Raw genomic sequence first — 114,719 nt, forward strand, 5'->3', positions numbered from 1 at the left:
CTGTCTTAATATTGGGGACATGCAGAAATAACGCTTAATTAGGAACCTAAGATTGGAAGGGAGCTGCTGGCTAAAATCGTATTGATACTAACATGACTTTGCAGCAAGTGCCTTTCCTAATACATTCTAGAATCACATTTCTTTTCTCTCGGCTTTGTCATAGTGATGACTCATTATTCTTCTGCTTAAAAGTATGCTGCAGTATTTCCTCTAAGGTGCTGTTTGTTACTAATGAGCTCCTGTATTACAGCAAAAACTATTATTAGTGCTGAAATGAATGAATTTGAGAATTTGTGTTTCTGAAAACTAACAGGAATACTTTCTTCAATATATTATTTCATCGGTATCACTGTTAGAGGATCTACACAAAAAGTACAAAAAGTAGTAGGAGCAGACTTGAAAATTCAAGTAGTTCATGCCCTACTTTGTGCAAGATGTTATATTTAAAAATGCCACAAAACCAGCTAAACTTTTTGCTTCTAAAACCAAAAAAACCCAACCTTCTGTTTAAAAAAATCCGTGTATACACACACACACTCATAGGTAGCACACTCATTATGTATCAACTCATTACAAAATATCTATAAAGGTAAGAACATGAGGATTGAGCAAATTAAGAAGTACCCTGGATGCATTTTAGAATGTAAGAATTTAAGTTTTTTATTGGACAGAAGATACCATAATCTAAAAACATTAAGTTGAAAGAAATTCTCATTCTTCAAACTTGAAGGGAAAAAAGTTAAGCTTTACAAAGATACCTTCACCTTCATTTCAGCCTCTAGCAGAGAAGAAAAGGAAACTTACTGTTTAATTTCCAGGAAACTAAACCATTAGTGTGTTTATTACAAATCAGTTTGTTTATTAAGAATTCAGCCAGGTTCATCCAGGTGTCATCAAATTACTGCTCTTAAAGTCAAATATTTGAACTTTCTTACTGTTCAATGTACTGGTAAATATTACTGAAATAGTTTTGTTTACTGACTTTTACCATTAATTTTCTCATGTATATATATTCTTTCATCCTTCTCTGCATTCATCCTTATAGACTTACTAATATGAATAATAATTCATTAAAAAATATCATTTTTACAATAGTTGAAGTTACTTGCTTAAACTGAACAAAAACCGTTTAAAAATGTTGTAACAACACATTCTTAAAAGGGTCATAGGTCTTATGGCTCAGTTTCATTCTGTAGTGGATGTACCTTTGATCTCCTTTATAGCTCTGTAACTTTTATATGGCTTTCTGACTCCAGTTTTGTCACTGGAAAATAAACACACAGCAGTGATGAGAACAAAAGGATGAAATTTCCTTTACAGTTATCAAGTAATCGTCATACAGCCTTTCCGTGTTAGAAGCCGTGTTCGTGGTGATCTGTTAGCCAGAGTGTGGTGTAGGTGTACATGTACTGCCCTCGTTTGCCTGTGTAACAGTCTCTATGCAGCATATTCACGCTGTTAGTAAAAGTGGACGGTATTAAAGAGCAGTATTTAATGTAAAGGAGCAGTGGTTACTATCAGCCAGAACACAGGGTTACCTCGATGCTAAAATTCAAAGGAAAAAACGGAAACATTATTAATATGAGTAAAGTAATGAAAGCTTCATTAAGTCAGGATATGAAATCACACACGTACGTAGTAATTTTTCAAATCAAGAATGAATTGTTCCTCAGTGGACTGACCAATCAAAAAAAATGACCGATGAAGTGTTACCTATTCTATCAGATTTTCTTGCCTGGAATTTGATTTTTATCAGTCACTGTATCAACATTTTAGTTACAAACCCAAGTGTTGTGTACCTAAGTGAGACCTTGCAGCCAAGAAGCAGCTAGTGGCTCTCTTATGCAAAGCCCACCACTAACCTCAGCAGCAGTCCTGCAAACAGGTACGTTGCTCTGCAGCATAGTATCTGAATAAGAAGGACTTCTGATACCTACAATTTTGAATTCTTAATCTGTGTAGTGTGTAGGTTAATAAATATTTTAAAGCATGTTTTCTAGATGAGGAATATCAAGTGGATTTGCCAAAATGGATGATGTAAGACCACAGAAGAAATAATTGTCAGGAAGGAGTTAGTAATCAGGAAGTTGTTAAGCTACGCTGCATTATCAACTACCTTGCTATTATTATTAAAGGCCAAATCATATTTTTTTCACTTGAGGAAAAATCTTACAAAAAGCTAAATTGAAATTTTCCTTATCCCAAAATAGCTTGCTTTATCACCGTACGCTCTATTAAGCAAGAATCAAACATCAACAAGATGTATCCATTCCTCTAAATAAGAGTTCAAATAATACGAAATCAACTTCATTATCAGTGCTCTTGTTTCAAGATAATGATTTACAGTTTAGTACTTTTAATTGCATATTGTGAACTCATTTTCTCCGATTACAAGAAATTATTTTGCATAATGTCTCCTACCTTTCTCCTTCCATTTAAAAGTCAGCAATAGCTTAGGAGAGTCCTGGTTAATTCTTATCAGAGTAGTGAATAAGCGTAGTTCCTTTAAAATACATATATATTACACAGAGATACAGAGATTTTGATTTAAAATATGCATGCATATAGAATAAAAGGCTTTCATAAGCACTTGCAAGCAAACAGGCACATGACTTTCTCTAAATTGTCAGAAAACAGGCTCCAGATTCTCCTCTGATGGATTCTGTAAACTCTGCACAGCCTTCAGGGGCTCCAAGGTGAGATCAGTCACAGAACAGCCACAACCAGAGCCAATTTAAAATGATTAAGAAAACGTCCTCAAAGAAACTGAAGACAGGTGTGGTGAAACCAGCAACAAATCATTTGGGGAGATGTGGAAAAGGAGAAGTGGTTCTGGGAGCAGGTGGGGAGCCTCCTCATAAACAGAAGGCTGAAAAATGGTGTAGAGATGCAGGCAAGCCGTGACAGCCTAGCTATCTCCATCTTGTTACACAGCTGCGGTCCTGTGCTGTAAAATCTTGAAAGAACTCGTGGCATGTATGGACCCAGCCATAGAGAACGCTCTGCAAACCCGATCAGGCCACAGCACGGGACGGCAGGTGAGGCCCAGCTCCAGCAGGAGTTCCGAGAGGGGCTGTTGGGAAGGAGGCCTTGCTGCGCTGACCAGCCCAGCCTCCATCCCCTGTGCTGTGGGTCGAGGTCTTGCACAGATGCAGGGTCTCGCCGCTGTAGGAAAGGGGGCTGTTTTGTGGGCTGGCCCACCCAGGATGTTCCATGTCTTTAATTCTTTTCCATATGTAATCAAGCTATGACTTTTTAATGCTAAATATTGGGTGTTATCACACCTCCTGTGTACATCCTTCCAGTGCTCCTGCTGAAGTTAATATAGCTCTGAAAGCTTAGATTGTGCCTCTTGAAATACTTAAAGCTTTTGGCGTTAAAGATAAATGCATGTGTTTGGCACTTGCTTTCTTTGAAGCACAGTCTTCTGGAGATTAAAATGTTTTATCTTATGATATAATGACGGGTATTTCCATCTCAATTGATGTATACTGCCAGGGGTAGTAAGGTTGGTTGTTAGTAAAATCTCTTACATTAACATGTTACACAAATTAGTTAGAGGCTTTCCCTGAGAGAGCCTCTTTTTTTTTTTTTCTCTTTTTTTTTTCTTTTCCCTTTTACACAGACATCTAGAGTTACTCCTCATTCAAATCACAAGTCTGAACAGACGAGTTGTACCTTTGTAAGAATGAGGAGGGATGGAAGGAGGAAGAATATTAATATATCTCTGCTCTGAATTTCTGAATAGCTGCAGGCTTAAATTTCTGCATAATTTCTACATTAAGGTTAAGCATTTTCACTACAAAGAAGATTCCAGGAACATCATACTATTGAAAAGCAAAAAATATTTCCCAGAACAAAGTGAGGAATCGTGAAGCAGATAGTAATATGAAACACCCACTGAGACAACCGTTTAAATTTGGAAATACTTGCTGCATGTCTTTTACTGCAGATCTTTTGAAGTGCTTGAGTTGCAGCTTTTGCAAATTCCCCCAATAGGTCTCTTCCTTGCTCTAGCACACCTGGATTTCTAGGGGTATAGAATATGTACTTTCACTAGGAATCATACATCAGTTCTATGTGCAAGGTTAGTACAAATATCGTTTGCTGCGTAGAAGGGAAAGATGTAGTTTAGAAAGAAGGAAGAGTAGATGAGGGAGAATGGGAAAGTGAGACGAGTTCTTTACCCGCTGCCAGGAAGAAGCTGCGCTGGCCTCTGTGGGGGCCAGGTGCGGAGAGGGAGTGGAACTGGGAAATCTCTGTGACATAGGCATGTGCTTAAATGTATAGCTAATACTCGTCTAATAGGAATGGACTCGGTGCTCTCTTCTGAAGTACTAGGAACCTGCTGAAGTTGTTCAGTGAATCTGCCCCTGAATGTTAGAAACTACTCAGTGGTTGATGGTATTTAGATACTCACGGTTACTTATCTTTAATCTGTATAAGCGTTGGCCGCACCCTTAAAGTTGAGGCAATAGAATTACAGCTATTCTGAATTAGTCACAGTAATTCAGAAACAGCTAAACATGATTAAAGAAAGTGACATAATTAAGAAAGTGAAAGCAAATAAATGTATTTAAAATCTATTTCCTTTTACAAGTGATTATATTTATCTGGATTTATTATTTAGAAGACTGTTTAGAATGTGTGCAAAACCTGTTGTCTCTCAGACATTATTAATATGGCGAATTAAAAAAGAAGGAACTTAAAAGAACACACAAGGTACAGTCACTCAACTACAGAATTTGTGCTTCATTTCCCCAACTCATCGTGGTGACTATTAGCAGCTGCACAAATGCCAGTGGCAAATTGTTAAGTGTAATGGCGGCAGTGCCCAGAGCCAGTCAGTTTTCTTCCAGCTGGAGTAAGTAAGTGAAAAGCTTTCAAGGATGTGCAAAGACAAATCCGAGGTCCAGTTGTCTTACATGGTTCCGGTGATAGAAAGCAGCAATAAAACTGTCAAAGTTAGAATCACTAAAAACAACCCTAAGAATTGTGTGGTGTAAATTTCCATATCAGATGCAGTTACACCCTGTACTGATGGCTCGTGGGTTCAGTAGGTGCCACTTATGAATGCATCGCATCATGCTCTGGGGAAAAATAATGGCTGTAAAACCCCCACGTAGCAGCACCGTGCTCTGGAAGGGCAGAGCCGAAGCTTTATTTTTGTCCTGAGACTTTTGAAACGGTATCAGGAGATGTCTCGTTGCAAGGGAAGGCACGATGGGAGATGGGAGAATCTCCTTTCTCTTGTTGTGGAGTGACCTCGTCTGGCAGGTGTCTGGAATGGTGGTGGGCTGCTGGGTCCTGACTGGCCCCTGCGGCCTGGACTGGGAAGCAGGCAGCAGCACCCGGGCTGCTGACCCACATCCTTCTTTTTGTGGTTTTGCTGTTCTTACATGTATATATTTTCCTGTTAATATGTGCACGCGCAGCACGCTGCAGGCCACGATGGAATGGGGCTCTGGGGCCACTCATAGAGGCACCTAGATGTGATTGCAATACTGTTATTATTTTCTCATTTGCCACTCAGTGCCATTCGCTGAGTCAGAGGAAAGAGAAGGGAAAGTTGTTTAAAAAATAAAATAATTACAGTTCCATGAAAAGCTCCTGACGGTTATTCTTTAACCATGTATTGCCGATTCTTCCAGTACCCCTTTAGGGGCCTAACAGAAAGGTGGAGAAGGACTTTTTACAAGGGCTTGTAAGGATAGGAGAAGGGGAATGGCTTTAAACTGAGAGAGAGCAGATTTGTATTAGATATCGGGAAGAAATCCTTCCCTGTGAGGGCGGCGAGGCGCTGGCACAGGCTGCCCAGAGCAGCTGTGGGTGCCCCAGCCCTGGCAGTGCTCAAGGTCAGTTTGGACGGGGCTGGGGGCACCCTGGGCTGGCAGAAGGTGTCCCTGTCCGTGGCGGGGGGCGGAACTGGGTGGGCTTTAAGGTCCCTCCCAACCCAACCCATTCCATGATACTGTGATTCTGCTTGGGGACGTCATGGGCTCCGGGCAGCGGGGGCAGGGTCTGGCTCCTGGTTTAGGAGGAAGGAGCACTAGAGGGCACCATCTACACGACAGTGCGACCGGTAACCAGCTTGGGGTTTGGTAGGGGAGGCAATCGCAGACTAGTTACCTCTGAGCTCCCTTCTGACTGTGAAGGAGTCAAAGTAACTCTTCAAAATGGCATAATTTGGAAGGTTCTGGACTCATCAGCTGCATTGATGTCATTAAACTTGGTATTATAAGGATGCAAATGCAGCAAAATAAGTAGCATGTGCTTTTTTTTGTCTGTAACAATGCTTCAAGAACTCATGGTGATCTAAGAAATTATTTGGTTTCACATGGTAAAATATATACAGTTTCCAGAATGCTTCATCTATAACCTCTGTCTTTGCATCATTCAGGAGTTACAAATAACAGGTAATCATTTTCCTCTTCATTCAGGAACTATGACAGAAGGCTGCGTTCTAAAAATATGAATTGCTTCCTGGTTCACTTCAGGAGTATTGGTTTGGGATGAAAAGTTACAGACGATTTTCAGAGTGCGCAAGCTAGGTGTGATAGATTCTGAAAACTCTGAGCCGGTTAGGGTTGACTTTCAGCAGGATTCAGACAGCTGAGCTCATCAGACTCACGGGGGTTTAATTCCAAAGAATATTGTGTGTCCATCTAGGGTGTCAGACACGATGGAAGTGTGTATGGGAAGTGCAGAATGGAACAGCTGTAAGGGTGGCTTTGCTTTTTGAAAGCTGGCAGACAAATGGCACTTGGTGCAGTGTCCTCTGTTCTTGCCAGCTGAGAGGTTAGCTACCAGAAAGGGCTACTTTAGGGAACAAGTGGCGCAGTGTGCAGTGCCTGAAAGACCTTATTCATCTAACAGCCTGGAGGAGCTTGTACTACATTGTCTGGTATGCATTAGCTTTGTGAAATTAGTACTCCAAATTTCTTACCAAAAAAAAAAAAAAAAAAAAAAAAAGTAAGTTTGCCTTCTTTTCTACATTCACTCTTCTAAATGACCTGTCCAAAGATTTAGTTGCTGGTCTGTCATGTTTAGGACCTGCACACCAGTGAGGCCACTGGCACAGTATTTTGGGAAATATATTCCTGATAATTTAGTAAAAACTTAATGTTACATCGGAATTTGCTCTTAGGTAATGAAAATTCAGCCTGCCTGAAAGGGAGAAGGAAGAATCTACTGTAAACAATATTGCTTTTTCTGTTCTCTCATAAAACATTTATGGTGACCATATTAGATATCATTCAACCTCTGTACTTCATAGCCTAAGAAGAAAACCCCTCACCCAACAAAATACTGTAATTATTGCACTGCTTTTTAATTTAACTTGCCCTTGAAAGGACAGAAGCTCTTCTTGGCATCGTGCAGGTCATTACTCATCTGCTGGTGGTTTGGGGATGCTTTCTTTGTAGCACAGTATTAAAGGGGCCCCCATAAAATTCCCAGGTACACTTGCTGATAAAAATCCCCTCTTGGATTAGCACAAGGCTGACCCTGGGTGGTTGTCCTGCTCATAAATGCTTAGGTAACCTGCCTGCTGATGCTCACTGATGTGACAGTAAATGCAGCAAAATCTGACACGTTTTCCACAGATATCTTTCAAGTTCTTAGTAAACCCTCTGCAAACAGAATTTTCTTTTACTAGTCCAAAACCTTCACAGCAGCACTTTTATTTCCAAGGCCTTCACTTGTTTTCATTTCCTTTGCCCCCCACCCCATTTTGTTGCTTGGTCTTACGTACCCATAGAAAAATAGACCTGGTGGTGTGGGCATTGCTCTAGTACCTAGGATTCGTGGGTTTGGGGGGTTATTTTAATTTTTCTTTTCCAAGCCAAAATATTCTGGCCTTATCACAGTTTGTTTAAAGTTTGTTTATTATGATATATCTTAGCATCGCCCATGAAGGACAGTTGTCCTCACCGTGTTTTCTGGCCAACACTCTTGTTATCCTATTACATTTACTAAATATAGAGGATTATTTCCTAACTATACAAGTCATAATAGTAATTAATTACATCCTTTGGGCCAGAGTAACCTCTGTAGGTTGCAATGGAGGATCTGGTCCTATAGCTAACTGCTTTATGCTTCCCTAATTACATAAAGGAGCTGTACCCTCAATCGATTCAGTCACTGGTGTATTTCTACCTGCCATGGAGTCTCTGCAGGAGATGTATAGCCACTTCCCTATCATCTTCTTTCTCAGCTTTCTGGTGCAGGGGCTAATTATTGGGAAAAGGGAACTGTGGCTGGAGTAACATTGTACCATGGTAATTGTAGCAATTCCTAATCTGCCAGTGCTCTAAATTAGACAGGAGCAAGTCCCCACAGCACAACACAGCTGCAGCTCAAAATCTGGGCCATAACGCGCATGCTAACATAAGATAATCAAATCTTATGCTTAGGGACTGCTGGTTTCTGGGAGGTATTTCTCCTCTCCCACATCTGTGAACAGCATTACAAAAAATAATGCATCTAGTGAGCTGTGCGTTACTTTAGAGCATTAAGCAGTAACTGACTCTGGAAGCAGGATGCTAGACTAGATGCTGAACAATAAGTGAACACAATAATGAGGATTTTTCTCTTTATCAAAAGGGATAGCACGTACTGATCTCTAACACAACTGAAGTAATAAAGTTAATAATTACTGGCCTATGTTGACAAGTGCCACATGCTGAGTTATCTATCTGTCTTTCTAGGTAGCTGGGGTTTTGAGTTTCTTGGCATTCCCTCCCAGTCAGGACATACGATGCTCTACTGAAATCCCAGTTTGGAGTTGTATGGCTGCAGGCCATAACTAGTTTGTTCTCTTTTCTCTTGTATTGTCTTTGAATTTACTTGCTTTCTCACGTAGTCCTGACCCTGGGACAGTGGCAATTGTACAAGAATACCAAAGTGTTTGTGTAACAAAGGAGCAGGCAAACAGAATCCAAACAACTGGGTCAAAAAGGGTTTGGTTCCGTGGATGTGATGAACTTCTTGTAGAATCCTCTACAAGTGCTCCATTTCTCAAACCATCTGTCACCCCCTCTCCTCCTCCTCCCCTCTTCCTTCACAGCTTTTGCATTTACTGGTGATGCACAAACAGGGGTGCGTAAACAACCAGAAGTGGTTGCAGTGTAGCCAACAGCAGCAAAACTTCTGGTAGTGTAAAGCTGAGGTTCACAAATACACCAATTCCTTCAAGTTCAGGGCTGTATTTAGCACAAACCCAGCAGTGCCAATGGTTCTCTCAGCAGCCTGTGACTGTAAACAAACACATTTTCATTTGCTATATCTTTAAGAGCAGCACATGTACTCTGGAGCTGTTCAGTCACTTGGTGCGGCCTGTGCATCCCCCGCCCTGCGTCCACTGCGAACAGGAAGAAACATTTTCCAGGAGGTGTCCTTGAATCTGGCTCTTCCTTTCTCCTTTGTCCACTAGCGTCCAGGTTTAATTAATTTTCCAGGCATGTCGCAAAGTCCATCTGTTTTCTCTGGGCTTTTGGGAAAGTGGCGTATCAAAATGAGTGTTGCCAGCTTTCACAACTGTGTTATGAATATCGTACTAATAGATCTTAAAATCGCAGCACCTGGAGTCATGTGAATATAGAATGATTATCACTATCATTTAAGAAACACATCCATCAAACCCCTTTAAGCTTTAAAGGAAAGCGTATTCTAGGGCATTCTTAAATGTACAAGAGGCAAAAAGCATTCTGACAAAATCCTAAAGACTTCTTTTTAAGCGCCATATTTTTGTTGGAACCTGACTTATAATTTTTGAACTTTTAAGGCTGGCTATACTGCTAGAAATTTGGAATCCTAAAGTCTTCGTATGTTTGGGTTTACTTTCTGTGGAATAGTTTTGATAATTAAAGTTAGATGCGTTTTTAATTGTGCAAGGCCTTTCAAGCTCATCATAGCACTGGACAAATGTCAAAGATGGTAACTCTGGCAGTAACTGAGAACTGCCATATTATTAACAACGCCTCTGCTTTCCACTGACCCTAAACGCTGTTATTTCGCTCTGCTGCATATCTTCCTTCTGTCCAAGTGTGACAGCCCTAGCTGGACCTAGGAAATGCAAAAGACACAATGCAAAATAGAAAGGAGAGAGGAAAGTCGCTAAGCGTGATTTTTTGGTTGCCTGTGAGTTACTTCATTTTGGGAATAATGGATAAATGGTTCAGTGCAGCCCAATGAGTAAACTGCAGGCATTTTAAATGGGCACCTCAGCATCCCCGAAGTTTTTCAACGCATCTGACCAGGGAGCCTTAGAAAACATGTGGAAATGCTGGAGTGTGGTTCAGATATTTACAGTCTGCTAAGTGGAGTTAAATAGAAAAATTGCAGGTTAAAAACAGTGAGTGGAAGCGACAGTTGCAACACAAGTGTTGCCACATGGGTTCACATACACCCTTTGGTGTCTTCTCTGAATAGGCTTTCCATTTCAGTTAATATAGTTAGGCATTTTCATAATAAGATTCCAGTCCTGAAGTCATGCTGCCACCATTTCCTTTGTCTCCCGTGTTTTTACACAACCGATTGCCTGCAAGTATTCCTGTTTTTGTGGGAAAGGACAATGAAAAATGGACCACCTTGGAATGTTAGCACAGCGCTGCAATATCATCGCTGTCCTCTGTAATCTCTCCGATGAGTGTATGAACTCTGACTAACATCACAGGCTACCCTTTTTTATACCAGCTTTTGGAACTGAGGAATGGATGTAGTGGACATGACATTTAGTTCTGCACGTGCTCTTTAAAAATGATGAATAAGGGGATACCAGAAGCTGCAAAGTTTCTCTTTATTATTTTAGTATTTTCTAGTATTTTTAGCCTCTGCTTGTTCTTCAAAGGCAAACATTATTCTATTTTGTTTGTAAGACCAATACATACAATTTATTTTATCTGAGCCCAGATTGTTTGCAAATACAGACTTGGTGCATGCCCTGCAGGTGGACAGGGCTGGCTTGGGCTGTGCTAAGATCAGCGCTGACCAGGACAGAACAGGATAGAAACCCTCGGAGCGAAGCATTTAGTGCCAGCTGGACGTGACTGCTGCTGTACTCTGCTGTGTGGACTTAGCTTGTGCAGGTGTCATTTGCAATACTTCCGTTTTTACAGTGTAGACACACCGTTGTAAGACATTCAAATACATCATTAAATAGAAAATTTGGAAAAGGAGAATAAAAAACTGAGCAATAAAAAAAAAAATGTATCTCAATACTTAAAAGTCAGTACTGTTAGATCTAGTCTATTAGACCTTAGAATCTGTATAGCTATCATATATTTTAACTTAAAAGCCTGTCTCAGAGCTGCAGACAGGACATACTTAATAAAATAACAGCTGGAAATATGATACCATCATAAGAGGGCAGAGCAAGACAACTTTTCATTCACCTTCCAATAAACTTCATGCAGGAAGGGCAAAGAGTTGAAGTCAGATTGGTGGCGAAGTTTTCCACCCTAAAATACACGCACCCCACTGCTCCAGAAGGCAAAGGATGGCCTTCAGACTGAGCAAAGTTTTAGCTCAAAATAAGTTTGCCTGCACTCGAACAAGCAGCTGGACCGCAGCAACATTGCTCTGCGCTCGGTCACTTCATCCAGAGCCCTGCAAGCGTCACAAGAGGGAAGCGTGTCATCAGGGCCGCTTGGGCTTGGTGCTGCGTGACACCTGCTTCTGCTGGGGCCAGGGGGGTGAGTAGTGACACTGGAGAGCCGGCTCTGTCTCATACCCTTAGCAGTGACATGGGAAAGTTTACGATGCGCTGGACCTGACCTGGCTGAGCTGTGGCTGCCAGCCTTGCCTCCGAGCAGCTGCAGGCTAGAAGGCATGGCATGCATTCCAGGCGCTGCAGGGCTGGGAGCACTCCATACTTAGTAATGATACAGGATAGAAATGACAGCGAGCCCGGTTCATTTTCAGCCTCCTTTATCTCACCAAACATTCTTCAAGTGTCTTGTTCCTGCATCTGTGCTGCTTTTAGAAGGGCTCTTCCGACTTTTCTTAGACATCTCCCAGCTTTTGTTCATATCTGATCCATTTGTTCTGGAGGCACGTTCAGCTTTTAATGGACTGAAGGGGATAGTTTAGTGATTTAGGTGTGAGCCTCTGTGTGGACAGATTTCAGTTTCCACAAATTCTCTTCCTCTGTAACAGAGTGCATGCAGGACTGAGCGCAGGACGCACCAGATTATCCCTCCTAGGTGAGATACCTTTAACTCGAGGCTCTAATGCCAGTGGAGGGAGACTGACCCTTCTGACTGAGCCATAATCAGTCGCTACGACAAATTCTTATTTGCTCTGTTACTGCAGTGCTTGGGAACGATGGCTGTAAACCAGATCCTCTTTGGGCAGCATTGTACAGAATGAAAAGTCTTGATGTAAGCATAACAGAAGAGGCAACACAGAGGCAGACATATCATTGTCAGGGAACCAAAAAGAAATACTGAGATTAGCTTGTTAACCAGAAATATTGGTACATTATCAGTTTAACGATAACGATTTTCTTTGGAGGCAACATAGCCGAAAATATAACTGTGATACGATCCATCTGATTTTTGTTTGAAAGATGATACCAAACCCTACCAATTGGACACGAAGACTGAATGAACGAAGGATTAATCAAGTGAATGAAAAATGAAAATTATTTTTATTTTTTAAAAAGGACTAAAAAAGATCAAGTCAAAATTGAGGAAATGGAAATGCTTTGGCTCAGCGTTTCTGGCAGCATCCCATAAAAATGGCCAAAAAAAGAGAAGGCAAACTTGCCAGAAAGCAAGAAAGGAACTGTAACAGAAAAGGGAGGAAACAAAACAGCATACCTACATTGCAACACTGAAGAACTTATTCAAACTATGAAAATGTATTTAAAAACGAGAAATACAGCACAAAAGGAAATAATGACGAGTATGCTGTGAGACATAAAAATGCTCTATAGAAGTTATGGCTCACTAGGAATATTAAGAGCACGTAGGTAGGAAAGTGAAAAGCAATTTTGTTAAGTATAGGAAGAAATCAAAAGACAGAAAATGCAAGAAATCAGTGGTCTGACTCTGACGGAACACGGTGTTTTTATGTCTATTCTTACCCTAGGTACCATGCAAAGTTTCGTGATCGTGAGTGCAGTGAAGCCTTGGTTTGACGTCTCATTCAAAACATTTGACCACAATGATCTCTTGTTTTCTTGCCAAAGTAAATGGCTTTCTTCCCTAACTGTAATGTGCCGTCCTCAGACCTGTTCTTCCCTATTAGAGTTGCTGAGCACTATTTAGCTAATGATCACCTTTTATTTCTGTGCTGGATATTGAATTCTGAAGAAATTCTTGTTTCTGCAGCGCTTGTTTACATATGGCTAACATCACAGTCTTGTTCATTTCAGCGAGTCTTATTTCAGGGAGCAGAAGCTGAAGCCTTTTGTGATCAGGTTCCAGGACAATAAACCACTGTTGACAGGGAAACCACTGTGCTGGGTTAATGTCACTTCCACTGTGCTCTAGGTAAGGCACACTTGTTGCACTATCAAGAAAGCAAGCTCCAGATTGTTTAGAGGGCATGGCTTCTACTTTGCTATCTGCTGTGATACGTGAGCAACAGCGAATGTCAAATTTTAAGTCCAGCACCTCGCTTTTTACCATGCTAAGGCAAATAATTTGTCACTGAAGTCTAGTTTCCGCTTGAATGAGGCTATGAGTCCAGTCAGCGTAGTACTGTTTAGCTCCTGATAGAAGAATAAAATACAATTTTGACACTTGCTGTGATCGGTTAATACCCTGAAGCATGAAATTTGATTACCCTTCTCTTAAAAGGCCTAACAGCAGATGTTATTAGTGGTCATAAAATTATCCAACCTTTAAAAATACCACACCACCGTATATGATGCTATGATATCTCCCAGATCAGAAAGAAGAGAAAAACATACCCAAGATTTCACATTAAACGGTTTGCTTTTTGTTGTTAAGTCCTGTCAGTGGAGGGATGTACACATACTGTAATTGCAATGCAAGAGTTACACTGCTGCTTGCATTTCTGTGGAGTGCTAACATTATAACTCTGAACAGGTAGGACAGAAAGGTTAGTACCATTCTAAAGGAGGACTTGAACGGAAAGCTCTTATTATGTCCTCACAGCTGGACAGTAATAAAACCAAGAAACCAAGTCAAAACTCCTGATTCACAGAACTAAAGCACAACAAAGTAAAGTGATTTTAAGATAACACAGCTTTAATGTTGGTGAACCCAGACATTACAAAATCATTACTAAGGCCAATGAAAGCATAACACTGGTGCTTAGAACCATAAACTTTTAACTTTCCTTCTTAGTTTTTGAGTAAGCACCATGAGCTTGTTTTAAAATGTTTACACTGTAGTTCTAGAACCTGGGATTTTTTTCCTAAATAACATCATTCCAGCTGTTGCAGAGTTCTGACTAAAAACTGCAGGACTTGAGGTAATACTAACAACGTATCAGTGCTGTAGATGAGGAGGAATCCAGCTTTCCTGGCTCGTTCCCGTCCCTGATGCTGCCTCCAAGAAACTGTATCTTTTCTTTCCTATGACTTGATTTTTAGAAACCTGGAAGGAAAACTCCAGAAGGAGTAGCCCTTCCATTTCCTTCTGGTATCATTTTCCTACATCTCCAGTAATATAAATAATCTTGTAAGTGATATAAAACATTTCCAAAAAACATACGTTGAAAGCATGAAGCACTCAAGATCCTCTGCCCAAACAAACTCCTTCCTTCCCTCACTCTCCACATTTTGGTGAGCACTCAGGCAGCCTCGTCATTTGGATAATTAGAGGGTGCCAGATGGCTGTAAATATGTTCACAATCCTTCTTATCCAGTTCCCTTCTATCTGGCACCCTCATTGCTCTACCCTGTAGCAAGCACCTGGTCTGTTCCAATTTGAAGAGTCTCCCTTCTACCCTCTTGATCTAAATTGGCACCTCTAGTTTTTATTTTCCCGTTAAATGAAACAGGAAGTTCTTTGGGATTGTTTTGTGCCAGATAATACTTCCCTACAATCACTTTCACCACCAGTTAATTAATAATGGGCTCCCTCCTGTCCCGTAGCCATTCCTGTATATAAGCATCAACTTCCTTTACACAGGAATTACTGTCATTGAGCATATGAAGATCCAGATCACCTGCAGGGAATCACAAGGGTGTAGCAGCTTCTTCCTATTTTGAGAGCAGAGATCTCATGCTCGCCCTTTGCACAGGGGTAAATGGCACACAGGACGAGGTGATTCATTCCAAGTCATGCACCGAGGAACTGCCAGAGTCAGCATTTGAACAACAGTTCTGGCTTAAACGCACGGGTCCCTCTCTTCCCTGCCTCTGCTCTTCATGGTCACCAAATTGCACTTTTGTATCGGACGGTAACTCTGATCCTGGCATTCCGTAGCTCAGGACTGCCCAAGTCTTGGGGCCTAAGCCCATGGTACGACTTCCCACTGATTCTTCCCACACAGTCTGGCTGGGATCATTCACACCCGCCCTGCACTGGTGCTTCTCTTCCGTTCTGTAGCTTTGTAACAGCAGGCCAGTGGATACTGGGGTCTCTTCCCTAGGGATGGAAAGTGTCTGAGAGGCCTGCATTATCCCTGTGTTATCGCAAGGAGCCAGACTCGCCATTCTGACAGGTCAGCTGTCCTAGTGTCCCTTTCTGCGATTGTCATCCCATCGCGTCGCAGGATGTTTCACAGACTGCCTAGAACCAACTTCCAGTGCCTGCTGCTCTGCCGTTGAAGGGGCCCCAGGGCTCCGGGCAGCCGTGTGGGAGCAGGATCAGGAGCAAGCCCACCCATGGGCTTTGGTCACAAGAGCCACCTCGATCAACCAAAGCAGAGGAGGTTTGGACCAGCGGAACGGAGCCAGCACCAGGCAGAGGAGAGGCCGGTGCTGCGCAGCTGCCTGCCCTACAGCTTGGGAGGCCAGAGCCTGGCTTACATCTGGAAACCAGTTCTGGGTGGGCTTCTGAGGAAGGAGAACTGGTAGCCATGAAGCATGGGGGCCTGCTGCCTGCGCAAGGTGCTGCATTTCCTAGAGCTAGCCTTGATGCTGCAGGCCTGTTGCGAAAGCCTAAACCTGTTCATGTGCTATTTCACATGCTTCATTGAACAGGAACTTCACCAGGCAGATCTTCATGAAGGTTCAGCTGAAATGACAAAAATTTCTGTATGACCACAGTTTCATATGACCAAATATCTTCTTTTTTTGTCTCTTAAACAATTACATTGTGATTTAAGGCAGGCATTTTTTTCTTTGTAATGGAAACATTTCTAAACTGCTAAGCAGTAAGAAAAGGATGGAAAACTGTATTGAAAGCCCTGTAAAAGAGGAAGTTGTTTTTAAGGCGTCTTAAAATACAGACAGTGACATTTCTAAAACTAAAGAATAAACAAGGTCACAAGCTGTCTGAGAGGCTGAGGAAAGCTATAACAGCAAAAAATTTTGGGTCGTTAGAAGGATGACTGAATTATCAGAGGAAAATCGTTGAGATGATACATAGCTTTGTTAGATTTTTAAATGCATCCACTTGAGCTATCACCCACATTTTTTATAACAAGGCATTATCAGCTTGGCTCCATGCAGCAGATGCTCCGGTTTGCTGAAGTGTGGGAGACTCTGACCCTTGCTTTCCAATCTGTTTGGTCCCACCTCTAGTGTGCTGGAGTTCCTTTGGTTGTTTTGAAGAGTTCAGGTCTAATCCTTTCGGTAGGAGCTTGTGACCACACTTATAAACGGGTACTCCTTCTGCCCTAGCTTTGCTAAGGGTTCCAAGAAAGACACTCCCCAGCTCTACAACTCAGTTTTCCCCCTAATAAAAGGCAATCTTTTCTACTTTTTTACTCATAATTCATATTAAATATAAATATAAACATAAATCCTCGATAGATACAACATCTTGCGCTGTAATTGTACTATGAATTGTACTGGTTTTTCTACATTTTCCCATTCTCTGCCATTTTTTTCAGTAGTAGCGCTCTCTAGTAGTGGTACTAGTAGTGCTCAGGTGACAGCTATGTGGATCTTCTGTGATGGGTTCTTCAGTTCTGTGAAGCAGATTCTAGTTGGCAAACATTGTAAAATTACCCATACTCATCAGAGGAGAATCCTGTCCTCGATTAAAAATATGGATTATAAGAAAATAAGGCTTCCATATGAAAAGTGCAAAGGGTCAGATACAGTGTAGTGCAGGCCAAGAAAACTTGATGGACAGGTCAATAGATGCAGGTGAGGGTAACTCTAGAGGTATGCCCATGAAGAAATAAGAAAGCAGGAATCATACACCCATAACAGCTGAGAGCACACTAGAAGCTGTTTGTAATTAATCTGGGTGTCCACAAAATTCAGTGTGATGCCAGGATGCCCACAGAAGCATTGTGTCATGCAGCAAGCTGTCCTGTTCCTGTTCCAGCTGATTATGTCTTTCTTTCTTGTTCCTGTCCTGGGAAGCAGAGGATCGGTGTTCCTGGTTTGGCCTAGGAAATAGGACAAATCAACTAGCTGATCAGGTTCCCTGAATCCCAGTCGCACATCAGCTTGCTAAAGAGAGGCAGCAGCTGTCCTTCACTGGGGTGTGGTGTGCTGTGTGGTATTGCAAAGCTGCCCCGTTTCATTCCAGAAGTGGCTGCAATCCCTGCAGTGATCAATAAGCAGAGTTTATAGCTGATGACAGATCTCTGTTCAAGACTAAATTTCTAGAGGAATTAACTTTACTATTACATAATAGATGAGGAAGCTGCTGCTACAAACCATTATTTTCCTGATAGCATGCAGTTAGATTTGTCTGTGATTTTGCCTCTTGTTGACTAGCTCGTAGGTTAACTCTTTACTGAAAGTAGGGAGGAAGCAGATGGCAGAAGGCAAATTTACTTAGTTTACTTGAACAAGGAGACAGATAAACTGATTTTCCTAATGATGTATTTGACATACAGAGGCCAAATGTGACTTTTATGAGCCAGGGTTCTTGTTTATAGAACTACCATTTTGCTTTCCTGCCAACAGGCATTTAAAAAAAGTGACCCAGTGACCTGTAAAGGATCAGAAAGCAAGCAGCCAAGAGTAGGCATTCAAGCCATGCTTTTCCAAGAACCTGCATGATTTTGACTGCCATCTCATAATTTCTGGGAAGCATGACTCCCAGATTGGACTGCAAAAAAGGTAGACAGCGCTGAGGTTATATATAGCAGCAAGTGGGTTGGAAGGAAGAACACTTGGCTTGCAGGAAGTGGGAGGCAGTTCTGAAGAAATCAAGTGACTTGCTTATGTTGCAGCATCAACAGTAATGAAAGCAGGCCTGCCTCTCAGCTGCAGGCGCTAACCTTTAGGCAATGCTGCTTCTCCATCTCACACATTCAGGCTCACTCCACACTGGGCATCGTCAGTATCTTTCTCCCTGCTGGGGCTTGTTTGGGTATTACAGCAGCAAGCACTAAGAAGATACTGGTGAGAGCTTGACAGAGATGAAGGACAACTACTGGCCTGCCAGGGGGAGGTTTGCTGCACTCCGCTTGATTCCTTGCTCTCTGCTCTGTCTTCTTCCTTACTCATGTGCAAAGATCTCTCCCTTGGGGAGCAAGCTAACTCACCAAACACACCAAGGCATGCAGGGTCCCACGTGTTCCAGAGGGCTGAGGCCAACCTGGAGCAGGGGCAGCTGTAGGGCTACTCTGTGTCCATGAGTATCTGATTTTAAAGAGGGAAACCAATGATCCACACTAAAAGTTATGAAACTAGGCAACTAGATGCAACCAAAATGATGTATGTGCTTAAGCATCAGCAGCTTAATGAGGAAAGGAAGATCCTCTTGGTTATAAAAGCTGTCCTTCTTTTTTATTGTTAGCCACGGGACTTCAGCTGGTGATGAAAAGCTTTTGAGTTGAAACTGTGATTTCCTCAGCCCATTTATGAATACTGAGAGCACAGAGGGATCTAGCAGAGCCATCAGCTCATGAACTGGAACTCCTGGCTGGGAAAAGGTGAAGTGCCATCTTTCCTTGAAGCGCCTCTCAGCTGAGAGATTGTCTAGCTGTCTCTGCTGTTCCTCTCCCTCCCTGGCAAGTTCCCCATCCCACTGATCTAACATGTCTGATCTGATGGCCAAGGGGAGTATCTTTAGGGTGACACCATATGATCATGTGGCTGTCAAGAACAGGAGGACCATGATGCAAATTCCCAAGTTCTCAGTTGTGTGCGCCTCACCACCGATCTCAGAGGTGTGCTTATTGTGTCCCTCATGCCACTCTGTCGCAGCGCTCCACAAGCTGCCTCACCTTCCCTTGGAAGTCACCGTCCTATGGCTTGTCACAGCACCCATCGTCACCATCATGCTGATTTTCCTTCAGTTAGTGAAGACCCCTTGCTGGTTCTCTCAGGCTTGTGAGGTTGGCAGGCACAGAGCACGAGGTGAGCAGATTTTCGAAGAAAAATGATGGTACTCTTTAGGCTCTCTGAGGATGGAAAGAATCATTCTGCCACCTAATAGACAAAGGCTGCCTGCATCCTTCGAAATAATAATTCCTTTCTAGGGCATTTGTATTTTTCCTCTTTAGATAGCTACACTATGTGTTGGCCGTGACTAAGTCCATCTGTTGAGAGTTACTCCTTTAAATAATTATGTCCGCATCTCTGCTGTGTCTGACCAATTAATGCCAGTCCTTTGCATCCTGTTCAATATCAGACTATAAGCCACTAATTCTTACAGCTCTGAATAATGCCCTCTGTCTGCCTATTGTGCATGTATGAACTCTTTATTCTAACCACAGAGCTATGAACCGTCTCCTTTCTGTCAGCCTGAAGGGAAGGGTTTTGGAAGAAGCGACCATCATTTATATGCATAATTCCCAAGCTGCTAGTGTCAGGAGGGTCTGATCTCCAGCACTTTGAACTCTGGCTTGTCTGACCTCTCCCAAACATTCAGAAATGTTATAAAGATTTTTTTTAAAAAGCTGTCTTCCCTCTGAGCAGGGAAGAGTTGTTTTAAAACGGAGCAAACCAGAGCAAAAGAGTTGTTTGAAACATTAAAAATTAATGAAGTGGAAGGCTTACTATAGTTTTCAGTCCCTCTGGGACATTTTATAAAGTCAAACAAAATAGATATGTCTGAAAATACAGCAGCTGATTTGCTGTTCTTGTGCCATGCTGAGCTGATAGAAACATTTCCAAAAAGTATAACTCACAGCTCCGGTTTTCAACCTTTTTGTATACCAGATGTCATGTTAAACAGCAGCAGTGTCAAAACACCACCTCTGACCTCACACGAAGGGAAGGATTACTCGTGCTAGTGAGAAGGGATGCTCTGAGACTTATTAGTAACTCCCGTGAACAGCTCTTCTAGGTAGCAGGCTGTGCCCTGAAAATGAACGTGTCATGCATTGATGGCTTCTTAATCAATCCCAATGCATCCTTTTATAGGTGGACAAGGGATTATTCTCTTCATGCAGGCAGGGGAAACTGGGACACGGAGATCAAGTTTCTTGGGCAAAGTTGCCAAGGAATTAATAACTGAGGAGCTGCCGGCTCTGAGCTGTGTTCCTGGAGCTTGGTTGCACCGCAGTGGACCGGAAGCATTTTTGAAATGCCGACTGCTTCATGCTGAATGCTCGCAGCACAATTCACACCATGCGTTCTAGTTCCTGAAAACAAACACTTGATGGCAGGAGCCAGGCTTTCAGGCTTGTCAGTACATCTCTTATTGCAGTTTCCACTAGCCCTTTTAGTGCCCTCTATTCCTGAATCACTTGGGGATATATAGATCTAAAAGGGTACGCATACAATATATGTATACATGTATGTGTGTATATATCTGCTTTTCCATCAGTTTGCTTTCCTCAATATCATCTTTTATTCCAGCTGCCATTTCCTGGCAGTCAGAGGAGAACTACTTTGGCCTGTACTCCAAAACAAATTTGGAAAGGACGTGCAAAAACCCCAGGATTCTCCCAGATGCCCTCCAGGGAATAAAGGAAGAGAAGGAAACCAAGGGAGGAAACAGGGGAGTCTTTCTGGCATGTGACCTGGATATCAAGCATCCAGAAGTCAAAAGCAAAGTCTCGGAGCTGCCCACAGCTGGCTTCAGCTTCCCGTGATCCTCCGCTTCCATCGAGACTCAAACAGGACAGGTATCTCCCACACTTTGGCAATGTCAGCACTGTGAGGGACTCGGTGCTGAGTGGTCTTGCCCCTGCAGTTTAGATGCCTCTTTGCCTTTGCCTGGGGGTTCCCCTCCACTCACCCCACACTCCTGCAACACAGAAGCGAAGTTCAAAACCAACAAAACCTCTAGGCAGGACCCAGGCAGCCAGAGGGAATGGGAACGAGAACAGAGATGGGGACATGGGCTGGAAGTCTCTGCTCGCTGAGGAGAGAGGAAAGATTAACATCTGCTTGGAGGATTTGGGGAGAAATATGGTTACGTGTTTGTTCAGCCCTCATTTGGTGGACAACAGCCATGAGGCAATGTGAACAGAGGGATTTACATGTTGCATGATGATGGCAGGAGTGCTGCATGCTGCTTATGCAGATCGGGGAACATGGCCAACCTGAGAGGTGCTACCTGAAGGGCCTGGAGGTGACAGGATGGTGGCAAGGCCACTGCCGGTGGCACAGCCAGCCCGAGCAGGCAGTTTGGCCTGGGATGCTCAGTGGTTGTGACCTGGTGGTATTCAATACAGGCAAACAGAGGACTGTCCCAGCCAGTAACCCCGCACGGTGCGATGGACCGCTACAGCCCCAAATTCCCAAAGATGAAGGGAACTGTGAGTCAAAACTGACAGCTAAAGATTTCACATGGAAAGACATAAATTAACGTGGAGGAGTCTGTAAAAAGACTGCATTAAGTTGCCAAAGAGCCATAATTCCTCCTTCAAGAGAGTCCATCTGGCACAGACTCAGTGCAAAGACAGCAATTAGAACAAAAAAGCAGTATCTAACAAATAGATATGAGGAGATGGAGGGACTGAGAGCAATTAATATGAATTAGTTTTATAAAGTGCATGAAATACAGAAGGAAAAAAGGCAACTTAAGACAGAAGTCAGACAGAAGAAAACTGGCTGTCAGTTTTAAGGGCAAAATAAACTTGTATTTAGAGAAAAGAAATCCTAGTAACAGTCTGGGGCTTTTAATAGATGGAGGCACTAACGCTGTTCACAATTATGCAGAAAAAGCCAGAAATTTTTAATAAATACTTCTCACTGGAGTTCAGAAAGAATCAAGAATTATGTGCCAGACTCATACAGTGATGATGCACTATTTTCCAGTTCATTAGTAATAGATAACAGCAACTGGGAAAATTTGCTTAAAACCTTCAGTCTACAAAGCATACACAAAGTGTCCTCAAAGAGCTAACTGAGGAGACCTTTGTCCAGCTAATATAAACAGTGAAATATGTGGATTTATGGAAATTTTTAGAATGAAAAATACCTGGTGCGGTTATTTGGTCACCCCCACGGCTGGCTCCCCATCTCTGGGAGGACCCTGCCAACCTTAATGAGTGGAGAGTCCCTGCAGTAGTGACAAAGTCTTGAGGCAGCAGAAACTCCTAAACATGGAGACCAAGGCTGTGGTAAGATTTGATGATCCCTAACAGCAATTCCACAAGTGATAGGAATCTTCCTGCTCAGGGTTCAAAGCTGGTCTCTCAAGGTGGCTAAATTCGGGGGCAGAGTCTCACGCTTTGCTCTAAAGCATCTAGTTCTGGTCTGTTTTGGATATAAGACACTAAACTAATGGGCTTTGGGTCTCATCCAGCCTAGCAATTCCTTCATTCCCACTAATTAGCTCTATAACTTGCTGTCTCAAGTGAGGGCTGCTCTTTCTGAGGAGAGCTGAGGCTGCATAATGACTTCTGCCTGCAGAATTAATTCAGCCCAGGGCCGTTATAGCGCAAAAAGGGATTAAACGTCTTGTGGATGGTCAGGCCGAGCGGTGGCTCATTCGGAAGATGTAGAGAGGCTGCAGGAAGGGGAGGTATGTCAGTAACACCATCACATTACAGTGTCCAGAACCTTCAGCCCACAGCCCACCCCACCCCAACTATGCGCAATACACCCAAGAACTTAAGGATAGCAACTCAATCAGGTCTGGTTTTAGCTCCCACGGCAGTGTTGAGATCAAAAATTAATAAAAATGGGTTGTGAACGAGGTTTGGTTTGCCATTGCTTATACAGGAGGTTGTCTTTCATGTCTTCAGAATGATTCCACGGTGTGGTCACTTGCCCAAAGGTAAGGTTTGAGCCCTTTCTTTGCCGTTAATTTTAGTGACATTACGTAAGTCATCCTCACTTCATACCCCAGAAGTGTTACAGTAAAATCTTGGAGTAAATTCTCATTATCATTCCAAAGCCTTTTCTGAGGGCTGGACTATTTTTTTAGAGACTGGATTTAAAATGATCAGCGGTTCTCTTAGCTTTTGTGTCATTGCTTTCCCAGACACTCAGTAATAGCGGTGTATAATAGTTGTTCCGTATGGACATGCATTATCTTGGCTGTGAGCTGCTGTATTGAGGTCTGTCTCTGCTCTCTTTCTTTTGCATGGCAGACACTGTATAAAAATAAATAGGGCTGTGCAGCATTTTTCCTACATGGAGAAATGAACTTGCCTGCGTTTGCATATTAAAATATTAGTAAAAACGTGGATCCTAACCCAATCACTGCCACTTTCAATCACCTGAGACATAGTGAAACACCCAAGCTCACTACTAAAAACTGAGCCCAGTAATGGCAAAATAATCAAGAGATTATTTAGTTCTGCTTTGTGTATGAAACTGTTTCCTTCTTGGTAGCCCTAATTCAGGAAAGCACTTAAGCCCATGATGAATTAAGCATCCGTTAACATATTGTGTTGAACAGGGAAGTTTCCCTGAATCAGTATCTGTAAGTATGGTATCTTTTTCTTGAGGTGAAAGATTAGGGATACAAACACCTGTCCAAGGTGGGTTGGTTTGTTTTCGTTTTTTTGTTTAGAAACAAAGGCCCTCTATATATTGATTACTTGGGATTATTATTAAAAATCAGTTACAATTAATTCAATACTGAATCAAAACTAGGAATTGGCCATAATATATAATCCAATCCATCTGCCTCGCCTAAGGCAGGGTCAGATCTATGATTAATAAGATTTTATATCGTAGCTCCATGTCTTAGTTTGGGATCAAGTAGAATCATGGAAGTCAGAAAGAAGTCTTAAAGAGAAAGTACCTTCAAAACAGTAAATTTCTGTGGACTCGGGACACAAATGGAGATGTTGATGTCATTGGGACTTTCAAGTAGGATACTGGAAAGAGTTCCCAGAGCACAAATGCTAATCATTACTTTTTTTAGCTTTTCCTTGCGACTTTCATTTTAACTCCAGCCTCAAGTATTGATATTTGAAGGCTTTCTTTCTCAAACATTAATCCCAGGGGCAAAAAGTGTCTCTGATGCCGATTGTAGGTGTAGCCCTGAAACACTTGAAGCCACAGCTGCTGGATTTCTGGTTTCCATTAGTCCATACTGTCACAAGAGGGAAGAGCTAAATGAGCCCTTCTCGGGCAGTTGTTGTTAGTGCTTCACAGATGTGTTCCCAGCACAGCTCACATAGGTTCCAAGGAAGGACTACAGCCAGTATGGATCCTGCTGTACATATTCGTATTCCTGGCGTGCAGAAATCGCCAGTCAAAGATCAGAGACCCACGCCGCAAGGCACTGTACAACCCATCACAAGAAAGAAATTCTTCCTAAAGAGATACAAGCACAGACAAATATTCATACATGCATATCCCAGGGATACATTTACATACGGTCACTGCGCACATGTACATCTGACATACAATAAGACTGAGTTTTTTCCTTTTTTTTCCTTTTTTTTTTTTTTTTTTTTTTTAGGGAAGTGGGTCTGTTCTTGCTGAGCTTTAATTTGAAAAGCTGGTTGGAACTTGTTAAGTCAATAATTATTCCTGTGAATGTAGGTCAAACTATTTTCTATTTTTTCCTCTCTCTCTCTTGGGACTTGGAAGAGGATTTCAGTACTCCAGTACTCCAAGGGTAGAAGCACCGTGCTTTCCATTAGTAAGAGACAACTCTTGATAACAAAGCAGAAAGACTTGAGGGATTCAAGATGAATGTACTCCTGTATGCTTAAGTAGGTTTTCCTACAGGGCAACTTCCCTCAAAGGAGGAAATCTGCAGAAATCAAAACTGTCTTCTCAATACACCACGATTTTCAAAACAGTCTAAAATTTCCCCAAAATTTACTGAAAAACTGAGTGTTGTAAGTGAGTGCAGTGTAAGTGCATTCTGTTCTGATGAGAGCTTTTCTCTGCCGCAGATAGTTGCCTGTTTGCATGCACCTAAACAGGCAGTAAATCCCCGGCACTTCTCTGAGCAAGCCATTTACAGGATCTTGACATTAGTAACCTGGTTGTAAACGCGCCCTTTATGATCAATGGACAGATGGGCATCTCCAGAGGAATGTTTTATTTCCAGAGTTCAGTGGTCAACAGCAAACTAATTGCCCCATGGGAGTAAAATTGGTGAGGCACAGAGCAGTGCAAGCAAACTCCACTGTAGCTCCAGGCCACCCTCTGCTCCCCAGCCTAAATGACTGGGTATTCATCTACAACTGCTGATACAAATGTCCAGAAAAATGTTCACCCAGTTCTGACAACATAGCGGAGTGCATTTGAATCTCATTCATTTTATTCTAAGTGTATGCTGAACATATTATTCAACCCTATTTTACCGTCGCAGTCAGGCTCTCAGAGGGCCTATAGCTTTCTGCCTTCTGCAGACCTCCAGAAATAGATCTCACCTTATCTTTTTAAGGCATTTGCCTTATTAAAGAAAAAAAGAAAAGCAACAACAGTTTCTGCAGTTTCCTTCATCAGTAACTCCAAGAAATACTTCTGTGCAGCAGGAGCTATCAGCTGTATCAGAAAACTGTATTTATCCACCCACCTCACCAGGCTGAGAACCCTCTGGCATGAGTCACGACTGTTTATGCTCTGTTCTGGGGTTTGGGGGCTTTTCTTTTTTTTTTTTTTCTCCCCTTAACGCAGTGGAAGGCTGCAAGACTGGAAACTGCTAGAGAAATGTGACTTGATCCACCATAATTTTATTACTGTGAGCTGCTTTTGGTAAGATACCATTCCAGGATGTGGACCACTGCTATTTAAACACCACAGGCCTATTTCTTCTTTATACCAAAGCCCTTTGCCTCACTCCAGCAGTGTAAAAGTTGCCTCCAAGTGTGTGTAAATTCTATTTATAGCTTCCAAAAGCCTCTTAATAGTCATCTTCTGCTTTGAAGAGGCTTTGCAGTAATTCAGAAATTTTGCAGCTGCTCTCTTTATCTGGCCTGTTATGCTTGCTCTGAGTTATTGATTCTGAAGGACGTTAGCAACCTATGGAGGTATGACATGGGACAGTATTAATTCCACCGTGGGTACGGGTCTGTTACAGCACTGGTGATGCAGTACCGGCTTCAGCAGTAACTGTTTTATGTGGAGATTATGTGTTTGATCATCAGTGTCAAACAAGTTGACAGCCACCAGAGAGATGTCACCAAAATAGTGGCCACACATTCCCAACATCCGTAGCACAAGCAAGGTTGTCACATTCCTAATTTTTCCCTCCCACTTAAAATTCTTGGGGCAAGGCTAGTAGGAGCCTTATCTACCTGATGCAGTGACAGGCACAGCAGCTCCTGCTCCCGGTGCTGGAAGTCCAGGTGGCATGTGCCACACAGTTGGCAATGTGTACGTAACCAGGATTCGTCGTGGTTGATTCATCCTCAGGTGAAAGAGCCGAGATGTAAGGTTGCAGGGGCGATTCCTTCGATGCTCTGAGACCAACAGGTTGTCAACAGCTCCTGCCATAACCCTCATGAGCTCTTACCTTGGCAGGCCACATCTTCTGTCCCTCCAGTCTTGCTAAGTGGAAAGAGAAGGCCATGCACGTGCTGGAAGAGAATCCTGATAGAAAAGCCGCCACAAGACTTTCAGATATGCCATTTTGTTTTGTTTTGTTTTCTCAATAAAAATTAGGACAGTGTGAAAATGATCTACGGGCCACAGCTACGAGGCTGTCCTCCCAGCTGCAGAAAAGGCCCACCACAGTGCAGGTGGGAGATGGAGACCCATGGGAATCCCAGCCCAAGAGAGGAGTGCGAAGCAAATTAACTACAGCTCCCTTGAGGCACTGCAGCAGAATTTAAAAACCTTGAAATATTCTGGGTTTGCTTCATTTGACAAAAGGCCCAACTTCTTCTGTGGAAAAATAAACTGAAAATATACATTTTGTCATTGTTATCATCAAAAGTGTCTGTGGAAAATCTTCAATTCATATCCCCCATGCTCCCTGGCTTTCTTGACAGCTGAGCAAGTCATGAGATGAAGACAGTTTCCATTTGATGCTGATCTAAGCACCGTGAGGCTGAAAATCCAACTTCCTACCTTGCTGTTCTCCCCCATTCTGCCCGGGTCTCTGCTTTAAAATGAATTTTTAAAAGCTAGAAGGCCGTCATCTGATGCTGAGCAGCACATCCCTGCACAGCACTCCTCGCCAGCAGACAGGCCCTGCTTGCTCCAGACCTGCTGTGGGACCAGAGTAGATGGTTGCTGCTAAAATTAAATTGCTTTGCAGCTTTAAATGCAACAGATTTCCGCAAGTAGGGCAAGGCTGGGAGGGGCGGCAGACTGACTCTGTGTGATGGAGGGCTGGTTAGCAAAATGTCTTAAAGGATTCATAGACAAGAGCTACTGGTTTTTGAGATTAAAATTTTGTTTCCCTCAAAACACTTCAGGACGCTGTCCAAGCCCCCCTTGCCTGCTGATGCAGCAGCCCCTGTGCTGATCCGCCGAGCAAGTCACCCTTTGCACCCTGAACCATGCTTGTGCGGGCAGGTTCGCTGTGCGCTGGGACAACTTCCCTTGGTGCCTGTTTTGCAAATCGGTTCAGCTACAGGCTGATGCATGGCTCTCTGTTGGTGCTTTTTGTTTTTCAAACCGCTTTTCCCAGGCTGTTGTGCACTGATAATACCCCCAGCCTTTCCCAGGTATCTCTCCGTTATTTCTCCAAAATAGAAGAGGGAGGAGGGGGGCTGGTCTTTGAGCCGGGGAGGGGGAAATAACCACAAAAAGCCGCTTTGGCTCAGCCGCTGGGCTGGGTGGGTGCATGGGTGCCTGCAGCACCCCGGGGTTCCTTGCGCTGCTTCTCCTTATTTAGCTGGGAGCTGGAGCATGCCAAGGATTGGCTGTGGAGAGGGAGAGGGAGCAGACAGCAGAGATGGAGAAGGAGAAGCAGGCAGAGAGGGTGAAGGGAAGAGAGCTCGCTGCCTGCGGAGTGGCAGCTGACAAGCAAAGCAAAACAACACTCACGCTCATTGGCATTTGTCAAGCAAATTGCAGCTATTTTTATAGGAGACACTTTGCCTACATCTTAACTAAGAAGCCGGGACCCAATCTGATCTCCCTGAAGTGTAATGAGAAATACCACTTCTGAACTCCCCTTCTCCCCGCCTTGCATGTGTTTTCAAGGCGCAGTTGTGCAGAGTTGTGCATAAGCAAGATTTCTTGGCCATTAGTAGGCTTCAAAATTGTTCTTTTCTGTGCTGCTCTGCCAGGGTGCTCTTTATTCTTCTAATGATACAATTTTTTTGTCTCCAGAGCTGAAATAATTGACACACTGGACAATACAGCCAGCCCTTTCCGGGAATGGCAGACTTGTTGCTCCTCTGTTGGCCAAGCATGCCCTCTTTGTGCAGCGTTATTCCCGCATGGATACACCCACAAAACGGGTGTGTGTGTGATACACAAAGCAATGTCTGTGCTCTCTTGGCTTTGAAGCTCCATTAGGGTTCGTTGCAACATGCCAGTGCCTTTGGAAATGCCATCGAAGGCAGGGGACTGTCTAAGGGGCTGGCAGGGAGGAAAAAGAGAAACAGAGGTGGAAAAAACTAGCCAGGGGTAAGAAGAGGTGATCGGTGCGAGAATGAGGACAGGAAGGGAAGCTGAGACTGACACTGGAATGGTGAGGTTATCTTGGAGGTGAAGACCACAGTAAATGTCCAGAAACAGGCACCTTGGGAAGCTAAACAATTTGTATAGCAAGAAGAAGGAAGCCAGAGGTGAGATTCCTGAAAACCTAGAGACAGCAGCAAGCAAAAAGAATTCCACACTGACTCTTGAAAGCTGTTCTCAGAGGATTTGTAATTTCTATTGCTTCACTAGGCCAGCAGAGACAGCTGTCAGTTATTTTTCAAGTTACTGCTTCTGCTTTTCTAGGTTCTGCATGAAACTCAACACAGAGCCTTGGAAATCGAGAGAGCTGTTTCTTCAGGTCTTTCCAGCTATCTCAATGCAGGAAGCACTGGGACATCTGTCCAGCCTGTTTTTCAGACTTCTGAAATATCTTGGAACAACATTTGAATTTCTGAGGGCTTATCCAAACGAGTCCTGAACACAGCACTTTTGAAGTTTTTTCCTGTCACAAAGCATCAGGCAGCTTTTTTGTTGCAGCTGGCAACTGAATGGCAACGGTCTTATTGCAGACGTGTTTGTTCTGTGGTTAGTTTTGGCCCACAGATTATGTGTGTTGAAAAAGGGCCTGGCAGTTTGTGTCATGGACCATGGTTCCAGCTGCCAACCCCTGTAACAAACTCATTGCTCAGGCTGACCGGGTGTATCAGGTACATGAAGTCCTGGAGTAGAGAGAGGCCGTGGTGTGACACTGAGAGTAGTGAATAGATCTACGTATGCATGGATGCATGTATCTGTCTATCTACCAAATATTTTTGCAGTATCTGGACTACTCTGGTGAGAAAAATTCCCTGTGGAGACCTCCCTCTTCATCAGACTGCATCATCACAACAGGCAGTTCAGACTGGGGAAAAAAAACCCAAGTTTATACAGCTGGCTATCTATGGTGACATGGCCTTGCTGCCTAAGCAGAACATGTGGGTTTATAAACCAGGATTTTTCCTTTAGGGTAGATTGGTGTGATTTGTAAATCTCTAATAGGATTTGTCAATCTGCAGCAGGGTTAATAAAACCAGGCTCAGATTTATAAATTGAGAGTAAGGTTTTGCAAATCCATCAGTGGGGGTGGAAATCCTATAGGCCAACACCTACAGCTGTTGAATGTTTTTATTCTCTATCTGATTTTTAAGAGTGTGATTTTTTGAAACCAGTCCGTATGACTGGACATAGGCAGGTGAGGTTATTGAAATATGAACCAAGGAACAGGACAATTCTTAGGCTTGAAGAGCAAGTCTAGAAATTCTGGAAACCATGATAGAGTTTAATGCATTTTGGTGTATTTTAAATATTTTTTCCAACCTGTTTTGCCTATCTCTGCTTGGCTCACTGTTGTAACAACAGCCTGTATGCTTGCTTTCTGCAAACTACCAGTTGAAGAGGTCACAGAGAACAAACCTTGTCCCGTGTTACCAACAGATGGAGTGATTTTACTGACATGAGAAATACCCTTCCATAGAATTACACTAAGGTGCAAAGTTCAGCTTCAAGCCCAGGTTATTAAATCTGATACCAGAGTTGATGAGTGAAAATACCTGGCAAATACAGGCAGAGCCTTCAGCTCGGAGCTGTACAGTGCGTGACACCTGGGTCTGAGCTGTGCTCTGGATGCGTTTGCACTGGTGCCTGCCTCCCCTCCTGCCTGCTCCTGCGTTGCTGCCCTCCCTGCTTCCAGCTAGCCTGGCCAGGCAATGTCTGAGTGGTGTTTAAACCCTCCGGGAGGCTGCAGAAGGATTTTTCTGACAGCATTAGGTACCTCTGTGACACTAATCTGGTGAGAGCAGACACTGAGGTAGGTCATAGTAGTAAAAGAAACAAAAAATTGCCTTGATTCTCATCCTGCTGAGTGTGGCATGTTATCGCATATTTTAAGGAAACCTGTAGGAGGGAACTGTAATTTTAAGATCTGTAAAATGTCCAAGGCTTGAGCTTGTGTTGTAAAAGATGCAGGCAAGGGTACTGTAGCATCTGATGACTCTCTGGCAGCCTGTGTGAGGTAAACAGGCTGCAGAGAGTTCACGCGTGAGTGAACTGATGTGCCTAGTGCCCTGTCCCCGTGGGGCTGAGCCGCTGCAGCAGGTGCTGGATAAACCAGCAGCGACATCTTCTCTGCTGAAGAGACAGCGAGGGCCTGGGGGAAGGCAGCCCATGCGCTGCAGGCTGGACTGTGCCACGGCAGAGGGCTCTGGTTCTGTGGCTGTCCTCCCCTCAACTGCAGCGAGTCCTAAATTTACCCAGGTTAAGTCCTCGCCCTCCTCACTCCTCATTAGAGGCGGCTTTGACAGTAACCTGGAAGTGACAGGAGCTTGCTCCCTTCTTCCAGCCTAACCCAGCTTTCAGTTAATGACAAAGGGAGGAAATACTCACAAGTCCTGAGCTGTTAGCTGCCATCTGCCCTCTGGCAACCTCCCCTGTCATCTGCCTCTCTTCTCCCCAGCCCCCAAACACCGCCCTTCTTAGAAACTGCAGGGTCTTACTGAATCCTGGCTGAAAAGCTGGGCAGCGTAGCTTGGGCGTACCAGGTACCGCAGCATTGCCAGTGCATGACCTTTCAGCTGTTCTGCTGGTTTGCGGCATGAAACAGAGCTTGTGCTGACTTTTTTAAAAGCTTCAGCCCAGAGCAGCACTGCAGCAGGCTTCCTGAAACATGAGGAGAGTCACGGGGGAGGCCAGCGTCTTGTTGGCACTACCTGGGTTGCAAGAGGTCATGCGTGATTCTCAAGTGGTTCAGTACTTTTGAAATTGCAACTGAATTCCTTTCCCACCTTAACTGCTGCTTTCATAAAACCACGAGGAGGTGACTTGCTTGAGTTTGCTGGCAATGCAAAAGCAGCATGAACAGGGAAAGTCTATCACTGCCCTTACCTTGTGTAAACAGTGACACACGCTGGTTTGTACTACTGCCATCCCTCTCGCTGGGGCAAGAACATAGCTCTTCCATTGCAAAAGACATTTTGTGGAACAGTCTAGTTCATCAGCATGAAAAACTGCTTGTTCTAGTTATGCAAAGCCCATTAAGAAAGATTTTTTTTTAAAAAAAAAATCCTTTATTTAAAAAATTCTTTTCATCACAGCCTTAAAATCAATCAAAATAAACAAAGCTGCAGCAGACTGGAATAATGTCCCAGAGTCTGTACATATGGAAGTTTAATTTACATAAAAATCAGTGCGGTATTTGTTTCCAAAAGCAACAACCCATTGCATTCCCCCCCTCCCAAATCCCCTTTTTAAGAAGAGGAAAGGAGAACCTGAAATACAAGTCAAAGACAAAAAGTATTGATAGATCAAGCAACAATAAAATCAGTATCATGTTTGTAAATGAAATGTTCTTTTGAGCAGTTGCAGCAAAAAATAGCACCTTCAGAGCCCCTTTGTACAATATATGCAGAAACCAAGGTTTTCCAAGGGGTTTAAATGAGTTAGGGACGTGACATAATGTTTTGCTTATGGACAAGAATCATCTCCTCCAACTTTTTGCCGTTTGGGTTTGCGTACAGTTAATGGAAAGGAATTGATACCTGTTGAAGGTGATTTATTCATTCCAAGATAAGCACTGAAAGTAGTTTAGATCTGCTGGAGATGCCATTTCTGTGGAAGTGACTACAGTTAGGCGAAATTAATCTTCCTAACTCACCTGACTGTCCGTGGCTTTTGCACTTCTAAACCATTTAGGCATTCTCAGAGGAGGGAGGGACTCAAGCCCTTATGTTCCCTTCCAGCTTTTTTGAAAACTCTTGTTTTGCTCTGACCTGTGGCTTTTTAGGGGATAAACGCCATGTGGCTCGTTAGACATGAGTATTCATGAAGTTCAGGGTCAGATCTCCATTCACTGCCTTGGTTTGCAAATGATTTAATTCCTTCGATTACTGGATACGGAAAAGTGAAAGAGGAGAATGTTCCTTTCTCAAACAGCAAAGTAGACATAAAGGTTAATCTTGGGGATTTCTGATTAAATGGGTTTTGAACCAGTCTCGTACCTATGCTTCCTTGTGCTTTGAAGTTCTCATCGGTCACTCCTGGAGCTGGTCTTTGCTGGGTGATGAATCAAAGCTTAAGTGTAGATGATCTTTGGATTTCCAAGTAAAATGGGAGACAGGACACTGGGGTCAGTGAGCAGGGATTTCCAAGCAGGCGGGCAGGGCTGCTGCAGCCTAGCAAGCCACTCAGCATGGATTGCAAGCGTCGTAGCATCCTTCAGATGACTCCTGAATACAACTGCCTGGTCCCAGCATCAGTCTTTGTCAGTTGTGTGGATCAGGTCCTCGTGCATGTATTCCTACAAGTTTCGCGGTTGATGTAAGTTAGTGCGGCTCCGTGGAAGTTGGCACAACTGAGGGTCATTCGTGGCTGTTAATTATCTGGCCTGGACCAGCTGTTTCTTACAGGGCTGGAGCTTTTGGTGATTTGAGGAGGACTGGGTTGGCAGATCAGCACGTCCCTAATCTGCCTGCACTGCTGTACTTCAAGACTAAGCAAACCTTCCAGCAAATAACTAAAAATCTTGAGTCCCTGAGATCCTTTGCTTTTGCCAGAAGGTCAGGAATTGGCCTGGGTTATTGGATGGGCTGGGCTGCACTGCCGCAGATCACACCCACCCTGTTGCAGCATGGAGAACCGATCTGTGGGCTCTGCTACAGGAGCCAGGTTCAGCCAGATGCTTCAGCACACGCTCGGAGCTATCGTATCAGTGAAGGAGGTAAGAGCCTGGAAGCTACATGGAGCAGGAGCACCCTGAACTTAACTGGTCCATGCATGGGCCCTGGGTTGCTTGGAGGGGCCTTTCAGCCCACAGCTGTTTTTTCTGCTCCTCTTGCACTCCACTCACTTTCTTTAACAGAAAAGAGATGCCATGGTGGTGGGAAGAGCATTCCTTCCTTCCCTGTCCCATCCTTCCTTCCACCAGTACATGCACTCCTTGAACAAGCTCAGCACAGTCTCCTAGAGCACACTTCCCCAGGGCGTTGCCTGCTGGTTTTTTTAAGACGTGTGTAATTGTCTCTAAATCCTCTCTTTTCCCACTCCATCGCCCCCAGCTTTGCTCCATTTCCATCAGTCACTGCTCAGCTCTTCCCAGTGCCTTTTGTTCACTATGGGTTCTTGCAGCTCAGATACAAACAGCTGGGGTCCTCTGGCAACCATTCCGTATTTCATCTGGGTGGAGCACGGGGGCCCTAGGATTCTTCCCAGCTTTGCCAATTGAAACTCCATGCCCGTTTGGTGGGTGGGGAGAAGCAGGTGGTTGATGTCTTCTGCTCTTGGGGCCCAGATGTGGAGGTGAGGTGAAATTCCCAAAGATACGTAGCTTCCAAACCTTCTAGGAGTATGTGGCTGAAAGAATCCCCTGGCCCTGAGGAGAGGGGGAGCAAGGCTGATGCCTTGTTGACTGCCTGCCTGGCCTGGCACACTCCTCCCCGCAGGGCTGGACGGTGTGTAAGCGGGCAGGGGGAGCTTGTGATGCAGACCCCCGTGAGCAGAGCTCTGCTGAGGGTCTCTACTTAGGAGCTGTGGTCCCCTGTCCTCCAGTGAATCTCTGCCACTTACAAATTGGGAGGAAGTTTTCTTTAAAGGGTCTTTCTGACATTTTTTTGGAGAGTCAGGGGAGCTGTGAACTGTTTCCCTACAATGGAAAGTTGTTTCCTTTTGAAAAGACAGGCAAGCAAGTACAAGCATTTAAATTTTAAATTTAAAAACATTCCACGGCCAGATCAAGGGCAGCTTCCTTCATGCATTACAGCTATGCAGAAAGAAGAATTTGGGGAGGGGGACTTAGCCAAAGTCTTAAATAATGCTCAAAGTTTTAACACCTGAGAACCAAGCACGTGGTTGCGGCACTTCAGGAAACAGCCTCTGTGAACCCCTCAGGCGCAGAACCATAACAAAGTTATTGCTCAGCTAAGGAATCCCCTGCTTTTTCTCTGGACCCTGAACATATGAACACTGGGCACCATGACAGCGTTGATGCAAGGGATGGCCAGCTTTGTCACCTAGGTGTGCTCTGACCTGGCAGATAGTGAGGGCCCTGTGGCTCCGTCCCAGCTGGCATGTCTAGTGTTCCAGTTGTTTCCCTAAACCAGCCTCCTGTTTCTCGAAACCGCATGGGCCTGGGAGCCACCCAATGCTGCAGTGTTGGGCTGCGGAGCCTGTGGGACCAGGCGGTCTCTCCGCATGGCATCACCTTGCTCTGTCTGCTCGTGTGATGCCAGACAGCTACCTCAGCGATGAGACCAGGTACGTGTGTGTGTAGGGGCCGTCAGGGGTGTTCAGCCAAACCTGACCTTAACAAGCATCTTGCAGTTAGGTGAAGTGAGAGCCCCTGGTTAATCACCCAGTTCCTGCTCTCCCATCATCCTTCCGAGGAAGGAAGGAGACCGGAGGAGCTTTGGAAGCCAGGAGCTGCTGAATTGCAAATGTAAACTGAGATAGAAATGACGGAGAGTGTGAAGGAGGGGAGCAAACAGGCAGTCATCTTCCTTCTCGTTGAAGCCCCTGAGAGGTGGTTCAGGGGACCAGTTCCATGAGAATCCAGGGTTCCTCCAAGACCCAGATGTGCTGCTCAGCTGGTGGATTTCACAGCGGAAGAGGAAGGAGGAGGAGGAAGGGAGCAGGTCTGAGACTGCTGAAGTGTTCGGGGCTCCAAGTGGATTTGCCATTTCATTGTTAATGTTTTTCATTGTAAACATTTGCATAATACTGCAGATGACAGCTGAAAGGGAAGCAAGTCAGAAATCAAAATGAAAGACTTTTGGAAATGCCCCTGAAGGAGAAGTTGGGAATGATTTTCTGGAATAAAAGCAGTCTGGAAATTTCCTTTGTCAAAGAGAGTTTCAATCCTCTATACAGCTCAACACCTTAATCCGAGTTCTGTTTTAGGCAGCCAGCGCGGCCCCCGCCTCCCCCAGGCACACACAGAAGTCAAACCTCAGTCAGCACTTCTACGATACCAATTCCTATTTCACATTTATAGCTGTTCCTGCACCAACTACTTCAGGCATTCAGCTCACTCTGATTTATGTGTCAGCTCTTCAATATCCAGAGAACTGAGACTTTTTCATCCTCATCCTTTCAATGATACCAAACATGGGTGCTGCAAATAGACTCGGTCGGTAAAGCGCTGCCCCCCCTCCCTATGGCAGATGCTCGTTCCCTCGAGAGCCAGCCTGACAGCTCCCGTGGCTGCCGCAGTGCTGTGCTCAGCATGGCGAGGGCCATCTGCCTGCCCTTCGTGGGGTCATGTCGAGCGCAGCCCTTGGAGGACAGGCTTTCTTCCGCTTGGAGATCCCCTCCAGGCTCAGGCATGCGGTGCACAAAGCAGAAAGAGATCTTGCTCTTCAAATTCTTGAACTGCTTTTATAAAAATGATTTGCTTGTGTTTGACACTGCTTGTTCCCCTTGCAAACTTTTCCTTGCTCTGCTGTGAAGCATCCCGGGCGCACGCTCGCATGGGGTGTCCCCGCTGAGCCACCATGCCTGCCAATTTATTCTCGGCGTAGCCACCAGCCGAGTGCCGTGGTACAGCCAGGTGAAGGGTGCCCGTGGGCACAGGCAGACCATCTGTGGGGACGCTTCCTCTATGGAGAGGCCAGGGCAGGTGCAGCAAGAGGAAAGGAGACCAGAGGGAAAGATTTAAGCACCACATAGGCATGAAAGCAAAATACAAAACCTCTCAGCCTCCAGGTGGACTCTGCCCTTCATCCTGTTGTGTAGAGACCAGGCATAAAGAAACTTCATTTTCAACTTTGTTTTATTCAGATGTTAACATCTGCTCTTCCTGAAAAATTGCTGCCCAGCGCCCAGGGCAATTCTGAGGGGCTTTTTGACAAGCACAGCCATGCTCCCAGAGAGTTCAGAAGCTGAGATTACCCCTACAGCACTTGAGCTTAATGTCTTGGAGGTGACTGGGAGCTTATCACAGGTTGCAAAGTGCAGTCTTCCTGACTTCCTTAGAGCTTGAATTTTCTGTCCTTGATTTTCTAAGCTGTGCTGGTCCATCTGAGTTGTCTGAGGCACTGGGGAGGAGGCCATGGGCCAGGCCTCAGAGAACAGCAAACCCTCGTTCTTGGCTGTTGTGAAGCACCTCGGTGTTCAGGTATGTTTTCTGTTCAAGTGCCTTGCACGTTAAAACTCCCACAGGCTCCTGAACCCTCACTATGCTCCAAAAAACCTGCTGGAATCAAAGGTTCCAGTGGCAATTCAAGGACAATTCCCTTCCTTCGATGACTTACGGGTGTTACAGGAAACAAACTGCAAATCCATTCACAAAGAAGATCCCTTTTTATCGCAGCGTCACCAATTCCTCCCCATCCCCTGATGCAAGGACCCCTGTGGGCAGTAGTGAGCTGGGCTGGAAGGAGCTTCCCCCTGCAGCCCACCCTCCTTGGTGTGAACGGCTTCCTGGGCATAGGGGTGCTGAGAAGAGACTACAGAGAATCATTACAATTGCGGCTGAATCATTTTTATTATTGCGGTTTGTAGGGTTTTCGGGGGAAAAAAGCAAAATTTCTACTTAGTCCTTTTGAGTGTGGTTCTGTTAGAGAAAATAATGGTGTGAACTGCTGTGTGTTCCGTGTCTTCCTTAGCCATTTAGGTGATTAAATAGAGAGCAAACTGTCTCTAACTGTGATCTGTCAATGAACTGCAGGAGGAAACAGGCTCAACCCATTCTCCCTGCCCTTGGGAAGGATCCCCTCCGGCAGTCCCAGCCACAGCTTCCCCATCGGTTCTCCACTCGGGAAGCTGTGCTCAGGAAGGGAAGAAACAGCAGCACTAACGTGACTGGCATGTTTTCCATACACATGCCATTCTTGCTCATAATTGGCTTTTTGTCTCTAATCCCAGAAGCGGGATTGACAGAGGGGAGAACTTTGCAAAATTTCAAATAAATAACAAAAGGCTAAAAAGGGGGCAGAATTACAGCCCATGTGGGAGAAGGGGGAGAGAGAGATTGCGATCCTTTCAATTTGTGCAGTGTCTAGAATTAGACATTCCTAATTTAGGAATGAGTTTATAGATATTCTTGTCAAGCAGCTAATAATACACAGAACCCTCTGCTCTGGCTGTGGTGTATGACTGGGTCTCTTAGCCACAACCCAGGAACACACAGTGCTCGGCAGCGTGGAGCCGGAGCCCAGGGCTGAAGTTTTCACAGCTTGGGAAGCAGAGCCGCTTGGAGCCTAGCATTTCTGCCTTGTGAAGGATTCCACAGCTCGAGTTTAATTTTGTTTTGAATGAAAACAGTGTAAAAATTGCCTGTGGAAAAAATTGTCAGGCTTCTTGAAGGGGAGCGGTTGGTAAAACAAAATGTTTTATTTTGACTTGGTGAGTTTTTTAAGGAAAAATTCACGTTTTGTATAATACAAAAATATTCCCAAGTGAAAAATACACGTTTTCTACTCTGAAAACTCATGGGGTTTTTCCTTCCTAAGTTATTCCTTTTCCCTGGGCCCCATCAGAAATTATGCTTTATAACAGGGAACATGTTCTGAAAGAAAGTTTCCAATCAGTTTTGGAAATAGTAAACCTTCACAGGGTTCTACTCAGCCGTGATGAGCTGAGGTGGAGAGAAAGGAGGGAGAAGCCGATGTGTGGCTCAGATCTGGGTACTCATGTTGTACAGTTTGAAAAACCGCCCTAAATCACGTGTCGTACATGTGCTAGCCTGATGTGCTCTGCTCCCCCGCGGAGTGGAGGAGAAGAGCCTGGGCTAAGACGGGGTTGCGCTGTGGCTCAGTCCCCAGGCAGCATTCTGCTGTCCGCATGGAAATGCGGCACCCAGAGCTGCATCAAACTTGGCCCCTTAAGTTTTCAGAGTAGAACTAGGAAAAACCTCCTGGGGTTTGGCAGGATGAGAACCGCAGTTCATCTTAGGTTGGAAGTAGTTTCTTCCTGACTTCCTAAGTCAGCTCCATCATTTCCGCCGGATCTTGCTCTAGTTACAAATAAAAAGGCTTCCACAGGTCGGTCTGGAGAGCAGAAACGGTCCTGTATTTCTGCCCAGCTCTGGCAAGTGCGCAGCGCATCCCTTTTCTCAGGGCAGCAGAGACCTAAAGGTGGCAACGCTGTGTCCAGGCATCCGGGTCTCATCGGATGTGATTCAGCTCCGTAATCTTGGGGAGGCGGCAGTGAAACAAAGATGCCCTTGGCTACCTGTCCAACAAAAAGTCACCTGTTTTGGGTGACTGCTCAGGGTTTCATCCCTGCCTCTAGCACTGTTTTGACCCTGTTAATCAGCCAATTTTTATATTGCCTTGTTGCTTCAGAAAGACCGGAGAGTGTTTAACGACCCCTGTGCAGTCAGGATCAGGTGTGTTTTCGTGCTTACGTTTTGACATCAGTCCAGTAAGCCTGTCACAACACACATCCATCCCAACTGAGTGCAATTCAAACCTCCAGGTTTTTAGACTAGCTTTCTTATTTTGAAAACAGGGCTAATTTTAATGCTGAATGTCACATCTGGAAAATATTTGCATATTTTTCTTGTTCTCTCAATCAAAAAGCTGAATGGGAAGGGTTTTATCACAGTGGCTTACATGCATTCTTTTAAAATTTCTTTTAGGGATTATGTTTTTTCCTCTGATGCATCCAAACAGATCCTCCAAGTGATAGAAAAGGTAAGGAAAAACCTGAAAAGAACAAAGAATCTGAAAGGGTGACATGCATACCCCTGGATGGTTGTAACATGCAGCTCTGTGACAGGAGCTTAGGCGTGCGAGCGATGCCTTTTCATAACTGTCTTTGAAGAGTGGGCAAAAAGCCGTGCTGGAGTCAGGAACAAGGAAAAGATCGTTGCAAGGGCCAGATCTGAAGTTTGCAAATAATAAAATCTTCAGGAACCTAATGCCAACAGTAATAATTCTACCAGTAATTCTAACAGGAAGGTGGGAGTAGGACTAATTAAAAAAAAACATAAATGCTTTCTTTGCAGTGCTGGCAACTATACATCAGCAACATGAGCCTGAATAGTAAAGCTGACCAGACAGAAGTGGAAGTAACCATTCTCCTTTCCAAGGGAGGTCAATCATTAAAAGAAAATAGACAACACCAACTGCGACCAGCAAATAACTCTGTTGGTTTTAATATTTTCATGGATCATTTGCAATGTAGGAAAGGGAATTAGGTTTCCTTTTTTAAAAAAAAGTAACAGTTGGATGTTACCACATCGGTGTACTTTAAGCCCTGTGAGACATCTTAACACCCTCCTTTCTTGTCTTTCTGCTTAAAGGCGTGAAAACTGAGCCACCTATTTAGCAAAGTGCTTGGCAGCACCAAGAGGAGGGTATTTGAGCTCTCTTACAGGCTCAGCTTTCGTTTCAGTAGGCCTGATTCTGATCTTAGGGGGGGCAGCGAGGACTATCTGTTGCAGTCCAACTGGCAGAAACCGAGACTGCATGCATGAGAGAACAGAATCAAACCTACCAAAATGGCTCTTGGTTTCCGGCTGCCGCCTGTACACAACCCTGATTTTTCCATTTTCCCCTCAGCTCAAAGAAAAGGAAAACACAAAAAAAGGAAATGAAAATGGAAAAGCCAGAAAACAACCCCTCCAAACAACCCACGTGGGCTGTCTGTTAGATTCAAGGCTTTGATCCTCTATTTGCACAGAAAGGAAGACATATAGCTGCTAACTCCCATTGCACAGGGCCAAGGGGGTTCTGTAAAGCATCAACGGACAGACAGGATTAGTTTGAACACAGATTGCATACCTGTTGCCCTCTCTCTGGAGGGCTGTATATGTACCACAAGAATAACAGCTGCCGACCCCAGGAGTTCACAAAAGGGACCTGTGCCAGGACAGAACCCCGCTAGCTGCAGTCCAGCGAGTGCCTCTGACGACTCGCCTAAAACTTGAGGTCAGCCTGAACATCCAAGCGTCTTCGAGACAGTTCCTGGATAATGGGGACTTCCAAGGATTGGCTGGGACGGACAACTTTATTTAGCATTTATTTCCAAGAGGACGGTGAGGGAACAAGACGAGACTCTTGGTCAAGGAGCTGTAACTCAGGATACAGCTCAGACGTTAGAGCAGCAAAGCCAGGGCTTATTACAGCGCAAGAGCATCTGTCCCCATTGTTATGCACGTGCTGCTCCAGGCATGCAGGGCCATTTTCTAGGAACTGGTGCTTTCTTCCGTCCTCCAAGCATGACAGAAGTTGGGGGCCTGCGGTGCAAAGGGTGCTCTTTAAAAAAGGAGGTATAAACTGTAACTGAATTTATTGGAACACAGGGTTTTTTCATCAGGGGATGTGATGGAGGAAAGGAAGGGTTCAAGCTTTGAGAAGCAAATTTGGGTAAGAACAGGCACCTTTTCACTCTTTTGAACACTGTAAATAATAATAATTAAAAAAAAAAAGACCAAATGGCCGCCCTCCCTGTCCCTCCCTCCCGATCCCAAGGCTTGCCTTCACATCATGCTCTTCCTGTACTGAGACTGTGAGCTCTGTTTGGGTTTTGAGTCTGATTGCTGCAGTTCAAACTGTTTGTACAGGTCCCTCAACTCTTTGATCTCCTGCAGCACCCTCTTGGCTTGGCTCCAGGTGGAGGAAGCCTCCCCCAGCAACCTCTCAGATTCCTGCAGGATCCTTTCAGAGTCCGACTTGGAAGATGAGGAGGAGGAAGAGGTGGTGGTGGTGGTGGTGCTGGTGGTGGAATCCTTGGTCTTTCTCTTGCCTTCTCCGTAGCCCTTCACCTCTGTCAGCAGTTCCTGAGTTTTTTCCAGTTTCAGTGCAACCAGTTCTTGTATCCGGGACAGCTGCTCTGGTTCTGCTGAGGCAAAATGAGCCTCCAGCCCCCTCCTCAGCACCGCCCGGTGCGTGGAAGAGTCCCGTCGAGACAGAATTTCTTCCATGGAGGCACATTTATTCTTTTCTGAGTGCGAGAGCTTTTTGGGGACCTGTGGTGTGTACATGGTCCCTTTGTCAAAGGAGTCATTGTGCTGCCCGGCTCTGTCCCATGAGGTCACCTCCCGTCTTGGGAGGCTCCCTGTCCGGCCTTTCTCTGATGACTTGACGTTCTCTGAATCTGACCGGCGCCGTCCAGCAGTAAGATGTGCCACTGACTTATCCAGATCCACCCGGAAACTCTCTTCACAGGTGCTGTGATCTTCTGGAGAGGCGTCTTCCTCCTGGATCAGGTCGAGTGTCAGCATGCCATCAGAGGTTGAGGTAGATGCCTGAAGAAACAAAGAAGAGCTGTGTTGCCACAGAGAAAGGCATGGCTGCATGCTACTTCTGAGTGGCTCTTACACCAAAGATACGCATCACCTGTGCGGGGATGCAGAAGTGGACCAGGAATACTAGCAAGTGTGACCTAGTGACAGAGCCCCAGCTATGCTGGGTCTGTGGCTCTAGCTGAGATGTGGATGAGCTGAGCAGCCGTGGACCAGCTGTCTGTGCTAACCCATGACGGAGCTCCCCAGCTGGATAGCTATTCTCCACCAGGAGCCTGAAGGAGCATTTCGTTTTCAGCATCAGGAAAATGGGTGTGAGTGATGGCAAGCAACCACTTTGCAAAAGGGTTTGCACAACGCAATGGTCTACAAGAACAGAGGACTAGATCTGATGACTCAGGACAGCCCTGGGTCTTAATGACAATTTTCTGTTCAGGTCAGAGCTCAAACATCAAGTCTTCTTGCATTTACTTATAAAAGAAATAGTTACAAGGGAATTTTACCTAAACAGGTGCCCGGAATTTGTTATACGTACCACAGCCATCAAATGTCCCCGTGTTGGAGGGCGTCGGGAATGCTGTATTTTTGCTCTGTCACGCGTTGGGTGGGCGAGGTAGCTGTCCTCTTCGACAGTAACCTACAGTGGTGACAAAGGCCAGTGAACACCTGGGAGCATAGGACGTATGAGCCATTCCTAGTTTCCGTAGCTGTGATCAGCCAGATGCACTGTGGCAGATCATTTGTCCCTCCAGGATTCCCTTTATCTTGTGACCCGGCCGTATGCTGAGGGTGAACTTCTCCCACATACCCCTGGGCTGGGATCCTTCGCTAAAGGCTGTCAGGCAGCAGCTTGGGCTGCGAACGGTGAACCCTGAACTCAAACACAGAGTTTGCAGTTCTGTAGTGCAAATGTTTGCTGAACAGGAGGTGAGCTGTGCTCACCACCTGAACCAGACCTAGCGCTGAGCTGGAACGAGGAAGGTGATGCATTCCCCACGTGCTACCTTGCTGGACTGCTGCAGCTGCGAGCGGGGCCAGGGTTGCTGTCCAGGAGCACAGTCTGGCTACCTGGGGTGCCTGGATGGCTACAGCTTGTAACGCCCTCCCTAGGGAGTGTGCCCAGGCACACACAGACCGATAGCTTTTTTAAACCTGCCTGCACCATGTCGACAACATGCTGGTCCCGAGGGCCATCACTGGTCCTGGGCGTGCTGGTGGGAGTCACTGATCTACATGCTTACAGGAGATCTGCAGGGAGCGTGCTGTGGGAATCCAGCGTTCGAGGAGTCCGCGAGCGTTTCCCTGGTCTCTCCCCTCTGTGCCTTGATGGGATCCAATCTACTTAGGTCATTCCTGATAATTATCTGTTGAATCTGTTTGTCAAGATTGCAGTGGCAGACTCTCCTTGAAGCAATCCATACTATTGTTTGCTATGCTGCTTTCTGCTCTAAAGCTTTTCCTATGGTCTGACCTTCGTTTTCTTTCACTACAGGGTTTTTGTGCTGCCATCCAAGAGAACAAACAGCATCACAGCAGTGGGCCGCCTGTATTGCGGTAAGTTGAATGTGGATGAGATAGATCTGAGACAGATCTAAGCCGAAGAATAGTTGTCATGAAGCATTAATGTGAGGCAGTGTTGAAACGCTCGTTCAAATCGCAGCCCTGGTAGCGAAGGGCACAGCCTGCTCAAGGTGATTATCATTCACACTGGAATGAACTATGTGGGAATGCTTGTTCTGATCTAAACCTGGCCTCTGTCGGCTCAGCTGCGCTTGTGAGTGTACACTTTGTCTCTGGGAGGAGGCTGAATTGATGTTGCTTTGTTCTTTTTTTCTACTAGAAGCTGCTTTGCATAATTGTGGTAGTTACTTTGGGAGTTTCATGCAGCAATAACGCTGCCGCTTTGGAAGCAGTAGGAGCTATGCTAGTTACGCTTGGTATGGACGCATTCTCAAGTAGGCAGGGCTTTACTGTTGCAGGGTCCTATTGCTGTCCCACAGCGCACACCAAAGCCTCATCTCTCTGGTTGTCCCTTCTTTTTTCACTAAATGGAGGACCTGACTTGTCTTGACAGAAATATATGTGCCACACAGTGCTGAGAAGGCAAAATTAAACGTTCCTGGTTTGACCCTTGGACAGTAGGAAAGGATCTGCAAAGTTTAAATGCCCAGTTTGTGCCCTTCCTTCAACCGCAGCAGTGGAAATGGGCCTGTCTCTTGGAGGTGGTGACTGAGAGGGGAGGGGTGGGTGGGATGAAGATGGACTGAGGGGGGCTGACAGATGGTGCCATGCTATTAGAGTGCTCTGAAGATAGCCTGGGACTATATTGGTTTACAGTTAATACCTTAATTCAGTTGCACTACTTAAAGCTCCTTTGCAAACATGAGCACACTCAGGAGCAGCAGACAGGAGGAAAGTCTCTCCAAAGCCCTGGGAAACCATTCCTTAGTCCCACCATCCCTGTGCGAGGCAAGGCTGGGCTCTGAGGTGAAGGCATCTGACTGGGGCTGGGCTGCGCCAGGCAGGGAGCAGAGCCTTGGACCCTTGCTCTTGCTTTGCAATCAGTGCTGTGTGTTCAGCCCGAGGCTGGGAGGATCAAACTACCCCAGACCAGACCAGACCAGCCCACTCTCTAGGTGCCGGCGGCTGTGTTTGAGTGCAGCCCGCGAAAACGCAACGGCTCTGCGCTCCTTTTAGGTAGGAAATGGAGAGGGTAGGAGGGGCTGCTGCTGTCGCCGGCAGTCTAAAATCTTCACCCAAGATTAAAGTTGAGACCACAGAGCCTGGGTCCAGCCCTCAGAGTCCTGCTCACCTCATCTAAGATGCGGTTTTTAGCACGTGTAATTGCAGAGTTGAGGGCATTAATCCAGGACTCCTTCTCTTCTGGACTTACAGCCAGGAAGATCAGATTTGGTGCCTACAAAAGAGGGAATTCAGGTCAGTGCCAGTGACCAAACTCATACAGAGATGCTTTCACACTGTCCCTGCCCACAGAGAAGCTACACGGCTGTTACAGCTGGCTCGCCTTAGTGGGAAAATGCAAAGCAGACCTGATCCTCCAGTCCTGCAAAACGGTGCTGGTCTGCCACACACTGCACCTGGCCTCTCTGCTTCTTGGCAGCCCTTTGCAAAGCAGACCGTGATTCCTCACAGTACCCAGCTTTCCAAACCAAAAGCTGTGTACCATATTTACTTCCCTGGTGGCTGCAGTTCCTCCTTCCCCCTCTTTGCCTTCCCACACACTATCCTAGATTTTGCCCTCATCAAACGATGACACAGCCTTTCTGTGCATCTGCTGCTCACATGCGATTTATCTGTTGCCACCTCAGACTTTTGAAAGAGTCTGTTAGACAAGCAGCTAAGTAGGTACCTGCAGAAGGAGCCGGATTTTCTGTGCTTTGATATGTCAGATGCACAGCGAGGGCAGAGCAGTCCTGAAAATACGGCAGTTACAGGGGATCCAGGATCCTTAGGGTTTTTTTAAGTTAGATACTCAGTCAAAATGAGTTTTAGCCTCCACAACATTTTGTTCGCTTGCTCAGGGCGCTTGGGGACAGCGCAGCCGCTTTCCATTTTCCCTTTCTCTTCCCTTTTTTTGTTTCATATGTTATGCAATCCTTATCAAAGTGTGGGGTGGGCAGGCCTGGTCTACTGAAACAAGTCAGAATGAATAGTGTAAATCCAGCTCACGTGTGTGGCTGGGGGTGGGTGCGTGCCAGAGACAGCTTGTCTTTAGAGACTGGCTCTCTTTTTGCAGCGGCAACTGAGACCTCATGGGCAGTCCTGCCCCTAGGTAGCAATGACCCCATTCTGGCACTTCTTAGCTTTCGTCTGGTCAGAAAGTACTCCTGGGACAAATTCCTGTGCAGCTCTTTTGATGCTGTGCAAATCTGGACAGCAGACCCAAGGACCATCAGCATCCCTCCCTTCCCTGCCTCCCCCTGTGAATAAATGAGTGCAGTCAGCTAAAGCACAGCTGCCAGGAGTGGTGGCAGTAGAAATGCTTTGTCCTTGCTCCTGGCAAATGTTCTGATGCCTTCCTTTCCCAGAGTCATAATACTCTCAGGTAAACGGATCCAGAGCTATGTGCTTGGTCGCATGTCCTTAGTACGCCAGAGACCGGAGTCCTCCCCCAACCGAAACACCCCTCCTGGCTCCATCTCTCACTGTCACTATCAGTCCTGACACAGTAAATGGGTGTTTGTATATTTGAAACCACGAGGCTCAATCTGGAGCCTGCACAACTCAGCCTACCCGGTTTCACCCCCCGTTGCTGCCTCAAGCCCTCGGGCCTGCGGTCGGTAGCGGAGGCAGCCTGGTCTCCACCAAGAGCTGATGGCTGTCACGGGCTCACTGCGCACTTGTGAGCAGAGCATACCGTGTTTCCAGGCTGTCTGGAGTGGGCAAGGGTAAATTTGCTGTGGTTCTTTTTGCTTCTGCTTTTGGACTTCCTGAGCTCTTCACATTTCTCATAGTCACTCAGGTCAAACATTTCCTGTATGTTTTTTTCATCTTTTACCTGCAAAACAAAAACAAAATTACAGCCTTGCAGATGTCAGTGAGGTAGTAATGGGGCTGCTGCTGCTCCAAGCCAGCAGGGTGCCTGGCTGGAGCTGCCGTCTGCACGGGGGGGTTGAGTGTGCAGGATGTGTGCTGGAGCCTCTGGTGTGTTACGTGGTCGCTGAAACATTGTGCGAGAATATTCCAGCATCAGACACACAAATGCAGTAATGGCATTGGTAGCTGGGGAGTGCTACACTTGCTTTTGGGTAGGAGAAGCAGAGATTTTCAACACGATAGTTCTGACTGGAATCTCTTCTGGAATGAGGGGGATGTGTTTAGAAGGATAACTTGAAAATCATGGTCTCCTATGTTAATTCCTGCTTTGCTATGGGTTCCTTTGGGACTTAACTGCCTCTCCTACCCCCAAAGTTACTGGGGCTAGTACATGCAAGTGTGATCAGACACAGTGTTTATGCTTGTGGAGCCTCAAAATGAACAGGATTTACTCCAGCAGCAAGGAGAGGACCTTGCCTGCTAGGAGGAGGTTCACGCGGAGGTGGAGATGCTGGGAGGAGGTGGACTTTCATCTGCTGATTAAAGGGGGCAAGCATATTAGCGCTTGTTGCTTTTCTGGAGACAGCATAACAAAAGTTTGAGGGATAAAGATTAGCACTTCCTATTTTTAACCTAGTGGTATTACTGAAACCTGTGCTGACAGCTGATTTGGGGGGTGGCTGCAGCACATCCAGTCCCAGATTACTGACACGATGCGTGTGCTGCTCTCCCCCGCTGCTGAGCCTCGTCCCTTGGGAAGGGGCTGTGGGCAGAATTCACCCAGGCACGGGGGGCTGCCCAGCTCATGGATCCTGTTCTGGCACCTGCTTGCCAGGCTTCCACTGCTGGGTGGCTGGCCAGGCCTCCAGAGACCACCAGCAGCCAGGGGATTCATGGAAGGTTTCAAGAAGGAAGAGAGCACCAGGGCTTAGTGTTCGCTAACAGAAGCACTTCGTGGTTGTCCTTTAGAGAGTCATCGAGTGGCCTCTTTGCAGCTTTTACAAGATCTCACTTTCTCTAGGGTCTATTCCCCAACGCTTTCTGTATTAGCCGCGGTGTGACAGGCACGCAGCTACAGATAAATAGTGCAGAGGCTTAAATTAAAGGTGGGACCTGTACAGGGTCGCGAGGGCTGTGGCTGAGCTGGGGAGGAAGCCAAGGTTCTTGGTGCTGTCCCATGACAGACAGAGCCCTGACCTGAAGGTACCGTCACTCGGGGGACTCTTGGAGCGAAGAAGAGAACGCGCAGCCTGTCTTCTGCCTGGCCCCCTTTAGTTTTCATGGTCTTCCTTTTCTCTCCTCTCATTAATGCACTGTCCTCACCCCCCGCTCCTGTGGCAGGGCAGCTCTGCTCTTCCCATGGTAAACAGGAGGAATGCTGGTAACTGGGGTGGGAGAGAACTTGGGTTTGCGTGTCCACTGAGGGCAGAACAGTGGCAGGCACAAATCCGTGTCAATCTGCTTGATCCTGCTCCAGCCAGGGTCATTAGGGGCTGGGAACTGCAGTGTTGAGTAACTCAGGTGCCAGAAAGGCAGACGGTGATGAGGTCTTAGCTCTTGGATTTCTTGAAAGGACTCCACCCCATTTAGTAGGTTTCTTCCCTAGTTTTGGGAAGCACTGAAGGAATTCCCCCTGATGTTTTCAATAGAATTTCAACAAAGAGGCTGATTGAAACGCTGTAACCGGCTTTCTAACCAGAGACACAGATAAACTGACCATCTGGCCTTGCATAATGACTGCAGTTCCTCCTCTGTCCTTTTTCCTTCTGTGCCCTGAGTTTGTTTTCAAGAACTAGGAGGCGGTCACCATGCACAGCTCCTCTGGAAGCCCCAGAAGCTATTGCTGATTTCTGCTTGTAAGTAACAGCTACTGTGTATGGGCTGTTACGAACAGATATGGAAATGTCTCTCACAGATAATGTCTATCTATATATCCTCCCCATGCATTTCTAATCAGCTTTTATCTCTTCCCAGCACCATCCTACAATCCACCTCTTTCCAAGAATCTTGGCTGAATTCAGCCCTGTTCACTTGCAGCAGGAAAAGCCAATCCCCTCCGAGCCCCCAGCTGTGGCCCAGTGGCTGAGGCAGGACTCCTTACTCCAGATGTTCGCTCATGTAGGTCACTGGGACTTCCCCAGCCCTTCCCTCCTTTCTCAGACAGCAGAGCCTGCGCTGTGAACTCCCAGGAGCTGGGACTCAAATATCTTGCCTCTAGGAATCTCTACAGGAGGCTGCAGGCGGGACGGGTGGAGTTGGTTCAGATGAACACCCTGCAAGGTGTACATAGTCCTTTGGAAGGCTCGGGCTGCCAAGTGCCAGGGCTCTAACACAGCACTTGTCTACAAAAGACACTCAGAAGAGGCCCTGCTGTGCAGCTGGTACATCACTTTCACCAAAGTGCTGTACCCATGTGTAGACCAGTTATAAAACGCTTAAAGGCTGAGAAAAAGCTACATTTTTTTACTTTAAAAGGATGATGCTGGGGTCCCATTTCTAAGTTTCGGACAAAGTGGGCAGGTTCAGCCCCCCACAGGTATTTTTGGAGGGGTGGGTGCACGCTGTGAAGGATGTGGGCTAGAGTGAGCCAGGTGCCTAAGGGTATGTCTGCCCTTCAGCCAGAGCCGCAGCACAGGGAGGCAAGGCAGGTTTGTGCTCACTTTGAATTGATTCCCTCTTGTACACAGCCTTGGTAGTATAATGAGGCCATAAAGTGAAGGGGGCTGTAATTTAGTCATTTGAACGTGGCTTTGTTCTGCCTTCGTGGTGGGAAGAGGTCTCAGCATCAGCCTGAAACGGGCTCCGCTGCGGTGATGCAGCGGCAGATTCCATGGGGCATGGGAAGGACGGCAGTCTTGTCTCGCAAGGGGCAGTGCCAACTGATTTCCCCCCTCTCTCCTGCGCTGAGACATACAGGCTGAGAAGTAAGCAGCAGAGCAAAATAACAGAGCATTCAGTGTGCAAACAGTGAAACTAGAGAGAAGGAAGGTGAAAGGCAAACTTCAAAAGTACCAGCCAGCTCTTCTGTCCTTTGTGGGAGGCCACTGAGGCCGGAAAGAGGGAGGTGATGGGCATGAATTGCAGAACAGAGCAACCTCAGAGACAGGAGAGGATGAGTGCAGAGGATAAGGACAGTCATGAGCCCATCCTCTGTAAAAAATAAAAAGGCAACCCCTACAGACCCACAAAACTGCTGGAACCGCATCGTCGGTGAAGCCTAAATCCTGGTCACCTATATCGGTAGGGGGTGGGTGACAAACCTGCAGGGTGTCTCTACTCATCTCACGTTTTCAGTGAGATTGGAGCCACGCAAATAAATAAAAGCTTTCAGGTTTCACCAGCAAAGAATTTGGCAACGCACAGGTCTTTGGATAACGTTTTGGAGACCTTTGGGAGGAAGTAGCCTCAGTGTCAGTTCTTAGTAGGAGGGAATGAAGTGTGATTTCTCAGTCACCTGGTGTGATTTGTAAGGGGAATGGCACGGGCAGCACAGCAGCATTGATCTTCATTTATGCCAGGGTGACCTACCGCAGCTTGTCATGCACCCAGGGTGCTCTGTGGCTGAGGCGCTGATCCTCGTGATGGAGATTTACTATGACCATTATGTTTGCTCGTTTGTTTTCTTCTTCTTTGCTGGATATAGATTGAACACAGATTTTTGAAAGTGAGCGGTGATTTTTAGTCTCAGGTGCCAAACATGAAACTCTTTAAGACAGGTTTGAATTGTGGGAAAGGCTGAGCATCTCCTCTCAATAGTCTTCAGTCTGGTTCCCCATGCCCAGACAGTTGGTCCCTTGCTCTCTAACTTGCAGGGAAGATGGCTTCAACAGGCTCTCCAGGGCCTGACGGTTCCTCTTTTCCACAGCTTCTTTTAGGGAGCCAAGAAAAAGCTTCCCTGTCTGGAGCAGCATTTTCTCTCCCGTCCACTGCACGGGTTTGCACACCTGCCTGTGAAGCAGCTGGGGCTCTGCAGATGTGGGTATTTTTTGGATCCTTCTGCTTTCACCAGCTTTTCTTAAGGTCTCCCACACCGTAGTTTGAAGCTGAGAGGAATCAGGGACCGCTTGGCTTAAAGTGCTAGGAAGAGAGAGGCCTGGATGGTTGATTTTGGCAAAATCATTCCTAGCTGGGAGGTGGCCAGCAGGTCTTTCCTTCCTCACAGCTGCTGATTGCCTGGCATGCAGCGAGCCGATGGATCTCAGAGCCTCATGGGCATGTAGGTCCTGCACTCCTTGCCCTGCGGGGAAGCTCTGGATTGAAAGGATTAAGGTAAATAAATCCCAGCAATTGCTGCCATGGCCGTCTGCTGGCTTTGCTATCCGTATTGTACCTGCTCTAGGCAGACTAAACAATTTCTTGTCCTGGGGTTCAACCTGGCTCCTCCCCATGCTCCGTGCATGCCTTCCGCACTTGGCCAGTAGGCCAGGCGAGGGAAGGGAAACTGAGGCACGGAGAAGGAACCTGAAGTGTCCCCCATCACCTAAAACAAAGGTGGGTTCCTAAAGCGGGGCACGTTAGACCCTGGGGCCATTAGACCACACAGTCCCTGCACCCGCAACAGCAGCTGCCGCTGCTCAGGGTGTAGCTACGCAGCAGCCAGCCACGCAGCCACCAGCTAATCTGGGCCTGCAGTCAGCGGCGAGATGTGCTGAGGCTGACATTGCTGGCGCGTTGCTAAAGTTCAAGGAGGGGAGCTGCATTCCTCACACGCCTCACCCCCACAGCTGCTGCCCCAGCAGGGTCAGCCCGGAGGGATGCCAGCCACCACGGCACTCCCTGTGCCTGTGGGACGGGGCAGTCCTGTGGACACGTAGGGGGTCAGAACATCAGCCGTGCTACCCAAGGTACCATCTCACAAAGGTTTGTAGGGCTTCTGTCCAGCCTTGCAGCTAATCACACTCCCAAAGGTCTGTTTTCTCCTGCATGAATACTTCTTCACAGCGTTCTGGCAGCAGAAGGATCCCTAACGTGGTTTAAATTCTCTGCCCCTTGGGTGTCTTGCTGACGGAGAGTTAAAATTTCCTCCCTCATCAAGCTGTCACCTGCAACAGCTCCAAACCTGCTTGATTCAGATCGGGGCTGTGTTTTGGGGCCAAGGCAGGAGCGAAGGGGAAGGGCAGTCCCTCGGTCCCCAGGCAGAGTTCTGTGGTTTTCCTTAGGTTTGCTTGGTGGCGATTTGCCTGAGCAGTTCCCCTGCTGAGATGTGACATGCTCAAAGCAAATGCGGAAGGTACAGGAAATCACAAGACACCAAGTGTAAAGTATCCACAGGACGTTCAAGAGGTCGTAACGTGGCTCAGGGCGTATGCGACAAAAAACTTACAGATTCTCAGCAAAGCTGAATATCCAAACACGGGCAGTTTTGGGGACAGCATCAGCCAGCGTGTTCCCCTCTCAAGCTGAGCTCAAAGTTTCACTTCCTCAAGTCCTACCATCCAGCAAGGAACAGAAGTTTCTGCAGAGCTTAGCTCAGACCAGGCTGTGGCTGAGAGAGGAGCCCACGCATGTGTGCAGCACCGGCTCTGGCAGTGCCAGGGAGCAGCACTGGTTGGGGGACTGGCAGGTGATGGGGGAGACCTGAGCGTAAGGGCCTGGCCTGTCACTGGCTCCTTGTTCTCAGTGCCCTGGCTGCACAAGGGAAGTAGCTGAGCGGTTCTGGCTCTGCAAGGGAAGTAGAAGAAGAAATACAGGGAGCGTTGGGAGGGTTTCAGGTGTTACAGTAAGAGAGGCCTGCAAAACGCTGTGAAAGGAGGGTGAAATGGCCCACGTCCAGGGGGACACTGCAGACAGTCCACTTTCTCCTTCTTTAGTACAAAGTGCACGTGCAGAGCGAAGACAGGGATAGAGATAGTGTGTTTGTGCAGTCACTGGCACGGCAGGACTCTGGTTTCAGCCAGAGCCTCTGGACCTGGGTAGGATAGGAGTGGCAGCAGTCCAAGAGACTGCCTCCCATCTGCACACCAGCATCCCAAGTGGGAGCTGCACCATGAACTCGGTAGCTCAACGGCACGAGTGTCACCTTCCAGGCCTTTTCACATCCCGATCGCTGCCCTGAGCTAGCGAGGGGCTGGTGGCAGAGAGCTGCTGTCTACTCCAGTCCGTTGCCCCGAAGAGTCATCAGCCAGGGCTACCAGAAACACACATCCCTCGGAATCGGCAGGCTCCTGAAGAGAACCAGCAATGTCACATCCCAGCGCGGCCCTGGAATCCCCAGGTTGTGCTGCCTCAGCTCACAAGCTGCCTCTGCTGCAGAGAGGGCGTCAGGCTGTGTTTTTTCTACCTTGGTGTTCTTCAACCCTTTCTCTGACTGTGCAAGACGGTGCCACTGGGACATAAACAACCCCTGAAACTTTTCACCTTCCTCTCCAAAGTGTAGAACAGAGCTTGGCCAAACAGGAGAAGGAAGGTGGAAGGGAAAAGGATAGCTTAAAAGAGCAAGAGCAGGAGAGGTACGCAAGGGACTGCAGGTGCCAGCCAGGCAGTCACAGACTGTTCCTGTGTAGCTGAAAGCCAAGGGTTTGAACACCTAGCGCAACCACCGCCCGTAACCACATCTGTAATCGCACAGCTCTGATCAACACCTTGTGCATGCCGAACGTGCTGGACACCAACGTATTTTCCTCACCTACCAACCGCAGATGTAACACGGAGCCGGAAAACACAACCACCCCGTACACAGAGTTGTTCACCACGTGCTAAATGCGTGCCACGAAGCGTCGTCAGTACCAAGCGTGTGAGCAGCACGTGTGTGGAAACACCGCAAGTGCTTTGCAGGTTCCGTCCCACACGTGAACCATGTATGTGAACTCCAGACGCTACCTCGAATGTGACCACAGATGCGCGCACATGCACCCCTCCCAGGCAGAGAGCGAGCTGTGCAGCGTGTGATGGTGCTGTAACAAACGAGGAGCGAGAACAGATACTTTTCAAGTGCTCTTGTGCTAATTGTGGCGATGCTTTCGGTAGCAAACAAGAAAAGGCTTAAGAAAGCCCCAAGAAGCGTTTCCTCATTAACATCTCGTCATCGCAGAGTCCGTTCATGCTGTCTGGACAGCCCTGGGCTTCCTGATAGGAAGTGGTAGGAGCCCAGCTGTGTCTGCGTTAGTCTGACTGCTATTCCCAAGTGCAAAGCAATGACAAAGCTGGGCTAGAAACAAGAGAACAATTACCAGAAATTTGCAGGAGGCGGGGGGGAGGGAACCAGTGTGGAGGAGAGCAAGGGGAAAGAATGCAGAAATGATACTGAGAAGGTGTTCTTTCGCTTAGCAGGAGCTTAGCTCACTTCAGCACATCGTCTTCTGTGTTTCTGCCTTGGACGCTTTTTTTGGCTGATGACCAAATGCTAAATAATGAAGGTTTTTTTTGCATAAGTTCACCGAATTCGGCTTGCAGCAGGGGTACAGATCTCTGCAGGCTCAGGGCCCCGGGCTGAAGGAGGTCTGTAAGCCTCAGCTACCATTTTGGTGCATGGTTCGAAGAGCAAAAGCTTCTAGGTGTTAGACCAAGTTCTAACCTGGTCTTTTGGAAGACCAAAGCTTCCAAAGGTTGATGCCCTGATAAAAGCACGTAACTCAGAAGCCCTGTTTGCGTTTTCCAGGTGTATCAACTGATCTGATAAAATACATTTCCTCTCCTTACAGACTTGGTTTCTGCCAGGGAGGAAGCCCTGGCTTCCATCAGACATCCACATCTCCTCCTAACAAAAATAAACACATCAGGGCTAGTCTCTAACCTGCAAGCCCAGCTCTAGGTAGGCAACTGAACAAGTGCACAGACTCCCCGCAGGAATCAGTGTGGATATTGATGGGATTTTGGTAGTCTGACTCTGCCTGGGGGAGTTAGCCTTTTGGAAAGCTATCTATTCAGCCTTTCCAGACGTCAGACCGCTGCTCAGCTCCGAGCAGTTTCACTGCTCCACGTTGTCTTTGTGCAACATCATTACCTGCCCTGAGCTGACATCTCTCCCAAGGGATCTCACAGTGACAGACAATTCCCCCTTCCTAGGCACCTTGTGCCTTAGGGAGATGAGTATTATTAGCCCTGCTTTCCAGATGGAGAAATTCAGGCAAAAGTAAATAAATGTCTGGTTTGAATTCATTTAGTGAGTGCGTGGCAGAGCTGAGGATAGTCCTGGTGATTAACCCCTTTTGCTGCGGTGCTGTGAGCTGACGGGGAGAGGCCAGGAGCCCGGCTTTACCTGCTAACCAACCTGCCTTCTGTCCTAGAGCAGCTGCTGAGCTTAAGAGAAGCTGACAAGAAACACCAAGGTTAATCTGAGAGTTAAATCGTAAGCTCCATCCACCAGATCCACGTTGCTCCGATAGCTTTGATAGAGCAAAACTAATTTATAGCAGAGGAGGACGCTGATCTTTTAGAGAAACAGACAGTTGAGTTTCCTCTCCCGTCACTGCAAGAATCAGGCTGAGATTGAATCTGTCTAGTGGCCGTTTCCACTAGAGTTTTCTGCTCACATCTCCTCAGGGTCTCCACTAGTTAATTCTCTCTCTGGCTGCATCCAGCGCCTGCCCCAGCAGCTGCACCGGCAGTGGCGGGGGTGCAGAAGTGGAGAGGTTTTTCTCCTCTCCACTTGTGAAGAGCCTCTCACACAACTCATCAGCACAACCCAGCAGTGGCTCCATTTTCTCCACTGGGCATAATCTGGTGTGTGAAAAAACAAAAGAGGGCTCCATCCTGTTGTGCTTGACAAATCCCAATTTATTAAGCTATTTGCGGGAGCTGCGGGCACCTGCTGCCAGGAAAGCGAGATGGAGAGGGAGCCTCGTGCTCCGGGAGCAGAGCTCGGAAATGCATTAAGTGTCCTGTGGACAGGAGGGAGTGCTGGCTACGGGGCTCCCCGAGGCAGATCTTAGACCTGGCTGGTATGGGAAGGCTTTGCTAAGGAGTAGAGGTCCAGTCAGTACCACCACCCTGCGCTGTGTGTTGGAAGACCCGTCCGTCTTTGGACAGAAAGTCTTGGGAACGCGCAGCAACAGGCAGTCCCCCCACGCGCGTGCCCTCCGTCCGCACAGGTGCACACAAGTGCGCTCCCCCAGACAGGCAGCGCAGTGTGCCACGCACCAGGGGGGCTGGAGCCACCTCGTGTACTGAGATACCCGGAGATACCGGACCCAGTGACACAGGCGTATTCTTCAGTCCTGCAGGCACACAGAGTCACTTCAGTGCACACGCAGCCAGCCAGATGTTACCTCTGTAACCACATTTCTACACAACCACAGATTCTTCCATATAAAGACAGGCAGTCACTGCTGTGTGTTATTTATGGTCTTTCACACGGCGAGTATTCATACACGTAGAGCCACAGCGCTGCTTCAGTTGCACACGCATTAGCGTTTTTTTTCCCCTGTCAAGAAATACACGCATGCTCCCTGAAACAAACACAAGTGCTCCTTGTTCAGAACTAGCGCCCGCGTGGCCCCCCAGCCAGCCTCGTCCCCCTTGGACACAGATATCTAAGCAGTAGCTACCCAGACGTATTGGGGAGAGAGGGACAGACAGACATCTTTTTCCTGCACATCTTCACTGGTGTTGATTCCTGTATTACAAATTATTAATTTCCTGCTCCTTAGCCAAGTAGAGCCTTTGCTGTTGGTTTATTCTCCAGGTTTCAAACAGCTGGGATAGCAGAGAGAGACATAACCACCCACCCGGCAGCACTGGGGGTCCGGGACATCCCAGTGGCACTGCAGCCAGTAGCAGTCCAGCTGGTGGCTTCAGGGTGGCCAGGATTTTGGAAAACACTCTTGTTTTCCCAGGCAAGATCCAGAGAACCCATCAAAGGGAGGGTTCACACCCTGCTGAAGGGAGTGTATTGTGCCACACAGCGTGGCTTTGCTGTCCCAGAGAGCTGCTGTGCAGGTCTGGGCTGCAGACGGAGGGTCTGGGAGGATCCCCCAAGTGGGGCAGCTCCTCCAGCCCTGGAGGAGTTTGCCAGCGTGGAGCCCAGCCGTGGGGGATGCGGGCACCCCAGTGTACCTGCAGCCGGTACTCCCAGAGGTTGCTCAGGGTTTACGGGCACTGAATAGCAGCTCTCTGGAAGTGCCCTCTCCCTAGCGGATCTGCTCTGAGGAGGTCCTCGCTCCGGCAGAAAGCATCTGGTGGGCTCGGGTGGTCAGTGCAGCCTGGGTGGCAGCCAGACCTCCCGTCCTGTGGAGACACGGGGGGACAGTCCCGGCCGCCTGACTCTGCCTTTGCTTCGGCAGGGCCAGGTTTCTCCCTCTACCCACCGGTACGACTCCTTCTCCCACTGAAAGGTGGCTTGGTGAGAGGGACCCCAAAAAGTTCCTGTCTCTGAGTGCCCCCAAAGCCTCCCTGCTAACTCAGCTCTGAATTTCAGTGTTACTCAGGCCCATCGGTGATACTGTGCCTTCACACCTGCTCAAAGGACCATAGAGCATCCTGCTGACACATCTGCCCAGCCTGCAGTGAATTTGCCATTCCAGAGCTGCCTAGTCCAGTCTATTCCCAATCCTTTCCCAGCAGGGACCATTCCCAATCCCTTCCCAGCAGTTCCAACTCTGTTGGCACAGTTGATACAGTCTGATCCAAGCAGGCAGCTCCCCTGTCATTTGAACTTGATCATGGTTCCTCCTTCTTCCAGGTCCTGGCTCAAGAAGTACAAGCTCCAGTTTGATCCCTGTGAACTGGGTTTAAGCATATGTTTCTGCTCAAGCACATGTTTCAGTGCTGCCTCGAACTGGGGCCCCAGCACAGGAGAGCTATTGACCCAGTCCGGTAGAACACGAGGCAGCAGGTAAAATCCTTCCAGCCATGTAATCTGTCTGTCTGGCAGTTTCTAAACTCTGATCTGTGGCCCCAGAGGTATGTGAGCTGCTTGTAAGAGTCATGCAAGACAAGCAGGCCCGCTGTTGAGAAATACGCACCATACAGTCTGCCTTACTACTGGAAAATTTGGAAGAACCATAAATGAAAGGAGATTTGTACCCCTTGCTGTGTCCCTCTCACATCCAGCTTTCCATGTAACTCTTCCCATCCATAAATGCATCTATAAATTCATCCTAGGTTTGGTGTCTAATTACCGCTGGTGTTGTCTACGGTCTCTAATCTTCCTCTTATTATGGCTCTTCACCTGAGCCTTTCTAAGGCACGGAGCCCCAGTCTGCAGGCAACATTTACTCCCTGCCTGTGTCTCTCTCCAGTTCTGGAGCAGCCGAGGGATCAATGGGAGCGAGCTGGGAAATGCCAACACACAGCTAAGCACGACCTGGCCTTTCGGTCCACTTTTAGGCTATTTCCATGCTCTAATAACCCTTGATCCATCTGCACTTCGCCATGCCCCGTGATTCAGTTAGCTTCTAAATCAAATTATGCTTGGTACTCTGGATGATATTACCTCTCCAGATCCTAGACTGATACAGCAGGGCCAGGTAGCCACGCGTCTGAGCTACAGACCGCCCTGCCGTGCCCATCGGGGACTAACTTCCACTTATGGGAGGAAACCCACCGAGACCCAGCCCCAGATCTGTGATTTTTACCCCAAACGCCCTATCCTAACACCAGCCTGACTCAAACAAGCCTCTGTGCCTCTTGTTGTGGGCACAACTCTCGCTAGCGCTAACGATGAGTTTTTAAAGGGTAATCGGAGGGAGGAGTGCTGTTGCCTGGGGAGTTCTTCCTGATGAATTTATCAAGAGAAAAATTAAAGGGGGAGGCTGTGCGAGGACAGCCGGATCGCAGCCTGCCAGAGCCTGCAACACTCAGCCCGATAGTCACATCCAATTAAGTCGAATGTAAATACTCCATTAAACCCCAAACCTCAGCCGACACTGAGCGGAGATGAGGGAGGAGGAGAGGGGATACCTTTCTCAACAAGGTGTTGAATCCCTGGTTAAATTTCCCCGTTGTGCTCTTGCAGGTTCAGGGGGAAGAAAAATAGAAGAGATAGGGGACCCATAAATGGCTCGATTCCAGTTGGGAGACCAGAGTTATTTCCAAATAGAGCGGTGCAGCAGCTGGGAACAAGACCACTGTCGAACTTAATGACAGAGGACAGGCACAGAAGGAAGCTGGCATTGCCGTTTCACCGCGGCGGAAAGAAGGATGAGGGGTTTAACTCTCGCTAAGTGAATCCTTTCATGTGTCCAGCGCAGGGAAAATGTCTCCCAGCCCGAGCTGTCTGAGAGAGTCACTGTCGGAGCTGACACACCAGCCCAGGGCAGGTTTCTCCAGGAGAAGAGAAGCCCCTGAGAAACCTCCTGAACCCAGGCTGGCGATGGAGGGGCGCTGGGGAAAGGCTGGGGCTGCTCCGAGTGCGCTTTTCATATGCAAAGGGGAGGAAGGGGGGATGGGAAAGGAAAATGAAACTGATCCTACCTCCTTCTCCGAGATGTAAAGCTGATCTCCCTTCAAAACCACATAACGGTTTTTCCAGATTTCCCTAAAAATGCCTTTCCCGCAAAATTTCCGCACCCAGCCGACCTTCTCTGGCTGCACAGATTGCTGGTTTCCATCCTGTTGCCCCTAACACAAAGAGAGAGGGAAGAAAATGGGGGAAAATGGTATTATTCTTGGTTTTACACTCCTCTTCTCCCCCCCTCCCTCTTTGCCCAACTTTCGCCTCCCCCTCTCTCCGGCCCCTCTCTCCACTGAAGCCGGGACCGAGGTACTTTGCCTGATTCACTCTACATAGATTTTTCTGCTGCAGACATGAAGCAACAACAATAATGCCGAGAGGACGATGCAAAAATCGCAGGCAGGGATTCACTCCATGCATTATATAAGAAAGGCTTTATGTTATATTCGCCTCATGTGATGTGCATTTGCCCATGCAAAGAGGAAGAGGAGGGTGCTGGAGAGAATTTAAACTAGCTGATTTATTTTTTTTTTTTCAGTGAAAATTGCATTTCTGAGCCTTTTATGAACAATTAATCCTCGAGGTGAAAGCTATGTATGGGTTTGCATTTGAGATTTCTTCACAGACAGTGATAAGATCTCAGCACAGCAGACACACACATACGGCACAGAGCAGACACAGCGCCAGATAGATGGTGTCTCCGTATTTTATCGTTTCCTTGTGCTCAAAAATGAAAACTGCCTGCCTACATTGCTCTGCACTAAACGGCACATAGTATCTCCTGGTGAATTCAAGAGGAAGGAGAGGCGCTGGGCAGTTGGAGAGAAGGGTGCTGGGTTTGGTTTTGTTTTGATCTGGTTGGGGTTGGGTGGGTTTTTTTTGCAAGGCAAGGGTGGGGGGAGCAGAGGCAAAGCAAACAACTGGAAATCAAGAGACAAACCCCCCTCCCCAAAACATCCGGGAGCCTCCCTCACCCCACCGTGCCCCAGAGAAGAACCGATTTGACTCACCCTTTTTGCCGAATTATTTTTTTTCATCATTCCTTGGTGTGCTGTGCCGGAGGGAGATGGGGAGGGGGGGGGGGGGATCAGAGAGGGGCTGCCGGCGGCCTCCTCCTGGGGAGAGTGTGGCTGGGAAATACACAGGGTACCTCCTCTTACTCCCTCTCAGTCTTCACCCTTTGTAGATTACAGAAGCTCTCTAGTTACATTAAGACCAGCCCGCCTCTGTAATACATCCTTAGCCACACAGACACAGCATCCCCCCCCACCAACCGGCACCACCACCACCATCACTGAGCTCTTGTGGGCTTGCACTGGGCTGGCCTGGGCTCCCGAGCTCCATCTATAGCCGTGCGCGTATGACGTCTGGAGTTCACAATAAAGGGCGAATCGCAGCCCACGAGGGTTTTTCTTCTTTGTTTCTGACTCACTGCTGATGTGAGTGGCTGGATGTGTGTGCGGCTGGATGGGAGTGTGGGGAGGCTGGGGTCAGCGGGGGGGACGGGAGCAGACAGCACATTGTCAGATGTCCCCGTGTCCCCCCCTGTGTCCAAGCCACATTCTTGGCTGTGTCACAGGTCACTGCAAAACTTCCTGGGAGATGGAAAAGCGGCCAGGTGGCACCGGGAAGGGTTTCTGCCAAGAAAGTGGCCGAGTGTTTAGAAGTGTAAACAAAAGCACCCTGCAGAGAGGAACGGAGGGATTCCCTGGGGAGGGGGCCAGGGGAGAAGGGACCGCTTCCCAGCACAGGGGGGGCTGGTGGCAGGGACTTAACACTGCAAAAAGACTGTCAGATTCAGAGCATGGCTTCCCAAAAGTGAGGAGGGGCTTGGCTTCTTATAAAATAACCTGTTTTCTGCTTATTTGGTCTCCATCCTGTGTCCCCTGTGAGTCCAGAACTATCTGAGCACAGGACCGAGGCCATCAACTGCGTTTATAGATTAAAGAGACATGGAAAAAAGAGAAAAAAACAGAGAAAGGAGGAAATCATTCTGTTCAGAACCAGATAGATAGTTAAAAGGGATTGATCAGTCATTGATCAATTGATCAGTTGCTTGCTTTACAGTGAAAATCTTCCATCCAATCCTTAGTCTGGCACCCACCCACCCTACCAATTGTAGACTGTATTTTAATCCAAGCACTTCGGAATTAATGCATAGAGAATACTGATGATGTACTTGTACTAACATCTTTTAAAGCATTATATGCTGGAAGGAGAAGCAGTGGTTGAGTGCTTGGCTTAGAGACTTATTTTCAGAGCTTTTGTGAGGAAGGGGCTGGCGGGTTTGCATCCTTTTTCCGAGTGCTGGCACTTCTGTAGTGCTTTCCCATCCGTGTTTGAGCTGTGGGCTGTACCGAAAGCCTGGACACTGCAACAAGTTACAGTCCAAGCCAAATCCCCCCTCTACGATGTGCAGAAGAGGGGTTGCTTTTTCCTTTGGTGCCTGTGCAGCCCTGTGGGGCTCAGAAATGGGAGTTGCCATTATTGTGCCTCAGTTTCCCCCTTTTAGACCATGAGTATAATCAGGTGGTTTGGGATTTTTTTTTTTACAATTACCGTGTAAAGTTAAGAAGTGGCTAAATGCTTTAGTATTGCTTCCTTTATTCTCTTTGTTAAATTCAGCAGTGTCAGGTGCTAGTCTGTTCTGCTTGAGAGGCTCTGGGTTTGGGGGGGGGGGGCACCCCAGCGGAGTAGGGAAGAGCCACAGCGATGGCATGTGTCCACGAGGGCTGCGGAGGCCCAGCAGCAACACCTGCCCCACGTGGCTGGGTTGCGGCACGTGGGCAGAGTTGGAGAAGCAGGTGAGGTGGGATGGTGGAGGGACAAAGATGAGTCATGCTCCCCCCAGCAAAAGTTGCCAGTCTAAAACCCCCGGTGCAGTTTGCAGGGTCTCCTTACTGCATGCCGGACTGTGCCAATTGATTTAATAACATTTTGCCTCCCAACCGGAGTTGTTATTCTTCACGTCCTGTTTTCAGTGGCCAGGTCCTATGGAGCACCCCAGAGGTGGCTGCAGGCCAATGCCAGATGGCACGATGCTGGTAGCAGCGGGAGAGCTTTGTCATGCCCTTTGAATCAAGACTCGCGCTGCTCAGGGCCCACTCTCTTCCCAAATGGTCTCCTTGCGGCACTGTCAGGACGGCCCTGTTACGGTTACACACCGTTTTCACCAGTCGAACTCTGATACTCCGAGTACAGTTTGTCTTGGGCTGGCGTTTGGGGTTTTATCAAGGGATTTCTGTGCCAAAAGACTTACCGTTAGGTGCCTCGTGGGGGTTTTAAAAGTGGATGAAGATGCCTTGCTGAAATCCCATTTAAGCGTCTATACGCTTCCCACAGCCGTATGCCAAGTCACTTGTGTAATATTCCCCGTTGTCACACACAAATTTTTAAACCAATATACTGCATCCGAAAGTTTGCCATGGACAGGTTTCGCCTGCCACATAAGCTGCCTTTACTAAAGCAGCCGACTGCCATCGTCACGCCACAGTGTGTAGCCGCAGCGTCATCTGACGACGTAAAACTTTGTTTTCATCCAGCGGCATCTGGGTGGCGGAGCGTGGTCTGGGTGCTGGCAGCATGCAGAGGAGACGCCGCCGTCGGAGGAACAGCTGCCTGAGCGGCCATCGGGCGGGAGGTTGGTTTCTTCTGACCCTGAAAAACTTTTTTTTGGTGGTTCCCAATAAACAGCTCTTCCCGCTTCCCCATCAGCAGGTAATCAGTTTATCTGGGCAGTGTAAAAGCAGCTTTGGAAAAAAAAAATACAAAAAACATTCGACATCATAAATCTGTGTGGCACTTCGAAGCCTGTTCTGGTCCGGGGGGAGCGTACAGAGCTCCTTGCTGGAAGGGGCCACCCCTTTCTCACATGAACCACAAAGACAAGGAAATGCAGCGGCCAAGCAGCACTGGGGGTGGCCCAGGAGGGTCTTGGGCCACTTGGGAGCCCTCTGGGTGATGGCCTGGATTTCCACGGGCACTGCTGGCCCTTTGCACCACTCATCTAGCAGAGCTGGGCTCGTGCTGTGCAAATAAACACCCCTGGTCACCTCTTGGTGCCGGGGAAGCCACCTGGTAGCCGCACCAGATAAAGCACCTGCACACACATTCCAGGGAAGAGGAATTTAACTCCTGCTGAAATATTTGGGCTGTTTTGGAGAATACAAGGGGTGTAGCTGGTTGAACAAGCCCACAGGCAGTAGTACGACAGTGACTCACATTTATAAAGGATGTGACCAGTGATTCAGATCTGGAAACATCAACAATTTCTATGGAAGGAAGGGAGATAGGAGGGAGTCCAGCTCCAATTTCCGTACTTGAAACAGGCAGTCACGCTCCCGGCGGTGGGACTGACCCCCGGACATGGGCTGGATTTCCTGGGCTGGGGAAGGTGGCTGGGAGGGATGGGGGTGGTTGTGGCCTTCCTGAGCCACAGTTGCACCAGCGTGGCATGTGAAGCTGTACGGCTGTGCGGTTCTGCCACCCTGTCCCCATCCTTGTCCCCATCCCAGCTGCGGCAAGCCCCGGTTGTGTGATTTGCATTCATGGTTACCACAGTAAATATGGCCTCGTGCCCACAGATGCAAATGGCCCCCAATGAAATCAGCGCATCTCACATACCGGAATAGCTAATGGAAGAATTTAGTCTTTTATTAGCTGCTAATTAACTCAGTCCATAGTTTAACAACCTTTGTGTAGACTGTATTCTGGGATGATTTGTTTTCCCAGTTTGTATTTTCAGTAGCGGTACATTCTTTTATTGTGGTTGCAGGATATATCAAAAGTACCTAATAAATAACACCACAGGAAAAAGCATCTTGTGGCCCGGAGCTGGGAGCAACCACCTGGCTGTGAGCAGGAAAGACAGAACCAGAAACGTTTAGATGATAACGATACAAAACTTCAGCGACGGCTGCTTCAGTACTTTCTGGCGGTACCTCTGAAGAGTTTGTGTCAGGATCTGGGTTTCCTGCCACGAGGTGCTGGGTGTTATTCGGGTGCTGCAGCGTTGCCCAATGACTTTGGTCCTGGTGCTTGGTGCTGTACGCCGGGAGGTTGCAGCAAAGTATTTCCAACAGCCCCTGTCGTGCTCCAGGACTCCGCTGTGCTCCACCAAACTGCCCCAAAGGCTCCACCTTTGGCTTTGTAAAGCTGTAGTCTGAAAAGCTGCTTCCACAAAGGCTCTCTGTGCTACTCTGCCGACGCAAAGGGCTTCCAGTCTGGGCACAAGGAGACTCTTGCAGTGGCAAGGGGATGCGGGAGGGTCTCCACAGAAGCGTGGGCGGTGGCTGCGGCTGCAGGAATGCTCCTCCGTGCACCTGCCGGCATAAAGGGCTGCAAGCAGGGGAGGCAGGGGAGAAGTGGAGCCTTGGGTCGGTGCACCATCCCTCGCCAGGGGGATGCAAGCCGGAGGCTGAGTTCCTGTACCACATGTTTTGCTCGCAACTGACTTATCTTTTCTCTAAGGGAGCAGGGAACAATGGACTTGAAGGGAATTGCTAATATCACGGCTTTGAGTTTTGTTACTCGGAGCACAGAAATATCATTGTTTTTAAAAGAGGGAGGGAAAGGACCTTGAAAACATTGGCAAAATGAAAAGAGAACCTCTTTCTAAAGTTACGTCGATGTCCTCCTGCTGACTGAGCTCGAACATCCTATTTGCTCTCTGCAGCCCTGATGATGCAGTTCGGCTGCCCTATGATGTGTTGATTCAAAATAAACAGTTACCAAAATACCTTCTTGCTGCAAAAGCAGGACAACAAACACTCTCAGTTTATTTACGTATTTAAAACACACACACACACACACACACACACACACACCCCTCATAATTTTGCCTCTGGATATCAAGTGTGAAACTGCTGCTTAGAAGATGAATTGAGTTTAATTAGGACATGTGTTTTTTCTTGACTCTGACGATAATTACAGCACTCTGGTCTGGGAAAGGGGTCTGCCTGGTAGGAGGATTCACCCCTCTGGAAAGGACCAGTCCAGGGGACTGCCTAAGTTTCCTTTAAGGGCCGTGACTCAGCTCTCGTATCTTCTCTCCAAGACTTTCAGGGACTGGTGGCTCAGGTTGGCAGCAGGAGCTGAGCATCATCTCCCGCAGAATGACTCACTCAAGGCTCTGCCCCGTTCCCAACAACTTAAAATGTTCTGTATGGGGCAGGGAGAGGGTGGGAAAGACAGGAGAGAGAAAGGCTGCTCACTCAACAGGGATGTAGTTCTGAAGCAGGTCAGGCTGCGGCTGTGTCCTGATGAAGTATCTTAAATCCTGCAGGAGCTTCCAGTAGGGCAGAACCAGGATCGGAGCTGGAGCTGGAGCCGGAGCCGGAGCTGGAACCCGTCTCTGGCCCATGGCCTGCAGGAGGAGACCCTGGACCTTCGCAGAGTCTGAACCAAACTCAGCTGGAGAGCAGGTTGGCTTAGACTAGACATGACCTGGCGGGTAGGCAAACACATTTGGGCCACTGGGAACTTGGGGTCAAGGGCAAGTTTGAAGCTGAGCAAAGACAACAGTGGTGAGAGTTAACCCAGGCAGTGCCGGGAGTAACCTCAGGATCTCCCGAGACACAGCCTGGAGCTCTGTCTGTGCCTGCTGTAGTATTTCCCACGTGAAGGTAAATTCTCCTGAGACGAGGCACTTTTATACCAACCTGACTTGACTTCACAGTGCATTCGACACTGTCCCAGTCTAGGTCTAACCAGTATAAACCTACTGCGAAACCAGTGCACCTACTGCATGCCTACCTGGTGGCCATTCTCAGTGACTCTCCTTTTGCTGGCGCTTTAAAGCCTTTGCAAATTTAGCATCTCCTGCAGTACTGCAGATCTGATAGAAAGCAGCCTCCGTGTAACAGAAACAAGCTTATATTTCCCCTGCAGTTTACTTTGGTTATAGACAGGTTTAGAAGTTTGGGTTTGGGGTTTTTTTTTTAAATGAAATGCCTTATCTGCGTGTTCCTACTGCAATATGATTTCCCTTTCTGCCATGACTTCCCTCCCAGAGGTCCAGTTTTATTTAACATCTCTAATTTAATGATGTGGAAGGGGGAGGAAAGCAGCCTGCTAATGAAATTTGCAGAGAGCTAACGAACTGGCCAGCTCTGCAAACCTAGCCCAAGACTGAAAAGACAACACGGGAGGGGGAGGTCAGGAACCAGAGTGGGATATAAGGTGAGCCCTGGCTTGGGAGATTGCAGGCTAACGATCCCAGGGCGGAGAAGGTCTGTGGGGGGAGGTGAGATGGTAAAACAGAGCTGGTAAGGTTGGAGTTCACCCACAGCTTCACACCTTGTGCAGGGCTAGCTCTTCCTGCAGTGCAGGGGCAAACGAGGTAGCAGCATTTGCTGCAGCCAGAACATTAGCAGAGAGGGGAGGAGAGAAACCAACACAACATCTGCCTGGGTCTTGTCAGCCAGCACACAGCCTGAAAAACATGCATCTTGACAGGGTTTTTATGCCCCGACTTACCCCTCTGGGATTGCTCCAGCAACCCTGTCTCTGCAGAGAGTTTCAGCAGCGTGAAGAAGCCCCCGGGCTACACAGAGTTGGAACACGAGCCAGGTTCGCTCCTTGGTGCTGTGTCCTCACCCCCGCTCCCAGCGGGACACAGGTCCACATGTGGGGAACCTCACTGCGTCCCTCAGGTATGGCTCACACCGTCTGGCCGGAGGGATCTGCTCCTTGCCCCACGATGGCTTTTAGCAACATGAAGAAGAGCCATCAAGGACACCTGTGGCGGGGTGCCCGAGGGAGACCACTAGCCAGGCTTGGCTGGCCCCCTTGCCACTACAGGGCTTTGCTCCATCCCACATTGCTCCACATCAACAGGACTTACTTGTGATGCTAAGATAATTCCCAGGGATTTAGGAGCTCATTTCATTTGATCTGGCTTGTTAATTCCCAAGTCAATCGCTGATTAGAGGCCACGTGTCAAGAGATCTGGAAACTCACTTGCAGGTTTCTCAGCTGGGCCCTTTGTGTATCCGGGGGGATTGCAGGGTCCTGGCATCCACGGCTGCTGCCACTCAACATGGTTATGCCGAGGGTGGCAGGCTGCCGGCAGCCGCGTAGGACAGAGCGAGCAAGGAGGGCAGTAGCAGGGGCAGCTGGGGGGCCCAGGTCCCGCCATGCTCACAAGGGGGACAAATTTACTGGGTGGAACTAAGGGGACTCTCGCCCCTCATTAGGACCAGCACCACTTGTGATAGCCCCACTTTGGTCAGCATGTTACAGATGAAACAAGAGCAAAATCCTTTCTTTCTGATCTGTCTTAAACTCCTTCTAAGGAAGGAAAAGCTGGAAACAAAAAGGAGTTTTTATTTCACAGCGCTCAAAATATTTTGGTACTTTCTAAATGAAAAGTTTCTCCAGAGTTTTGATACCGAAAAAAACAAGAACACCCCCCCCCCCCTTCAACAAAACTTGTTTGCAAAGTGTTTCGATGCTACAGCACTTGCATTTTTCTCTGAAAAAGCAGCTTTGTTGCAAAAACTTTACTTAGCTCCAGCCTCATCCATTTTCAGCATCATGCAGAGGTATCACCTCCCTTTCTCCGTAAACTATTATCATCACGTCCTCCACATAACAGCAACTTGCACTTTGGGTACGGAAAACAGCAAGGGACATTATTCCATCCGTATTCTCTTGTTATTCCTGCTCCTTGAACAGACTGAAGCTGTGGCCAAAAGAAGAAATTACAAGGCTCTTCCCATTTTGCCAGGAGCCTAGCAATTGCCCAATAAATCTCCATCTGCAGAAGTATTAGTCACCCGTGCCAAGGAAAGAAGCAAGGGTTTGAATGACTGAGACTCTCCCATTTTGCCTCTGTGAGCGCAGGAACAATACAAGCTGAGCCACAAAAAGCCAAGTGATAAAGGAACCAGCCTCGCAGAGAGTCTTCCCACCTCCTACCAAGGGCCCTGCTGTTTCCTTTTCGGCTCAGTGATTTTTCCATGAGAAAATGCCCTGGGAAACTGGTTTTTCAGTGTGTGGGGACTTTTGTTCATGATGCCCTAAACCAGAGTCATGGTACGCTTTTCCTTCCAGATGGGAAAACAGAATCTTCTGAAGACGTCAGAGGAAGGCCCCTGGGAGCTGCTTCTCTCTCCCACCCCCACCCCCCATCCAGCAAGTTACATGGCCTCCAGAAGGTAAATTAATACCCCCACATCTCCTATGGGCTAAAATTATCTTGGGTGTGATCTGTGCACTCACTGGCATGGCAGAAAGCTCCGAAAGAGAAGACACAGCAAAATCCAATGGCTAAAAATTGAAGCCAGTCCAATTTTAGCTACAGTGTGTATATAAAAAGAAAAAAAAGAAAGCCAGGGAGAATAGGCAGTCTGGGGATATGTGTTTTTAAACAAAGACCGGGTACATTTTTAACGTGCACTTTAGCTTAAGCAGTTATAAATGAGATGTAGGAACTACTAAGTAGAGTTCTCGCGGCTCATGTGGCTCAGGATGGGTTTAGAGCTCTGCGTGAACCAGTTCCCTGATCATTGCTCAAGCGCGCTCATTTTACACCAGCACAAAACTTTGTGAGCAAAATCCTCACCGCTGCCTGGAAACAGGGCAGCAGAGGCGAGCCTGTGTTACACCCAGGACCCGAAGCTCTGTGCAGGACAGGAGATACGTAGGGTGCCTGAGCCTGGGGTGTGTGGGACGCCCGTCTCCACAGCAGGACTCAGCCTCCAAGATGGATTCGCGGCCTGGGAATTGTTCTTGACAATCTCTAGAGAACAGCAGGGATGCCCATCGGGAGGCAGCCCCCTCAACAGCGCCTACTCTGCTGAGAAAGGATGCTCCGGACCCACTCCATGCCTCCACGGGGCCCACGGCAGGAACTGAGCTCGCTGGGGAGAGCTGAGGGCTCTGACGAGCACTGGCAGAGCTTGGCTCAGCGCTGCGGTGCTCTAGCAAGGGCTCCTGCTCTGTCGAGTGATTTCACTCCCCGCTGCACTGAGAGCAGGTGCCCTGGAGGCCTCTTTGCTGCTGGCCCAGCAGAAATCCCAAGCCGGGGATTTCGACCAGAGAGCCTACTTTTGCTTCATTTCTGAGGAATGATTTGCGGTGCCTGCAGGAAAGCAGTGGGATTCCAAGCAGGAAGAGGGGGCTGAGCTGAGACAGCATGAGATACAAGGTCCAAATGCGACTGGAAAAAAAAATAAAATAACCCAAAGCCCAGCATTGCGCCGCTTCTCTCCAATTCTTTATCTGCTCTGGTTTAAAAATCTCTTTTGTTTACCGCAACGCTGATCACAAGGGAGGCAGCCAGCCTTAGGTGATGTCAGCTCTGCATGAGCCTTTGCAAAGGGTGGCACTGTGATCCTCCAAGCCGCCATGTGAAGCAAAGGGAAGGGCGAGGAAGCACGGGGAGCAGGACTATGCAGAGGGCAGGGATGGTTCCCGAGGACTTTGTGTCAGGCTTGGTCCAAACTTCCAGCGCCTGCATTTGCCAGTAAGCGAAAATGCGTACCAAGGAGGCTGTGAAAAGAAACCCACAGGAGGCGGATTTCACTTCAGCAAGGTTGATGCAACATCACACGTTGTAGGAGTCTCTTAATCCACCACTTAATCCACTACCAGGAGCACAACCTTTTACAACACGCTGTTAGGAAACTGAGCTGCCCGATAAGGTTAGAGCCGGCTGACTAAATAAACCAAATGTTTTGTGGGGTCCCTCTGCCTCCTGCCTCCAGCAACAGTGGCAACCCCACCTTGGAAGGGCACTACAGGCAGGAGAGGAGCAAAATGTGTTGGTTTCCTAGCTGCGAGGATGAAGGCGGTGAATTGGAAACCATGCCAGTCCCCATCCCTTCCAAAACACTGCCTGCCGCTCCCGAGTGAGGAAGGAAACGCTCCCTAATGATTCGACGTGGAAACTGCCCCACTGGCCTGACCCTGCTGTTTTCACGCGAGCGCCCTGGAGCAGCTCCACCGCGCATGTACCATCAATCCCTCAGCACTGCGGGGAGATTTTTGGATGGACAGGCGCCCAGGCTCGGAGTGACCTTGCTTTAGGGAATTAAGCCAGAGAAATGAGTGTGAATTCAAGTACTTTCCATCCACAGCAGCTCTGCAGAGCTCTCGGGGAGCTAGAGGTTCAGTCTTACTTAATTATGCGAAGAGATAAGGGAAAGACTTGCTCATCGGTAGCGGACGTGCACAGAAGCCAGGCATCCAGTCTGCTAATGTCTGTTTTGACTCTTCACCTGTGATGCTTTTCACAGTTCCTGTACCTAAAATAAATGGAAACTCGGGGCGGTGGGGGGTGGGGTGGGGTGTGGAATTTCTCCTGAAGGGACAGAGCCTGCATTTCTCTCTGGGTGCCTGCACCCTAGAAGGTGGCAGGGGCTGGGATTTACAGCTCCCACCCTGCTTGTCTCCACCTTCCCCAGACAGGGAAGCAGAGCGAGTACTTTCTGCTCTAGCTCCCATGCCCAGACGAATGCCAACCGGCCTCCTCTGTTCCCAGGTCTGCTCCACAATTACAATCCTCTTGTTTCTTTTCGAATACAACACCGTTTTCTTACTGCTAGAGTTATTTTTATTGTTAAAAAGAAATCACAACACCTTTCCAGTTCATAACATGGAAGCAAAAACAGGGCTGTGGGGTTGTGTTTGTTTCTTAAGGTAAACAGAAGCTCCTAAAGAAGACTGAGAATGCAATTATACCTCAGCGGCATTACAAAAGGGATCTCAGGAACCATTTAATAGACAAGAGGTTCAGTCAAAATGAGTTATTTAATAGGACACAAAATATACAGACAACTCAGCAGAGCAAAGGGCTTCTGGTGCCCATCACTTTCACCTTCCAGAGATGCACACAAAACCCTGGGCCAGGATCATTAGACATTCATTAGGGGACTCATACCATGTGTTTTGACAAATTGACTAAGAGCGCAGCTTTCCCACGAATTCGATGCTTCTGTAGCAGCATTTTTCCCAGGCTCTCCTGCAGGTCACGGCTCCAACTGCACAGCCACGTCCCAGTCAGAGATGTGTTTATGAGGAGACAATGAGGGTGCTGCAGTTTGGGGCATGTCCTGGTTCATCAGGGCAGGTGCCATCTCCAGCATTCACTGCCCTGATGCTTCTCATGCCCATTAGGGTTCCTGGCATGGGTGGGGGAAGCTACGGCAGCAGCGCAGGAACGTCCAGTTCTGCTCCAAAGCCATACGGGCAGTTTGTGGAAGCTCCGGATGGGCGAGACAGCGATTTCTCCAAGATTCACCATCTGCTGCTTGACCTTGGCGTAACTTGAGAGCTCTCAGTGCTTCGGCCGCGGAACCCCGAAGCTGTAACTTCCTCGAGGAAGCTGCCAAGCAAAGTTAAAGTTAGCAGAGACAGGGGCCAACTTTTCACTCATGCAGACAGAAAGTAACCACATGGCGTGGCCTCAAGCCTCTGAACAAAACCAGCAAGTGCTCTACAACCTCAGCGCTATGAAAACATCTGTTTCCTCCCCTGGTGTCACTGGGATGGGGGGACAGAGTCACAGAATCATCGAATCATTTAGGTTGGAAAAGACCTTTAAGATCATTGAGTCCAACTGTTAACACTGCCAAGTCCACCGCTAAACCATGTCCCGAAGTGCCACATCTACACACCTTAAATACTTCCAGCCTCTTCCCTGGGCAGCCTGTTCCAGCACTTGACAACCCTTTCAGTGAAGAATTATTTCTTAATATCCAATCGAAACCTCCCCTGGTGCAACTTCGGGCAGTTTCCTCTTCTCCTCTTTGCCACCATCACCACATATGAAGGAGTGACAGGACAAGACCTGCCCACAACAGCACATGATCCAAGAAACCACTCACCCACCCCCAAACAGGGATCTGGGTCCCAACGGTTTTGCTCCTTTCCCTCATCAGGCTCATCTCAAACCCAGCAGCTCCCTCCCCCTGGGGACCAAAATCTGGAGCACCAAAATCTGGGGCTCCCAGCATGGATCACCAGGTCAATGCCTTCACTGAACATGGCCATTCATCCTCAAACACTCCGCCCGCCCGCGAGGCCTTGTCTCTCCCCGTGCCGTGAACTGCGAGGCTTCCAAAAGGAGGGCAGCAGCTCCCCGCGGGCTCAGCTCGGCATCTGGATGGTACTGGCAGCCCCGCTCGCCTTGCAGCAACAAAGCCAGGAAGGCCAGCGTTCAGGCTGCTTGTTCTGCTCACTCTCAGCCTTCCTGTGCGGATGATAAGGCAGGAAGAGGCAGGGTGGAAACCTCCTGCTGAGGCATCCTTGACTTTCACAGCCAGGGCTTTCTGGAAAGCAGCCCCTCGAGCAGCCTGGGGCAGGGCTTGTGCCTCACACCCCAGCTCTGCAGCCTCGTCCCAGGGCTCACATCCACGGCAAGACCCTCTCTCCAGCTTCCAGCCTCTTTACACCACACTCAGATCTAAATAACGAGCCACATGGAAACCTCTGGGCACTAACCCTTCATTCAGCTGGATCTCAAGAAAGTTTCAACCCAGTAAAATGCTTAAGCACACACTCAGCTTCATCCCAGCCTCTCCTCTGTGTGATCTTCCCAGGAAACTTAACCGAGTTTGGGGGCTGGACCCCAAGAAACTTGTCAGTTTGAGACTCAGGCACAAGTTTGCCTTGTAAAGCCAAGTGAATAGTTCAACCACACACCAGAGCAAGGGTTCCACACAAAAAAACCCCAAAGTCACCACACTCAAGAGACACATTTGAACAGGTAAATTACTTCTCAAGAAAAGGCTTGTCAGGTGGAGAATTGCTTCCAGAGGCTGGTGCTGGCCAGCTGCAGAAGGAAAAGAAGAAAAATAGGTCGAAGCAGGCAGCGAGCAGGCAGCAGTTACTGAAAATGTCTGGGAGGCAGGAGGGCTGGGCTCCGTGTCTTGCTCTGGTTCAGATCCTGAGATTGGAATCTGCAAGACCATTCAGTCCTAGCCCAAATCTGTTTCCACTTAAGCCCCATTACGTCTTTAGGAGCACAGTTAGGCTAAGCATTTGCTAGTTTGGAAAGTCCCGTTCTGGAATGCTTGCGATGCATCTTAAAAGCCTTGTATGGCCACGGCTGAAGTCACGATCACTGTGGAGGCAACTCTGTCAGCAAAGAATTTCTGCTGCAGGCAGAACTGGGGTTGCTGGGTGCTGGGTTAGGTGGAAAGAGAGAGGATTTCTACCTTGATGAGTCTGCAAAATGAATTTCACCCATTCTGTCACCGAGCAGTCTTCTAAGGACAGTTTTAGCCCTGAAGCGTGCCACAGCGTTTCAGTTTCCAGGCCGACACCTGTCATGAGCACAGATTCATTTCTTATCTGGGCGGCCTGGTAGGCGCAGCAGGCTGCGAAGCAGGTACACACACAGAGCTGGAGCTGCACCAAGGTCAGCTGCGTCACGCCTGCACCCCGGCAGCCCCAGCCCTGCCTCACAAAGCACAGCAGAGCTGAATCCAGCAAAGCACGCCAGAGCAAGGGAGGCTAAACCTCGGGAACACCGTTGTTTAAATAGGTCTAAAAGTGGGTTAAGGTTTGAAACTAATTCAATCCTTTCAAGACGGGGAAAAAAAAAAACCACCAACCCATCTTTGAAAGAATGCTTTAAAGCTCTTTGCATTGTTTTTGTTTGATTAGAGGCTTTGATATGCTTTGGTATGGCACTCCACCTGCAAAAGGCGAACAGGAGCACAGCCTGCAGAGGTGAGCGCTAGACTAGGACCAAAGCTTGGACCTAGTCCCAGTTTCACCAGCAAGCAACAGCTCCCTCCTGCCCCTCGCTGCTGCTCCCCACCTCCGTCTTTCATGTGATTGGCCTTGTCTGGAGTATAACGCACCGACCAGACCGTCTTCTGCGTGCTGATACAGCTCCCGCGCAGCCGGGTCTCCGCACGCCGCTGTAACACAAACACCCGGGCAAGACACAGGTGAGCAAACCTTCAAGTGACATCCCTCTACGCCTGACGGGATGTGTCTGATGGCCCACGGAACGCTGCTGGCATTACTTCATCGCAGTTACTTACACCTGCAGGTCTGTGCAGTTTGGGAGGCAGCGGAACGCTTCGCAAAACCACAGCAACGCTCCCACGTAAGATCTAATGAGGATATGTTACCAGGAGGATGGTTACTCTGGCAATGCGATACAGTGCTACCAGTTTCTAGGTTGACTCATTCCTTCAATATGCTGATCAAGTTATCTGAACGTTAATGCTTAAAAAAAACAAACAAAAAAAAAAAGGTAAAAGAAAGAAAAATCAGGATACACCATAAATCCTACAAAAACATGATTCCCCTCAAACAGGTCTAAAATAGGTCTACCTGCCCAGGTTGTGAATCTTGAGGGGTTTAAAAAAAAAAAAAATAATTAAAAAAAACACAACCTCATGCAAATGCCTGCACCAATTTCCAGATCTCAACACCGCACCACTTGAAATGGGCGGTCTGGGAGGGCAGGTGCCCGATTTACAAGAGGTGTCCAGGAACACTGCTTGCGCTCTGGTCATTCAGCGCTGTGATTACAGCTCGAGAGCTGTCCCTCCTCCAGTTTTATTTTTAGGCATTAGAGTCAGGCAGACTGAGTTCTCAACAGAGAATGACTTGCTTTTATTTTTAAAGGGGACTCCTGTTTATTTCCAATCTGGAGAGAAAGTTTCTGCATGTGGAGAGGGAGACGCAGGGAGATGTTGTCCCTTTATATCTCAGGAAGGTCTTAAAAGTGGGCAGCACGACCACCTCTGAGCATCTCCTGCAGAGAAGATCTCCCCCAAGAACCAAACTCCGGAGGGGTGAGCTGGAGCACAGTAAAAACGCACCGTGCTGTGGCTGTTGTTACCTGCCAGGACCCTGAGGGTCCTGCCAGGAGCCAAGTGAGCACCTAGCACAGTGGTCACAGCTACTCCAGCTCCACCTGGGCAAGCCTCTGCTCGGGGTGCAGCTCTCAAATCACGAGGAGAATCCGAAACAACCTCTCCACTCTACTCCCAACCCTCCCTCTGTGGTAGGGAGGAACCGCGGCCGCTCCTGCACACCCCTGGCAGAGGCACAGGTAGCCGGTGACCAGTGGCCATCACCAGTCTGCGCCAGCTAAGCACACCGCAGCCGCGCCTGGCACCGCCGGGCTATCGCTGAAACTGGGTAAGTGGGTCAGGCTAGCTATCCCCTTGGATTAGTCACAGCAGGTTTGTGCTTAACCTGTGCTCTGGATGAGTCAGCCCCACGCACCAGATGTTCCTCCTGGTCTTGCTCTTCCATTTTTAGCCGATTATTGATCTTTTTAACCCTTTCTCCTCCAATTTCTTTGAAATCCATTTGCTTCTGCAGGAAAAAACCAGAGCTGCTTGCCCATGGACCTGGTGGTAAAACTGTTGGCCAACAGCAAGGAGTCTGTTCCCTCACTCTGGATTTTCTTTAGGAAGCGGGGAAGCCGGAGCCACCAACAGCAAGGAATCGGTTCCCTCACTCTGGATTTTCTTTAGGAAGCGGGGAAGCCGGAGCCACTTCTTCCCAACCTTCAGCCCAGAGAAGGGGAGCAGTCAGGAGGCACTGCCAGCCATGTTAGGCTCCCGGACTCCTTCAACTCGAAGTCCAGTACTTCTATTCTTGGCTTTTCTCTCCCTGCCCTGATGCCTAAGATCTCTCTGGGTTCTGCATTTTGGTGTGAGTTCACGACCTTCCAAAACATGAACTTAAGGAATGGAAAGCAACTGAAAACTTTGACTCCACCACAGTTTTGCCCCAATTCGTCTGGCTCCTGCAAGTAATTACAGATGTTGCTATGGTCAGTGTTCAGGAATGGCACCAAGTCAAGAAAGAACTCTCACCATAATTTAAATACATATTACATATGTATTTTTTAAAGAACCTATGATTAATTATCCCCAGCCTTCCAACCCTTCCATTACAGCTCATTATATTACAGGGGAAAAAAAAAAAACCAGACAGGAGCCCTACACTCTAATTCTTCATTTCTCAAGCGGTTCGACCCCCGGCTGGCCAGAACGGCGTAGCTGCAGGCTGCGTCCCCGGCACAAGCTGCTGGAGAAGGGCTGCGTCCAGCGGCAGATGTGGCATTTCGATTCCCATCAGCTGGGCACAGCAATGCCACGAGCTGTTGCCTAGGCTCAGCAGGCAGGAAAACACAGCCAGGAAGGTTTTTTTACCTTTTTGACAATCAAGTCATAATAGAAATATTTTTAGTAGGGCTGCCAAAATTTCAAAAGTAACAGAGGCAGCCAATCTGGTTTGAGTAGAAAAACACTGAAAATTCCTTGACAACAACAGATTTTTTTTCTACCCTGCTGATGTTTCTCAAAGGATCTCAGAGCCTTACCAAACGCGTATCTGTATACCCTCCTAGACTTAACAGCGCTAGGGTTGCCTGTTAACGGGAACAGAGGGAAAAAAAGAAAAAAAGACTCAAGGAAACGGGGATGAAGCAGATTTAAGGCCTCATCTGCAGCAAAACTGAGCGTGCACAATCAGAGAGATCTTCTGATCTTTGGATTTCTAGATTTCTCTGGCTTTCCCCACCTGACTTTTCAGCACCCCTGCTGCTTTAATGCATTTTTTTTTTCCTCCCAGCTCTCGGTTGCAGCCAGGAACAGAAGACCCAAGCCACATTCCCAACCCTATCACCAACTGACCTGCCCACAGGTAGTATCAGGAAAGAGGCCGAGGAATATGTGTGCTGCATGGATTTAGCTGCTGGAGGTAGAGGAGGGAAGACAGGAAACAAAAATTTTCTCCGCTCTTGTAAAGCCACTGGCATTCTTTTTGAGCAGGAATAAATAAATAAATTCCGACAGTGGAGCCTGTTAGCTTCTGCAGCCTGACTGATTTATAAAGAATCCCTTCGACTACACGCCTCATATCAGAGTATGAGCATTATTATTAGACACCTGCCTCTGTTTTGCATCTATATGGATATAAATCAGTGAAGAGCAACAGGGACGCATTCTCCTTGACACGACCGCGCCGCATCAGGAAACTCCAAGCAGCTACATACTATGCCCACTTCAGGACCCTCTTTGCAAACACGGAATGTTGTGGGTTTCGTTCCTATGCAGAGTACTTTTCCCTCCCACATTTTAAAGGCTCTACGTACAGTATATTCACCGGACAATACAGATGGCCTCTTAAACAGATAAGCTTCCCACAAATATACAGCTCTAACAACATAACCAGCTCCAAAGGCTTGTTTGTCTTCTGCTTTGTAAAAAAGCAGAATGGATATCCCTTAAGCCATCCCCCACCCTATAAACACAGATGTTGATCGCAATTTAAGTTGGACTGGTAAGAACAATGAAAGCACAGGATTAGTGTGCTTACATCAGCTGCTCAGCGCATTATTATTAAAATCTCCTTGTTTATTGTGACATATCAACCCTAATCCAGCAGACATAAGCAACAGTTCATTAAAGGAAGGCCAGCGGATTACTGGACGAGTTAGGACACAATAAAATCTAGGTTTCCTCACACGAGGCACCTTGCTGTATTTGCCAAAATACCCATGATCCTCGCATACTTTTCTAGAATTGCGGTTAACATTCAGTGGACAGGAAAATTCTTCATTTCTCAGGTGTCTGGAGCAAGTCGGCTCGCTCGGCTGCACAGGCTGCTCCTCCTCTGTGTGCAGGAGCTAAGCAGGCCAGCCCTCCCTTGGAAAGGGCTCGAGATTATTGACTCAAAAGTTCTAAGTTATTATTATTATTATTAATTTGGCCTCTCATCATTAAGGAAATCTTATTCAAGGCACTAGGGAACAGCAAATCATTTGGGGCGAGACTACTTTTAGAATGGGACCCTCGGCAGTCCTTATCCCGGAGTTCCCAGACAGGACCTTGTAGTAGTCAGCCCTTAAAAAGCAACAGCTTTCTTTTTCTTTTTTTTCACTTCATTCTTTGAAATGCAAATTTTGATACAGTATCCTAGTTTTTCTGTAAATAATTCAGAGACTGCGCCAAAACGTAGTCGCGGTAGAAGCCCTAACTCGCTAATGTTACTCATTACAGCACAAATCTAAGAAGCGGAGCCCAACAGTGTAGCTGCAAATGTTGAACGTCATCAAGCAGAAGTGAGAGACAGTCCCACCTCGGAGACCTTCTGCTTCGCACAGACAAAGAAAGGTGACCACTGTCACCTAACAGGTCGTCAGCAGAGCTGGGACGGCAGCCTAAAGCTCGAACCACCTTTTCCCACCCTGCTCGCCGCACTACTGCTTTCCTACTCCCACTCAAAACACTGCTGGTGAGTTTTCTCTGTTCCCCCTCCCCAAGTGACAGTTTTTGCTGAATCTGCTGCACCGATACACTTTCAGGGCAGGTCTCCACCTCCAGTATGGTGTGACAAACTACACCATCCCAGAGATCTCTGTATCGCTTACTCTGGTTTTTGTGTTTAGTGTGGTCCGACGACAGTACCAGGTTCACGGGACAGGTGCCGGTAAAAGTTTGATGCAGGAGTGTCGGTAGATGTCAAAATCGGTCTCAAAATGCACCGGTACACTAAGAGGTTGGAGTGGATGCCAGGCTGAATATGAACCAGTTTTTTTTTGCGTCCTTGCAAGCTGATAATTTACTTAACTTCTTTCTTTTTATCAGTCAAAGAGCAGCTAGTATGTCCACTGATCTCTTTTTCTTACTATTTCTAGGCTTGGCTGGAACAGGATTTAGTTCAAAGGCTACTCAGTAAAGCAGCAGGTTGAGCAAGCTGGGTAATTTGGGCAGGAATTGGTTGATATGTGGGCTAATACAGACTTGCCTTTGTAACCCAGTTCATCAAAGCAATTTACTTCTGGGCTAGCATCAATTCAGGAGCTTTCCAATCAACCGACGTTAAGCTAAAGTAAGGGCCAAATTTCCGAGCAGGCACTGCGAATTTGGAGGGTTTGGGCATTTTACTGAGCGAGCGATGATAGCAATCACTGGATTTCCTTGCGAGAGAATTGTTCCTGCTTCTGTGCAGGCAGCTTTGGAGCCTGAAGATCCCTTACAGGCATGAAAAAGAAGGCCAAAAGTGCAGGGATTTTATAAATATCACACTGGACTCTAATGCTGCAGCAGCGTACGTATATGGTCTGAAAACCAAGCCATTTTTTAGCCTACTTGCTACACTTGAGTCCACCTGTCAGTAACCGAGATCAATGAAGTACTTGACAGCTTTATTTCTGACACGCGATGCCTGCGGTGTTAAAACTGTGTGTGTTTCCTGAACTCCAGGAGAGTGCTGAGGCACCCAAAGCTGTTATGTCAGCTCTGCAAATTTCACCCCAAATATTGAGATGCATTAACTTTTGCTTCCTGTTGCAGGACTGCATTCTATCTGTGTTTCTACGTGGTAACGCTGAAGCTCTCCTCCCACCCCAGCTCAGAGCCACGCGCTCCCTTTAAGCTTAGAGCAGCTGCTGGACAATGCCAGGTTCTCTCCCTGGACTTAGATTTCACCACGCTTCCTGCTGCAACACATGGGAGAGATGTGGGTCACCTGTCACATTCCTGCCATTACCGTCCTTCCGATAACCCACTGGCTCCCGGCCACGGCAGCGCCATGACCCACAGGGACAGACAGGGGTGGTGGGAAGGAGGAAGGGACGTAAATGAAACAATTTGTGCTCCTTCGCTTGGCTAGCAACAAGCCCTGCTGATAGGAGACAATCCCCAGTGTGGTCTAAATTTTCACCTGTGCTCAAATACTCAGATGGATAATCTGGGTCCAGGAAACATTATTTGTGTTTATCAGCCAGATGTTTCACAGGAAATAAACCCAGCGTTCCGCATTGACAGGAATTTTGGGCCAGCCACAGCAAAGCAGTTGCAGGTTTCTGTACAAACCGTCTGACTCACGTGACCCTCAGGAATGGCTCACTCAGCTCAGTGCAGGGGACGTGAAATATCGTCAGCGCTGCCTGACACGAGCCCTTCGGCTCTGACTGTCAGCTGCTGGAACACCCCAGAGACAGTGACCGAGGAAATCAATGAAGCTCCACGTGGTCGCTGCTCCGCGGCACTGCTCAGTCCCTGGAGGGATTAAACCCTTACAAATGTCTGGCCTCCCAGGAAAGGCAACTCGGAACGTACGGCAAACCAATAAGGAAAGCTCAGCTCTCCAGGGAGAAATGCAAAAGGCACAGCCAATACTCTGCAGGCTTGTGGGCGGCAGAGAACGTGCTAGCAGGGTAATCACAGAACTCAGTTCTAATCATAGGTACATTAACTTCACTGCTCTCAAATGCAGTTGCTCCATCAAGAGCAGTGAGACCACAGTCAGTTTTGAATTCCTGTGTGCTGCACTGGCTTCTCATTCATATTAAGAGTGTGTGGTGAATTACAAGCAGGAAAAACTATACACATTTACTTCCCTGCCCTTGAATTCAGTAAAATGCACATTAAACCTTCAGCTTGGTAATATGTCCCTCAGCCATAATGAGTAGAGCTGGGCTCGGACCATTTACACACATTTCTGTGTTTTACTGCGCGATAAAGATCCCTCAGGCATCGCAAATTCATGCTCACATCAGCAGTTTTGCATACTCAGAGTCCACAGTAAGGAACAGGCTATTACCTTTTTGTGTTGTGGATTGTGGTCCCACCGAGGACGATCCGGACCCCCGGGTTGGTGCGGTTAAGGTTATAGACAGTCAGCGCCTCTTCGTAGGTGGCCCCTCCAATAATGAACACGACAATGTCTTGGGGCCTGCAATAAAGAGGCAAATGTTGAGACGGCATCAGACTAAACACGAGGACAAATCCTGTCCCACTCACCAGGTGCTGAGGCCGTGATCCTGCCGAGCTCCCTCCCCAGACCACGTCTCATTTTTGTGATGCACGGGGCTCCAGACTGACAACACCGTGGAGCCTGTTAGATGGCTTTTCAAACCTTCTCTCTCCCAAACATTTACACAATGTGCTAACGGTCCTTAAAAGCCTCCTCAGCAACACCCACATGCCACGTCCCTGCAGAGCTCCACCATGACACACACGCCGATGTTTAATGCATGATCGAGACACCGCTGCGGCTGTTAAATTAAGATCAATTCAGGAGTCAAACGAGGACAACAGCGGTGCTTCAGACCTCTCGGGCTCGGTTTGAAGGGCACGGATCAGCTGCAGTTTTGCTGGCTGATTACAAAACTGCTGGGATTTGTGCATAAATTCACCTCTGAGGTTACATTCCCTAACCAGCCTAGAAATACAGGATGTTACGGAGAAGCAGCATGAGGGGAAAAGGGGGGGAAGAGCGAAATGCCTTCATCCGACAAAATACAAACCCAGCCACACACACGAAAGCATGTTCTGCTTTCAAAGGCTGCACCTTCCTTGCACCACCCTTCCCGACCGCTTCATTTTTCCACTCTCACAGACGGCAGAATGGCCTTGCAAGCCCTAAATCAGCCCCGCTACCATCTACAAGCGGAGAGAACGATTTCTGTGGGTTCGACAGCGAAAAGGCGTGGATCACATCCTGTCAGTCATCCGCTTGAGTCTGAGCCGTCAAGTCTCAACACCGTGAACTTTGTGTTGCCGTTTCAAAACTCATCTCTTCTTTCCCAGCGGGTACTTCTAGTAGCCTACAGCTGCTCGCTGCGGTGCTGGAAGCAGCAGGTGTTCAGTCTGTGCGAGCTCTGGATCAGTGACAAAGCAAACGGAGCATGAGACAGGGATGACCCCGGAATGCACCTAGCCTCCCTGTCTCTGGTTACTCCCTGCTGAGAAGCCAACCTGCAAAGCCCTCGACACCTGTTACTGTCCCGAGGAGCAACACACGCATCGGGAGGGCCAACATCAGGGACTTCTTTCCTGGCATCACTGAAGAGAAGGGACCACCAAGAGCAAAACCACTTCTGCCGTCAGGACGGGACACTGGCTCAGCCCAAGGATGTTAACGCTCAGAACCACACAACTGCCTCCCTGCCCCTGGAGAGCATGCAGAAAGGTAAGAAAAATTAACAGAGAAGATCAGTGTGCACCCCTGCTCAAAGTGATCCTCGTTACCAATAATGTTCCAAATCATAAGCTGCCTCAGAAAGTCTGAATTGGGCTTGCATGAGGTGATTTTGGCAGGCAGAAGATTTCAGAAATGCTTTAGAATGTGCTGGTAGTCGGGGCATTTCTCCTCCGTGGCGTGGAGAGGGAATACTGCAGCCCCAATGGCTGGAACGTGGGGATCCTGTCGTTTCAGGCACACCCTCTGGTGACATGCAGCATCGCTAATTCAGCAATAAAAAAAGCTGTTGCACTCTATACAGTTCTACCGCAGGTACTACATGACTTGTTATCCTCAGGGACTGTAGTAACTCTAATAATGGCCAAGCCTTCCAGCTGCCGTTTATTGCACAGCTTCCTTGGAAAGAAAAAGGCTCAGAGCGGAATCCTTTCTAAGAAGTCAGCAACAGTGGAACATGCTGTATTAGATGCCCTACGCCTGCCCTCTCGGGTCAGAGCGGTGAGTTTTACCCCGCACATGGTTGACCCCAGCCAGCCAGGAGCAGCGGCGCAGGCAGTGCTGCCCTCGGGATCTCAGCCACGCAGCCTGTGCTACCTTCGCTTCCCTCCCCACGCCCCAGGGTTCGGTGTGCTCATCTCTCCCCGCAGAGCTGCACCGTTCCCTGCACGGGAACAACCTGTGAAACCTTTGGCGCTGCAGCCTACAGATAAGCAGGTTATATACAGCAACCGCACGGTCAGGCTGGGCAGGTTCAAACATCTCGCGGAGGCAGATGGAGGTTTTCGCACCCGAGTGACAACACAAGTCGCCGGGCCAGCCCCGAAGGACAGCAGAGCGCTCTACCTTGTCCTTTTAGCTACAGTTGGGCACACGGCCTTGGGAACTGGATGCAAATGTGCCCAAGTCCTTTGCGGAGGGAAATCAAAGGGAAAGGAAGAAATCCGATGAGCCACAGTCAGCTGTCAGAAAAAGTATACCTATATATTACATATTTATATGATATAAAGCCACTTCTATCATGATGCAAGTAAAAACATGCCAAGCAGGCTGTGCCATGCTTCGCTTCTTAGGGAGAACATCCTTCAGGCTGAGAAAGCTGCACCTCCCCAAGGTCCCTAGGTCAGTTAGCACCTTCAGGCTTAAGGCAATTTCTTACCAAGAACTTTTGTGCAGACCGAAACCCACAGGATCAGTCTGCTGGTACCATCAGTTACATATTTTTGGTTGGGACTATGAAAAACCCAAGGAATTTTGATGCCAAAGTCATGCCACACTCTTGCACGCTCCTCTGGGATATCTTAACATGGACCAGCCTTTACGTTTGCCATTCGCTTTTACCGTCCCCATGACACCAGCCTAACCCTACACCCCAGGTTAAGCATTAAGCCTGGCATGGGATAGTGAGGGCAGAACTGTCACCCCTCCCCCGCTTCAGGTGCCTGGCTCGAAGCATCTGGCATTTACCGAAGCATCTGGCATTTACCATCAGACTCCTCACAGAGCAGAAGCGAGCTACGTCGCGCAGGCCACAGAAAGAACAAAGGGATCTTGGCGTTCTCACGAAGTGCCCAGGGAATTACTGCTTCTATCAAGGGCAAATAATAAGCAATTTTGGAATAGGAAGAAACTCCAAGACTGTTACAGGATTAGCGGGAAGGCAATCCGCAGCAAGACTCGCTCCAGCTGTTGAGCTCCTCAGACCCAGTTTGCGGCTGTGGCTACGTATCTCCCCAGGGGAGCTGCCAATTTAACAGCTGAGCGCTCAAACACTTCGGACAAGAGGAAAAAGCAACTTCCTCGAGCAGACAAGGACACAGTCAGAGTTTTGCCTTAAAAACCATCCACAGAACCCAACCCACACCAAACACAAGCTAATATGGGATGTAGGAGTGGCAGTACTTTCCCCGCTCTTTAGGGCAGCGTTTGTGAGCTCAGACGAGAAAGCACACAGCGCAGTGGCTCCCCACCACACGCTGCAGGCTGCTGCTTCCAAACAAGGAGATTTTACCTTTGCTGTCTAAGGAGATACCTCACCCGTCCCATCAGATGTGCGTCAGCTACAGATGCTTCCAAATGGCTCCAAATTCCTCCTTTCCTCAAGTGGTCAGGAGGGACTTTCCCCTCAACAAAGTTACTGGAGAAAGATCGTGTCCCGTGGCAGGATAAACTAGATGGTACCGGTGAATTCTCCTGTTCCGCGTTTAACTCTGAACCCTGATGGGCTTTCAGACCAGGTAATTTTCCAAGATTTTTCAATAAGCAGGGAAGTAATAGTGGTAATCGGAGAAGAACATGGAACGAGCCGCATCCCATCTGGATCCCCAGGGAGCGGCGTGCCTTTCCCTACTGCTATCTCACAGGCTGCTGCCTCTTCATGCAAAATGCTGAGGAACCTGGGTTCGGTTTCCAGAAGCGCAGCAGTGACAGCACTGCCTCATGGTCCGCCTACAAACCCGACGTTGTAAGAAGCGGCCGCGAGCCACCTTGGGGAGGCACCGCCAGCCCCGTTGGTTGGGGCAGATGCCCTCTTCAAGAAAATCCTGGGTCAAAGCATAAACACAGCAAAAGCTCCATCCAAAGGGGAGGCTTCAGCCAAGCCCAGCGTGCAGAGCACACCGAGGGGGTCACAAACCTTCGCGTAACGCGCTCCCGCAGGCTGCTGTGACGCAGAGAGGCTTTGGGAACTCTTCTAGCTAGTACTTTCCAGCAGCAAGGTGGAGGTGGAAGGGACTGCGGGCTTACGGCATACAAGAGACGGATGATATTTAACACAGCTGGAAATAGAGGAGAAGCAAAAGAAAGAGGAATTGCTAATTGCTCTCTCCTAGGAACCCTGCTCACTGCTTTGCAAAGATTCCCTTCCCTTCACTGCCGCCAATTTCCACAGCTGAATTTGGACCAGGAGCTTTTCCTCCCTTGCAACAGTGTGGTGTTTAATACAGAAAGAAACAGTTAAAAAGAATCCTTTCAAATTCTTTGCTGTTCAAGCAACTACATCCCTTTGATCAAAAAATACAAAGCCTTTCGCCCTGACCTTCTGCTGAACTCCTGCCAATCACAGTAACACCATCCTCTGAAAGCAGCGAGCAAGAAGACAGTGGGGCCCAGTTTGCCTTGGGCTGTGATTTATTACACTAAGTTTTGTGAAATTATGAAATTTAAATTCCTAGCTCCATTGGTTTGGCACCAAGGCAAAACCATCAAGCTGGCCTTTTTCCTCCAAACCTGATCACTACAACCTGTTTCTAGGCAGCCCCTGCTTCCATGATACTGAATACCCATACGTTAGAGGTGACAGTGCGGTGGCCCTCATTTTACGCAGCAAGTAAAGACCAGAAGTATTTAGGTGCCTATTTTTTGGCAGTTACAGACCCTCATTCCTACAGCTCCTATGTCTTAAACTCAACAAGATCCACCATTCCCATCGGGAAACAACGCTAACAACCACGTGCCCTTACACTTACGATCACTTTGCAGAGAGCCGACCCCGCAGCAGCACTGTTGTACCCAGCCGCTGTCCCAAGGACAATCCCAGACCAAAGGAAAACCATGAGAAATTTAAAGGGAAAAACAGTTTGGAAGTTCTGCTTTAACAAAACTACAAGATTCACGGCTTGGAGCTAAGAGACAAGGCTGTAGCTGCTGCAGGGAAGGGAGGGAGAGGCAAACTCCATTTCCCTTCATCCAACTTCTGTTTTTCTTCAGTTCGAGGCAGGAATTAAACCCTTCTCGTGCTCCCCCAAACAGATTCTTTGCACGTTATCTGCACCAAGATTTTCAGGAGCAGGTTCCTGTACCCTTTTCCAGAAACATTTGAAGAGGAATCTAAGTGAAACACAGCTCAGGAAAATATTAAATGGGAACTGAAAAAAAAAAAAACCCAAAAAAAACCCCCAACAAGATAAAAGTCAGAAGACCATTTGCTTCTAGCTAGCTCAGGACAAACCCAGGTCAGGGATGCCTGGACGCAGTTGCTGCTGTTCTGCAGGTCTCATTTCAGATCTGCCACAAACCGCACCCATCAACCTCTTTTTGTTGGGCTGAAAATCCATCTCAGTCGAGAGCTGGTTTCAAGGACAGAGAGGATAGCATTTCTGTTGTGAGGGTCCTTGATATTTCACACCTATTAAAACCACATGTCCACCCTATCCAAAATTTACCATTTTATTTTAAAGGGAAAACCTAAAGCAAAGCAGATTTGGGTTTTTTGGTCTACCAGGGATATACACAAATGAACTGCCTCTTGTATGACTATAATTCTTTCTTATCCATAAATAAAATGATTTAACAGCCCCTGCTGTCAGCCTGCCATGGAATTTGGATGCCTCCCTGCTACAAAATACACTTTTGCTTTCATCAGATGGATCAAAATGCCCCAAGGCAGGGCGAAGGAGGAAGAGCAGCATGCGTGCGCGTCTCAAAGAGCCAGACATGAATGCTCGCTCTTTCACATGCTTCTGCCCCTCCCACCCGCTTGACACTGCTGAACCTTGGTCCCCAAGTCTACTTCTCTCCTGCTCCAAACGAGTCCGTGGTTTTCCTTTAACCCAAACTGCCCTGCCACAGCTGCCTCGTTCATTGAGAATTACTACCTTGAATTTATTTTCTGCTTCACTAAAAACGTGGCAGTTACTGATAAAAAGCCAGCAGCGTGTGAAGGGAATGACAACGGTTCTAACCCTGCAAGTAAAACATCTTCCCTGGAACCTTGGGGCATTTAACAGACATTGGAAAAGATTCAGGGAATCGCTGTGATGACCTCATGACGGATCACCCAAAGGAAGCAAAGCAACAGCAGGCTCTTCTCCTCGAAGAAAACTGCCACTGGAAGGAATGAGGAATACCCAACTGGCACGCTGCAGAAGCTGAACCGCATTTACAGAAAGGCAACAGTGGTACCAAGGAAAGGAGGGATTTGTAGAGAATGCCATCGGAGGAGGACTCGTCGTCTTCTCTCTAATGATTCAGAGCCCTCACTCCGAGGCCCACACTTACCTTTAATGACTTCGCTGACGACAGATGAGCTTAGCTCCAGCAAACTCAGCTAGAACCAGACAGCCAGAGTTCTTTTCAATTACAGTTATTAGCCATATTCAGCAAGATCCCATTCTCATCAGGAATAGTAACTGGCTCAGAAGGGAGAGCTTGCAGTCGCACTATTTTTGGTACTCTACAAATAAGCGCCAGATGGCATGGAATGAAGTTAGAGGGCATGTTGAAATCCATCATGTGAACACCCTGGCATTTTGGTGCAATGGCTGTATTCTCTACCTGAGCCCTTACAATGGAAATGTCACATCTTGGCCAGCACGACAAGACCACCATATTTCAGTCTTACTCGCCCGCTCCACAGCACCTACTTGAGAACAGAAGAAAGACCTACACAATCAGGACATTTCTCTGCCAAGCAAAGTTTTCTTCATCTACAGGCAAACAGCAAAGCAAGCGGCAGCCCTGGGAGGAGCAGATGTATTTCGGTTCCAAGCTCTGCCCTCAAAGGCCCCACATACCTGTCACGGAGAGTGTTGGCACCCAGGTAGGGGTACTGGCTGTCCTTGAGTTTTCCCTTGATGAGCTGATCTAGTGTTTCTTGAAGGAGAGGCTGGTGTTGTGTATACACGTTCTCAACACCCTGCAGTGCAAGAGAAGCTCTTGTTATGAATTAATACAGCAAGGCAGCGGGCTGAGAGATATCGGCAAAGGCACATAAAAGGAGCATCACCATCTGACGGGTACATCAGGGGTTAACCACTGACATCCAGATTTAGAGACTTTTCAGCAACTCACTCCCATTGCCTTCAATGAGAATTATGCCCTAAAAGCCCAGTGCACTTACTATTAAATCTCTGAAATCCATGACACATGGCCTTGCACTGCATACCAGTCCTGCTCTGACTGTAATTTTAGGACTAAAACTGTCACTATTTCATCTGTGGCAGATCCATACCTTCAGTCCTTTGAGGAACTGTTTGGTGATGGCTACAGCATCCTTGGGACCGAACAGGTCACTGCCCCGGACCCTCTTCCCTCCATACTCCACAACAGCAGACACTAGCTGTACAAGAGAGGCAAAACCAGAATACTATTAACCTGGGAAACCGGCTTCCAGACAGTTTTTGTCCAGTTAGGCTCAATGGAAGTACTGGAAAGATGACCAAGGGGTCAAGGAGATCGATCCCAAGCAGATAATGCAGCACAGAGGGAGGCAAGGGGGAAGAGAAGAAAGTATTCCCCATGCCCACCGAGTCTGCTGTGACACTGCCTGCAGAAAGAGAGGCTTTCATTTCCAGAGCCTGCTGCAGTGAGAGCAGATCTTCCACACAATGTGACATCATCCTGCTCTCCACCTCCTCTCCAGCTGCTCACTACACTTGCCAAGCGCTGCCACCCTCTCCCTCCCAGCCCAGCTCCTTTACAGCCTCCAGAAGTCCTGTGCTGCAGCTATTGCCTATTCAGCAGGAGCTGGGGGAAAGGGGTGGGGAGGAAGAGGGGAAGGAGAAAGGAAGCATGTTCCAGGCCCCGTTTAACATGCCACACATCCGTCCCATGCCTGCCATCTCTGCTTTATTCAATCCTTCATAATATCACTGATTTTGGAAATGGAAATTAAGTGATTAGTTACGCCTTTTAAAGTAACACCTGCAGGCCCCAGCCAAGCTCAGGGTTCTTTTCGCAAGGCGCAGCGCAATTAGCACTGTGCTAAACGAAAGCAGGCGAGCTTTACACCAATTAATAATGCTTTTCCACCTCTGTGCCCTCCTGTCCCACTCGTTCATCCAGCTGAAGGAGAAATGCTGCAATTACCTTTCGGTATTTCTCTGACACACCCCTGTTCTTGAGATCGGTCATCAGCCCTGGCAGGCTGTTGCTGCTGTGCCGCTCGTAGTGCAGGGCATAAAGCATCACCAGCCGGGCAGCGTCAAACTCCGTCACCTTGGGGTTCTGCAGCAGGCGCCGCACGTTCTGCAGCCAGATAGAGAGCAGGGTCAGTGGAAGGGCCTTCAAAGGACATGAAATCAGACTAATATCAAGCCCACTGCCTAGCAACAGAATTGCATGCAGGAGGAATGCAAGAGAATCAAATTGTGTCATAAGCAACCGAGCCCAGCTCCTTGTGTGCTCTGCAGTCGGATTTATTGGAGTACAGTGGAGTGCGAGTTGCTTTTGGGGCTTTTCGTGAAGCTGGGAATTCATAACGCAATTCTGCTGCCCGTTCCTAACTCTTGGTAACGTGCTGCGGGGTGAGCACGTTGAGAGTAACGGTGAGGTCACCATGCGCCCCTCCTGAAGGGGGGTCAGCAGGCACGTGCAGAACCCCAGAACCTCTGCCCTCCTTTTCCAGCTTGGGCAGAGCCACAACTGGCCCACATGTTGTCAATCCATCCTAACATTGACCATCAAGAAAAAGGGGCTGGGACAATTACACAAATTCTGTTTGCTTTGGGGCAGAAGCATCCAAGTCCTCCCAGACCTCTGGAGGTGAGAAGTGGAGGAGCAAGTCCCAGGCATTTGGAAATGCAAAGGAGGAAAGAAACGAAAGCATGAAAAGGCACCAAAAGTACCAGAGGTAAACACAGAACTTCACAGAAATACAGTTATGACTTCTAACATGCAGATCATTACTTTTTCTGCTGAAAAGAACACGCTAACCATCCTAAATATAACGGCTGTATGCCCCAAGGAGGCTGCCTGTTAAAATACAGACCCTTTCCAGAGAAGTTTCAGAACCTCCGATACATGCTGTTTACCCTCCAGGGATGGCAGGCAGGATATAATTGCTTGTGTAGAGTTGACAATTGGCCATCTAAGTGCTACTCCTTCTCCTTACAACAAAAAGCACTTATTTCCTCTCTGCAGCCTCTCAGTCCTTGTGTCGAGGCGCAGAGTTGAGATAATGGAGTTAACAGAACAAACACCAGAGCCAAGTTGGTAGCTGAGGTGAGCAGTGGGAGTAATAAGCTGCTTAACTCTGAGCTTTGAGATGGATCTCAGAGAACAGGCATCAACTACCAGATGTGTCTGCAGACATCTGGTTTGGGCTGGACAGATGTTTTAGGACACAGCGAAGTCTGAAATGCTCCCTGTGCTGAACATTAAAGAAAACCAATCAGCCTGTATGAGCTCAAATGCATGGGAGCTGCTGGTTTTACAGTCACAGAAACAGCAGTACCAAGAGAGGGAGAGAACCAGTTAGGATCTTTCCACTTGTAAGCATACGTGACCTTCAAACACTCAAAAAATCCATAGCCTATCTTTGCAAGATTCTCCCACCCTCCCAACACTGGTAGGCAACACCAAATGAACAGCTGTGAAACCAGTGTTGTAAACTGTTGTTATTTACTGCACTGATTCAGCTGTATTTGCTGACATTTGTTTGCCTGATGCTGGCTAGTTACAAAAATATGGGATAAAATCCTGGCTTTGCGGAGGAGCCACCAGAGTTTTAACCTTGGTCAGGTCAGGAATTCACCTGCCAGGGTAGGAACAGAGTCCCGTGGAGCATGTCTGCTTGCCAAATTTTTTGATCCTGTGCTGGCAGCGCAGTGGCAATGCCTATATAAGCAGGAAGCGTGTAAAACAGAAAAGCTATTGTCCATCTAAGGAGATGGGATTCAAAACCTCCCATTCATCTCCGAAGGCTCATGTACTATGTCAGGATTAATAAGAGACCAGGGGAAGAATAACCAACATGTACTGTACTCAGGGGCCCTAGGCCACCAGAGAAATTAACAATTGCTGAAGTTACATCAGTGGGAGAACAATTCTGCCTTTATTTCGTGCACTGGCTTATTCTCCATTGTTTCTGTGGCCTTGCCCCTTTCTCTGCCATTAGGAGACTGCAACAGGGAACAGCCCCGGGCAGCGCAGCTAAAGAGATACTGATCTCTTGTGCAGAAAGATATCAGTTCTGTGGTTTTGCATTTATTTCCTAGCTGCAACATGTTTTCCAGTCAGTCTCAGTCCTTAGAAACACAATAGAGCCCTTTAGGCACGGGGCTGTAAGCAAACTGCAGGCAGCTTTTCTGCTTTAAAAACTGCAGAAATAGTTTGTGCAGACTTAAAGCTGAAATAGCACCGAGGTGAACTCCAGCAGCCACCCTGCCGTGACGGCCTGGCACCCGCTGGGGGCTGCCCTGCCTGCCTCCCTCCCCGCTTTCCCGCACCGCCACGTACTCTCTTAACAGCAGAGCCGGTAACGCAACGGCATCATCCGCAGAAGTTTGCATCATCCCTTTCTGCAGTGAAATAACTTAATAAACGACAGAAGAGTAGACCAACATTTTCCCAAATGGTCTCCAGTGCCAAGCAGCCAAGTTTCAACGCTCATGCTCCGTGCCACGTTGATAATATCAGAAATAACATCACAGCACAGACACGAGGGGCTGATGGATTAGAATTCAAAAATCTGACTTTTAAACTGAAAAAACTTGATCTAGAAACAATGATACAGCAAGAGAACCGCAGGGGCTGTTTCCCATAAATGCATTTTATGGCTGCATTCCCACTTCAATACTTAAGTCATCTAAATTCTACCAAATATAAGCTATCAAATCATATCTATATGCTCGCCAACCTATAGAGCTGCGTGACTTCAACGGGCCTATACTGATTCGCATCAGCTCGGGATCTGGTAATAGATTACAGTACTTGAAGAGTCTAATATTATCCCCTAGCCACCCACTTGGAGCACAGAATAACAGAGGCAAAGGCAACACGTATTGCAAATCTCTTGAAGATGCTTATCCCTGTTTTCTAGTCAAACTGCTCCTCCGTTATAGGGTGTAACTTCTACCTTAGCTATCAAAAATTAAGGGATTGGTTTTTAATGCCGAGATGCTAGTTGAGCTCGGCTATAATACAGTCACACTCAACAATACTGCTCTTTTCTCTGCATAGTCAGCAGCCACAATTCATCACTATTGACAGGCTGTCAGATACTGGGTCAGGTCATGGAATCCAACAAGCCAGCAAGGGGTCAAAACCAGTCTATACTCGGCTATAACAGAAGTCTCTGTTAGGCTTTTTCAGTCCCCTTTGCCAAAGAAATCTTTTCTCTAAGAGGCTTACCACTGGTGGGGTTTTTTTTGGTTTTTTTTTTTTTTAAAAAAAAAAAAAGGTAAAAGCCAGCACCTCAATGAATAGTCTGGTTTAGACAATTTCATGGATTCCATTTCTTCTCCTCCCCAACAAACACAACAAGCTTCTGCACGGGGGTCCACAGTCCTTCTTTCTACTGGTGCCTGCGCAGGCAGCCTGCCAGGAGCCAACTGACTGTATATAATGAAGGCATGTTGCACTGTGAAATGTAAAGACAGAATTTGCAAAGATGCTTCTCAAGCCAGTTGTTAACTATGATTCATCCTCATCTGAACTGAGCTGGGAGGAGGAGAGTCATTCTAACATTTAATGCCCTAACCCTGCAGGATATCTGCATGAGGAACTCCTGCTGACTGTCGGTATCAAACTTCCATCAGCAGGGGAAGTTCAGGATCAAACCACCGAGACGCAAAGGACCAAGGTTCGTTTCGAGCCCAAGGTACCTGCAGAGCACTGGAATGGTCGTTCTGGCAGGCCAGTTCCTGCTCCACCTCAGACACCTCCAGCAGGTTCCGCTCCCCAACCAGTCGAGAGAGCTCTCCCACTACCGTCACATGCTTCGATACCGTGCCCGACATCTTCTTGAACTGCGGGTAATTCTCCACAAATGCCTGCAATGGGGAAACCAAAGCAACCGGTTCTTCAAAAGAAAAGCAAGAGCCAGCGGATGCGTGCAACCCAGTGACAAAACTGCACAAACCAATTTGCATCAGGATAAGCAAGACCAGCGCAGGTGTATGGATGATCGGGCATCTCATTCCTGGGAGCCCACCGGACTTCTTCAATCACCAGGAGATTTCTGGAAGGGATGTGCTTTTTATTTACTCTTAAAATAAAAGGATATAGAAAGTATCTCCAAAGATATCGCCAGGATCCTTTAAATCTCGAGCAGTGACTGAATTAATAACTGTGCTCTGAGCTGTTGCCAAGTGACCCAGCTCAGACATAAAGTCCACGCGGCCATCCTGGACTAAGCTAAGGACTTAAACCAGAGCTCACTGATTCAATTGTCAGGCGCTGGGATTCCAGCAAGCCTAGGCAGCAGCCTGGGGAGCAGTCAGAAGCAGCAAGATTATCGACCGCACTGCAGTAGCATACAACGGCCTATCGAAGCGGCTAGCCTTCGGTGAAGAACCATTGGAAGGGACACAGTGCAAAAAGGGGGTTCCTGCCCCTCCAAACTAGCACGTCATGGAGATCTGAACTGGCAGTACGGACTGTCAGGGTACAGACAGTAGTGATCCGCACTGTCCTGCAAGGCGTGGGCTTTAAATAAAGTCCAGTCAGTTCCGTGTAGGTTGTCCGTACCTTCATGTCCGCTATAGATTCCAGCTTTTGCTGCTCCTTAGGTTTCCTCTTCTGGAAATCCTCCATAAGATTCTTGATGTTACTGCCAATCTCTGCAAAGTTCAGGTACATGTTCTGCAGGCAACAAGACAGGGATGTGAGAGAAAGCCGTGCTTAACACTAGTCTTGACGCAACAAAGCCCAAACTCTGAGGCGTCGCTGCACATCCCCACCCTCAGACCCAGGCTTGAGCCAGCAGCTCTGCCGTTGGTCTGGGTTTGAAATAAAACTGCAAAACGGACACATTACTTCACAGCAGATGCTACTTGCACTGCACATTGATTTTCACCACTTGGATAAGGTATCCATTACCGCCCCGATGCTCAAAGTCACTGGGAAGTTCCTTTCACATGGCAAAAGCAATAACAGGACCTGATCCCCAAATTGAGCCACTTAGGAAGATCCCCACTAAGACACCTACGTTGGCATAGAACTCGTCGTTCTCGGCGGACAGGACCACCTCTCGGAGATCCTTGCTTATCCCCGGTACCCGGGAGAGGTCGATGCGGTTGTTGTTAATCCCCAGCAATTCGTGAACCATAGCCTGGTACGTCCACTAACGAGGATGGTGAAAGAGAAAGGCAAACGATAACCTCAGTAAGGTAACAAATGGCACGGGAAAATTAACGGATTTCAGGCTGGACTCAAACAAAGCCAGTTTATATCCCCCTAGTAACACACAGCAGATTCAAAGCCTGCCTCCCTCAAACTTTTGCCGGAATGTTACAATAAGTATTACTCGTGGTGATATAAATATCTCATCCCGTGGTGAGAGGCGCTGGTGCAAACACAAAGGAAACCCACCCCGTTCCAGGGTGCTTGCGGTAAGTACGTTCCAAAGACACGGCTCTAAAAGAGGAGCAACGGGGATTCACGCTCCTGTTCAAACAGTTCTGTTGGCCACCATCATCTCCCCCTCCCCTGCCGCCGAGGGGACACGTATTTTTGGCTGCAGAGGTTCCACAGTTACAAACTGTACAATGTCCTACGTGCTCTTTCGCTTCTTACGCAGCAGTAGGAGTGTTTCTGCACATCAGTGAGTTACTATATTTATCCTGGGAAGACAAATATTAAACTGAAAGCTGCTCAGAGCACCGACATGCCCGACACTCCAGTTACATTCATATGAATCTCTCTGCTGGACAGAAAACCTTTGCGTAGAAAATAATGCTTTTGGTGCCCCGTGCTGAGCGCAGTCCTTAACTCTACAAACCACATGTGAGCTGGGTTTCCCGTCAGATCATTCCGATAATACCAGTATCACCAGTAGCTCCTACACCAGCGTTACAGAAGCGCTGGCTGCTGTTGGGGCAGCCCGGCTGCAGCTCGACTCATCACCAGACTGACCTGCGTCTACACATGCCCCACAAAAACGAAAGGAGACAAAGATTCTGCTGGGATCTACAGCACCACAAAGAAAAAATAATAATAATAAATCACAATAGCTACGGTTTAAATACTACCAGCCATCAGTAACACAGAGGGAGACTTACGCCAGGGCAAGGTCACTCAATTACTGCCTACGTGTGCTGCCAAACAGCCCGTACAAATAAACCCTGGGAAAGGACGCTGCCGAGGTGTGAGGACTCTAAACATCAAGTGTGCCTTGCAGAAGGTTTTCCAGGGTGCTGGCTACATCTGCCACTGAAGCCAGCACATACAATCTGTGCTCAACCGCCTGAAAAAATCAGGCCATGAGATAAAAGAGGGATTTCAAAAAGAATGGGGGGCGAGAAGCGGTATTTTTTCAAATACAAACCATGCCCTGCCAGGGTGTGAACTCCGACTCACTGCCACCGCCACAGGGCTCCGTGCGCTTCCAGAACTCACGTTCCTACCTCAGCCCTTGCACAACTGCGAGGTGAGTCACCTGGTTCAGAAGCGGGGTGATGGCGTCATCAGACCGGTCCAGAAGGAGAAGTAAAGGAGGAACCTCAGTGCGCCGAAAGTCAAACAGCTCGTACTCTTTAGTGATCACTTGCTGTTGAGAAAAGGAAAAAAAGCCACTTGATCTGAGGTGCCGTTGAAGTATGCTGCCATTCAACATTGCCGGAGGTTCTGCCCCTACCTTCACGCATTCAGCAAGCCTTTTTGCTGGCTCGGAAGAGAGCTGGTACCGGATCATGGGGCATTTCTTCAGAGACAAAAGCAGAGCAGTCAGCCCTTGAGTTGTCCTGGACAGCTGAGCCGGATCCCAGTTGCGACCCTGGAAGGAAAGGCTGCGCCTGGTACGGATGCACCATCCCCAAACTCTTTCTCACACAAAATCCAAGTCTTGAAGCCTTATAGTAAACTACAGGTGGGCTGAAGGAGCCGGTACACCAGCGGCCACAGCCCCGATTCCCTGGTGTGTGTCCCCTCTTACGGACCCCAAAGAGCAGTCTGCCTTCTGGGCAACCCACCGCCACACCCAGCCTGTTGCACCTACTGGTCTCTGGTCACCATAAGACAAGACCCTGGAGGAGCATTAGCTTTTTCTCCTACCTGGCAGCAGCCCAAGAGGTTGAGAGAAAAAACGTGTGGGTTCACTGCAATGTAATCGCCATAGAACTCCTGCCAACAAGTGAAAACAAGTACAGTTACGTGCCTTGCCAGCCCTTGTTCAGCCTACAGGAGTATGTGTTCTTGGGATTTAAACACTAAAATCCCGAGCAATGCACAGACACATTGACTCTGATCATTCCTCCTTCCTCCGTGCCCGACCTCTCAAATCCCTACACTCCTGCTGACAACCCCACCACCAATTTGTCATGGGTATTTCTCGAGGGTGGAGCTCTTCGCCACTACCACAAACACACAACACCGATGACAGCAGAAACGGTGGCAGCTCTGAAAACTGAAAGGCAGGGAGAAACAGGGGACGCAGGATTGTTTCTTTCTTTTACTTTTTAATCCCACGTGTGTGTTCATCTTCTTCCATCCCAGACTGTCGCACAGTGCTGCTGCACACTGTTCAAGAACTACAGGCTCCCCCCACTGCCACACCTGAGTCTGTCAGCTTGTATGTTCGCTTTGATGGCACTTTTGGATTAGGAAATCTAATTAAAATATTCAAAAACTCACCTGAACTTCAGCCACAACTTCCTGTTCATCAGCTTCAGCTAATGACTTGACATCACTCTTACTGATCACGTTACTGAAATCTGAAAGAAAACAACAGTGGAAGAACAGTCGGGCTCTGCGAGTGACGCGTAACACACAGGACCACCACAGATCAGGATGAGCAGATTTTCCTCTGGAGCAGGAACAGATTGCAACAGACATCCTTTGACCTTACACCTGTAATTATTATGCAGACATCATAATCACCTCACACGGATACTCTGAGCTAATTCTCTGTCCAACTTTCTGCCTCTGGTGCCAATACCAGCAGCACTGGATCAGCACGTCACAATCAACAATGGATTAAACATCATTAAACACCCCACAGGATGCAGCAGTGCTGGAAAGGCGGCAGTGGCTCGCTCGCATACTCTCCCCAGCCTAACATCTACCCAATTTCATACTCAGTATAGTTTTTTGTGTAAAAGTGATATTAAATGGCTGAAAGCAGTGACACCCACATCTCACCGGGGCTCCTTGGGTCACAGGATCACAGACCAGTCAGGGCTGGAAGGGACCTCTGGAGATCACCTAGCCTAACCCCCTGCTAAAGCAGGTCCTCCTAGCGCAGGCTGCACAGAATCGCATCCAGGTGGGTTTTATTCAAAACCAGAAGTAACAGCACGTCTCCAGAGAAGCAGACGCCACAACATCTCTGGGCAGCCTGTTCCAGTGCTCTGCCACCCTCAGAGAAGTTTTTCCTCATACTCAGAAGGAAGTTCCTGTGTTGCAGTTCGTGCCCATCGCTCTTGTCCTGTCTCTGGACACCACTGAGGAGCACCTGGTCTCATCCTCTCGGTGCTCACCCCTAAGGTGTTTGTAGGCATTGACAGGATCCCTCTCAGCCTTCTCCAGGCTGACCAGCCCCAGCTCCCTCAGCCTTTCCTCGTAAGGGAGATGCTCCAGTCCTCTCATCATCTTTGTAGCTTCTGCTGGCCCCTCTCCAGTAGCTCCCAGTCTCCCTTGAACTGGGGAGCTCAGAGATGGACACCACTGGCCTTCCCGGCCCCCAGGACACAGTGCTGGCTCATGGACAACTCGCTTGGCTCACCACCACCTTTTCCAAGCCGGAATCCCTCCCCCCCCCCCCCCCCCCCCCCCCCCCCCCCCGCAAGCCCGCAGCCCGGCTCCTGGGCGCTCCTGCAGAGCGGCAATGACATCTAGAGGCCACTCGAGCTCAGTCCCAGCGCCTCTCCACAGTACTGGTGCTGGGAGACCTCCGCACCAAACCAGCTGCGCTCATTCTGCTCCATTTCCAAAACCACAGAATATTCTGGGGTGTGAGCAGGAGATGGGAGAAACAGCCGCCCCCTACGCCAGGCGTTAGAAGCCGTGCAGCAGGCTTAGGGCAACGCTGGGATGTGAAATCTATCCTGAATTATTTACCTTCAGGATCTGGGCTAGTCTCCCAAGCATCTCGGTTTTCCTTGGAATAAGGGCACTTTACCCCCAGCGTCAGCCTTCCTTTGTGTTTACAAAGCAACAAGAAGCTCTAAAATCCCAGAAATTGTCAGGGAGAAGCCGCACCGGAGGAACGGCCAGATATGGTGTGGCTTTCTAAAGACCTGTTACAGGTTGCTTTGGTTTAATTATTTTATCTGCTAGTTATGTCCCCTTTGCTACAAGAATGTGGTGACCTAAAGAGCATAAAAACTAGAATTCACACATTCTAGGGGTTTTAGCACCGGCTTATCCCCTATCTCCAGGGAACACGGGACCCCCGGCCGGGCAGGATGCACTTACAGACAAAGTAGATGCTGTACTTGGGCCTCCGCAGCTCCTGGATGAGGAACTCCACGTTCTCCTGGATGGAGACAGCACCGGGAAGAGCAGATTTAAGAAACGTGGGGTGAGAAGAAGGGGCCGGAGCGAGCCGGGACCCCCTCCCCGCCCCACGGCTGGCCCCCCCGCCGCCCCACCTTGGTGGGCCGCAGGAAGCAGATGGCCTTGAGGTGCTTCATGGGCTCCCGGTGCGCGGAGTCGATGCGCTCGAAGAGGTACACCTCCTTCTGCAGGATCTCGGACTGCGTGTACACCATGCTGACCACGCCGGTCTGCGGGCGGGAGGCGGCAGCGCCCGTCATCCCGGGACCGGGACCGGACCGGGCCTGCGCCCCCCGCGCCCCCGCCCGGCCCCGCCGCTCACCGTCTCCCGGTCCATGAGCAGCACCTTCATGCCGGGCCCGCTGTCCTCGATCATCCTGGACACGTACTGCTTGACGGCCAGCACGGCGTTCATGGCGCCCGGCGCGGCCCGGCCCGGCCCGGCCCGGCTGGGAGCTGTAGTCCGCGGCGGGGGGCGCGGCCGGGGCGGGGCGCGGGCCACATCGCCCAGCCTGCACCGCGGCACCGCCCGGCAGCGCCCCCGTCCGGCCCGGCGGGCACACTGCCGCCCCCTGCCCCGCCGAAGCCCCCCCGGCCCCAGCAGCAGCCACAGGCCCCTCAGCGGCCCACAGGCCCCTCCAACCCCCTCTCAGACCCCTCCAGCCAACCCCCAGGCCACTCCAGCCTCCCCCAGGTCCCTCCAGCCACCCCCCAGACCTCTCCAGCCCCCTCTCAGACCCCTCAGGCCCCCCCCAGGCCCCTCAGTCACCCCCCAGGCCCCTCAGCCACCCCCAGGCCCCTCCAACCTCCCCCAGACCCCTCCAGCCTCCCCCAGGCCCCTCCAGCCACCCCCCAGACCTCTCCAGCCCCCTCTCAGACCCCTCAGACCCCCCGAGGCCCCTCAGACCCCCCCCAGGCCCCTCAGCCACCCCCAGGCCCCTCCAGCCTCCCCCAGACCCCTCCAGCCTCCCCCAGACCCCTCCACCACCACCCCTCAGACCCCACCAGACCCCTCCAGCCACCCCCAGGCCCCTCCAGCCACCCCCCAGACACCTCAGCTGCCCCCAGGTCCCTCCAGCCCCGAATGTCCTGGCAGGGTGAAGGTGGCCTGATACCCAACCACCTCATTCCCCCTACAGCGCACGCCATCGGCAGTCAGGGTGCTTCCCTCAGCCCAGTACATCACCACCAGCACAGCCCACCCAGCCAGCGGGGGACCTGTTCTGGGGGGGCTAGGCCAGGGTGAGGGGGAGCTGGGACAGGCACGGGGCAGACCCCAGACCCCTGGTCCCGGCTGACTGTGGGACACCAGTCACCCCCCTCCCCACCTAACTGTGTCCTACATCAGCCAGCCCGCGCCACTGCAAAACTAGCAAAACCTGGAAGAATTTATGTCTTAAACAGACTGGTAGCAGGGTTCTGGGGGGCAGGTGGGGGGTGTGGGACATGCTCCCCCTTGTCGTCTCATCTCTGGGATGGGGGGCGCAGCAGTTGACCTTCATGGGATAACCGGCGTGACCGGAGCAGATCTCTATTTTGCTAACCTTTAAAAGAGCGGGTCTCTGTGCTATTTACTCTTCTGCTCTTCTTATCCCAGAGTGTGACAATTTTGGAAAAGGATTCGTAAAAATATAATCACCTAACCAGCATGTTTTATACAGAAAACAGAGAGCAGGTGTTGATGTAAAATGAAAGCTATTTGCAAATCTTGTAAGTACCTTTTCATAAAAGCTGACACAAAGGAACTCTTCCATGCTCCTAGTTCATCTTTTGTTCTGCTTGATTTACATTTAATATACATCAAAATACATTACGGAAATCGGGATATAGCTTAAAATTTTTGTATTTTATAGGAAAAATAGCGATCAGAGAAAGAAGCTTGTCCATGAAATCTTCCCCTTTTTCGACAGCAGCCAGTCTGCCAGTAATATTTATGAAAGCATTCTTGGAAATACAAAACATTAGTGACACGCAGCCTATATTGAAGTTTGTGTACGGAGATGAGATGGGAAGTTTGTCCCTACCACAGTGTAACGAGTTGCTCAGGAGTGTTGTATTTTCCCTGACTACTAAGCTGAATATATTTTCTCTCCTGACAAGCCGCAGCCTTTTACCTTTCTAGTGAGTAACTGGGATAAGATTTAGAAATCCCAGCTACTGAACACAAAAAGCAGCTGTAGTCGAGGGCTGAGAAACATCCCAATGAGGCGAGTTGGGAAAGTTTGGCTTTTAAATACATACAAGTGTGATAAAGATGGATGTCAAACCACGTTAAGACAAGGCTTTGTTTTGCCAAAGTTGTCTCATGTCTGTAAATAACACACAAAAATTCAAGACAAAAGGGAAAGCGATCCTTTCGCTTGGTATCGAGAAAAGCAGGCGCCTGGGTGTCATTTCACTGTTCCTATAAACTTGGCCTGGATGGAGGAAAAATGCAGCTTTGTCTCTGGAATCACGCAGGAGGCAACAGTCTCTGGATCCTTCCCTTTAGCCCGAGCATGCAACCCAGCCCAAGGCACTTGGATTTGGTGGTATTTCATTTGCCGGTGTGATTTAGTGAGTGTAATACCAACCCTCCACAATATATACATCACGTATAAGCAAACATCCCTTAGCTGCTGGCATACCTGCCCTCAGGTAGCTCACACAGTTCAGTGTGTATTGTCATTTAAAGAAAAAAACCCATCCTTAACCCTGAAATGATCAGATATTTTTCTACTCTCACTTGTGTCTGGAAAGCCGTAAACATTGCAGTAGCAGAAATACCGTCAGTGCAAGCAGAATGTTTATTAACTTTATGAGATTGTATTGCTTTGGCATCGATTTAGTAATCGGATGGGGGGGAAAAAAAAACCCACCAGCATGCAACGTAAAGACTAAAAGGCAAAGTTATAGTTATTTTAAAATGCAAGACGCTTCGTCAGCCCTAAAGAAAGCTGATGTTAAGGATGTACAAAGTTGGTGCTGATCTTAATGTTCAAAACACAACGGTTTTTTCCTACCCAAGGTCCAGGAAATTGATGCTTTGAGGACAGAAAATAGGAAGCTAAAAAAACCGCGGTATGTTTTACATTTTCATTTGAATGTGTAGGCAGTTTGTTGTACGACATCTTTTTGCAGTGGCTCAGGGAATCGTCATGCACATCGGTTTAACACCTTTGGTTTCTCTAGTATGCAGAGACTTTGCTGTTAGCATTTCTATGTTTGTACCTGTTGCTATTTTCATTCTGTTTTCTCTTCCTCAGAACTCAAGACTGTGATATAAAACAAAAGGTACTTTATCTGCAGCGCACCTAAGCATTTCCCAACAGGCAAGTCTTTGTTAGTAACATTTCATAAATTAGAAAATGAATCAAAGAGCAAACATTTGTTATAAAATCATCTTTAAATACGAAAACATGGAAGGAAAATTAAAAGAAAAATAATTGTGTAAATTTATAAAGCTGACCTCTAGTAAAACAAGCTAGGTGTAATCAAAATGGAGTTTAGATTAGTGAAATGATTACGTAGTAAACATTCTTATTTGGAGAAGTATGGAAGTTCCCTTCCAGCCGATTGGCATTTGCGCAGCGACCCGTGTGGGAAGGCTGGCTGTCCTAGGCCCTTGGCTCACAGTCACTGCCACTGTGCGTGACATTTTGCTCAGTCAGGCACAGAAATCAGTCGCAGCCCAACACGCTGAAATGACGGAAAAGCTTGCTAAGGTATCAGCGGAATAATTTGTACCCATCTTTCTAACCCATCTGGTTGGAAAATAATAGTGACTTTGGTAACCAGAGTTCATCTTTGTGTTTGGGTAGCAAAAATAATGTATCGTTCCTTTTTCTTCCTGGATTAGTCACTAAGAGAAGAAGAGCATGGAAAGGGAGGATGAGAACTGTCTTACATTGGATTACGGTGATATACAGCTGCACTAAACGAATGTGGCTTTGTGGTCTAGAAGGGCAGAGCCAATTTCAGCCTGGATTAATAAATCTTCCCAGTTTTTGGTGGCTAAAGTTCTGTGACAAACGGATGTCTTTATCAGCTTTGAACTTGAGAGTCATTCGGACAAGAAACACATCTATTTCCATTTTGCTTTGTTTTCCAAGTGAAATTGAGAAACTTTCTGGTGAGATGTCCGACTACTTAAGCAGCACCAATTTCTGGGCAATTATGTCAGTATTTAAAACAAAATCTCTGAGAGCGTTTTAATGAGACTAGATGTCGTCTAAAGCAGACAGTTTTGCTACATGTTGCTGTGACACGAAAAATAGGCAGGAGAAGGGAAGGAAGCCCCAGAGACATTAATTGTAAATGGGACTGGAGTTAGTAGGGAGTAGGCAAGTGTCAGAAATGGTTAAAAAATACCATGTATCCGAAAAGGAAACTCATTATAAATTGGCGCATTACCCCCTCCATCTGCATTAGAGCAATGCTTGCGAGGGACGCGGACGAGACGTGCAAGAAGGGAACTTCTTAAGCCCTGTAAAAAATACCTTGCTTTTTACAGCTGCTTATAAAATGAGCTGTATCTCTTGTTCAGTAGCAAGAGTTAAAGCATCTCGGCGGCCCAGGTGTGTTATTTTTAACCGCTGAAAGGACAGCTGGAAAGAGTCATAAAGAGTGTTCCTCTTCATATGTAAAACTGTTCTATATTTGTTCTCTTACATACTACAGCGATACGCTTCCTATCTGCTTTGTAGCCACTGCAAGTGATTTAAAATGAGAACTTTTGAGTAAGCATTAGGAGTCTGACTAGTGTTATTTAGTTTAAAAGAAATGATAACAGAAATGTTTTGCATTCAGAGTTATAACTCGGGCATGAAGCACACGGTCGGCAGGTAACGCTAAATGTTAACGCGATTGTGCTTCTATTTTTGAATGAGCAGATAAGGGAACACCCAGGGAACGGGGCAAACATAGGAGGTGAGCAATGGGGAATGTTTGCTTTGCCAACGCCCCTCAGAATAACAACATGAGATCTGCAATCTATTACATCATCGCTTTTGAAGCTTCATTATTTAGCAGAAGGGCTTAGAGAAATGAAGAGAAACCCCACGTTTTTTGGAGATGCGAAAGCGATGCATTTGCCTGCCAGTTAACAGAAATGTTAGGTGCGTTCCAAGGTGTTTTCACAAAACTAGTGGCTACATATGCATCTGTGGTTTGTTTTTTTTATTTATTTCAAGTACTTAGGTTTTGAGCTGTAAAACATTTGTTTTCATTTGTTCTGTTTTAGGAAAAAAATTTTGAGAAGCGTCAACACCCCATGTCGGTATCATTTAATTATCAGTTTTAATTAAAACACTCGGACGGAAGAAGCTTGTAGCAGCTTAGATTAAATAACCAATTAAACATAAACATCCCCCAACATGCAACTTCAGGGGAACACGACAAAAGATCTGTGGCGTTTTAAAACCGATTTTAATTGCATTTTAATTCCTGCAGCACTCGGGCAGAGGGCGCCTGTGGAGCGGAGGAAGCTCCATCCTTTTCAGGGCTCAAGGCTCTGATGGCACCAGGAAAACACCGACCTTACAGAATGGAACAGGCTTTATTGGAGAAATGTTGCCAAGGTGCAGCGGTGCCCCAAAAGACGTGAAGCTGGCTGGGTACACGATGTGGTCGGTGACTCAGGGCTCACCCTCAGCATCCCGTGGCACAGAAGCTGCCGGGGAATTTAAAACCAGCATGAGCAAGTGACGTACGGTCATGCCTCGTCGGTCCGTTTCCTGCACCGTGCAAGGCGGATGGCTCAAGCTGCTTTCCACCAGTTGTAGTGACAAATCAGTAAAAGAGAATGACAGATGGGGTCAGTCGCAAGATGTAGCTGTCATGAAGAGATCGACTTGGCAGGCTGATGGAAAATGTACAGTATGAGTATGTCTGGGACGACTCTGTGCATAGCTGCGGTACATGGGTTGCTGAATTCGTGGAAATCCCACAGCTAAATCTTGGGATGTCTCGCCAGAAAGAGAGGTCTGGGAAAAAAACAACCTGATCTTGAAGGTCAGGGGATGTTGTTGCTCTTCCTGTGGGAAAATGATCTTGCCTCATGGACTGGGGCCATAAGATCTGAGCCCCGGCCAGTGGAAGCAGCAGGAGGCTGCTGGGGATGCCTGGCGGGCAGCACGGCTTCAGGAGAACCTCCGTAGCTTTGGTCCAGGTTGTGCTGGCGTGGAAGGGCTCAAACCAGCCTGCAGCGGAGACGAGGGAGCAGTGTATACCTCTTTCCCCCCACGTCGTTACCACTAGCATACAGAAACTTCTCCTTTCTTGGACAACCCACTCTTTCTCATCCATTTCAACCACAGGGAAAAAAAATGACATGGATTACGGTCCCGTTTAGGAAGCTTATAGATGGCGTTAGAGCTTTTTTGTGTGTCTCTACCACCCATTTGGACACCTTTGCAAATCCCATCTTCTGAGAGGGCTTTCCCACCCCCCTCCTTTCTTCGCACAGTTCCCAGCTCTTCCATCACAAGTCCTTCTGCTCCTTACTCCCGCGATCACCCAGGTTTTACATTTGTGCTCGTACCAAGGAGCGCTTGGTACATCAGAAGACTGTCCTTGCAGGTTCAGAGTACGAGAACATTACTTCATTTTACTGAAAATGAGGTAATGTTCCTCTTCGGGAGCACCGGCTTTGCTCAAGGATGTTCAAGCACCCAGAAGAGCCTTTGGTCCTGCTAATCGCGGTAAGAAGAGCAGTTGGGATTAGGTGCTATTCCCAGAGGGAGAGAGCTAAAAAGGGGCCGCGCGGAACCGAGCCAGTGCTCCCTCACTGTCAGATCACTATTTATAGAAGGATGGATAAACCAGTAAGTCCTGCCTTTCACTTCCAATTAAGCAACTCCCCTGCTCTGCACCCAGTAACCCACACGTTTGTTGTCTTTTAAGCACTTTAGATGACCGGTTGGGATCACGTTTTAAAATTCATTTCCCTGGTGTCAATATACTTGGGGTCTTCTTCCCACGGAGCAGTTAGAGGCCGGGGGGAGGTTGCGTATGTACGGATCTTTATACAAAACCAGAGTGGTGAGGTTTGGATGGTTTGGGAGTTCTCGAGGAAAATTATTATCCCAGGTCTAGGAAAAATATCCTTCCAGGCACCCGATTTTACTTCTCATATTCAAACTGACTGACACCTTCCTTAAGGAGTCCGTGGGAGTACTGACAGCAAAAGGTGCTGCTTTATATACATCATAATCACTAACAAAATTAAAAAATCGGTATTTCATTATATCCTATTGTTTTCTGGCCTTGTTTAGATTTTAAATGGTCTAGTGTCTGGAAATACTGATCTTTTAATTATTTGTCCAGTTTCCTTGGAAATGCTTTTGTAATGATGTCAGTGATGATTTTTTTTCAGCTAAATAAGCCCCGAGTGTTGTCTCCTTCTTAAATCCATCTTTGTAATTGTCCTTGAAGGAATACAAATGCCTTTCTGTGCCTTTGTGGTTTTTCTGTAATGAGAGGTTTGACTAAATGAATTACAAATCAAAAGTATAATGCAATAATTATTTTGTTATTTTAACATTAATATTCTACTGTCAGAAAGGATTCAAAATTCATGTAATTACTGAGCAGAGGGGGGAGATATTCTTTCATTACAGGACTGTTCCAACTCAGGTGAAGAAAGCTTGAGGTGATGTACAATAGAGCAAATGCAGGCTAAAAGCACAAGCAAATCAGTAAGTTTATTAAAAAAAGAAACAAAACAACTTGCTATGCAGACTGTAAATTATGGTCACATTACATGTGCAAAATAGATACAGAAATATCTCAAATTCCATTTTTTGTCATTGAAACTTATTATTACAGCAAAAGCTGTAACACTGCCTCTCCTGCCACATTTTGAATGTCCATTTTTGAGACATCAGGGCCTGATTTTCAGTCAAATTTAGGTAGCAGTAGGCACGTCTGAAAATAAAGTCTAATTTTTGCAAGATGTTCAACCGCAGAAAAATACGCAATCAGTTGTAAATTGTCCTCTGCTGCTGGAGCCTGGTTTTAAATTGCCAGATAAGGGATTGCATTTTTAATGTCTTTTCAAAATACCTTTGAGTCAGGGGCTTTTTGTTCTGCCTTAGCACAGAGCCTAGCAACTGGGCTGGCACCAAACTGCCGCCAGCTCCTGTACTACAAACGCATAAAATAATAATGATAATGGACGGATCCGAGCACCTTGAAAAATACGAGCCAAGAGCAAGACTGAGCCCAACTTAGAGGTACACTAGCCCAACAACATAAAGCTTTGGAAGATTTATCTAGTTCATTTATTTCAAAAGATAAAAGTCCATCTCCTTGTGTAGATTTTGTCTTTAGTATGATCGATTTATTTGCCTTCTAAACTTAACTGGGTATCTGGCGTGTCACTGGCCCGAGTAATTCAAATACCTTGGCTTCATCTGGGTCCAGAATACTGTGGTCAGATGCTACTTATTTTTAATCTGTTTTCGTTTACACCTTCCCCTGTCTAAGCTCTGCCAGCATACCACAGCGTTGGCCTCGGGATCAGCCCTAAAACTCTGCTGACCGATTGTATTTGTACCAAAGGGAGCAGCACTCTGGGAACGGTGGACAAAAGGGAAGCACAATAAAATCACCATAAAATCGGCAGTTTCCAGAACTCGAAGGTTCTCACACTAGTGGACAGTCCCCAGCTTGCCTGGCGAGCCCACCAGATGGGCCAGCCCCCAAGGTTTTTTAGTTCAAACTACTTGATTCCCATAAATTATTCTTCCACCGTGGCTTTTATCGACCTGCAAAAGGTGGTGACAAAATCTAACAGCAAATAAACATTCCAGGGTAAAAACAGTTCCAATGATCATTTTGTTAATTACTGAGAGTGAAAATATCCGTCTTGTTCATCAGGTATTTATCCATTATATGTAAATAAGACATTTAAAGCAACTGTATTCTTATTTTGAGGAAATCTTTACAATTTTCCTTTCCCACAGGATGGCTTCGGATGGTGGGAGAGCAGCTTAATGTCAATGGGACTTGTTGCTGGACAAGGTAACATATGACATTTTTTCTAATTTACATATTCCCTAAAAATTAATTCAAATAGATATTTTTATAAATAAAAAACTGTTTAATCTTGCTATTACTCTAGTCCAATTGCTATTAAAACAGCATGATAACAGCTTCAGGGGCAGATTTTGGTACCTAAGTTTAGTCAATAGGATTGTCCCAGGATTACGGTGCTGTCTATTTTAAGACATCAATTTTTATCTTGATTCCTTAAAAAGGAGTCAATTTTCCTCTTCTCATTTCAACAAGAAAGTTGGCCACAGCAGTCTGCATTTCCCAGGACGTCACACACCATTCCCACAATTGAAAATTCCTCCTCTCTGCAACATTTGATTCACATCCCATCCTGTCTCAGCTCTTTAAAATGGTTCTACTTGGTCCTGAAGGTAGGAAAATCACGTTTCGCCACCCCTGCTCTAGTAGATAATGCTGCTGCTTTTCCCAGACTGGAGGAGGAGCTGTCCCACAGAACGGCAGAAACTGGGGATGGGTGTGAGAAGAGCTCATCCTGTTCAGGGAAACTTGAGCTTCATGTGGAACATATTCCAAGTGGCTATTTTATATTTGACCCATGTATCAAACCAGTAACATTAATGGGTCAGACTGTGTTTCCTTTATTTCTTCCTACTCTAAACCAGAGGTGTGGTTTCGGCCGTGACTTTGGTTGTGGTGCTTGTGCACAATTGAACACAAGATCCTAAATCCAGTCCTGGGGATTCAGGTTGAAATCGTAGGCTGGAAACCCCCTTGATGCAAACAACGCCGTGGAATGGCTCCCTGGGTTATGTGTTCTGGTACCAGTTACAAACCAGACAGGCCGAGTTAGAAATAGATGTCTCGGCTGGTCTGACGCCAACGGCTGCTTCCCACTAATGTCATTTGTGCCTGATGAACCCGTTCACTGATGTGCGAGGTCCCAGCTCTAAAGCTTTCTGCCTGCTGGGGGGAGAGAGCCCCACAGCAGAGCGCCCCGTCACCAGGCAGCAGGGCAGAGGAGGAGATTATCCTTGTGCGCATCCTATTACTGGTTCATGTGCAAAGCCACGGTGGAAGCCAGCGGGGATACCGCGGGGGGACCGTGCCTGCTCTGGGCATCCAGCCACGGGCAGCTCACGCCTTTTTGTCACCTCCTTCGTATTGGGGAGATGGAAATGTCTGTGTGCGCCGTGAAAATGGCACATTGGTTCAACGGTCCTCTTCCTGCGTCCTTCTTAAAGGCAGCAGCTTTTGAACCAAAGGCATAACGTGAGCGTTTCCCTTGAGCCCTGTTACACCCGCCCCGGGTGCGTGTTGTGGCACACAAGGGCCAAATCCACCCGTGGCACGAGTGAGTCCAGACCTAGAAATGGGCCACGGACTAAGCGCTTGCTCCTATAAATTGAACCTTCTATTAAATTGTTCCTAAAATTGTAAAACAAATTGTAAAACAAATTTACCTTTGGTTCAGCAACAAAATCATCTTCCTGCCCTGTCAGTAAAAGGGTAAGAACTTTAGTTAGAGAGGAAAAACAAATCGCTGCCAGCAGAAGGGAGCTAAAATTCATGCAAACTTTGAAAAATAGAGTAGTTGCTTAGAAACAGCTGTCCCTGGAAGTCTCGTGATGTTTTTCCTCCTCTGGTTTTCATTAACATGAACTAATTTTCTTTACCTATCTCTCTCCTGAGTGCAAGAAAGTCTACAGCATCCCCAGTCCTGCTCCTGGCTCTGCATCTGGCTTCTGGTGACTTGGGAAAATCCCGACCCTTTCCCTGTGCCTCGGTTCTTACGCTCCGAAACGATGCTCCCATCCGAGACATCTTCTGCCACAGCGTTCAGGTCTCCTGAGGAAAAGTGCTCCATAAAAAAGAGGCTCTTGGCAAGTAAAATAAGGTTTGGATGAGTTTCCATCTTTGAAGAGTTTCAGGGCTGCAAAGCCAAAAATCAGTTTATTTTCCTCTGAGCTTTGCTCGTCAGCTGCCATTTAACCCTCTGCTTTTGTAACAGAGTAAAAAAACCAAGTCACCGCACCATGAGTAGGCATGTCTTTTTTTCCTACTCAATTATGTCTCATTAGTAAATACAAGTAACTCCATTTAACTGCCTTGGGAACAATTTCGGCATCTATTGAGCTGGCCTACAGTAAGTCTTGTGGTTTCCTGCTGGCCTTGGAAAATGAGCACACTTCATTATGTGGCACAGTTTGCTTCACCTCATTATTTTTTCATAATCTTATTGTGCTTCCCCTTTTAACAGTGACAAAGGAAAACAAACAACAACAACAACAAAAAACCAAATAAACAAGCAAAGGTCCTTTGGGGTCCAGAACCTTACCCCCTGTCTTTGGGAAACTGCATGTAATGTCAATTATGTTGAGTTAATTGGCCACTCCATAAGGTTTTGGGGAAAAGTCGAGTGAGTTTTAAGGCAAGAAAAGCTCTTTCACAGCCCTGCCAGCTGAGGCCTTTAAAAGTCGTCTTTGCAAATCAGCCCAGCGCAAACCGGTCGAGCCTGAGTTCAGCTGAAAAGACCTTGTGTCTCCCATCCCTGTGCTCCCTCGTCAAAAGTTTCTCTTCGCTAGTGAAATGATTTCCACACAAAGCCCCGACAACGGCGGTGCTGGGCTCACAACTGCCTCGCTTCACTTCTTTGGTGTCTTGGTGATGCTCGCCATCTGCTCCTCTGCCTTTATCCCCCTCCGCTCCAATCCCTGATCCTCTTTGTGCACTCTCCTTATTTATCCTAACGTCCCCTAACAAATCCAGGCGAGTCATTGCACTCGGTCGAGACCGCGCTTTAATCTTCCTTCGTACCCGTGATGTAAAGCGCCATAACGGTGCCGGTGTGTCACGCTGCGGACACTGTAAGGACAACGGGCACTTAACGGTTGCTTCAGCAGCCTGAATATCAGCCCTGCACGATGGTGGTCATTAATGCTGCTGCTGGCCGGTGCCCAAAGCTTCCGAAGAGAAGGAAAACCTCGACATTTTGCCTGTTGCGTGAAGTTCTGGGCTGCCTCCTCCTCGCCGGAGGAGGAGGAGGAGAGGAGGGTTGCTGTGGTGGAGCTGGCACAGCTGAGTAACTCCAGCTCAGCAGCCAGCCTGAAAATCCGCTCCTCGGCCGGACGCCGTGGGGCTGCACGGGGGCTTTGCTGTGCTGGTCCCTGTGGCAGCAAACCCTGCCTGAACCTCGGGTTTCTGTCCTGGGGCACCCAGGGCTTTACAGCAGGTGGAACGAGCTCTGGCTTCTGTGCCACCGTGTCCATAACCTCATGGAAACACATTTTATCTCGCCCTCTGCAGAGGGGACAGTAACATCTGATACAGTGAGATAAGTGTGACCTGGGGCTTTAGCTCACCTTTGGGTTTATGAGTTATTAATTTGTTTTACAATGTGGGTTTTTTTTTAATTTCCAAGGCATTAAAAGGCAGACAGTCCACCCCAGCTGTCACAAAATTAAGCTCAACAGTTCATGGGTGAGCCAAACGTATCCCAACAGACCCACAAGCGTCTCAGATTTGCTTCTCCTTCGGGGTTGTCCAGGGAAAAGGTGATACCCCGGGGTGTGCCTGCTCCAGCCACGCCAGATTCACCTGCGGCCAAACCGCAGCCAGTGGCTCCAACTGCCTCTCGCCAGCCCTGCCTCACCCTCACATTTTTCCTGTCTCATCCTCCCTCTCACGCCGTTCCCTAGAAGGATCCAGCTGAAATAACCAGGCGAAGGCTCTGCTGGCAACACAAGGAAAATGAGCGACAAGGGGGGTTTTCGGCCGAGCCGGTCGATGCCTTCCTCCTTGCTTTCCCTCCTGGAGCTGGGACGCTCTCCTTCAGGATGCTTCTCTGTGTTCCCCCTGTGCCCTCTGGAGAGCAGCCGCCCCACGGCACCCCACGTCCAAGCGCCCGTGTTTCACCGCCTTACTGCAAACCCAGCACCCAGCAGCTCCCATCTCCCATTCACCACTCCTGTCCCCAGCGGGATCAGCACCTGCCGGTGCTCAGACTTTGTGGATCAACAGGAGCAGCTGGCAGTAGATCATCCAGGCTCGGAAAAATCAGGATTTTTCACCTTCTGCTATTGGCAATTAGGGCTGGATATCAGGAATCTCGCTCTCCTTTACCTGACCCACTGGGAAGGCAGATGAGCCCATTAACCTCCCAGAAGTGAGGGCTGCCTCCCGTGGTTGTTAAGTGACTGGAATAAACTGGGGGCTGCTGGAAGGGTTAATGCATTTCCATATGTGAACTGCTCTGAAATGCGCAGATGAAAGGTTCTTAGAAGTGCAAAGCACTATTATCTGAGAGCAACTTGTCCAGGAGCCACTGCTGCCAGATTTCCAACTAGGAAGTTCTGAGAAAGCTTTCATCTGAATGGAAAAAAAAATATTAATCAAATCAAATCCATAAACAGACTCTGGAGCCGATGTAGGTGGGTGAAACTCCGCGTAGCTCAGTGGAGCCATCCTGGCCTGCGTCACACCAGAATGTGACCCTGAATGACTGATGGCACCGCAGCGAGCAGCAAGAATCCAACAATTCAGGCATTTAAAGGACCGCGGTGCCGGCCATCCAAGGTGGCATTGTGCCTTCCCTGCTCTCCGGCGCCAGCGCCCTCCTAGGTGCTGTGGTACGTGAGGGTTCAGCTGCTCTTCTCCTGCCACCTTGGTTTGGAGTCCACCAAAGAGGCTGGGACCAAGGGCCAGCTCCTCTGCCGCACGCCCGCCTTGTTGAGGATGGAGAGCGGTGCTGAAATAATTTCTTAAACACAAGCCCAGGGCCATGCCCCTGCAAACGGCACCGCTGTAACAGCACTGTGCTAATGTTGCCGTAGGTCAGTCCCTGAAGGGTTGGAAATACGATTGTAGCAGCCAGTTGCCCCTCGGCTGCATCACGAGGCGTCTCGTTAGACCTGAGCCCGTCAGCGATGGTGGCAGCGCTGCTGGGGGAACGTTTTTAAGAAGGGGAGAAAACCCTGTGCAATGGCAACTTCATCTGGAGCGAAGAATGAGAGTGTGAGAGCAGCTGCGGACACCCGGGCAGGGCAGGAGGAGACAGGAGGGGCCCCAGGCACCAGAGCAGAGATTCCCTGGCAGCCTGTGGGGAAGCCCACGGTGAGGAAGACTGTCCCCCTCAGCCATGGAGCCCACGGGGGAGAAGCTCCCCACCCACAGCACGGGGAGGACCCCACGCTGGGGCGCGATGAGGCTGTGCCCCATGGGCAGCCCACGCTGGAGCTGGCTCCCCCCAACGAGCGGCCTTGCCCATCCACGCGAGGAAGATGGGCACAGAGGAACAGGGGGCTGTGTGCACATTCCGCACCCTTGCCACCAGCGCTCTGAGTCTCCATGATCCATGTGCAGCTTCTCCTTCAGGCCCAGCTTCTGCCGAGACGTGAGCCTGGCCGGGGCTCGGCACAGCCCCTTGCACCAGCCCAGAGAAGCTGCCACTGTGGGTGCATCGATCCTCCCGTGGCAACCAGTGCCCCACCGATGCGACACAAATGCCTTCTCCCTGCTCGTGGAAACTCGCCTTGCGAAAGGGGGAGCGGGTGTGCCGCGCCGGTGAGCTTACCATCTTGTGAGCACTCAGCGGAAGGGATGCTGAGGGCAGAAAAACCCCAAATGTCCTGAACTCATGGAACCGCTGATGCCACCGAGAGCCAGGCCCGGGAGAGCGCCGGGGAGCTGCGAGGTGGCCGTGGGTCAGCGCGGCAGCGGCTGCGTCGCAAGGGGCCAGCCAGTGCCGTCACCATCACTGCGCCCACCGCATGGTTTCGGAGGGAAGGGCCGGGGCAGAGGCCTCGTATGTCTCCTCAGAGGGAAATTCATTGACAAAACTGTTTCTCCCAGCCGTGGAAATGCTTTAAACTTGAAGCAGCGGAGAGGCAGGATTTGCCGTGTATTTAGCTGCCCTGCCGACCCCTCGCAGTCACTCCGGGCTGCTGGAAAGAAATGGCTGGAGTGAGCAGCAGGGCAGGCCGGCAGCGCTCGCCAAACCATCACTATCGATCCTTGGGAACCAGGGGTGCTCGGATCTCTCCGCGAGCGGATCTCGCCTTCTGAACAAACACGGCAGCGGGGGGGAAAAGCCTCCGGGGAGGCCGGGGCTCCATGGCACAGACTGTTCTTTCTTTGCTGGACTTTTCTCTGCCCCTGACACGATAAACAATCCTTTTGTGCGAGATATAAACAACGCTAGGTTGCTGACGGAGAACAAAGGCAGCGATTCAGGGCTGGGATCAGCTGAACGCCGCGCATGATGGGCCCTGCGCCGCCTCTCCCGTCCAGGGCTTTGCCATCGGCCACCACTGACCCCAGCAGCCCCCAGACTCCGGCCCGGGACCCTGCCCCAATTTTGAGGGACAGGGCTGAGTGGGGACATGGACCGGAGCAGCACGGACGCCCGGCTGGTGGCTCCCTGTGGGAGCTCTGCTGGGTTTTCCCGGTGTATCCCAACGGCAGCACCAGCGGCATCACGACTCTCCTTGTCCCTCCGCTTGGCTTTGCGTCCTCCTGGCTCTGAGAAATAAGCCACGGCGGCACCCACGGCAGCGGGAATGCCAAGCACTCAGCCGGGCTTTCCTGCTCCCACAGGCCCCGGTGCCAGCCAGCCCACTCGGCATTGTCCCCCCAGGCCATGGGGCAGAGTGGGGGGCCGCATGTCCTTGCCCTGGCTGGGAAAGCAATTCCCAGTGGGAATTGGTCTCAGGGGCCCGGGCACCTTCCCCTTGGGCTCCCGGGTTCCCAAGGCACAGGCCCCACATAGGGGGTCAGGCCCCACATGGGGGGTCAGGCCCCACACTGGGGGGTCAGGCCGCATGTGGGAACATCCCACAGGATGTTCAGGCCCCACAGATGCTCTCAGGTCCCACATGGGGGGTCAGGCCCCAGGAGCCCCATGAGGGACATTCAGGCCCCACACTGGGGGCTCACAGCCTGTGCAGAGGGTGAAGCCCCACACAGCGGTTGAGGCCCCACATGGGGGCTCAGGCCCCACTCAGGATCTCAGGCCCCACATGGGGGGTTGAGGCCCCAGGGGCCCCATGAGGGACGTTCAGGCCCCACAGTGGGGGCTCAGGGCCCGTGCAGAGGGTGAAGCCCCACATGGGGGGTTCAGGCCCCACCCAAGGGCTCTGGCCCCATTTAGGACGTTCAGGTCCCACTTGGGCTCTCAGGCCCCACATGGCGGCTCAGGCCCCACTGGAGACCTCAGGCCCCATGCAGGAACATCCCATGGGATGTTCGGGCCCCACTGATGGTCTCAGGCCCCACGTGGGGGGTTGAAGGCCCCACATGGGGCGTTGAGGCCCCACTGGGGCTCAAAGGCGCCACATGGGGGCTCAGGCCCCACTCAGGATCTCAGGCCCCAT

General features: G+C 48.2%; 2 protein-coding genes and 1 long non-coding RNA gene across 10 annotated transcripts; 1 reads left to right on the top strand and 2 right to left on the bottom strand.

The window, feature by feature from the left end:
• Positions 1-38,299: 38,299 nt before the first annotated feature.
• On the bottom strand, positions 38,300-60,444 carry PLEKHO1 (pleckstrin homology domain containing O1). Of its 3 annotated transcripts, XM_027796601.2 has the most exons (7): positions 60,078-60,443; positions 59,088-59,234; positions 46,558-46,698; positions 44,992-45,096; positions 42,715-42,816; positions 41,413-42,182; positions 38,300-41,171 (listed from the first exon to the last, which is right to left on the bottom strand). In XM_027796601.2, the coding sequence occupies exons 1-6, from the start codon at positions 60,105-60,107 to the stop codon at positions 41,415-41,417; spliced, it is 1,293 nt and encodes a 430-aa protein (XP_027652402.2). In that variant the 5' UTR covers positions 60,108-60,443; the 3' UTR covers positions 38,300-41,171; positions 41,413-41,414. The 3 variants fall into 3 exon arrangements, with proteins under 3 accessions (XP_027652402.2, XP_027652403.2, XP_005244334.2); XM_027796602.2 differs by having other exon boundaries at positions 38,300-42,182; positions 59,088-59,225; positions 60,078-60,444; XM_005244277.4 differs by having other exon boundaries at positions 38,300-42,182.
• LOC114014075 (uncharacterized) lies at positions 42,824-79,847 on the top strand. Of its 4 annotated transcripts, none has more exons than XR_008745026.1 (5): positions 42,824-43,733; positions 62,610-62,707; positions 65,351-65,489; positions 68,122-68,225; positions 78,054-79,847. It is a non-coding gene; the product is annotated as an uncharacterized LOC114014075 (long non-coding RNA). The 4 variants fall into 4 exon arrangements; XR_008745027.1 differs by having other exon boundaries at positions 42,824-43,525; positions 43,672-43,733; positions 65,351-68,225; XR_008745024.1 differs by having other exon boundaries at positions 65,351-68,225.
• VPS45 (vacuolar protein sorting 45 homolog) lies at positions 70,803-98,847 on the bottom strand. Of its 3 annotated transcripts, none has more exons than XM_055792449.1 (15): positions 98,678-98,846; positions 98,451-98,585; positions 98,275-98,335; positions 96,493-96,572; positions 95,914-95,982; positions 95,498-95,635; positions 95,300-95,410; positions 93,851-93,985; positions 93,391-93,504; positions 92,526-92,693; positions 88,789-88,947; positions 87,932-88,039; positions 87,495-87,616; positions 80,602-80,733; positions 70,803-71,395 (listed from the first exon to the last, which is right to left on the bottom strand). In XM_055792449.1, the coding sequence occupies exons 1-15, from the start codon at positions 98,768-98,770 to the stop codon at positions 71,308-71,310; spliced, it is 1,713 nt and encodes a 570-aa protein (XP_055648424.1). In that variant the 5' UTR covers positions 98,771-98,846; the 3' UTR covers positions 70,803-71,307. The 3 variants fall into 3 exon arrangements, with proteins under 3 accessions (XP_055648424.1, XP_055648426.1, XP_055648425.1); XM_055792451.1 differs by lacking the exon at positions 70,803-71,395 and adding an exon at positions 74,086-74,253 and having other exon boundaries at positions 98,678-98,847; XM_055792450.1 differs by lacking the exon at positions 70,803-71,395 and adding an exon at positions 74,292-75,793 and having other exon boundaries at positions 98,678-98,847.
• Between the last annotated feature and the right edge of the window lie 15,872 nt (positions 98,848-114,719).

The sequence above is a fragment of the Falco peregrinus genome, chromosome 19 (genome assembly GCF_023634155.1).
Source record: "Falco peregrinus isolate bFalPer1 chromosome 19, bFalPer1.pri, whole genome shotgun sequence".
NCBI lineage: Eukaryota > Metazoa > Chordata > Aves > Falconiformes > Falconidae > Falco > Falco peregrinus.

What these genes read in the sequence shown, in the direction of transcription:
- VPS45 (XM_055792449.1), bottom strand. Translation starts at nt 98,770, where the DNA reads ATGAACGCCGTGCTGGCCGTCAAGCAGTACGTGTCCAGGATGATCGAG. An exon ending in GCTTCCTGCGGCCCACCAAG is followed by an intron (nt 98,336 to 98,450) that starts GTGGGGCGGCGG and finishes GTCTCCATCCAG; the next exon opens with GAGAACGTGGAGTTCCTCAT. An exon ending in ACCTCTTGGGCTGCTGCCAG is followed by an intron (nt 95,636 to 95,913) that starts GTAGGAGAAAAA and finishes CTTTCCTTCCAG; the next exon opens with GGTCGCAACTGGGATCCGGC.
- PLEKHO1 (XM_027796601.2), bottom strand. Translation starts at nt 60,107, where the DNA reads ATGATGAAAAAAAATAATTCGGCAAAAAGG. An exon ending in TTTACATCTCGGAGAAGGAG is followed by an intron (nt 46,699 to 59,087) that starts GTAGGATCAGTT and finishes TTTGTTTTGCAG; the next exon opens with GTAAAAGATGAAAAAAACAT. An exon ending in GGGGACATTTGATGGCTGTG is followed by an intron (nt 42,183 to 42,714) that starts GTACGTATAACA and finishes TTGTTTCTTCAG; the next exon opens with GCATCTACCTCAACCTCTGA.